The 144,179-nt window shown below is 41.0% G+C and overlaps 1 protein-coding gene across 2 annotated transcripts; it reads left to right on the forward strand.

Moving 5' to 3' along the window:
• The first annotated feature begins 34,368 nt into the window (after positions 1 to 34,368).
• RAB28 (RAB28, member RAS oncogene family) lies at positions 34,369 to 105,739 on the forward strand. Of its 2 annotated transcripts, XM_070411182.1 has the most exons (8): positions 34,369 to 34,624; positions 39,102 to 39,198; positions 44,527 to 44,615; positions 58,513 to 58,642; positions 95,667 to 95,770; positions 97,818 to 97,895; positions 103,486 to 103,580; positions 104,844 to 104,929. In XM_070411182.1, the coding sequence occupies exons 1-7, from the start codon at positions 34,550 to 34,552 to the stop codon at positions 103,573 to 103,575; spliced, it is 663 nt and encodes a 220-aa protein (XP_070267283.1). In that variant the 5' UTR covers positions 34,369 to 34,549; the 3' UTR covers positions 103,576 to 103,580; positions 104,844 to 104,929. The 2 variants fall into 2 exon arrangements, with proteins under 2 accessions (XP_070267283.1, XP_070267274.1); XM_070411173.1 differs by lacking the exon at positions 103,486 to 103,580 and having other exon boundaries at positions 104,844 to 105,739.
• The last annotated feature ends 38,440 nt before the right edge of the window (positions 105,740 to 144,179 follow it).

The following is a 144,179-nucleotide window of genomic DNA, read 5'->3' on the forward strand; positions in this document are numbered from 1 at the left end:
CCCTCCGGACACCAGTGACAAAAACCGAGCCTTGGAATGGGCCTGGGACAGATGCATTTTCAGGGACTCATTTTACAGATGAGACCACAGAGGGGAGGCCAGCTTGTCTGAGGTCTCCTGGGTGGTCATTGGAGGGTACTTTTTTCTCAGAACCATTCCTGGAGTTCCCAGCAGTGCGATGGCTGTGTCCCTCAGCCCTGGAAAGGGAGACCTGGCTTGTTCTTTGATTGGCAAACCTCAATCATGAGGATGGTGAAGCTTTTAGAACACTGACAACTGTGTGGGCTAAGGGCAGAGGAAGAAGTTGAGGCACAGAGAGGTTGAGTCATTTGCCCAAGATCACAGCACTGGTAGAGAATGAAGTCAGGCCCAGCACCCATGAATTTAACAGGTTTCTAAGTTCACACAATTCACAATTCAGGGTGACGTCTCACAATCAGCACCACCCCGTGGGTTATTATGTTATTATCCTCACTTCAGGTGGGAGGAAATTGAGGTCAGTAGGGGACATGCAAAGGCAAGACTCTCATGTCCAGGTCCTAGGCTTGTCCACTGCAGGTGGTGACCCACGGAACCACATAGTTAGCCAACAGACTCCAGTTTGCTTCAGGAGTCACTTCCTCTGTGCACTTTCCTGCCATCCGCCTGCCCTCAGCTCCGTCCCTTCAGGTTCGGTCTGGGCAAGGCCCTGAGGATAGAGAAGCAAGGAGCTATACTGCCTCCACCAGGGTTCACAGTGACAGTCATGCATTTCAGAGGTGTGATGGTCCCAATATTGACTGGCGCACTTTGTTCTGGGGAACATGAAGGCACACCGGCCGAGTGTCTGCTCAGAATTTACTAATCCTGCTTTAGTCACCTGTCACAGAGCCTCAGATTCATCTCCTGGATGAAAAAGTCCACCTTCAATAATGGTTGAGAGATGGATAGTGAGGCCTCCTGTCCAGGCACCAGGAAGGCGCCAACCTTAACTAGGGCTGTAGTGCACTGCAGGTTCTAAGGAACACCCACAATCAAGCAAGGAAGCCACATCTTTGACCTTCCCAAAAAGGTGCAGGTGAGTCACTGGAGCTTATTAGTTGCCCCGAGCCAAGGTCTTGGATGAGCCTGGGCGCTCCCTGCAAAATCCATTCTGCAAGGGGCCCCATGAAATTGCAGCGGTTTGGTTCTAGCTGCTCTAAGTGTGCTCCTCTTGTGCACAACAGCTGTGACCTGGAGGGTCAGGGAGACCAGGCACCCACCAGAAGCTGAAAATCACACACTAAAGTCTGAAAGCCAAGCACTACCCCACACCTCGCCATCCCTACCACTCTGTCCTCTGCGCCATGCCTCTTATGGTCTCTGCCTCTCCCTGCACTTTCCCCAAGGTCTGCTGGGGACCAACTCAGTCACTGCCTCAGCTTCCATTGCTGTTTCCAACTCAGTGTCTTTGGGGACACCCAGGGAGGGGTGGGCAGAGGATGAGGCCGAGATGCACCAACTAGTGTAAATGCTAAAGCTGCTGGCTTCTCTGTTACACTGGCCCACCCTATCCCCAAAGTCAGCCTTTGTAGATTAAAAAGAAATGTTCAGACACAAATACATTGGAGGGCGACTGAAGACAATGAACCATCAGGACAAACTAAGAGCCTGTTTGGCTCATATCCTTGGCTGGCTTGAAGCCAACGTGGGTCAGCCTGCAACAATTCTATGTTTTGGTTACTTACTAAGTCAAAGAAAAATGGATTCCCTCTACCACCTTCGTTCACAGAAGGCACAGATGGAGGGATGCGTGTGAAAGCGCTTTGTAACCACCAGAGTTAGCAAAGAGCATGGAGGTAGTGGGCCCTTCCTCTTTCCATAAGGGCATGCCCAGGTGGAGGAGTCCTTCTGGGCTTTCTGGCATTCAGGATCTAGACACAATCCACAAGTCTCGAACAACAAGAGATGTGTTGACTGCTCTTTTTTTTTTTACCAACTTGGACACTGAGGCCAAGCAGGGGGGTTCTCTCTCTCTCTCTCTCTCTCTCTCTCTCTCTCTTTTTTTTAACGCTGCTTGAAGCTGTAGGTCAGCAGAGAAACTCCATCCAATAGGAAGGACACTCCTCCTATAAGTAAGTTGGGAGAAAAAACAGTTGGTAGATATTGGCACAGAGGCTTCTGAGCAAGGGGATCTTCTATTTCGAATCTAGTAGAGAATCATCGACAGCCAGACTGCCTGGGAGTCAAACCTAAGTCTGCTTTTTCCTGCTTGCATGACATCAGGCCTCAGGAGCTGGCTCATCTGTAAACGGGGGTTAGCAATACAACCTACCTCATAGGGTTTGGCTGAGCATGAAATGATTTAGAACTGGCCTAGAAGAGTGCCTGGCACTTAATAAATGGCCAATGACTGGTGCCTGGCATATAAGCACTCAATACATGATAGCTATTTTCAAAGACACCCTGGCTCCAAAGGAAGGAATTTCAGTCTTTGCCTGAATTTAGAGAAACAAATCTATAAAGGCTACCGCACACTGATGGAGCCATGCGAAGAGATGCTTTGCATTAGGTGTTGTCTAGAAGGGCAGTTTGGAGCCTTGCCTCTCCAGTCAGGGAGCTGTGTGTCAATTTCAGCTCTGCCACTTACCAGCCAGGTGACCTTGAACTAATAGATACTTAATCTGTTTGTGCCTTGGTTTCTTCTTGTGTAGATGATTTTAGAAAGATAGCTGTAAATCATTTATTTCAGTGCCTGACATTCGGTAAGAGTTCAATAGTGTTAGCTTTTATTCCTTCTTAGTACATAAACTGCCATTCAGAAGCTGCCAGTACAGGGGGAGATGACATAATTGGCCAATGCTCTGGTAACTGCGTTTCATTGCTCCAGGACAAGGACTTTAGGGAGGGGATGAGTTCAAGTCTGAGTTGGGTGGCCTTGCACCAGTCACAGCCCGTTTGAGTCAGCTGCCAGCTCTCCAAGGAGGATAACAGTATCCACTTAGCGGCAGAGACTCCAGAATTTCCCAATAGGAAGAGCCCTGGGGTTTGGGGGCAGCTGGAAGTGTGTCTTAAAGCTATTCTGGCAGAACAGCAGGCTCTAGACTTGGTGTGTTCTTATGATCCACCGGAAGCAAGACTGTAGGCCATGGTGCTTTATCTGCCCTTCGCTGCCCGGCCCACTCATAAAGGGCAAAATGCCGTGCATTACAGTCTGACTGAAGGGGCCACTTGCTACTTAGTCCTCATAAAATGCCTGCACGGGCAGCATTCAAATGTGTTTACCAACTCCTGTCTGTAAGACAGTGGCGATCAGAGAGCCATATTACATTACTTACATCTTATGTGTCACTTACGGTGTGCCCGCGAGGCATGAAAAGATTCGCTGGCTTCTGTAAAAGGCTTGGCCATGTGCCTCGCACACAGTGCTGGAGAAATGGACGTCCCTATTATTAAGTCAGATCATAAAAGCCTGCAATAAAAGGGCCTAAGCAGGACCTTCTGGGACATAGACACAAGAAGGCTCGAGGTTTATTTTTCAGCTTTCCCAGAAGAGCTTTTGAAAAGCCTGCGGTGCAACTTTGGTCATGACACCGAAAAGCATCCTGAAGCGGAGACACCTTTTCCAGCGGAGATTTCCCTCAGATCTGAGGCTGTCTTAGGGGTTCACTTCGGAAACGGTGAGGCTGGGGTCTCTGGGCGCCGCTGCCCTGCTCCTCAGTGCCCAGAGCCCGCGCCGGAAGGGAGTGGAGACCTGGGCAGCGGCCGCACCCACAGCTTCTTTCGGCGTCTGCGCCCGCGGTTGAGTTCGTTCTGCCCGTGGTCCCGGGTCCGCGTCCGGCGCTGGTGGCCCTGCCCAATCACTTCCACGCCGGGACCCGAGGACTGGGAGAGCCAGAGGGGTCAGGTTGGCAAGGGCCGGCCTCCGCCCCGGCGCCCAGCTGCGGGCTCCTCCCTGCGACCTTTCCCTCTGATCCGTGTGGAAAGGCTGTTGGCAGGAGGGCGGACCTCGCGCTGCGCTCTGAAGCAGGGTAAGGCCCAGCTTCCTGTAGGGGACAGCCACCAGGACAAGCTCATCAGATCAGCTGTCGCATCCGTTCTCGGTGGGAGACCTCCTTATTACCCCCCATTTTACAGATAAGGGAACTGGGGCACAGGCACTAATTTTTTGTGGTCCTCCAGTTAACCAAAGGGTGGAACACGGATTCGAACCTGGACAGCTCGAGTCTCTAACCGCGCCTCCGAGCGGCTCTGGGCTGCTCCCTGGGGCCCACAGGTTGCCTACCCTCTGGTGGGCGTCACTGGTGTTTGTGGGAAGAGAGAGGTGCTATGATCCTCATGTCCTCAATGCTGAGCGGTTGGAACTGCTGGCCAGCCCCGCAGGGAGGGAACCGGGCCGCGTTGGGGTGACTTCTCCCCCGCGACCCAGGTGGCCTGGGTGGTGGCTAGCGCGGTGGCAGGCCGCTAGCACCCGGGTTTGGGTCCCGAGCAGAGCACGAGAGTCTGTGAATGAGGGGTCTCGCCTCCCGGGCAGAGGACGCTGATTTAGTTTTATTTCCTGAGCGCTCCCGTCGGAAGGTCACCCCATCACCCCCGACTCGCCGTCCTCCCCCAACCAACCCCCCAAACAACGAGCCCATCCGGGGTGCCGGAGGCTAAAGCGCGCGAGCTGGGAGTGCGCGGACGAGGGGGGTTCGGGGGGAGCCCGGCGTCAGCCCTGGTCCGGCCCGCGGCCCCCAGCGCCCGGGCGGAGGACTCGGTTGGAATCCAGTCGGGCGGTGGCTGGAGTACCCGGCGCGGGTGGGTGGGTGGGTGGGAGAGTGGCCGCAGGCCCGGTGTGGGCTGGATGGGACGGGGTGCCGGGTGCAGCCCAGGCCCTCGAGGGGGTCACCTTGCCGAGGCGCCCCAGCCACGCAGTGCCCCTGCCCTGCCCCTTCTATTTCCCCTTCTATTTCCAGGAGTCGCCGAAGATGAGGCTGGCGGTCACCCGCCTCTGCCCTCCACGCTGGGCGCGCTCTCCCTGCTGCGGGAACCCCAGCAACCCCAGTGTGCGCGCGGGGAGCAGGTGGAGGGGAGTCGGTTCAAGGACGTGGGAGCCGGATCACTGAATCTTCCCAAACCTTGGCAGCGCCGCGCCCTGCTGGATGCCACCCGGGGCAGGGAGAGCCCCGGCCCGGCCTTGGCGCCCCACCCCTCCGTAGGCTGCAGGTCCTACTGTCGGACAGGCTGATCATGCCCCCTCCTGCGAAGCTACAGAGGGGCGAAGGCTGATCATGCCCCCTCCTGCGAAGCTACAGAGGGGCGAAGGCTGATCATGCCCCCTCCTGCGAAGCTACAGAGGGGCGCAGGCGCCTCCCTAAAGGACAAGGCGGCGGCCGGTGCCAGGGCCCAGCAAACCTCCCTCTTCAGCGCGCGGAAACCTTGGGTGGGGAGTGTGCTCGTTTCAGCGGGGCCAGGGTGGGGCCCGGGAGCCCCGTTTCCACCCTCGGGTGGTCCTGGTGCGCGTGGTGCAGGGACCTCACAGGGAGACGCCGGGAGCTGCGGGCGGGTGGGCAGGGGAGTGGAGTCTGGCCTCGGCTGGATCCGCCTGAGTGTGAGGGGCACCGGGACGCAGGGGCGGCCAGGAACTGCCCCAGGGAGGTGAAGGTTAGCGGCGGAGAACCAGGCCTGAGACCCGCACTTCCTCCAGCGAGGCTGCCGGCGATGAAGCCCGCAGCGTCGATGCACCGCCTCGGGCTCCAGTTCCCCGCATCGCTTTGGCCTCTGAGTAGCTTTCGCCCCGTCGAGTCTCACGGTGCACTCCGTGCTGGGTCCCAGGCAGCCCCTGGAGCCCCAGATCCCCGCAGGGAAGGGAGCGGCCACGTGCGGGGGCTTTGCTGGGGCTCCGAGCGATTGGCGAGCGTCCTTGCAGACACTCACTCCAGCGACGAGGCCTCTGCCAGCTTCGGGGTGGGTGGGTGGGTAGTGGGTGGGTGGGACGCGGTTCCGCAGCTGGACAGTGTGGGGGGTCGAACTGATCCTAACTCGGGTCTTGCAGCGGTTTGCCCCGAAGCACAGGAGCAAACGGGGCCCCCGAAATGTCACCGGGAACGGGGGCGTCGCTTCCTGCCAGCTTCGGCGGGGGTCAAGTCAGGCTGCCCGAGCAGGCGGTCTGCGCCGGCCTCGCTGCCAAGGAGAGCCACCTGCGGAGGCCGCTGGCGAGGCCCAAGCTGCACCCCCACCTGGAACTTGCCCCTCCCCAGTTCTCCTCCCCAAACGCTTCCCTGCGCGTTTGAAATGGAGCGAGAGGCTCAGCCCCTCCCTGGGGTAGTAGGCAATGAAGTTGTCAGGGATCCACAAATAGACAGTGTTTGCTCGCCTTTGCCTATCCAGGTGAATTATTTGCGGTGACTTCTAATTTCCTTCCCCCAAAGAAAACCCTGTCCTTCCATCTCTCCACCTCCGGCTTCCCCCTCCCCCCCCTTTAGCTAAAATGCCCAAGAAAAATTGATGGAAAAAACATCTTCAACGGCCTTTGGGTTCTCCTAGAAAAACAACACAAACCCAGACCTCACTAGTAATAGCAAAAACTTTAAAACCCAGCTCTTTATGCCAGGCTCCCCCAGTTTTCAAACTGACAATTCAAACATGTTTGGACTTCAAACTTGATATCTGGCTGTTGTACAAAGATGGCTTGGCTGAGAAATAACTGAAAATGTAAAACAGTAATTCCCGCTGATTCAGAATGCTCCATTTTCTTTTGCTAAGCCAGCTATCCACTTGCTGAGTGACCATGCTGTGATTGAAAGTTTTGTGTCAATATATTAGCAGTTTATTGGGGGAGGGGGGAGGGTGTAGAGGGCAGAATATTGAGCTAATGAAATGGAACAAGAATACCATTAGAATTTTCCCTTATTCGTCATTCCCCCTTGGTTTCTTTTACGTGGAATTTTATGTAAAATATAAACTATTTATATAAAAGTTTGCAGAGTGTTACATTAACCAAAAATACAGGGAATGAAACAATTAAGCAGCACATATAGGCATATTAATTACCCCACCTTGCACATGAGGCTACATGTTGAACATAGCATTTTTCATTACTACATGAGCTGTTAAATGTATAAAGTAGGTACATTTGTGGGCACATTAACACACTATGAGAACTTGAACTTGTTCATTTCCTGGCTTTTATGGGCCTAGTTGGGCTGCATGGGCTTGCTATACACAGGCTCACATGCCCTGAACTCCCAATGACTTCTAGAGTCCTTACCTCCGGGGATGGAGGGAAGCAAGGAGAAATGGTGCAGTGAAGTGTGCACTGGCCACATCTGCATTGTCCTAGATGCCTGACATTAACTGCATTCTACAGTGACCCTGGCCCAGGACAGAGGGAAGCTCCTGACTCCTCGTGCCTTTCTTCAACCAGTCTTTCCAGAGACCACACGGCAAGTCCGTCATTACATGGGAGGTATATTTTTGCCATGGGTTAGCCTACTAGACTGTCCTCCTAACTTAGTCTTCCAAATATGAAACCTAAATTAAAGCTGTCCTGCTCCCTTAAACAGAGCACCCAATTCTCTCCTTAGTGCAAAGAAGTTTGAAATCATTCTCACCTACACAATCAGCCACCTGTGGCTTTTCTCTTGGATTTCTATATGCCTTTATTCTTAATCATAAAGTTGAAAATAATTTTAATAGGATCATTAGATCCCTAGAAATGGGTATCTCGGTAAAGAAGGGGTAGATTGGCATAGCAATAAATAATCCTGAGTCCCGATGGGTGCTGCAATGTAAAAGAATTAATTTATATCACCTATATTGAAAAATTGCTTATGTATTCAAGAGAAGTGGGAAAAAACTGTATGTCCGCTTTCCATATATATTTTCCTTAGCTTCTTTTTTATTTTAAAGATTAATTATCCAGCAAAAAAGTAACTTGTTTGAGTCTGTAATTAGAATAAAGAGCAAGGCTTGAGAGTTCTACTTGCCAGTGGACTATTTTGAAAAAAAAAAAAAATTAAAGTCAGCTTCAGGATAAATCTTGAAATAAATGTTTAAAATATGTTTTCCTTCTTATGCCATGTGCATAAGAAGGAAAATATCACAAAGCAAAAGACTTTGAAGAAAAATAAAAAATGCCACTTGTCACTTGATGTCCTGTTTACAGGAACAGATGTCCAGATATTTTGGAGGAAAAAAACCCCCTGACTTCTTTGGGGTGGGGGGGTGCAGTTAGGGAGAATGTTATATGAATGGTTCAGATGCTCACATTTTACCTAGTGAGTATAGGCAGTCAATGGTAGATCAACTGACATTTAAACTGAACATTGATAAAGCTTTGAAAGATGTAACCAGCCATTTTGATCTAAAACTATTTCATTTAATTTTTTTTTAAATGGTCAAATCAAACATGGAGATAATAGCTACCATTACTGAGGGCTTCTCGAAATCTAGGCACCATGCTACACGGCTTGCAAACATTATTTCATTTGCTGCTATGAAAATCTTTGATGTTATCTTCACTAAAATTGAGGCTTCCAGAGTCTAAGCAACTTCCTTACAGCCATATAGATAGTAAAGAGTGGAACTGGGATCCATGGGCTTGAATATCCAAATGTTAACCATCACTCTAAGCTGTATCCCTCTATTGACATGAATAGCCATGTTTCACCGAACAGACATGAATTAACAGAACCTTGAATAAAAAAAAAAATGTTTACTAAATTAAATGGTTCAAGTTGAAATGGAAGAATTGGCTATGGACTTAGACTTTGAGAAAAATTACCTGGCACTCAAGAAGGTGGTCTTACTTGCTAGTCCTAAAATGTTTTACTTTACTGTTCTGTTTTGAAATGTTATGTTTTGGCACAAAACCAGTGGTGAGGTTCAGAAATGGAAATGCCAATATAAAGGGTGAAATGCTGGCACTCATTCAAACTATAAACCCGAGGGAGCCCAGTGGGGGGAGTTCATGTTATCTCAAGTCTATATCAGACAATTTGGTACGTCTAAGACATTTCATGTGGCCTTTTTCTGTTGAAAACATTTCTCTTTAACATTTGTTTGCTAAAAAGTGTAAGTCCAAGGGGCAAATTCCCTGGCTTGTGTACTGAAGAGCTTCAGCATTTTGAGTGTTAAGAAGAGCTGCAAATTAATCCCCAGGAAAAATTCCTTCCATTTCCAAGTCTGCCAATGCAGGATTTGCAGAAAGGATAGTTGACCAAGGAAATTAAACTCCCTTTTACTATGCAGATGTCAAGAAAGAGCATGCTCTTCAAAGCAAAGCTATGAAACAGGAATTTTTTCTTCACTTGGAAACACATTTTCTTCTTGGTGTTGGTATCTAAATAAGCTTGAGTTTCCTATGAACGTTTTAGTCCCTTTATTCTTTGTTACTGTGTGGTACTAATGTTTAATAACCCAGGAGACAGCATTATGTAAAGGAAATTTTAAAGTTCAATTACAATCTCCAATTCCCTAAAATTGGAAAAAAGTAAACTGGAATTAACATAGATGTCATTTTTGAAGGGTGGAATTTTAAATGTGGTCGTAAGAGTCCCGATACTTAGAAATAGCAGGATTATTCCGTGGTTGAAGATTCTTTATTGAATAGTATTTATAGAATGCAGTGCATACTGCTTGAGCAGGTTAATGGGCTGCCTTTTTAATAGGCAGCTATTGCTACTGGCTTACCTTCCATAAGGCTTGCACTTGGAGTTGTTTTTCAGTGCTGTGAGTGCTAATGAAGGCCAATTTAAAGCAATTTTCTTGCAGATTGCTGTTCAGGCCTGGCTGACTTGTAATTCTGATACTCATGTCAGGCAGGAGGGTGTAGCGGAAGGTTGGTAAATACAATTATATTAATATTGGTGTTATTTTAGTTACTTAGAGTTTGATTATCTTGAAGGCAAGCAGTGAATGACTGTAGGCCTGATATATCCAATGCATGTATTAGACCAATAAACCTAGTGTGCAAACAGACATTGAAACTAAGTGTGGGAGAAAGGGTGAGCGTGGAAGCATTCACGTTTAGCCTGAGCTTGCTCTGGACTGATGAATGAGGGTGAGAGATCCTCTCTTTTAATGCTAAAGTATAGTAGGTGAGTCACTGGCATGTGTTATCTCAGCTATATCACTGCTGTGTTTACCATAACATTATTATAGTGTCATTTTTTTGGAGAAGGGAAATTATTTTCCTCTGTTATAGATAGTATGTTTGTCTATGTTTTTGGAGCAGGGTGTACTCTTTTAGAATACAGACTTACACAGACTCCAGGAGCTCGAGGTAGATGTCGTGAATATACAGAATTCAGATAGAAGCTGGTTCAGTGATCTCTACAGTGAAAACTCAGTAGGGTTCCTCTCATTCAGTGACTTCGTTATTAGGAAAATAAAAAAGGAGAAAAGATCGCTTTTACATTTTTCGGTCATTTTGTAGCCTTTCAGCCATTTTCAGGTTTCACTTTTCATTTTAAAAACAAAATTTCATAGGCTCCCTTCCAAACTATTTAATTCACTTCTGGCAACTAAAAAGAAAAATGAGGCATAAATTGCTTTTGAAAACTTAGAAAGGAACCTGTGTTACTGAATATAACATTGCATGGGACTTAATTTGGTATAATACAATATTTTATACCTTTAATTCCCTTGAGACCAAAATGAAAAAAATTTTCTCTTCGGGGCAAAAGATGAAAATTATTTCAAATACAGTAACTAAAAGGTAATTATACAAACTAGGGCAGGGTATTTTTTTGCTCTCTATTATTTTTTAATTATGTCACCTTGTCTAAGAGAGGATAAGAATTTTCAAAGTGTTAGGATATTAAATTTGTAGGTTGATATTTGTAAATTATTTTGCAACTTTTGACTGGCAAAATGGAGATTATTTGATTTATGAAAGACATTTTGTGGGACTTCAAATGAAAAGAAGATGGATGATGAACACATTAATTTTGACATTTGAAAAAAAAATTGCTTAACTTCTTTCTTCTCCAACTCTCAACTTATACCAACATTTTTCAGTGTGCCTTTTTTATGAATGCCACAATTATAGAGACAATTTAAGTGAAATCTGAAATGGGGTCATTTGAATTTTCAAGTTTAAGTCAGTAATTTGCATTTTGTTAACAATTTAATTTTTCATATTTGAATAATGGCAAGGTAAATCAGGATGAACTGTTCACGCTGGGCCTTTCCCCACAGTTTGCATTTTGACTTGCATACAAAACAAATGCATTCTAAAAATTAAGACTTTGGGATTGGCCTTCAAAGCTTCTTCTTCTTCTTCTTTTTTAAAAATTCTTTATTCTTTAAGGTATTACATATAGTATTACATATGTCTCCTTTTTTCCCATTGGCCAACCCCACCCAAAGCTTCTTTAAATACTAAGAAATATTAGATATTTTGCAAATGTCATGAGCATTTTTCTGGTGTTTGCTTGAAAAGAATGTCAGGTTCATATTGATAACAAACAATTTGAGGAGATTTTATTGACGTGTGGCCCTTCTAACGTTGTGAGAACACATCCACCATCTCAGAGTTTCTCTTTGTCTTTCCGTTTACATGGAGAATGAGGAAGTGTGTATAATTTATTACTATTAAGGAACTTTATGAACGGTCCTTCTCATATTTCCCCCTTGGAAGCCATTAGATAATCTGTTTTTGTAATACTGAGTCAAACACTTGGTTTAATATTCTTTTTCAGAACAGACCACATAATCATGGGATTATTAGACATCTCGTAATTTTTAGAGGTGTCTTAAACCCATGCACGTTTAGCCCTGTACTGCGTTTCCTAAAGTTACAATCTTTAATTCTTGCTCTCAAAAGCAAACAAACAAGAAAATGTTACCCAAGATGCATATAAAACATGCATTAAAGGCGTTTCCTACTCTATGTTTTTTTATTATCCCTCTCCCTTACCACCCACCAGTGTGTGGATTTAAGAGAGTCGACATAATTGAGTAAGTAAATTATCCAAAACCGAGGCAGCTGCTGCAGACACCTAGCAATTGGCGTTCCTTGGTTCTAATGTTCTCGTATTAGCACATTAAAACAGGCAGAAAGGGGGCTCTTAATTACGCCTTGCTTTATGGGAGCACAATAAATTCCTTTTGTTGACCTTGCTGCAAACTCAATGGTGTTTTTGTGCAGGGTTGAATTAAGAGATATCAAAAGTCGTAGATTGAAGGATTATTCTGAGTCTTTAAGGAATGTGTAAGTAGGTAGTAATGAACCCCCAATACAACCAAGTCTGCTCCTCTGAATGCGAAAGGTCCAGTTATTCCACATTTCAAACTGACAGCTTGTAAATGTAAATTTTATTAAATGCACAGCAGTAAAAATTTGTAGGTTTCTGTCACTTTGAATTTTAGTGGCTCAAAATGAGGCCTCTAGCCTTTTAAATCGCAGCAGGTAAAAGCAGAGCTCTCAAGCATTCAACATTTTTAAAACGAACCCTTTTTAGGTTTCACTCTGTGCATTTACTCGCATAATATCCTTTGCAGGATTCAAGAATGGATGTGTTATGTCACTTAACAGGCCTGCATTTTCCATCACCTCCATATCACAGTTCACAAAGTGTTTCTCTTACAATCCTAGAGGAGAGAGAGGGAGAAAGAGGAGGGAACGAGAGAAACAGAGATTAAAAAGGAACTAAATAAATGAAAGAGATAAAAATAAAAACACTGGAAACAACCTAAGTGTCCAACGTAAGTGGATGAATGAATAAAGAAGTTGTGGTATATATAATGGAATATTATTCAGTCATAAAAGAAGCAAGGAAATCCAACCATTTATGACAACATGGATAGCCCTCAAAGGCATTATGCTACGTGAAATAAATCATAGAAAGACAAATACTGGATGATCTCACTTATATGTGGAATCTTAAAAACAACAACAACAACACAACAACAAACAAACTTATAGAAAACACACACACACACACACACACACACACAAACAGGTGAGACTTGTGGTTACCAGAAGTGGAGTTGGGGAGCGATGGGAAATTAGAAGAAGGTGTTAAAAAAGTACAAACTTCCAGTTATAAGATAAATAAGAATTAGGGATGTCATGTACAACGTGACAAGTATAGCTGCATGATATAAAAAATTGGTTAAGAGAGATAATCCTATGAGTTCTCAAGGAGAAAATTTTCCCTTTTTTTTCTTTCCTTTTTACTGTATCTATATGTGAAGACACATATTCGCTGAACTTATTGCAGTAATCCTTCACATTATAGGTAAATCAAACTATCATGCTGTATCCCAAACTGATATTAATATATATTTAACATGTATGTTAAATGTTTCTCAATAAAACTAGACGTTTTTTAAAAAAGTAAAAAAATAAAAATTTAGTTAAAAATAAATGAAGAAATAGGAAAGTATATAATACTTCGTAATATGAATTGATATTGAAAATGCATTTTTAAACTAGTCAGGCTTATTCTCATGGAGATTATGTAGCGTATCAAATTGAAGTCATATAAAATAAGCATATGGTGAGAAAATATTGTGGGGAATAAAATCTTGGTAAGGATTTCCTAAAATTTCTAAAATATGGAAGGAAAATTAAGAACATGCATATACCCAGGCTCAGTTTATTGGACAAAATGATCATTGGTTTTTCATTTAAGGAAAACCCAATGCTAGATTTAAATGGCAATTGTTGCCTGTGCCCTAAGCTTGCTGAACCACAGAAGCATTTCCTTTCTCTATTTATTGTCCTAGAGAGAAGCAGTTTCAACAGATACCTGACAAATGTCAGGGTTGAAACATCGTAATTGAATATGCAGTTTGTCAGCTAATATTACTTTACCTCAGTGAATATTGTTGCTATAAATGACTTTTCTGATGAGACTTAGGAGAAAGCAGTTGGCCACCTGCAGCTATTAAATGTCCCCCTGGCACTTTTTCTAAGAGTTGAAGTATTGCCTTGTGTTTTGGCCACATTCCAGGGTGGGCTAATGGCATTCATTCTCTCGAAGTTTCCTTTGCAGATTTAATTGGGTCTGACCCTTTTCTTCACTTTCAGGAGCCTTATCCCCTAAACATTCCCATTCTGGCAGAAGGAGACAGTCATTCCTTCTTTGGCTGGATTTCTGGAGAGTGTTACAACGTTCTGTACATGAGCAAAGTGGTTAAGGGTGAATTTCAACACTGTGCCTGCATAAGTGTTAGAGGCCTTTAGCATTTATAAGTTATAAATATTATTTGGTGCATGCAGAGAATCTTTCTTCAAAATATTCCACTGTTAGGGTACATTAGGGGTGACATGCAACACTTACTTTAACTGCAGTGTTTTAACAGCTTATTTTTTAAATGGTGGCAATCAAGAATGCCTTATGACAAGAATTTACACATATTTAAAGATTATTATTATTACCAAGTTAGTCGTCGCATTTTGGGGCGAACTTTCCTTTTTGTATTAAAAGTCAAAGTTCTTTTCTCCAAGACCTGTGTGGATCAGCTAACATGTATTTGAAGCTGTTCCAGTCTTCATACCTCTTGCTACTGCTACCTCCATCGAATCCAAACCAGAGTTAAGTTTAGAGGACATATCAGTCAGGTGGTTTTTAAGGTTTCTTTAGCTAATACGTTTAAGTTTGAGAGGCAGTCACTGTTAAGATTATTTCTATTTCTGGTTTCTCACCTCCCCTCTATCACTTCTGGCTAGATCTGCTGCCAAGGTCAACTCCTGTCCTGTTAGGATTGTTAGGATTACTGGTATTTTGGTGGGTGGCTGTCCAAGGGAGGGAGGGAGAAGAAAAATAGCATAGTGGCCTTAAATCCTAAAATTTCAGACCTGGAATCTCAGAGCTCACATTTAGTCACCTTATATTAATCTACTTCATACTTTTTTCTTTTAATTTCAAACTCCAAAACTAATATGTGACTATTAAAAATACATGTTATATAACATAAAAGAATTCACTGTCCTTCCTCCCGTAGTCTACTCTGCCTCAATTCTAGAACCTTCCCAGTGGTAATCACTGATGTTACTTTGGTGTTGACCCTTCCGCACATTTTTGTACATAATTTTGTTCTGTGTGATTTATTTCAAACATACCTCTCAAGCAACCTGCTTTCCCCTTCTCCCGCTTTCTGGTGTTACTTACAGAGCTTTCCAAACTAGTATGTATAGATATACTTAACTATTTTAAGTTGGGGCTTGTAAATCAATATTATTAAGCACCTCTCAAGTATTGACTGTTTCATTATTATTATTTTCTTAATCTTCACCCGAGGATATTTTTTCCATTATTTTTAGGGAGAGTTGAAGGGAGAGGGAGAGATGGAGAGAAACACGGATGTGAGAGAGACATGTTGATTGGTTGCTTCCCACATGCACCCTACCAGGGCCTGGAGCCTGCAACTGAGGTACGTGCCCTTGATAGGAATTGAACCTGGGACCTTTCAGTCAGCAGGCCGAGGCTCTATCCACTGAGCAAAACCAGCTAGGGCGAATGTTTCATTATTATAACCACCTTCCTTGTCCCTCTTTATGTGTATGTGGAATTATTGCTCCAGAGCAAATGCCTGTGAACTATGCTGCAATCCTCTTATGTTATAATTGAGGCTACCATGGTCCATAGAGATAAAGCAATCTGTCGAAGGACGCACAGTTTTGGCAAAGCCAGGACCAAAGCCCTGGTTTTTAGGTTACTGACCTTCCTGCGATACCATATACAGTGACTGTTCTGATGCTCTGCCAGATCCTGTCTTCATGGTAAATGTTCTCATCCTCAGAGGCTGGGCATCAGCTTCCGACAGCTCACAGCTACATCCTCCACTGAGACCTGCCCTTGGCTGCAGGAACCTGCTTTGGCTAAGACTATGCCCCCTCTCCCAGAGTGTCTTATGGTTAATGATTGGCTGATGCAGGGACACAAAGACCCAGGTCCCTTGTTTCAATCTGGGACAACTCTGAAGAGCCACCCCAGCAAACCTGCTGCACGCAATTCTCCCGCTCAGAGTCTCTTACCAGGGAATCCAACTCAAGACACCATATGTTTTCCCATTATCTTCCCCAAATGTGAAGTTAGAGGCTGAAAGGCAGGGCAAGAAATGAAGTTCAGAAATGAGTATCAAATGGATCCATAATTCCTGTAGGCATCAGGACTAAGTCTGAGCATTTAAGGCTAGCCTTGCACATAATCCTCCTGGAGGCAAAAGTGCAGAAAGGGAAGAAGGAGTGAAGATGAAGGTGTAGAGGTGAGGGAAGCTGCCTCCAACTGTCTTTGAGAAGAGAGAGGATAAACATCAAGAGTAAATAAATAAACAGATGTCTTAGGATGGGGAAATTTTAGTCACCCGAATTCCTTTTAGGTATAGGACCATCTTTTAGGGGTGAAGAAATGATAAGTGTGATGCTCTCCCCTTTCCCAGCCTCCTCACCCTCTCTGCCACACTCGACCCCAACATGCTGACATAGGCTGGCACCAAGAGCACAGAGCACAGAGCACAGAGGGAGGGGAATCTAAAGTTCTAGGGAAATCAGGGAGAAGCAAACAGAAGCCAGGGTAGTTGGATGTTACCTAGAAGAAAGAGACAAAGGGGAGAGAACCAGGGGAAAAAGAGGCAGGATGAATTTTGAAACATTAATTAATTTAAGTTCAGTGAGTATGTATTGTAGATACATTTCTTTAATCTTGGACAGAGGCGTTTTGCCTAAGTGAAAAATTTATACTTATAACATTCAAAGTTATCTGGCCCTAGCTGGTTTGGCTCAGTGGATAGAGCGTTGACCTATGGACTCAAGGGTTCCAGGTTTGATTCCAGTCAAGGGCACATGCCAGGTTTGTGGGCTTCATCCCCAGTAGGAGGCGTGCAGGAGGCAGCCAATCAATGATTCTCTTTCATCATTGATGTTTTTATTTCTCTCTCCCTCTCCTTTCCTCTCTGAAATCAATAAAAATATATTTAAAAAACAAAATAGAAACAAAGTTATCTGCACTCTAGTCCTAAATCTGTTCTTAATTCACGCTGACCTCACTCCTTTGTAGCACTAAACAAGTACAGTACACAATGCCCAAATCCCATATGCACATAGAAAGTGTTCTGTTTGTTGATTGTTATTTATTTATTTATTTAAATTAAAAATTTTGGCGTGACAATGCTTAATAAAATTATATAGGTTTCAAGTGTACAGTTCTATGATACATAATCTGTATGTTGCATTGTATACCCACCATCCAAAGTTAAATCTTCTTCCATCACCATATATTTTACCCTCTTTACCCTTTATTAACCCCACAACACCTTTCCCTCTGGTAACCACCATATTGCTGTCTGTGTCTGATTTTTGTTTGCTTATTTTTCATGTTGATTTGTTGCTCTTAGTTTTATATCCTATATGTGAATGAAATCATATAGCTTTTAACTTCTTCTGACTGACTTATTTCACTTAGCATGATATTCTCAAGATCCATCTATGTTGTCATAAATGGCAATATTTCATCTTCTCTTATGGTTGAGTAGTATTCTATTGTATATATGTATCACATCTTCTTTATCTAATTGTCTATTGAAGGACACTTTAAAAAATATTTTTATTTATTTTAGTGAGGAAGGGAGAGGGAGAGAGAAATATTAATGACTAGAGGCCTGGGGCATGAAATTTGTGCACTGGGGGGAGGGGGGATTTGCCCCTCAGCCCAGCCTGCACCCTCTCCAATCTGGGACCCTTCTCACAATCTGGGACTGCTGGCTCCCAACCACTCACCTGCCTGCTTGCCTGCCTGATTGCCCCTAACCGCTTCTGTCTGCCAGCCTGATCACTCCCTAACCACTCCCCTGCCAGCCTGATTGACACCTAACTGCTCCCCTGCCAACCCTATTGCCCCCAACGGCCCTCCCCTGCTGGCCCGGTTGCCCCCAACTACCCTCCCCTGCTGGCCTGGTTGCCCCTAACTGACCTCCCCTGCTGGACTGATTGCCCACAACTGCCCTCCCCTGCCAGCCATCTTGTGGCTGTGGGCACCACCATCTTTGAGGGTGTGGCAGTCAATTAGCATATTCCCTTTTTATTGGCTGTGGGCGCCACCATCTTTGCAGCCTGCTGCTTAGTTGTTTGGTCATCGCACACTAACCCCCCTGCAGGCCTGGTTGCCCCACACAGTCCGCTGCTCAGTCATTTGGTCATCCCTCACTAACTGCCCCTGCCGGCCTGGTCATCTCACACAGCCTGTTCGGTCGTCTGTTTGGTTGTGATGGTCACTTAGGCTTTTATAAATATAGATGAGAGAATCATTGATCGGTTGCCTCCTGCACACCCCATACTTGGGATCGAGCCTGAAACCCAGGGGTGCGCCCTGACAAGGAATTGAACTGTGACCTCCTGGTTCATAGGTTGACACTCAACTACTGAGCCATGCCGGCCAAGCTGAAGGACACTGATTGTTTCCATCTCTTGGCCTCATGAATAATGCTGCAATGTAATTTGCAAGTAAATGTTTTCAAATTTTATGGCAAGATACTGAGAGGAGTGGTTGCTGGGTCATATGATAACTCTATTCTTAATTTTTTGAGGAACTTCAATACTGTCTTCCATAGTGGATTGAATAATGAAAATTTCTCCAAAGTGGGATAGGAAAGTAGCTTGATTTTGTTACTTGCAGCCATACAGACTTGACTAGTCATGATTAGAATAGAAAGAAGAAGCTTGTTAAGGAAAGACCATTTAACAAAAACCCAAGGAGACCCATAGAGGTAAGAACTGGACATGTAAAGAAATTATTCCTGTATTCATCAGGTTAAAGTGAATTGATAACAATATTTTTGTCTTCAGATGAAGAAAATGTTATGAAGAAGTAAAGCAAATTTTACATTTAAATATGATGAAATATGAGCACATATAAATGAAAAAAGCAAATTGTAGAATGGTGTAAAAAAATAGAGGGATTGTGTATTAGTTTCTCAGGGTTGCCATAGCAAAGTACCACAAACTGAGTGGCTTAAAACTCCAAACATTTATTTTCTCATGGTTCTGGAGGAGAAAATTAAAAAATCAAGGTGTCTTCAGAGCCACATTCCCTCTGAAGGGTCGAGGGAAGAATCCTTCCTTGCCTTCTCTGGCTCCTGGTGGCTCTAGGCATTATTTGACTTGTGGCAGCATCACTCCAATCTCTGCCACCATCTCCATATGGGACTTCTCTGTGTGTCTCTGTGTCTTTATATGGCATTTTCCTCTCTTTCTCAGTCTCCTCTTCTTTAAGAGTACCGGTTACATTGGAAAGTTTCACCACAATGACCTCATCTTCACCTGATTAACATGAGAAGACCATATTTTCAAATAAAGTCACATTCATGGGTGCCAGGGGTTAGGACTTTAACATAGCCTTTTGGGGGTATAATTCAACCCCAAACAGATTGCATGTAAATACATGTTTCATAAGTCAATAGAGAAATGCTTTTCAAACTGTGGATGTAGTAGATCTTATTTTCAAAGAGGGATGCAACAATGTCTCTCACCCAAGGTACTCTTCTGCAATATGTCCTTGTCCCTTTCCATGGATAGATGGAGTGTTACTTCCCCTCCTGTGGAATCCAGGCCAGCTTTAGTGACTTGCTATAACCAAAAGAATACAGCAGAAGTGACACTCACATGACTTACAGGCTCCAGCAGAAGAAGCTCTGCAGCTTCTGCCTACGTCTTGGATGCTGCATTCTTTCTGGTCACCCCTTCTCCGGATGCTCTCTGTGGGAACACAGCCATGATGCTGTGAGAAGCCCAAGACACACTGAGAGGCTACAGGTCGGTGTTTCTGTTCATAATCCCAGCTGAGCCAAGTCTTCAAGTCATCCTAGTGCAGGATACAGACATTGAGTGAGGGAGCCTCCAGATTATTCCAGACTGAATGCATTTGCATCATTCCATCACTTGAGTCTCTCCATCTGTGGTCCAGACATTGCACAACAGAGACATGCCACCCTGCTGAGCTCTGCCTAAATTCCTGACCTACAGAATTCCTGAACATAATAAAGTGGTTGCTGTTTATGCCACTGGTTTGTGGTGATTTGTTATGCAGTAACAGTTGTTGCAACAGTGGGTCCCAACTCAGTGGGTTGTAAAATGAATGTAGTGGGGCACTAAACATTTAACTGAACATTAAAGTGTCTTGTATTCTATATCTTACAATTTTGTGGAAAAGTATAAATAAGATACATTTGTTATTAGAAATGATCACCCTGTCAATGAGGTTTGGAAGGTTTTGCTCAAAAGACTGGGCCTAGTTTGAATCTCTACTCTCCTGATTTTATCTGGGGAACCCTAGAAAAATTATATCATTAATCTAAAATTTAATATTTTTATGTGTAAACTAGGGATAATAGTACCTACTTCAGAGTAGGTTAAGTTGTTAAGACATTAAATAAGCCTAGGTACATCACCTCTTAAAAAGGTCTAGTACATAATATGTGCTAAAATATCTAATCTAATAAGAGAGAAACATGCAAATTGACCGCACCTCTGCTATGCCCCAAGCCACGCCCACCAGCCAATCAGAGTGACTATATTCAAATTAACCCAACTAAGATGGCAGCTGGCAGCCATGGAGCTGGAGCAAGCAGGAGGCTTGGTTGCCCCGGTGATGGAGGAAGCCAAGCTTCCTGCCTGCCCTGGCTGGCTGAGGCCTCCGCTCAAGGCAACAAAGTTTCAATTATAGAAGATAAATAAATCCCAGATACCTACTTCCAGCCAGCCTCCACTGGGAGCTTGGGTGGCTGGGGGCCATGGCCAGCCTGCAAACAGCCATCAGCTCCTCACCCAGGCTGGCCACACCCTCATGGGGTGAGGATCCCCGCTGGGGGGCTTAGCCAGCCTGCAAACAGCCCCTCACCCAGGCTGGCCAGGCACCCCAGTGGGGACCCCCCACCCTGAAGGGCTGTGGCCAATTTGAAAATGGCCCACAGCCCCTCACCCAGGCTGGCCAGGCACCCCAGTGGGACCCCCACCCTGATCTGGGACACCCTTCAGGGCAAACCAGCCAGCCCCCACCCATGCACCAGGCCTCTATCCTATATAATAAAAGGGTAATATGCAAATTGACCCTAACAGCAGAACGAGTGGGAATGACCGGTCACTATGACACACACTGACCACCAGGGGGCAGATGCTCAATGCAGGAGCTGCCCCCTCTGGGCAGTGTGCTCCCACAGGGAGCTCTGCTCAGCCACAAGCCAGGCTGATGGCTGCCAGTACAGCAGTGGTGGTGGGAGCCTCTCCCGCCTCCTCATCAGCGCTAAGGGTGTCTAACTGCAGCTTAGGCCTGCTCCCTGCTGGCAAGTGGACATCCCCTGAGGGCTCCTGGGCTGCCAGAGGGATGTCTGACTGCCAGCTTAGGCCCAATCCCCCAGGGAGCAGGCCTAAGCTAGCAGGTGGTCATCCCCTGAGGGGTGTCAGACTGCGAGAGGGCACAGGCTGGGCTGAGGGACCCCCCCCCCCCCCCCCCGCTCGAGTGCACAAATTTTTGTGCACTGGGCCTCTAGTAGATAAATAAAATGTGGAACACTCAACATTCTAGCTTAATTCTAAATAATTGGGGCCAATTAGTTAGTGTGGTAGGCAGATTTATAAAATGGTCCCTATGATTTCTACCCCTTGGTATACTCACCCTTTATGTAACTGTGATGGGCGAGTCACTCCAATGATGAGGCTAGGTTATATGTAGTGCTGTTGACTTTAAGAATAGATTTTCCTGGGTGGAACTGGCCTAATTAGATGAACCCTTAAACCTGACTGGGCTCTTCCTAATGAAAGAGATTTGAAACACAAGAAAGATTTGGTCAAGAGACATACTTGGTTGTTGGTTTTAAAGATGGAAGGAGCCACATGACAAAGAGTGCACATGGCCTCTGGGAGTTAATTTATCAATGGTTCTTTTAGATTTTCAATGTACACAATTATATCAACTCCAGATAATGACAGTTTTGTTTCCTCATTTTTGATTATTATAATTACTTAATTTTCTTAAGTTATGGTGTTAATACATCAATGAATAGTTATCAGTGATAGTGGGAATCCTCTTCCCAACCTCAGACGGGAAACTGCCAACATTTTAACACTGTGGATAATATTTGCTCTAGGTTCTTTGTAAATTTCTTTTTCTTTTTTTAAAATACTCACTGGGTATATATTCTTGAATCATTTTTTTATTTGTAAATTTCTTTATCAGGTCAGGAAATTTCTTTCAATTTATAGTTCGCTGAAAGGATTTCTTTAAAACATGAAAAAATGTGGAATTTTATTGAATTATTATTTTTTCTTCTATCTACTCAGATGGTCATAATTTTTACTCTTTAAGTGTAGTATAATGCATTATTTAATTTTATAGTGTCAAACCAACCTTACATTCCTGGGATAAGCCCTGCTTCATCATGACTTTAAGCCATTCTACTCCATTTATACTTTCCTTTCCCCGAAATCTATTTTATTATTGTTATGTTTTTTAATTTTACTCTTTTAAACACCACAGAATATTATTATCTTACATATTCTTATGTTTTTGTTTACCCACATACTTATCACTTTCTTTGCTTGTCTTATGTGTCAGTACATATGGGATCATTTTTCCTGCCTAAATTGTATTCTTTAACATTGTCTTTGAGTAGGTCTAATGGTGCCAAATCATTTTGTTACCCTGAAAATAATCTGTAGTTTCTCTCCTATCTTAGACAGTATTTTCTGTGTATATGGAAATCTTTTTCCTGAAATTAAGGTAAAGTTGGAGTCATAATAGTCTCATGGAAAGGTATGTTTCTTATTAGAGGCATTCATAGCAGGGAAGCTAACATGGTCTCTTGGCAAAAACACAAATCAACTTCAGAGCTGACATGACATTACCGACAGCACCAAGTGCTGAAGGACTGCACTTCCACATCGAACACGAGGACATGTTTGTTATTGTCCTAGAAGAATTGGCGGGGGGCGGGGGGGGGGGGTATTAAACCTAAAATAATTACAGAAGAGTCTGAAAACTTTATGTCCAGCATGTGCTCTGGTACAAATTTTGTGCATTTTGTGTGTGTGTGTGTGTGTGTGTTAAAGTACCATTGTTTATAGTATTTAAGGTGCAACCTTTTCTAATTTTTCATATATTATTTTTCTTAGTCTGAGATATAACTTTGTATTTATAAATATTTCCCTTTAGAATGGCTTTACCTGCAAAGTCTGAAACAGATATGGTGCCACTAACTGTCAATAGATGCCTACTCAGTAGCTCAGAAATTAAGTGAATTATCTAGGTAGAAAATGACTTTCAAGATTTCTAGGATGGGTATTAAATTGCCATTACTCTCTGAAAGCAGGCATCCTCTTTCTCCCCATGGGGAGTCACCTTCACATGCATTCTCACCAGGAAGAATATTTTCTCATTGACTAACAACAAAGTTGATATTGGGGGTGAGGGTTGTGGAGGGCAGGTGCAGGCATCTCTCAGGTGAGCACATCATATGGTGGAGCTCAGAGACAGGTATTTTCCCGTTCGGTGCTCAGCTGTGACCTGAACTACAGGAGTTCAGCTTCAACCTAATTGCAGCACAGCAAGGAGTCCCTTCTGGAAACCAGCTGCTTGATCAAGGATTCATTTATCAGGAGGATTGTGACTACACACGTTTTCCTAGACTGTGGTGGCCATTTAAAGGGGGGAAAAAGAGAGGAGTCTGGGGAACTAATTAGGAAGGAGTGGCTCCCTCCGAGTCTTGACCTTAACCCCACTGAGAAAGTATGGGATTTACTTTACCTAAGTAAGGAAAGAACATAAATAGTTGGCAGCATGCTTCGTGGTATGAGTTCTAGCACGTAATGAATTGGCCTGATAGAAAGAGAAAGAGAGAAAAACAAAACACACAAAAAAACACTCCAAATGCTTTAAAAATAACAATGAAATGTATCTTATAGCAGGTTATTATTTTGCACTTTCCTGATTATAAGAAAATACATTAATTTCAGTCTGTGATTATCATATACAATATGTGATATAGAGAACATAGTTTTGTTGGTCATTGGCAGGTTATGAAGTGTTCCCACAATGAATCTAGGTGTCACTTTCTATTAATTTACTTAGAAAACTGTACTTTCTCTGTCTTTTCATTCCTTTCATTAGTTTAAAAAATCATTCAGATTTACCTCGTAGAATACCGCTTCTTTTGCAACTTATCTTGCCTCTGTTCCTCCAACTCTAGTTGTATGCTACACTTTCTCATATTATTCTCCATGTTTCTTAATTCCTCTCATTAAAAAAATCTCCTGATATATAGGGGGTCCCTCAAAAATGTATGCACACACTTTGAATAACTACAAAAGCAGTGTTTATTAAAATACATATCACTTTAAAAATTCATCTATCAGCTGTTAGTGTACATATTTTTTTTTGGACAACCCGTATTTGTGTTGTGTTCTGGGTAATTTCATTTTACCTATCTTGCATTACTAAACTTTTTCAAATGTACTATCTAATCCATTCACAGAGATTTTAATTTCAATGATTATAATTTTTATTTATTTTTTTAAGATATATTTTTATTTATTTCAGACAGGAGAGGAGAGGAAGAGAAAGAAACATCAATTATGAGAGAGAGTCATTGATCGGCTGCCTCCTGCATGCCCCACAGTGGGAGTTAATCCAGCAACCTAGGCATATGCCCCGACCAGGAATCGAACTATAACCTCCTGAGCCATGCCGACTGGGCTGTAATTTTCATTTCTAAAAGTTCCATTCAAAAAATCAGAGTATTAGTTTTTGAAAGTCTTTAGTTTTATGTTGGGAGAACTTTATATAGTTTACAAAACTGCTAGTATCAGAAATTTAGTCTTTTTTTCAAGTCTATCTGCTATAATGAGTAAACTGTAGGACAAAAGAAAAGGTAATATCTAGGAAGATCAAATTAGCAAAAACAACAAGTACTTGCACATTCTTGTATAGTTTACAGAATTCTTTAAAATAATGGTATTTAATTTGATCTTCACAGTACTCTTGTGAGTTTCTTACTCTTATTTCAGATTTCTAGGTAATGAAACTGAGGCTGAGACTTACTTAAGGCCTCCAAGTAATAATTAGAGCTGAAATTAAACCCATATTTTATGACTCTCATTGTACGCCACACTTTTCTCAGTATCCATCCTTAAGTAATTTTCATGTATATGCTACAGGATAGTGGAGGGCTGAGTCATCAGGGAAAGGTGTGCTTCATTTCACTATTACAAAATTAAGCTTTCTTTGGAAAAAAAAAAAAAACCTACCTAGGCTTAGCCCAAGATAACTCAAAATGTTTTCTGAGTAAATGTTAATGGATTTGCAGAGTGTTTTTCTTTTTTTTCTGCTTATTTTTTTCATTTTCACATTTTCTTTACTTTCTGCTTTTTAAAATATTTATCTTTATTGTTGAAAGTACTACAAATCTCCCCCCACCCTGCTTTGTTTTTTAAATACTTCTACCTCCCTTCTTAAAGGGTGTTCTGTTCTGTAAAGCAATGCATAAATTGTAATTTATAATAATTTAAGATCTACTACTTTTTAAATTGTTGGCTCATTATGAGGATGAAATTAGATAATGTGTATCCAAGTTACTCACAAAGTGTCTGGTTCATAATGGGTAGTCAAAAAAAAAGAGGAATTGGTAAATTCTTTTTACTTGCAAAGATAGCATAAATACTGGTCCAAGAGAGTCATAATTCATCTTTTTATCTCTCAGAGTATATATAAGGGTTCTCCAGAGAAACAGAAACACTAGCTGTGTGTGTGCATGTGTGTATGTGTGTGTGTGTGTCTCTATGTGTGTAGAGAGAGAGGGAAAGAAACAGGGAGACAGAGTGAAACTGGTTTTATTGAACTGGCTCCCATGGTTATGGGAGACCAGTGCCTTTGAAATTTGAAGGGTAGACCAGCTGGCTGGAAACTCAGACAGGTTTCTATGTTGCCATCTTGAGGTAGAATTTCTTCTTCTCCAGGAAACTTCAGTTTTTTGAAAATTAACCATCACACAGCCTGTAGTATTAATCCATGGGTTTGGATATGCAGGGTTTATATCAAATGTTTTATTGAATTCAGTATTTTTTTTAAGGAAAATATTTCTCACACATCACACCAAATTTTAATTTATCCGTTTAGTCAGAAAGCTTACTCTCTTTCCCTTCACTTACCTTCCAGAAAAGATATTTCAAAAATACTAGCATAACTGGCTTAACTGTATAGCTTGCCATGGTGACTGCTTTATAGGCAAAATTCATTGGAATATTCATATTCTAATGTGCTCACTTGATATCAAAATGAGGCACTTTAATAATAGGCTCTAACATAGATTTGGTGTTGTACCAGGCACTGTGTATGTATTATTGATAAGAACCATAACCCTGTGGAGATTATATTACTATAATCTCTATTTTGTAGATGAAGAAACTAAAACTCAGAATTTAAATTACTCATCTAAGGCCATAAACATGACTATAAATGAATATTACATTAACTTGAACTAGGCCACTGCTTCAAGTAAAACTGCTTGAGCAGCTCTTCATGTTCTTATGATACTAACGTATTTTAGTAATGACGACAAAGGCTCTGAGAAAGCTTCAAATACATTCTGAATCAAAACACTTGTGGATTATAAACTTGAACTCTCCATTTATGGAGGGAGAAATTGAGACCTTTTGCATATGAACCTTTCTGTAATGAGGAGTGAAGTATTGGAAATCTGTTCCTTAACTACTTTGAAGATTTCTTTTGTTCCTGGAATGCTTTAGTTTTGAAGTAGGGTTTCTGAAACAATGTTTCATGCAACATTAGTTCTATAGGAGGTCAGTAAATATTACTTTGGTTAAAGCAGTTTGGGAAATTTTGGTTTAAAAACGTCCAAAGAGATTGTTTACTGCCCCAGAGTGTGATATGCTCAAGTGCATTGTCACTTTCCAAAAGCGGGGGAGCTATATCTGTTTCCAAGCTTTATTTGAACAGCAATTCATGGGACTAATGTCCCAAAGAACTGTGTCTGGGGAATGCTATCCCAAAGTTAACACTTTATTATAACACCCCACTTGTCTGAATGTCTTAAACTTAATTTTAACAACATAGATGAACTAGAAACCCAAGTGACACAGCTAAGGTCCACCACAGGCAAAGCAGTTATGCTATAGAGGAGAGTTGTGTAAAATAAGGTTTCAGAGGGATCAGAGTAAAGGATAATATGTCTTGGAGAACATTTATGCCACTGCCAGGCCATAGAATCTGGAAATCCATAGTTTTCTTAAAATCACTGAGTTCTCTATGCTGGTTCTTAATGGTCAGGGAAATTCACATCCCCAAAGTGCCATTATCAAGTTTCAAATAATATTTTGCATTTGTACCATTACTTCCATTTTTTTCTCCCAAAACATTTCTTATTACCTTATTTAACCGTGCCAGACTCACTGGTAAGTTGTGATAGGTCTGGTTTTCACAGCTGTTGAGGTGATTTGAGAACTCTCCTGCTTTACAAATTTTTGGTTTTGTCTGGAGCTATGCTTTAGGAATCAATGAAACACATCCCCAAGCAATGAGGCAGAACTGTGGGCAGCTGGGAAATTGCAGCTCACACACCAGCCTGGGGTTCTGTTACAAGTAAGTTGCTTTTTTCCCCCCTTTTCAAAGAAAGGTTTCTACACGATTGTGAAACTAACAGGTTGTCTATATTTGTGGAGTCTACTTATCCCATGACAAAGTTCTCATCTTCCCACTATAAAAAGAACTTTAGGTAGCCATTTAGTCTTTTGTTGTTATTGATGTACTTTTCATGTCTTACTTCCTGATTAAAACACACACTCATTCTCACTGTAAAAACTTTATACAATATAGAAATATATAACATGGAAAGTGATAGTTCTCTATAATCTCATTGCTATTAATGGCTATTAATAATGTGGCTTATATTCTTCTAGATTTAATTTTATTATGCACTTTTCTATCAACCATGTATGTAAATATTTATAGTTTTACTTTAGGAATAACATGCAGAAAATTGCACTAATCTCAAAGCTACACTTTAGGAAAGTAGACATACTATGTGACCACCACCCAAGTAATAACATAGCATCATACCTATACTCTGAAAGCTTCTCTTGTGGCTTGCTCTTCATCACTATCCTCTTCGTCCTCTTCAGAGGTAACATCATTTTGAGTTCTAATACTAGAGGGTTTGGGGGAGGAACTTTATATAAATGGAATCGTAGAAGATATACTCATTTGTGTCTGGCTTCTTTCATTCCACATTTTATAGATGAGATCCTTCCATACTGTAACATGTAGTAATTCATCCATTTTCATTGCTGCATAATATCCCATTGAGTGAATATACCACAATTCAACTGCTGATGGACCTTTGGATTGATCTCAGTCTTAAATAGTTATGAATAATGCTGCTAGGAACATTCTTGTGCATGTCTTTGATTGTATCTTGGTTGGACAGATACTAAGAAATAAAATCATTGGACTACAGAGCATTTATCCAGCTCCAGTAGATGATGCCAAACAGGTTGCTGAGGTGGTTACAGAAACGTATACTCCCACCAGCAGTGCATGGGAAGTTTACTGGCTCCACATCTCCAACACTTGGCAATGCCAGTCTTTGTAGTTTTAGCCACTCTGGTGGGAATGTAGTGGTATCTCATTATAGTTTTCCTTGGCATTAACCTAATTACTAATGGAATTAAGGACTTTTTAATGTTATTGGCTATTTTGTGAAATGTCCATTCAAGCCTCATGTCCAATATTCTATTAGGTTGTGTTTGTTTTTTATTTAAATAGGTACATTTTCCAATTTTAAATACAAGTCCCTTGTGAGTTATATGTATTGAAAGTAACTTCTTCCACTGTGAGGATTTTATTTTCTTAAAGATATCTTTTGATATGAAGAACTTTAAAATTTTATTGCAACTCATTTAATCAACTTTAACCTTAAAAGTTGGTTTCTTCTGTGTCTTCTTTAAGAAATCTTCACCTGGCCCTGGCTGGGTAGTTCAGTTGGTTGGAGTGTGGTCCCAATGTGCCAAGGTTGTGGGTTTAATCCCCAGTCAGGGCACATCAAGAATCAATCAATGAATGCATAAACTAGTAGAACAACAAATTGATGTCTCTCCTCTCTCTCTCTCAAGTCAATGAAAAATTCTTTTGAAGGAATCCTTATATCTATTCCAGTGCCTGTTCCAAAGTTTTAATTACAGTCACTTAATAATATTTTTAAAAATATGGAAATTCTAATCTCTTTTTCAGTACTTAAAAAATTAGGCAAGTACACTTATTTTTATTTTATTTTATTTTTATTTTTATTTTTATTTTTTTAAAATATATTTTATTGATTTTTTACCGAGAGGAAGGGAGAGGGATAGAGAGTTAGAAACATCGAGGGGAGAGAAACATGGATCAGCTGCCTCCTGCACGCCCCCCACTGGGGATGTGCCCACAACCAAGGTACATGCCCTTGACTGGAATCGAACCCGGGACCCTTCGGTCCGCAGGCCGACGCTCTATCCACTGAGCCACACCGGCCAGGGCTTATTTTTATTTTAGATATTGCTATGGATTGAATTGTGCTCAAAATCTGTTTTAGTTAGTTTGGGCTGTCATAACGAAATACTGGGTAGTTTAAATAATAGATGTTATAATAATCCCCAACCTTCTCTGTGTGTGTGGTATCTTTTGGTGGAGTAGTTTTTAACTTTAATGCAATTTTTAAATATATATTTTTATTGATTTCAGAGAGGAAGGGAGAGGGAGAGAGAGATTGAAACATTAATGATGAGAGAGGATCATTGATTGGCTGCCTCTTGCATGTCCCTATTGGGGATCGAGCCCACAACCCAGGCATGTGTCCTTGACCAGAATTGAACCCAGGACCCTTCAGTCTGCAGGCCGATGCTCTAGCCATTGAGCCAAACCGGATAATATAATTTTTTATATTATCCTTTATGATTAATTCTTTGTATTTTTTTTCAAGAAATCTTTGTGTTTCCCAAGATAAGAAAAATAGTCATCATAAGTCATTTAAATTTTGTTTTTTACAGTTAGATTTGTCATTAAAATAAAAGATCCGTAATTCCACTGGAAATTTTTCTTGCATGTGTGTATGTATGTATGCGTGCATGTATGTGTGGTCAAATGTAGAATTCCAATTTCATTTCTTTTTTTTTTTTTCTATGTGGTTTCCAGCTATGCTTCTTTTCCCCTTTTATTTACTATCATGTATGCTCTGTTGTACACCAAAGTTCCATGTATATGGGAGTCCATTTCATGGCTCTCTATTTTGTTATAATGGTTCATTTGCGTCTATTCTTGAAACAATAAATACACTATATCTTAATTATTATAACTTTATGCAAAGTCTTGATATCTGGTAAAGCAAGTTCTTTGCCCTTCTTTTCCTGGAATATCTTCAATATTCTTGGATCTTTGCCGTCTGTGTGCATTATTTCAAATTTCATGAAAAATTTTATTAGAATTGCATTGACTTCATAGATTTTTTGGTAGAATTGCTACATTTTACAATACTATGTTTCTATGTATGGAGATGAGAATCTCTCCATTTATTTAGTGTTTGAACAAAAATGTTCAGGTATCTTTAGTGCTTATCCCATCTATCATCTGTTGTTGTTTTTTTCAATCTGAAATCTGTATGTTTGATTTATAAAATTTCTGTTTCTTCTTGTATTAGTTTCCTGTGGCCATTGTAACAAATTACCATAAACTTGGTGGATTAAGAGAACATACATTTATTCTTTCACAGTTTTGGAGGGCAGAAGCCCTAAATCAGTGTTCATGAGACTGAAGTCTAGATGTTGACAGGGCTGTGCTCTTCCTAGAGGCTCCAGGGGACAAATTCCTTCCTTGACTCTTCCAGTTTCTAGTGTCTGCCAGCATTCTTTGGCTTGTGGTTGCATCACTCCAGTCTCTGCCTTTGTGGTCACATTGGTTCAAATCTCCTCCTCTCTCTCTAAGGCAGTGGTTCTCAACCTTGGCTGCACATTAGAATCACCTGGGAATCTTTTTAAAATCCTGATTTCTGGGCCTCATCCTCCGGAAATTCTGTTTCTTTGTTACTAATGTTGTGGCCCCACCCCATAACAAAGAAACAGAATTTCCGGAGGATGAGGCCCAGAAATCAGGATTTTAAAAAGATTCCCAGGTGATTCTAATGTGCAGCCAAGGTTGAGAACCACTGCTCTAAGGATACATATGATTGCATTTAGGGCCTACCCTGATAATTCAGGATAATCTCTCCATCTCAAGAACCTGAATTTAATCACACCTGAAGGGTGCTTTTCCCAACTAAGGTAACATTTACAGGTTCCAGGAATTAGGACCTGATATCTTTGGGCAATCATTATTCAGTCTACTACACACCTCTCCACCAGATTGCAAGTTCCATGGGAGCAGAGCCTTGTATGCTTTGCTCACTTGTATGTGTGTCCTCATTACTCAGAAGAATTGTACAAGAATTCTTGGCACACGGTAGGCATTCACTTAATATTTGTCAAATCAATCATTAATATAATGAATCATTTTGGAGACCTTCTTTTAGAATGGGGGTGGTGGTGGTTCTGTTTTACTCCAGAAGACACAGCCAATACTATTTGTTGAAATTTACAGTGGGAGACTTCAGCTAATCTCCGAAAGAATATTCTAATAACCAGGCCATCTTCGAAGTTGCTTCATGAGGGAATAAACTCCTTGAATCTGGAGGTATTCCAACAAAAATTGGATTTTCATATGTTACGGATGCCAGAAAAGGTATTTTAAGATTAGGTGGGAAGTTGGTTTTACAGATAGCAGTCAGGTTTATCTTGTGTAATTACTTTCACTCCTTCATATCTAAAGAACCCTGATCTCTTGTTTCTAGAATTCTTCTCTAAACATTTTGTTAAGTTACTAGTTTTAAAAATATGGGAAAAGATTCCCCTAGTTTATGGCCCTGCCCGGGCATTTTACAGAGGATCTACAGACACGCCTTTGTTTTCTGTGGATCAGCTCTGTTTCTCTTTAGCATGGTAAAGCAGCATACCGGAAGCTTCCAATGCCAGCCAGCAAGGTACTCCATACAGAGGAATATTTATTTCTTTTTAATTTACAAATATGGCTCCAAGTTTTCAAATCTAATTTTCACCCTGGAATCTTGCCATAGATATGTAAAATGTGGTCACTAACTTGATGCAATTGGCTTTTTATTTCATGTCACAGGGATGAAGGCAGTTGTTTAGAAAATTAATGACTGGAAAATGCAAAGTTTTCCTCTAGATCTCCCTTCACATTAAACTACACATGAAAATCAGTCCTATGACTTTAGCTAAATCTAGTTTTTGGCCAAAATAGTTTTGCCAGTTGTGAATTTTTTTGTCTTCAAGTAATGGAATACATCACCAAGCGCCTTATTATTATTCCCCATAAGAAGCCTAAGACTGAGCAGTTCCAAACATTATGTCCTCATTCAAATATTGACAGCAAAGGAAGGGAGGGGGAGATCTTTCCTTCTGCCTATCTCCTTTTTCTCCTCCTTTTCTTCGTCCTTTTCCTATCAGAGAGGAAAATCTTTCCCAGATTTCTCCCAAAGGACACCCTCTTCCAGCTCATTGGTCAGTACTGGGCCACACAACCATCTTAATTAAGGAAGAGTAGAAAAGCAAGTTTCTGCCACATTAACTCCCCTTGTGGACAAAAAGGGGTTAAATCTATCCTTACATATTAGATACAGATTCCCAAAGCTAACATTTACCAAGCATTTTGCAAACCCTTTCACATGCATTTTTTCTTCTAATTTTCATGAACACACCTAGTGATGCAGAAAGGTAGTGGTGGGGAGTAGAGGAAGACTGGAAATATTAACTAGGTAGCTGTTATTATGGACCAGCCCTATCTACAGAGGAAGAGGTAACCTAGACAGCAGAGGTGTTTTACCTCAGGACAGATGATGAGGGTGGTAATCACATTGGTTAATAATGAGTGTTTACTATATGCCAGGCGTTGTGCTGTGTTACTTTACATTGATTATTTCATTGAATTCTCAACCCTGTGAAGGAGGTAGGACCATACCTCTATTTTATAAATAAGGAAACTGTGGCTCAAGTAAGTGCAGGTCTGTAATCAGTATTCCAGGGCTGCCTCCAGACTGGGCACTTATTGCACTGTACCACTTTCGCTTTCCCATCCGAATTTCATTCTATGAAGGACATGGCCTCTGAGCTCAGCCTATTGTGACTTAAGCTTCTTCATCTGTAAAATGGGATAATTCTACCTATTCTTTTTGGGGTTCCCATGAGGAGTGAACATGTCAAAAATTGAACAATGAGACAAACACAGTAGGCCAGAATTATTATTGTGGATTTTATCTCATTTAAAAAATATATTTTATTGATTTTTTACAGAGAGGAAGGGAGAGGGATAGAGAGTTAGAAACATTGATGAGAGAGAACATTGATCAGCTGCCTCCTGCACACTCCCTGCTGGGTATGTGCCCGCAACCAAGGCACATGCCCTTGACGGGAATCGAACCTGGGACTCTTGAGTCCCCAGGCTGACGCTCTATCCACTGAGCCAAACCGGTTAGGGCGATTTTATCTCATTTTATAAAAAAAAATTGTGATGTCTTTTACCTACCCTACTGGAGAGCAGTTCCCCAAATTTTAGGCCCAGGGCCCCTGACACTCTTAAGGATTACTGTGAACCCCAAAGAACGTTTGTTTATTTAAGTTTAGCTATGACTACGGCCTTGATATTAACACTAAGAAATGTTTGAAACAGAATAATAAGCACAGTCTCCCTGAGCTGCCAGAGTGATGTCATACACCTCATCCATCCTCTGGAAACTGTATACCTGCGAGAGAATGAACATGAAAAAGGCAAAAAAAAAAGAAAAAGGTGTATTACTATGAAAATAGTTTTGATTTTATCTGCCCCCCTCTCCTCCCAGGGTTCCCCGGACCATGCTTTGACAACTGCTACTTTAGGGTTTGGGACTGATCAATGAACCATCCGATTCTGGTGCTCCAGCTCCAGGGCCTCGCCCCTGCGCGCTCCCCGAGACAAGCCGTGTCCCGGGCGCCCAGACACAGGCTCCGTCCCGCCGCCTGGCTCCCATGGCAACCGCGGCGCGCAGCCCAGGCGTCACCCCTCCCTCGGGCCAAACCATTCGTCTCGGGGGTCTTCTCCGGGGGTGATGGCTACAAGAGAATTTGATAGAACATCTGCGAGGTACTCGGTTCCCATTTTCCTGCCTCGTTTGGGTGATTCACTCCCCCTCCATCGCCTGTGGTCCCTGCGAGGGTAACGCCGCGGTCTGGCTGCTCGCCTCGAACGTCGCGCCCATCCCAGGCCCGCGAATGGGCCGGCTCGGCCGGCGCTGACGCTGGGGGGGCGCGTCGACGTCACGCGAAGGGGGCGTGGCCCCGCGGAGGGGGGCGGCAGAGCGGGCAAGATGGCGCCCGGCGAGTGATTTGCGCGGATTTCTCCGGTGGTGGCTCAGGCACCCGGGCGGGGGGTTCTGCTCCCACTGCCGCCCTTCCTCCTCTCCCCGCCCCCGGAGCCCCCTCCTGCCCTTCCTCCCTCGGCCTCGGGGGGTGGGGGGAGGCAGACCTGGTTCCCGGGACAGCATGTCGGACTCTGAGGAGGAGAGCCAGGACCGGCAACTGAAAATCGTCGTGCTGGGGGACGGCACCTCCGGGAAGGTCAGTCCGGGGCGGGCTCGCCGTCCTCGCCTGCAGGCCCCTGGCGCGGCCCTGGATCCCGCAGCCTCCTCCCCGCCGCCCTGGGGCCTCGGGCCCGGGCCCGCCAGGTCGTGGCCTGGGGCCGGGCACGAAGCAGGCGCTTGGTAATGGCTGGCGAGAGCGTCCCACCCTCCCCTGAAATGATACCTATTTAAAAAGGTCACTTCTCAGCCCCCCGATGCAGCGCGCACTCCTGCTTGTCCTTCCAGACTCCGCCGGCCTCGCCTCCCCAGGAAGCTATCCAGCCTCCGTCTAGTGATGGGCAGGGATCTGGCCCGAGCGGCGCATCTCTTCCCTTAGTTCAGGTCACACTTCGCTCCCCCTCCCCCTTCCCGTGCCCGACGCCTCCACTTACTCCCCCGGGGGCTCCCACGAGCGTGGCTCTGGAATACGATCCCTCAGAATCACTGACTGGTCAGGTCCTCGGAGGGCAAATTGCTCACCTGGTCGTGCTTCCTCTGTAAGGGGGGCGCGCGCGGCGGGGCGGGGGTGGGGGGTGGGTGGACGCACGGGGGTCACCTCCCAGCCCGAAGCGTGCAAGTGCACACTCCACGTGAAAAGCCACAACCAGCTCCCAGCACGCAGTGTGCACTCCATCAGCGTTAGTTGCTGTTTCCCAGCATCATGCCCGCTCCTCTCTCTTTCCAGGACAGCACCTGTCAGCTCAAGCATTCATCCCCCAAATCCCTGCTGAGCTCCTTCCTCTTAGGGGCTGGTTGCTGCGGGGAGAGCTGTTAGCGTGACCCAGGGGGTCCTTGCCCGGAAGTCGAGCCTTCCGCGAGGCTCGGTTGAATGAATGGGAGCCAGGGCGTGGGAATATTCGGCGGCGGCCGGTCCCTAGACGGACGCCCGCCCGAGGCCAGGCCGGGAGTTTGTAACCCAACGCTGTGGAGCTACTGAAATGGAATAAACATCGCCCGGTGTTTGCTCTTTGGAGAGCTCCAAGGGGTCTGTGACCGCCCCCGCTTCTTCCCTAAAGGAAGGGGAGGGTCTCTGCCGGGTGCCATCGCACCTGTCGCTTCTGCCCGAGGCGCCGACACTGTTGCTGGGAATACCGCTCGAGTTTGTCTCCTTTCTTCTCCCCTCCCGGCCCCCAGCCAGAGCCTTCAGGTTATCAGCACCAGCTTCCCACGTTCGTCCTCACAGTTCCGTGCTCCCGGCATGGTTTGGACCCTGGTGTCCGTGTCTTTGGTTCTGTGCTTTGGGTTCCCAGGGCCCGTGGGAAACGTGTCACTCATGTGCAGAATTTGGAGAATTCTGTTAATTTATTTCTTGCCTTTTGTATTTGTTACTGATTTTTACTGCCGAGGAAAAACCACTAAATATGCTGTTGCCTTAAGCATTTTGGGGATGAGAAGAACTTGGGATCACTTTTCGTTATAAAGTATTAATTATAGGAGTTTTTGTACACTTCAAACAACTTTTTGAATGTATGAATTGAAACCAGTTAGCATTGTTTCTAACACCGTTATTCAATAAAAATCTAGGTTACATTTTAGTTTTCTCATTCTTCATATTTTCTTTTGAAAGCTTTGTAATTTTTCATTTTACATTTTTTACAGTCAAATAATTTATTTCCTGTTTAAAATTGTAATGACAATCTATAACACTAATACACTTGTAAAGACAAAAAATTGCCCATTATCCTACATTCTATCATAATTCTTTAAACTTTTATTTATTTCTCCCAGTATTTATCTATTATCATAGGTGTATTATTCAGTTGAAATTTGTTCATAATTCTGTATTTAGGTTTTTCATTTAGCCTGTTATACATGTGTTCCTCTTGTTAATTTAGTATGAATAATTATGGTTTTTCATCTCTGTCTAAAATTTTGTGTAGGACAAAGCATATTTTCTCCCTTCTGTATTGTGGAAGGACTATCATTCTGCTTCAAAGGATAACAGTGATATTCATTATGGTGTTTTGACTTAGTTTTCAACATCTTGAATCATCTATTTTTAAACTGTAAGAGTTTTTTGGTCCAAAGTTTTCAGATACAAGCATCAGAAACCTAACCTTTTATCATTATTCATGTATCAAGTTTTTTTCTCCATACCCTACTCAGTTCTCAAATTATTGGCAGCTACTAACATTGCCATTTTACGTCCTTTTCTTTTATGAACTCAGCCTCTCGTTCATTCTAATTTGTATCTTGCTTTAACTCCTGGCCATTTTTTTCTAGCATGAGTGTATCTGCTAGTTCTAACTCAGAGCATTTTGATACATACTGAGAGAATAGATTGAGATCACCACCCACAGTCTATCCAAGAGAAATTTAGCTCCTCCCCCTAGTAACACACGTTTCTACCTCTTTCCTGTTTTGATTCTCACTTTTGATTTCATTGCATATTTTTAAAGATTTTTTTAAGGCAAAACATTCTTTATGATGTCTTTTCAGTATTAGTAAGTGTAGTGTGGTTAAAAATTGTTGGCAAAATGTTCACCAAACCATAACACAAACAAAAACCCCACAGAATGAGATGAAATATTTCAGATATGGTAGATGGTTGCTCACTTTATACTTGTTTAAGACCCATATTTATACAATGATGTGTGAGAAATTATTGGATCTGAAAAATAGTATAAAGACTACATAATTGAGGAGGAAGTGCCTCCCATTGGTTTGGTTGATCCTGTTTAATTTTATAGTAATTATAATAAAGTGTCCGGAGATGAAACAAGAATCCGTTCTAATATTTTGTGTGCCCAATGACCGGTACTCTTGATAGATTATACTTCATTTCACTTGAAACCCTAATTTTGCCTCAAAAGTGTGGGTAGAAGTTTCTAAGAAAAGAACCTTAGAATTGTTCTGAATATTCATTAGTATAAAAACATTGAACTTTGAGAATCTTAAAGTGAAAAATTACCTTAAAAGACATTATGCTGATGTTACATATGCTCTGAGTTTCTTTTTGACTTAAAATATTTCAGCCATCCATGTATTAAACATTTTAAAATATCTGTAGCAGTAGTGATGATAGTTATTTTTCTCTAGAACTCTGAGCTTCTTCACAGATGAGTTGTGTTCTGAATTAAGTTCAATGGCATAAATAAGTCTAAAGTGAAAAAAGGGTTTAAAAGGAGTACTTTACCTTTTTAATTCTGATTTCTCAGTTTTTATGGTATTGTTATATGCTTCAGGGAAGCCAAATGAATTTTCATTTTGGTGTAGTGAGTTTATTTCTCATTGTCTAGCAGAACATCTTTCTCGTAGTGCTCAGTAAATATTTGACCAAGTGTCTTCGAAATTTATTATGAATGTTGAGTATTTAACTATTATAAAGGAATTGGAGCTAGGCATGCAAGTTGCCATTTCTGTGAGAAATATGTTTCTTGTGTCAAAAGGAGTTTTAGGTTGTTTTGTTTAAAGGAATTGAAATTGATTAGAATTTCTTTTGCACTGCTATACTTATGTCATAATTATAATGCGCTATCTAGGAAATTTTATCTTAATTTTAAATATTTAGGAGTTGACATCTAGTTTTAACTTTTCAAACCAAAGTGCCATTTTTCCTTAACTTTGGGAGTCTTGAAGTGCATAAAATCTTCATGAAGCTGTCTTTCTCTTCTATTTGGGAAAGTTTACAAATAAATAGTGCATTTAAGATGTTTAAAAAGCTTGTAAGCTGACTTATTTTACTTGTTACCAGAATGATTAATTATTCTTTTGCTTTGATAAGAAATGGTAAAACCTTAGAATTTTGAATACAACTTTTGAGCTTTTAAAATAATGTAGATACTGTATATATTTGTTCTGGTTATAATATTCTTATGACTTTTAAGGTTCATGGGTAGAAAACATTTATTTTTGCCTGCTTAATATTAATTTAAAACTATCAACTTTTTCATTTAAGGCCTATATATTATCAGTTATTCTATAGAATTATTTTTATTTAACAGCTTTAATATAGAGACAGATTAGATATTTAATGATACTTTTCTTGTGGGGAGGGGGAGAAGAAAAGAAATTATATAAACAGTCTTTTCCCTCCTTAATCATTTTTTGTTATTGGCTGAGGGCACAAACTACTCAAATTATTTAACCTCAAAAATGAAACTTAAGAGTTTTCTGAAATTTGAATTGAACTGATATATATGGATATATAAGATTCAGATCTTTTATCACGATGCTTTAGTTTTCTCTGTTGATACATTTCAAATTCTAATTTCCAGCTAGGAAAAGGAGCTTGACATTGCAGATTTAAAGAGATCTAGCAGTTTGTTGTCTCCACTGATAGCTGTTGGCAAGTGAAGTTTACCTGGTGGCCTGTTAAGTTCCTCTTCCTCTTGAAACTGATTAGAACGGCTTAAAGTTGTTAGATTAATGGGAGTATGAATATTAATATTACTTAATAAGATTTAGTAGTGATGTGATGTTAAATTTCTAAAACAAAGACATTAATTTTGATATTATGTGCATTAATTTTTTAGACCTCCTTAGCTACGTGTTTTGCTCAAGAAACTTTTGGGAAACAGTACAAACAAACTATAGGACTGGATTTCTTTTTGAGAAGGATAACATTGCCAGGTAAGAGACTAAAAGTTTAATATAGAAAATTGTGCATATTTTATAATAAGAGACATAGGCAGAAATGTGTAAAATAAATTTTGGGGCTGCTTCTACATGAAAATATGTGTAATCAGTCTGTTTATTTAGGGAGATTAATTTTCATCAGCATCTACCATGAAGACATTGTCCATGGTGTGAGAATAAAGTTTATATATGAATACTTCTCTACTCTCCTACTATTTTTGACTACTACAGATTTTTCGAGGATAAACAATACTTGCTTATAAAATTCTAAAACATTTTTAAAAAATCAAACGCTATACTATTATCAACAGATACCGTATAAAGTAAATGGAAAAGACTGGAAAGGATTATTTTTTTAAAATATTATTTTGATTAGCCTCTGCTTCAGTTTTTTGTTTGAGAGAAAGTTGGACCAGAAGTATAATGTAGCTATGGAACTTCTGTGCTCTAATATGTGAATGCTGTTTTATGCAAGGCAGCATGAAATTGCTGGCATTTAATAGACCACTAAAATTTAGGGTCCCTAGGCACTCATAAAAATACAGTTTGAGCATTCAAGATGTTTCAGTTCACCATGCAAAGAAACTATTTAGATGCCAGTTGCAGCACATTTTGTGGGAAATACAGGGAAATAATAACAAAAAAAGAGTGGTTTCTGTTTTAAGTTAGTTACTGAACAATTGGGGCTTTAAAATTTTCTGTCCATTCACTGTGATGGTTAAATTATATGTTTAAAGTATTTTATTAAAAGCAGTTTATCTTGATTAGCCTTATAAACTAGTGTATCCCTCTCCTCTCTGAGGAAACCCATTTGAATAAAAACAGTTGCAAGTGTAGTGTCAGAATCCTATGCTGGGATATGAGTGATAGTGGAAAGGGTTTAGTAAAATCTAATATTATGAAAATATTTTAACCTCTCAAGCACCCCATCTCTCAGCTCTCCATGAGAGTTCTGGAACAGCTAATGAAAACTCTTGGTAATTTAAGGTATTCTGCAAATCTTACTAGTAATAGGCTCTTATATTTTGTGGTGGTCTGTATTTAGAAAAAGAAATTAGAAGACATAGTATGAGAAAAGAATTCTAATATTCTATTATGGAGTTATTTTTCAACAAGAGGTTTAAATGAGAAATGTATGCATATTTAGTTTCACTTGTATTTTCTTTTAATGTATTCAAAACCAAAAATCTCATTTTATTTTCATCATTCTCACTCTTATGGGTAGGTTACTGCTACATTCATAATATTTACAGCAGTCACTAGCAGAATACATGCATTATCACATAATATACATGCTGAAAACGTACTTTTAGAGCAGTTTTTTTCAGAAGTGCCAGTCGTACACAGGGAATCCCAGAATGTACTTAGTTATTGACTATGTTCTTTTGATGCTCATTAGCAAAAACACCATCTTTCTGTATCATTAATATTGTTTAATTTTTCTGATTTTTTAGTTCAGAGGTTTAAATAAAGGAGCAAGTACCTACTCAAACATTAAAAACATTTTAAGACTAATTTTGGACATTTTATATATTTGATAGATGTGATGATTTCTGATCTGTTGCACAATACTAACCAATTTTTAAATTTTGATTACTTTGCAAAAAATATTTGATATTTTTGAAATTCAAATGTATAGTTTAATATTTCAGAGTTAGAAAGTACTTAGGTTAAAAAATGATGTTAGGAAATGTATATTCAATGAATGTATATTTTAATTTTCCTGATTCAGTTTTATTTTGATGGGCAGAGTTCCAGAATTTTCCTTTTTTTTGAAAAGGCAATTGGATTTATGTCTATTAAGTAGACATTATGGTAGAAATTTCAGTAGGAAAAAATAGTTTTAATGTATCTTGATTTTATATAAGTAATAGGTAAATTAAGAAATAATTTACCTATTAAGGTAAGTAAATTACAAAGTCATAGTATATCCTTAATATACATTACCTTAATTTTAATTCATTGTAACTGTTAAATATAGTATGATCAATATTTGTATCCTTTGCTAAAACATTGCAGGTAGCATTATGGGATTTATAGTAAAGAAGCATAGTAATCAAATCTAGTATTTATTAGTATTCCAGTAACTCTTATGTCCATTCAGATTGTTAGCGGCGTAATACCGCCTGTCCAGCTATTCACATTCTCTTCATGCACGTTTTCAAGGTCATTACTTTGCAAATACTCATCCATTTTAGTGTATTTCATGATCTGGTATGCTGTATAGTCTGGATGCAACCACTGTGCAGATTTTACTGCTTAAAATAGTCTATCTGTTAGTCAGAGATTCTGCTGATAGAGCTTCTTAAGAGCCTTAGTCAAAATACTTTCAGGAAGCTTGTGGGTACAGTCCAGTAAACAGCGTTCTACTGTGAAAAGGATTTCTAAGTCTTTAGTACAAGAAGTGGGCAGACTTGTGTTTTTAGTTCCATCTTGACTATGCAGCACTTTAAGTAAGGTTAACCAAGGCACCAAGTGTACTTTTATAAGGTCACTGTTGAATCCTCTTTGTGGCTCTGATTCATACCAAAAGAAACTTACCTGTATTTTGTCACCTCATTTATTTATTTTTTTCTCTAGTTACATGTCTTTTCTTACAAAGGAGCAGGAATTTTGTACAATTTTGCATTTGGGATTAGATTGCTGGCAATTTTCTTAATGTTTTTTTTATTAGAAAATTATATTAGATAGATTCTTGATTTTTAAAAATTTTGCAATATTATTTAAATATTAGTTATTTATATAGCTTCATAGGTATGCTATTTTGAAAATATACTGGGAGACTTCATGTCTATGTGTGCAGAAACTAAAGTGATGTTGATTTGAATTCCATGTTTATGTGATTTCATTTTTATTTTTATGTGTTAATCTCAAATTCAAATGTGGCAATTAAAATTATATTTCTAGATATATGAAATAACTAAAAGTTAATATTTGTTGAGGTTATGGCAGTAGAAATTTTCTTTTTTGCTTTGTTCTTTTGCTAGCATTGTATATTAATGGGTTATCAGTAATGCATAGCAGTTTTTATTTCTGAAGCACTAGAATATGTATATTAAAAAAAACAAGCCAACCACAAAAGAGTGCTTATTCGGAAAGGTATGGATTTAAAAAATACCCTCAACACATAAATACAGTATAAACCTCTTAGATGGAGATAGTTGAATAAATGATTTAGAGTCTTCAGGTGATTGTCCTCAGAATTTGAAAACATGTCATGAAGATCATGTTCCTAAAGTTATAGTTGAAGTATTCACAACACTTAATTCAGATAGGACCTGAATATCAGAACTTAAAGGAAAAAGGCTTAGTATATCTTCATATGAAGTTAAGTGACAGGTTTTACTGTCCTTGAAAAAAATGGGAGTAGATGTATTTTATTAAGTGTTGCCAAAAATCCTACTGTAAAAATATTAATATTTTTAGATACTGATTGTAAAGAGTTTTTCCAAATAAAATGAGTGGAATACTGCCTGTTTACCTAAGGGCTTCTGAAATTATTTGATATAATTCTAATGATGGCTAGCCCTGCCTGCTTAATTTGAGACAGTAGTATAGGGGAATGAGTTCAGCTTCGAATTTTGAAAAATTTAGATTTTTAAGAAATTATGTTTTTACAAGTTGTTGGACAAGTCTTAGTCTGTGACATTTTGGTTTTCGTATTCATAGAGCTTAAAAACATTTCTGTCATTACTCTGTGAACGTCGAAAGTGAGTGTATGTGGGAATGATGACAGGTGATAAACTTCAGTAGCTCTCATTAATGCTAATGGAAGTTCCTCATGTAAATCCTCTGCATGTTGGCAGATGAACAGACCTACATCCAAATAATGGAAAGATTGTAATGCATACCCAACACCCAACAAAACTCAGAGTTAAGGGCAAAACTTGGCTGGTTAGTCCAGTGTTGTGCTTTCCTTTCAGTTGTAAAGTTGAATGGTTTAACATTTTCCAATTTTAATGTTTTACATTAGTATAAAAATTCATATATTTTATAGTCCTTTTCTCTTCTTTTTTTTTGTGTGTGTGTTTGAGGTGAGACCATTTTTTTAGTTTCTAAGTTTTTATTTTGAGTTTTTCTGATTTGCAAATTTTTCAGGAAGATACATTTTTGGTGAGGGAACTCATTTTGAAGATACTGAAATTTTGCCTACCTTTGGAGAAAACTGCATAGTTTTATTAGAAGAAATAGTTTGAAATGTTAAACTACAAAGCATATTGAACATGGTCTTTTTCTAGTCATTAATTGTATTGATTAAAGAGAGTAGCTTATCAATAATTTGCAAAATGAACTACAAAATTTTAAAGATTGATTTGTATTTTTATAATGTTTGTGCATGGAAGAAGCATTATAAAGCCGATTTTATGAAGGCTTTGAAGTACATATAATTTGTTTCAATGGAAATGCTTTGAACAGGTATAAATGCATCATATTTAGTGATACATGCAGTATGTACCCTACCTCACTTCTGAAGAGGGTAATCGATTGTGTTTGTATTTTATAAGTTAAATTTGAAAACATGTATTTTTTTTATTATGTTTACTATTGCATATAATAGCTGACATTCAAATTTAAAAAATTTATTCGAGTTGAAACTATGGATTCATTTTGTTGTCTATTATCATTCTGTGGGCTTTAGAATCTTTAGAGTATGGAACTTAACAGTAAAATTCATTATGTGCAATAGGGTAGGTTAGTATATAAAATTCAATTTTGATTTTTAAAGTATCTTTCTTGTTCCAGGTTCAAATACTATATTGTTCTACTTTCTGTTAAGAAAATTTTTTTAAGATTTAAGAAATTTGCCCTAGCCAGTTTGGTTCAGTGAGTAGAGCGTTGGCCTGCGGACTGAAGGGTCCCAGGTTCGATTCCGGCCAAGGACATGCCTGGTTTTGGGCTCTATCCCCAGTGTGGGGCATGAATGAGGCAGCCAATCAATGATTCTCTCTCACCATTGATGTTTCTATCTCTCTCTTCCTGTCCCTTCCTCTCTGAAATCAAGAAAAATATATTTAAAAAAAAGATTTAAGAAATTTATGAATTAATGCTTTCTTTGTTTTCTTTTGTTTTAAAGGTAATTATAAATGTGGTTCCATGGAAATGGGGTAAAAGTATAAGCCTAAATTTCCACTATGATTTCTTTTGATAACATTACTTTATACTTTCGAATATCTGACTACATGAGTCTGTGTAATAAAAGGCAAATTAGGTTCAGAGTTTATGATTGTGATTTAATGTTCTGTGAAACTGGATTCAGTTGTTACATTGTTACTTAACTTTTTTGTATTCTTTTATTTTCCTTTTTTGTTTTCCTTATTTTAGGAAACTTGAATGTTACACTTCAAGTTTGGGATATAGGAGGGCAGACAATAGGAGGCAAGATGTTGGATAAATATATCTATGGAGCCCAGGTATGACATGAATCCTGTGATTATTCTGATACTGAAAATACTCTTCTCACAAACACACTTAACTGGGTACACACACACACATACACACACTTTTTTTGGACATGATTTCTATTTGATATGTAGAGAAACTAAATTTATATTTGTGCTAATCCTTTGGTTTCATCCTTCCCAAATTGTTTGGAATGATTTGGATCAAGGAACTGCTGTGACTCTAATTGCTTTCATATGCTACTTATATTACATGATATTATTATCAGCAGTTGAATAAATGTAGTGATAATTGTTACCGTGATATTTATTAGCTGACTTCAGAATAGTGAAAACTTTCAAAATATATAAGCTGAATGAATGAAAAATATAGAAAGGGAAAATTTCATTTCATTTAAATTATGAGGACAAAAAGCATATTTGTATGTCTATATTTTTGTTATATGAACTAGTCTGCTAAATATTTATAGTTCTCCAGATTTAATAGATATATCGCTATATTATATCAGAAAACTAAGTATGACTAATTATATATATGAAGCACATATAATATTTTAACATGATAATGATGTCTTTTCAGAAGAAAATGTATATATTATATAACAAAAATTATTTGGCAACATGAGTTTATATAGACATGTTTTTAAATTAAAATATTGTACAAATAGGGAATGTGCATGGTAGTAGTATACTTTAAAAAGTTAATTATGGACATGCTATTAATTTTTGCTTTTTCTTCCACTTTTAATTAGTGTGTCTCCTTTACATCATCTTGGGCACTGGGAGGAGTTTGATGTTTTTAGTGGGATAATAAGAACTTGGTTATGTAGAACTATGTTGCCTATAAGAAATGAATCTAGAATATGAAGACAGATAATGTTAAGCACTCTTCTTCATGAAGTTTGATGATTGTTAAATACCATTACTTTAATTTTTGATGAAAAAGAGATTCTCTGAATTATTTTTTAACATAAATGAGGCTCATATGGTTCTGATCATGTATAAAGGCCCTACTTTTGCTTTTTATATGATTGATACATTGATTGGGTTCTTAGAACTCTTTCTTCTTTGCCTTTTCTTCTATACTAGAGGCCCGGTGCATGGATTTGTGCACCGGTGGGGTCCCTCCTGTGGGGATTAGGCTGAAACCAGCAGTCCAACATCCCCTGAGGGATGTAGTAGTGTGTGAAGTGGCAGGCGACTGGGGAGGAGCCCAAACCCAGGCTGGGCACTGCGCTGCTATTGCTCATCCTGGCTCTGCTGTGTCTGCTGCTGCTGCTGCTGCTGCTGCTGCTGCTGAGTAGGCTTGCTGCTGCTCCGCTGCGGTCTCCGTGCGCCCGTCCTAGGGAGATACCGGTGTGCCCATGACCGAGAAGCGGCCGTGGCCTTGCACCCAGTCAGTCCTGATGCTGGTCCCAATCCCAGTCCTGGTCCAAATGGGGGAAGGGCATGCAGGGGGAGTGTCCATGGGAGAGGCTCGCACTACTGCAGCAGCGCACGCCAACTGTGAGCCCCGCATCTGGTGCCCATCTGTGGGAGTGCACTGACCACCAGGGGGCAGCTCCTGCATTGAGCGTCTGCCCCCTGGTGGTCAGTGCACATCATTATGACTGGTTGAATGGTTGAACAGTCGCTTAGGATTTTATATATATAGATAGATTGTTCTTTGTCTTCTGAAAAGCCTTCCTGCTCACTTAACATTTTCTCTTGTGACCATATGACTTGGTACTTTATGCATGTTTATTTTTCCCTTAAAAGGTACATCTCAGGTTTTGGTTTCTGTCTTTATTGTTGTTTAATTTTTTGTTTTAAACTGATTATGTTTAAAGTGGATATTAAGCTAAAAAAAATTGCTGAACAGAGATTTGTGGAAATCAACAGTCCTTGTTTCACATAGTTGGTAAAATGGGATTTGAAAATAAAAATCTCTATCCACTTTGCTCCATTAAGATCTATCTTCAAGGACACATATTGGATTAAAAAGAAAAAAAGAAAATTAGATTAGTCAAGCTTCTTATGATATTTGATTCTGAGTGTCAAATAAAATCTTTATGTTTTATAGATGTAGCTAGAGTTAGTGGAGAACAGGAAGATTTTATGCATCTCAGCGAAAATAATATAAAATTTAATTAATTAATTAATTAATTAAAAACAGGGAAATATTACACTCATGTATTGGAAATCTTTTAATTTTACCATATGCAAAGTCATTAAAACTTATTATTTGATATACTTAAATTATTTAAAGTTTGTTAATGTTATACAATTATGGTATTATATAAAAATTAATATTAATGTGAAATTCACGTAATATAGCATGAACCATTTTAAAGTATATAATTAGTGGCATTTGGTACATTCATAATGTATGACATCCCCTCACATCATCTTTTGTACAGTGTATGTTTTATACTATTACATACCTGCTTATAATTAGTAGGCATCGTGGGCAAATTTGTAGAAATTTCAGAAATTTCCACCTTTTTTGAGAGTACTTGAGGTTAGTAAAATTTCTCTATTCTCTTCTAATTCACCTCATATCTTGGGAGGAAGAGAATGCTATATATTTTTTAGAACTTGTTATTTAAGATTTCTATTTTGAAGGTGGTCTTTTTTCTCTTTGATGGTGTCTTATTTATATTTTACAATTTCTGTGAATGTTTTGAGCATATACCATGTTTTATTAAACAACAATATAATATAGTATTTCTGAGAGGTCCATTAACATTTGCATGAGAGTGTCTCAGGAAACTAGTAATTCTGAGATGATAAAATGAATTGTCATAAATTAATGATAATATAATAAATTTTCTCTTCTTTCCAGAGATTTTAAATTAAATGCTATGTAAAATATATAAAGTGCATTTACTAGTAGTTTCTTGTTAAAATATGTGTAAATTTTTTATCCAGGTCAGAGAAGCTCTAACTACAATTCACTACCATAAATTAGGGGAAATGTTACTTTTCAAGAACAATACTTTCAAATAATTCTAGTAGCATTTAAATATACTTAACTTTATATTATATCATATAATTATTCTTCAAAGTGGATCAATATTGTTTCTAGAGTTGTTGATGCTATCTGTTACCTATCTCATGAATACTTTATATTTTAGCACACACGTTACAGGATAGAACTCTTCATAAGTAATGTTTTGATGAACTGTTTTGAGGACATCAATTTAATGTATTATTAGGATTTTATTTTAGATTCTCTAGTTTATATATTGGGTATAAAAATAATTATCTTAAAACCATCAGAGCTATTAAGTTAGTGAATCTTTTTTTTTAAAAGCTTTTTAAAACATCCATGAAGAAGCTTATTTGTTGTTTGGAAATTGATTTAGTTTCAAATAAAACTGATTATTTTATCTTCTTCACTCCTCCCCGCCCCTGCCAGTAGCATTAAACTTTAGTAATAAATAGTCTGTTGAATAGTATTGTGTGAAACAAAATTGAATTGACACCCAAGAAAGAATTAGTGGGATATTTTGACAAGAACTGTTCTAAGAATTGAAGTATATCCCAGTTAAATTCCCAGGTTTAGAATTGCCTTAAATTTTTCTAGGAGTCTTCAGAAAGATGTTATAGACTATTTTTCATAGTGGTTACAAGCAAACACACAGTGCGTAGTGTTTAGTGCCTTGTAACCTGTGGCTAACAGAGGCTAATAACAAACCTCAGAGAAGAACTGCATGTTTCATTTTTGTAGCTCTTTCCATCCTGGAATCTAAGTGGTTAGCAAACACTGCCCTACTGAGCATAAGCTCAATGAAGTATAGTCATTTGTGAGTTAGAACATAACTACTATTGTGTGCCAGTGCCCCACACAGATGAGCCAGCCTGTTAACCACCAACAAAGGATTTGGTATTGGTATGACAACTGAGGAGAGATCACATCTGAAAGTGGGATTCCCTGAGCCCCTCTACTATCTTTTGTTATGAAATTTTTAGTTGGATTTTTGCCAACTTATATCTAATTATATTTGCAGACCTCTCTTGCTTTGCTATTTCTTCTTACAGACTGTACTTATTTCAAAGTATATGTTGTTATGACTATTGTATATCTACATGATTTATTTCTATATATAATTAAAAACTAAAGTACATTATTTGTCATACAAACCAGGGAGAAAAATCACCTGCATTTTGAGAATAGGGAACTTTTCATTTTAGGGAAGGTTAAATTGTGTGTGTACGGTGCCTTATAAAATTTAGAAATAAATCTATGAAATACCTTCTAAGACTGTTGTGTTTCCACCAGTGTTTGTTTCTTCAGGACTCCTACCAGTTATTCCTTTGCAAATGGTATCCATTTGATTTACTGACTCATCATGCTTATTAGATATGGTGATAAGTGAAATAGATGAAAACAAAATACTATATGAAGTAATTTTATATAATATTTACTAAACGTCTTGAGGTTTACAAAGAAAAGGGAATTGCAGGGGAGAAAGAGATGTTAAGATATAGAAAATGGAGGAAATTAGTGTTGAAAAATTTGAAAATATAGCAGGATTTATTAAACTTGAAATCTGATTTCCAAAAGTCATGGCAGAAATATTTGGGAAGAAGAGGAGCCCATAAGCCCAACTTATGGGCTTAAGTTGCTCTTCTTCCTTAGTTTCTAAAGTGGAAGCTCAGAAAATTGGGAAGAGGAAGCACAGGGTAGTAAGGGGATAAAGACATAGGAAAAGGATGAATAGTGGGTGGATGGGTGGTAAAAGAGGGTACCAGGGACATGACACATGGTGATGGGTTTAGATATCTACAAGATTACCAAGAAAATTATTTCCAGTATCCCCAGTTGATTCTTTCCAGATTTTAGTTGTTACCAAGATGTGTTGGATTTGTGAGGGAGTTGTATTTTCTTTTGGCTGAGAAGATTCTGATAGAATTCTGGAAGGAGTCAGAGGAGGTCTGGATTGATCCATGTGGTGAGAGACTTAGGGCTTTGAGGTGCGTGTATAGACTCCCAAAAAGATGAGTACTTAGAGGTCTGGCTTTGGTGTGCTGAAGCTGGTGGGCAGAGGCCCTGGGAGTCAGTGTCTGCTTATATGATTTTGGTAGTTTGTGTCTTTTAAAGAAATGGTCCATTTCATTTAAGTTGTCAAATTTTAGCCATAGAGTTGCTTATAGTCCTTTATTATCCTTTTAAGGTCTATGGGATCAGTAGTGATACCCTTTATTAATTTGTCTCTTTTCTATACCTCCCTTTTTGGTTAACTTGGCTAGAGAGTTACCAGCTTTTGGTTTTATTCATTTTATTTATTGTTTTCCTCTTTTCAGTTTTATTGATCTCTAGGTAATTTTTATTATTTAGTTTTTCTGCTTGCATTAGGCTTAAGTTGCTCTTCTTCCTTAGTTTCTAAAGTGGAAGCTCAGGCTATTGATATTTCTTCTTTTCTAATATATACATTCAGTGCTATACACTTTCCGGTAAGCACTATTATTGCTCTATTTCAAAAGTTTTTTTTTTCTTTTTCTTTTTATTGCTTAAAGTATTACAGAGAAGTATTACATATGTCTCCTTTTTTTTCCCCCCCGCCCTTGACAATCCCCCGGCCTCCCCTACCCCCCAGTGTCTTATGTCCATTGGTTATGCTTATATGCATGCATACAAGTCCTTCGGTTGATCTCTTACCCGCCCCTCCTGCCCCCCAACCCTCCCCGGCCTTCCCGCTGTAGTTCGACAGTCTGTTCGAGGCAGCTCTGCCTCTGTATCTATTTTTGTTCAAAAGTTTATTATGGTCTTTATTATCCATAAATGGGTGAGATCATGTGGTATTTTTCCTTCATTGACTGGCTTATTTCACTTAGCATAACGCTCTCCAGTTCCATCCATGCTGTGGCAAATGGTAAGAGTTCCTTCTTTCTTACAGCAGCATAGTATTCCATTGTGTAGATGTACCACAGTTTTCTAATCCACTCATCTACTGATGGGCACTTAGGCTGTTTCCAGATCTTAGCTATGGTGAATTGTGCTGCTATGAACATAGGGGTGCATAGATCCTTTCTGATTGGTGTTTCTGTTTTCTAGGGATATATTCCTAGAAGTGGGATCACTGGGTCAAATGGGAGTTCCATTTTTAGTTTTTTGAGGAAACTCCATACTGTCTTCCATAGTGGCTGCACCAGTGTGCATTCCCACCAGCAGTGCATGAGGGTTCCTTTTTCTCCACATCCTCTCCAGCACTTTGTTGATTTGTTGATGATAGCCATTCTGACAGGTGTGAGATGGTACCTCATTGTTGTTTTGATTTGCATCTCTCAGATGATTAGTGACTTTGAGCATGTTTTCATATGTCTCTTGGCTTTCTGAATGTCCTCTTTTGAAAGGTGTCTATTTAGGTCCTTTGCCCATTTTTTGATTGGATTGTTTATCTTCCTTTTGTTGAGTTGTATGAGTTCCCTATAAATGTTGGAGATTAAACCCTTATCAGTAATAACATTGGCAAATATGTTCTCCCATGTAGTGGGCTTTCTTGTTGTTTTGTTGATGGTTTCTTTTGCTGTGCAAAAGCTTTTTATTTTGATGTAGTCCCATTTGTTTATTTTCTCTTTAGTTTCTAATGCCCTAGGATCTGTATCGGTGAAGAAGTTGCTTCGGCATATGTCTGAGATTTTGTTGCCGTTGGATTCTTCTAGTATTTTTATGGTTTCTCGTCGTATATTTAAGTCCTTTATCCATTTTGAGTTTATTTTTGTGTATGGTGTAAGTTGGTGGTCTAGTTTCATTTTCTTGCATGTATCTGTCCAATTTTCCCAACACCATTTATTGAAGAGACTATCTTGACTCCAATGTATGTTCTTGCCTCCTTTGTCAAATAGTAATTGAGCATATTGATTCGGGCCAATTTCTGGGCTCTCTATTCTATTCCATTGATCTATATATCTGTTCTTGTGCCAGTACCAGGTAGTTTTGACAACAATGGCTTTGTAATACAGCTTGATAGCAAAAGTTTTGATAGGTTGTGATTTTATTAGCTTAAGGTATTTTTTAACTTCTCTTGATACTTTTTTTTGACCCATGTGTTATTTTGAAGTATGTCGTTTAATCTCCAAATATTTTGAGTTTTCCAGCTATCTTTCTATTGCTGATTTCTAATTTAATTCCATTGTAGTCTATCTGCTAACATGCTTTGTATGATTTTTATTCTTATAAATTTGCTAAGGTATATTTTATGGCCCACAGTATAGTCCAAGCATGTCAAACAAGGCCCAGAATAAATATTTTTGTGGCCCAGGTAATATAATGGTATGTAAGAAACGTTTTAATAAAAATTTCATAACTTAATTTTTACAATATCCTGTTATACATAATTATTAATAATGAATTACAACGTTTGCTAGTGACTGATTACAATAATTGTATTGCATTCATTTCCCTTATGCGCCTTACTTGCAGGTGCACCATTTCTCTCCACTAATGCTAGCAGCAAATATTTTAGCAGCCGATTGCCATGTCATTAGTCTTGTACTGACTTGTTTGGTGTGCGCTACAGGATATATTTTACTTTTGGAGAACAAGAAAAACTGGTTTATTTGCGTTACACTTATTAATTTGTGCAGTTATTCAGTGTCTGATAAGTTAATGTTCAAGAAAAATATTAATTTTTATTAAAATGTTCTGTTATTTTATGTAACGACTAGAGGCCTGTTGCACAAAAAGATTCATGCAATAGGCCTTCCCTTCCCCTGGCTGCCGGCACCGGTTTTCCTCCGGCACCTGGGACCCAGGCCTTCGCTCTGGCCAGAGCCACCTTCAAGTCTTCGCTGCCCCGCCCGGCCGCCCCGGGTCGGCTCGCACACGGGACGCCCACCGCCCCGGGTCGCAGATAGCAGGCTTGGCTGGCGGCAGGGCAGGCGGGATGGCGCTGTCCTGCCCCACCGCCCCGGGTGGCAAATAGTAGGCCTGGATGGTGGCAGGGCAGGCGGGATGGTGATGTCCCGCCCTGCCTGCAACATGCAAATTAGCCGTCATCTTTGTTGGTGGTTAATTTGCATATTGCGCTGATTAGCCAATGGGAGGTGTAGCAAAGGTACGGTCAATTACCATGCTTGTCTATTATTGGATAGGAAGGATTACTTATTTATTTCAGCATGTCTTGGTGAGTGTCTCATGTGAACTTGAGAAGAGTGTAAATTCTAATGTTGGACAAACTGTTCTGTAAATGTCAATTAGATGACGGTGATTGTTAGTGCTGTTTCGTTCAACTTACTGGTTTTCTGCTTGGTGTATCAATTAATGAAAAAGGAGTGTTGAAATTTCCAATTATATTACTGGATCTGAGGATTTGGAATTTCTTATAGTTCTATCAGTTTGGTCTCATGTATTTTGATACTCTGTTATTAGGTATATGTACATGAAAGATTGTTATGTTTTCTTGGAAAATTGACCGCTTTATTATGATACCAATTTTTATACTTTAAACTAGAGGCCTGGTGCACGGAATTCATGCACGGGAGTGGCGGGGGTATGTGTTCCTCAGCCCGGCCTGCACCCTCTCCAATCTGGGACCCCTTGGGGGGTGTTCGACTGCCGGTGTAGGCCTGATCCCACTCGGCCAGGGCTCTTTTTTTTTTTTTATTCTTTAGAGTTTACATCTCTTTGCTTATGTTACTCACCTATGTTGTCTTACCTTTTTATTAGCATTTTTAACATATTAATCATAGTTGTTTTAACCTTGGTCTGATGTCCTAGTTGGTTTGGCTCAGTGGGTAGAGTGTCAGCCTGTATGTGGACTGAAGGGTCTCAGGTTCCATTCCGGTCAAGGGCACATGCTTGGGTTGCAGGCTCGATTCCCAGTAGGGAGTGTGCAGGTGGCATCTGATCAATGATTCTCTGTCATTATTGATGTTTCTCTCTCTCTCTCTCTCTCTCTCTCTCCCCCTCTCCCCTCCTCTCTGAAATTAATACAAATATATTTTAAAAACAAACAAAAATTCTTGGTCTGATAATTCCAACTCTATTATATCTGAGTTTGATTCTAATGATTGCTTTTTCTTTTCAAACAGCCTTTTAGTGTTCTAATTTTTTGTTGAAAGCTAGACATGATGTATTGAGTAATAAGAACTCAGTCAAATAGGCCTTTATTGTGAGGTTTTATGTTAACATGGCCAGGAGTTAGTCTGAATTTAATGTTAACTGAAGCTGTAGGTTCCAGAGACATCAAATTCCTCTATGTCTTTGAGTTTTTCTCTCCTTTTTTTCTGGGTGTCTTAAAGAATTCTTTCTTAGTTGAAGTTTGTGTCTTGTAGCTTTTTCAGCTATAATCCACTACTATTATACTGCAGCTGTGTTGGTGTTTGGTAAAGTATGAGGGAGGGGAAACATTCTGTACTCTTATGATTAAGTCATGGCCTTTTGGTGGCCTGTGACCCTGGGCTGTGAACTTCACAGGTGTTTCTTAGCTCTTCCCACTTAGGTGATACAGGGTGATAGGGCTGTAATTAGGAACTGCCCTTCCTCCATGTCATCAGGTAAGACTCTGATTAAGCCTTTTCTCTTGGTGAGAATGTCTCTTTTTATGGATAATGCTCTGTGCATATTTTACAATGGTTACTTTCTCCCTTCCCATGCCAGAGCCAGGAAGGAATCTTTCTTGATTCTTTACGAGGATCTGGTGGGCTTCTTGGAGATAAAATTCACTCCCCCAGGAATTTTCAAGCTAGACCATACTCAACCTTCAGCATTTTATCAAATTTATCATTTAAATGTTTCTACCATTTACTGGCTCTGATGGTTTCTGCTCTAGGTAAGCAGATTTGGGTTATGACTCTCTGAATTTACTTCTCTTCCCAGATTCCAGGGTGGAAATTACCTGCCAAACTCAGCTCTGTTATATCCAAGAAAAGTAATTTATTTTCCGTTTGTTTAGCTTTCTTTTCTGATTGTAGGACAAATGTGACAACTTCCAAGCTCTTTACATGTTGGAGGTGAAACCGAAAGCCCTGGAATTTCTTTTTTTCCCCTTTATTTTTTAAAAAATTACTTTTCAATTACAGTTGATATACAGTATTACAGTAGTTTCAGGTGTACAACATAGTGGTTAGACATTTATATACTTAATGAAGTGATCACCTGATTAATATAGTACCCTTCTGGCCTGGAATTTCTTTTGTATTTTAGTGTTTTTGGTTTTCTTGTTTTCCCTTCTCAATTTTTCACCATAGAGGTGAAGGTAAAAACTGGTACAAAATTGTCATCTTAGGAGCAGAGATAAAATCGTAGTTTTTACATGAATGCTGTTGAGAATTGGCATATGAACAGATAGATTTTTGAGTTGATAGATAGTTTAATGAAAAAGGCTTATCCTTCTATCTTTCTTGAGTCCTGGAAGATATATAGGTATCGCTGACTGGGAAATACAGGACATACTGGTCTATATCAGGAATTGGTAAACTTTCCCTTAAAGAGCCAGATAGAAACTATTTTAGATTCTGTAGGCCTTACTGTCTCTGCTGCAGCTACTCAACTTTGCGATTGTAGTGCAAAAGCAGTTATTGGTAACAATGAATATGAGTATATTTCATTAGAAGTTTATTTAAAAATATGGGGCCCTAGCTGGTTTGGCTCAGTGGATAGAATGATGGCCTGCGGACTGAAGGGTCCCAGGTTCAATTCCAGTCAAGGGCACTTGCCTGGGTTGCAGGCTCAGTCACCAGTGGAGAGTGTGCAGGAGGCAGCTGATTAGTGAATCTCATCATTGATGTTTCTATCTCTCTCTGAAATCAATAAAACTATATTTAAAAAACAAATAAATAAATGAAAATATGGGGTGTGGACTGTATTTGACCTGTGGGCCATAGAACCCTGGTCTAGATCAATGGTATTTAATTGTTATTCCATAGCTCTGTCTAGTACTGATTATTAAGAGATTGTAGCCATGTTTTATTTGCATGTGTTCTATCATGTTCAAATATTGACCCATGTTGAGATGAAGTTTTGCATATATTAATTAGAATGGTTCCTCAAATCTTAAGGTTTAAGAGTCATCCTAGGTCAAGGCTCAATTTATGAGTGTAAAAACTACCTTTAAGTTGCTTTGAAACTGTGATTCTTTTTCACTCAGAATAATAAAAATAATTTCCAGCAATTGTGTGTGTTTTAAAATAAGTCTATTTTTTATTACTTCACTTAATCACTTAGGCATGGCAAGTATTATGAAGGTGATGATAGAAGCATTGCCCAAAAGCAGTAGATAGTAGGGCCAGGACTGCAACCCAACAATAATTTGACTTCCAGGGCAGAGCTCTTTTACCACATGTATTATCACTCATGACAACTGGAGGCGGAGTTAGTAGATTGAAGATTAGCTTTCTTCAGAGGTCAGTTCTGGGGTTTATTCTTAATAAGAAAAGTGGGATAATGCTCATTATTTCAAACTAGAGGCCCAGTGCACAACATTCATGCATGGGGGGCGGGGAGGGTGGTCCCTCAGCTCAGCCTGCTCCCTCTTGCAGTCGGGAGCCCTCAGGGGATGTTCTGCTGAGGCTGTCTCCCGCCAATGCCACTTTGCTCACCCACGGCCAGCTTCTGGCTGAGCGGTGCTCCCCTTGTGAGAGTGCTCTGACCACCAGGGGACAGCTCCTGTGTTGAGCGTCTTCCCCCTGGTGGTCAGTGCGCGCCATAGTGACCGGTCATTCTGCCATTTGGTCGATTTGCATATTAGCCTTTTTTGTATAGGATAATTCTGTGTTGGGCATTATTTCAGTGCATTTGGGAAGACAGAAATAGATGTCTAAGTTACTAAAATGAATCAGGCAAGTGATATTGCATAATAATTATAGAATATTTAAACTGGAAGGGATTTAACTCAGTTATCTAATTTCAGAGGCAAATAACCCAATATTCAGAGAGAATAAGTGACTTGGAGGCCAGTGTAGTTTAATAAAAGAGCATGATACTGGAAGACCATAACAGCAGCATGCTAGAACCAGGTTGGAAGAGTTATTGTTAAGTTCAGGAATTTTTGTGAGCCAGTTGAATACATTTATGGTTAAACATTATATATAAACTTACAAATTATGTAAAAAGCAAATATATGCTCACTTACTAATTATTTTGCTATATATATATACACACACATATATATATTTAAATATATTTTTATTGATTTGAGAGGAAGGGAGAGGGAGAGAGAAACATCAATGATGAGAGAGAATCATTGATTGGCTGCCTCCTGCACGCCCCCTACTGGGGACCGAGCCCGCAACCCAGGCATGTGCCCTTGACCGGAATCGAACCCAGGACCTTTCAGTCTGCGGGCCAATGCTCTATCCACTGAGCCAAACCAGCTAGAGTTATTTTGCTATATATTTTTATTATCTATGCTTTGGAGATTATTTATGTTTAATGTACCTGTGTGGTAGAGGTGCTATATAGTGATGTCCTACCACACTCTGTGATCAGTGAAGTGACTTTGATAACTTGAAAATGGCCACACAGTATTTACACCACAGAAATGGGCAAATGCTACAAACAACACTCTTCCGATCCCCACCTGTACCATTCCATGAGCCAACTGGTAAATATTTACCAAGATATCACTGTCCGTGACTCCTGTGTTGGTATACTTGTCTGTTTTTGTGCTTGGCTTTGATGTAAGACTGTGAGTTCCTGGAGGTTTGGAATTTATATCCCTAGCACCCAGCACAGTGCTAGGCATATAGTTGGCAGACAAATGTTTGTGGAATGAATGAGTGAACTTTATATTTATTCAGTCTTTGATTCAAATTCTGGCTCAATTACTTAACTAGCTGTGTGACCTTGGTTATTTTAACCTCTGTTTATTAGTAAAATGAGAATAATAACACCAGCTTTGCATGCTTGTTCTGATGATTAATGAAAAGATCTAGAGATGTCTAGTATATTATAGGTGCAAAGAAAGTAGTCAACATTTATGATTATAACCTAAGAAGAAGGAGACATAAGTGCTATTAGGGTCCAGACTTATATTGTATTCAGAGCTTTGTATTAAGTGTTTGACCACAAACTGGATAAGAATCAAGAATCTGGCACTGTTATTTTTGTGTGTACATACTTCTCCTTCCCCCACAAAATAATGGGATATATTAAAAGGAATATGATATATAAGAGGCAGGAAGCAATCCCTCTGTTATATTTGGCTTTGTTCATGCTCTTATTACAGTATCATATCTAGTTTTACATTGCTCATTTTAAAGAGGATGTCAAAAAATTGTATGGAGAGTGTCCTGGGAAGAACCAACAACTATGATTAAAGGGATAGAAAATAGGTCCTTTGAGGCAAGTTTAGGGAATTGAGTTTGTTTATTCTGGAAAGGAGACAGTAAAGGAGTTTCTTAACTATCTTCAAGTACACGAAGGGTTATTACAAGGAGGATACTCACATGTTGTTCTCCAAATGCACAGAGGACCAAAAGAGGAAATCGATTTATTTCATTTAAAGAAAATTGTGTTAAAACACTGAAATGGCCTATCAAGGGATGTCATGGAATCTCCATTTAAAAAATATTTAAAAAGAGCAGCAGCAGATGGTTTTTTTATTGAAAGGTTTAAATATTTGACCTCATGAAAGTAACAGACAGGATTGTAGGCCTTGCAGCTTTTTTCTACCTCTGTCATATTTTCTTACATTGATTATAACTTACCAAGCATATCCCAGATATCTTACTAGAAAACCACTTATAACTTGATAAAATTATTATTTAGCTTGCTTTACTTGGTTTGGGTTTATCTTGAATGAAAAGATTCAGTATTATCTGTCTGCTAATAGCTTAAATCAAAGTAAGTTTATATATAGAATAGCCCTCATTTGTATTTTTACATGATTCTAGGCATATCTGAAGCATTACTTAGAGTATTTAGTATTAATATTATTTTCAAGTAGTGTATTACAAATATTCTGTAACTCTTTTGTGACAGGGAATCCTCTTGGTATATGACATTACAAATTATCAAAGCTTCGAGAATTTAGAAGACTGGTATACTGTGGTGAAGAAAGTGAGCGAGGAGTCGGAAACTCAGCCACTGATTGCCTTGGTGGGCAATAAAAGTAAGTTATTAATGCTTATCAATATATAGTAAAGTTTATTTGCCTATCCTATTGTTTTTATTTCCAAAAATGTCAATGTTTGGAAACATAAATAGATACAGCTTTCCTGGAGTAAGCAAATTGCTTGAAGAGAAAATTCCTAAAGATGTGTACAGTCTTTTCAATAACAGTTTTTTTTTTTTTTTTTTTTTTTTTTTTTTTTTTTTTTTTAAAATATATTTTATTGATTTTCCACAGAGAGGAAGGGAGAGAGATAGAGAGCCAGAAACATCGATGAGAGAGAAACATCGATCAGCTGCCTCCTGCACACCCCCCACTGGGGACGCGCCCGCAACCCAGGCACATGCCCCCGACCGGAATCGAACCCGGGACCCCTCAGTCCCCAGGCCGACGCTCCATCCACTGAGCCAAACCGGTTTCGGCTCAATAACAGTTTTGATGCTGATCTATCTTAACTGCTGTGCTGCTTTGGCCAATTCCTGTTAAGGTAAGTTCTGCTCTGACTGTGTGTTTTGGCTTCCTGAGGTCTAAGGAAACAGCGCGGCCTATTAAGAACAGCAACACAGCTGCAGATTTTATGATATTGCTCTACAGTTTCTCTCTGCCCCAGAGATTTTGGGAGATACATTTCATTAAATGATCCCCTATTCTAGGGAAGAAAGCAGTGTCTTTGTGGAATTTTGTGTGCATTGTTTCTTGCTCCCATAAAGTTCCTTTCTGAATTTTTTAGGCTCTGAAATAGAAGTATAAAAATATATATTTTTTGAGAAAGCGTGTTATAATGGGGAAAGAGTAGTGCTCGGTAAAAATAATGGGTAAGTAGTTTTTGAGATTTGTCTTTTGGGCTACGACATACAGCATATAAAAATTATAAGACACTGCAGCACAAGACTATTACTTGGTTCATCATCCTCCAGTGCAGTTACTTGGAAAAGGAGTCCTTACTAAGGATTTTCAAGTATATAAAATATTATGATATGACCTAATCTTTTACAACTTATTTGAGGACAGAAAAAGAGAAAATGAATAAAAATTATACCATGAAAGACTTAGGTCAGAAACTATTTCCTGACTACAAGCATTGTTAAATCAATATCCAGGTATACTTAGGAAGAGAATTATCTTTGCCAAAAGTCTTTAATAGTAGAGTGCATTTATTTTGTCTGTGATTGTTTAGGTAATAGCACTTCCTGAAAGACTAAACCAAGATTTCTTAATATTTTGTGGTTCTGCACACTTAGATGAACATGTAATAAATCCAAGCCTTATTTTAAAACCATTACAAAACAAGTGTGAATATCATTTCTCTGAAGAGTTAAAAATACAAATTTCATATTGTTTGTAGGAAACAGTATTACATATCACAAAATGTATGGGTTGGATAAAAGATAGAGTTTTTTAAAGCTTTAGTAAAATTTGCTCATCTGTTTTGTATATAATTATAATTGAGTGAATTAGATGCTTTTCAATCCATTGAAATCCCCCTTTACAAATCATGAGTTTTGATGAGCTAAGATTCTATTTCTACGTTGGACTTTTCATTTTAGGAGATCATTTCTTGGTCATTATGTTACCAAAGCATTGGCTTATTTTATGGTAAAATGTGTGCTTTGAGGTTTCCCATCACCTTTTGGGAAATTGTAGAGTAGGGAAGGGATAAGGGTTCTGATTTGTTTTCATTTCTTTCAGGATATCATCTGACCACCATCTGGAGTAATGGCGTAGTGGTACATAATTATATACATTATGTGTTTATGCTGTCCTGTGAGGCATCCAGAGTTGGTCGCTGTCAGAGGCAGGATATCAGACTAGATAGGCTATTGAACTGTGCTTGGTTGCGCCATTCCTAGTTATATAAATTTATGCAAAAAATCATCACAGTATTTGAGATTTCATAGCATAAAAGTCAAAGAATTTTTTCACTTTTGGCTTAGCTCTAACCCTTTTCTTATATTTATAATACTCTCTTTCAGAATGAGATCATATAATAGAGTGTGCAGTCACACAGAATGTTATATATGTAAAATGAAGAGATTATAGATGAACATTTTCCTGAATATTATTTCATATGATCATGTAATGAAAGAGCTTATAATTTGTGTTTCTAAATTGATGTTACATTTCTATGGTAATATGCATTCATTTTCTTTTTTGGACATAAAATTATATTAAAAAGCAAAGACTTCACCTACTGGTTAAAGGCAAAGAGAAAGAAACATGATGGGAAGACATTTGAAACTGTACTATTCCAATTATCTACACAAGTCATCTTCTGCCTAAATGTGCAATTTAAAATTCATCATTGTGTCCTATTCTTGCAACTTTAATAGAAAGCATATGTCGAAGATAAATAGGTGTAGGTCCTGAATATATTGGCAGCAGTAGCCAGCTTTTAGCCAAAGTTCAGTAGAAGGATAGAAAATTTCCACAAAAGGTGTGTGTGTTTGGCGTGTGTGAGCATGCACAGGCATGTGTGAATTTGTTCCATAGTAAGACCTTATGATTAGAAAGATATAAAATCATTTGTTTTTTATTAAAATACTAGAGGCCCGGTGCACAAAAATTTGTGTACTCGGGGGGGGGGGGGTCCCCCTAAGCCTGGCCTGTGCCCACTCGCAGTCTGGGACCCCTCGGGGGATGACCACCTGCTGGCTTAGGCCTGCTCCCCGGGGGATTGGGCCTAAGATGGCAATCAGACATCCCTCTCTAACAGCCCGGCAGCCCTCGGGGAATGTCCACTTGCCAGTGGGGAGCAGACCTAAGCTGCAGTTGGACATCCTTAGTGCTGCTGAGGAGGCAGGAGAGGCTCCCACCACCACCGCTGTACTGGCAGCCATCAGCCTGGCTTGTGGCTGAGCAGAGCTCCCCCTGTGGGAGCGCACTCACCACCAGAGGGCAGCTCCTGCATTGAGCGTCTGCCCCCTGGTGGTCAGTGTGTGTCATAGTGACCAGTCATTCCGTCTTTCTGCTGTTAGGGTCAGTTTGCATATTACCCTTTTACTGTATAGGATAGAGGCCTGGTGCACGGGTGGGGGCTGGCTGGTTTGCCCTGAAAGGTGTCCCGGATCAGGGTGGGGGTCCCCACTGGGGTGCCTGGCCAGCCTAGGTGAGGGGCTGATGGCTGTTTGCATCTGGTCACACCCCCTTCAGGGTGAGGGTCTCCACTGGGGTGCCTGGCCAGCCTGGGTGAGGGGCTGATGGTTGTGTGCAGCTAGTCACACCCCCTTCAGGGTGGGGGTCCACACTGGGGTGCCTGGCCAGCCTGGGTGAGGGGCTGATGGCTATTTGCAGCTAGTCACACCCCCTTCAGGGTGGAGGTCCCCACTGGGGTGCCTGGCCAGTCTGGGTGAGGGGCTGAGGGTTGTTTTCAGGCTGGCCGGTGACTGAAGCTCCCAGCCTCTCCTTTTTTTCTTTTTTTTTTTAATTCTGGGATTTATTTACCTTCTATAATTGAAACTTTGTTGCCGTCCTGCTCACTCCAGCTCTGAGGCCATGGCCTGCTGAAAGCAGGTATCTGGGGTTTGTTTAGCTTCTATAATTGAAACTTTGTTGCTTTCGGAGCTGTTGCTTTCGGAGCTCAGAGCCGGGCCGCGGCAGGTGGGGAACCTTGGCTTCCTCCATCACGGAGCAAGCAAGCCTCCTGCTCGCTTCTGCTGCGTGGCTGCCGGCCGCCATCTTTGTTGGCGGTTAATTTGCATATCGCCCTGATTAGCCAATGGGAAGCGTAGCAAAGGTACGGTCAATTACCCTTTTTTTCTTTTATTAGATAAGATAGTAAACTCAGGAATTTGGGCTGAGGATTGAAGATAGTCTTAGGTAAGGGTGAATTATGGGTTTATTTTTGTAAAAAAATTGAGTTTTATTATGTTTAAATATAAAGAGTAACTAGAGTAGGTTAATAATAAAGTAGCCAGCAGAGGAAAGGACTTGCTTTAATGACATAGACAGAATTGGTAATTAGTAAGTTATTTCAGTATATGATACTTAAAAGTATATAATGTTTAAAGAAAATTTATTGAATTTATTTCATTCTATATTCTGAAAAGCTTTAAGAGATTAGTGTTCTTTATACTAATTAAGATTTTAAGTGAAGTATTGAGTGTGGTTAAGATCACAGGAATTTGATTTTGACAGATTTTTTTTCAAGCCCAGTTTCTTCCCTTTACAGCACTGTGACAATCAGAGAAGCTACTTTATATTTCTAAGCCTCCATTTCCTCTTCTGGAAATAAGAGTAATAGTTTCTGTCTGATAAAGTTGGTTTAAAGATTAAACGAGATATTCTATGAAAAACACTTAGCATGTGGTCTTATCCAATGTAAGTGCTCAATATTATTATTATTCTTAAGTATAGTAGCTTTTAAAAGCATTAACTATGTTGACATATTGAAAGGCATCCAAATTGGAAAAGAAAAAGTAAAATTGTCATTATTCGCAGATGACATGATATTGTACATAGAAAACCCTAAAGACTCCATCAAAAAACTACTATACTTAATAAATGAATTTGGCAATGTAGCAGGATACAAAATTAACACCCAAAAGTCTATGGCTTTTTTATACACCAATAATAAATTCACAGAAAGAAAAATGAAAAAAATAATCCCATTTACCATTGCAACAAAAAGATTAAGATACCTAGGAATAAATTTAACCAAGGAGGTAAAGGACCTATACTCAGACAATTACAGGATGTTAAAAAAAAGATAGAGGAACACATAAACAAATGGAAGAATATGCCATGTTCTTGGACTGGTAGAGTCAAGATCATTAAAATGTCCATACTATCCAAAGCAATCTATAAATTCAATTCAATCCCCATTAAAATACCAAAGGCATACTTCAAAGACCTAGAACAAACTGCAAAAATTCATCTGGAATAAAAAAAGATCCCGAATAGCAGCAGCAACCTTGAGAAAGAAGAACAAAGTTGGAGGGATCACAATACCAGATATCAAGCTATACTACAAAGCCACTGTTCTCAAAACTGCCTGGTACTGGCACAAGAACAGACATATAGACCAATGGAACAGAACATAGAACCCAGAAATTGACAGAAGCCATTATGCTCACTTAATATTTGACCAAGGAGGCGAGAGCTTAAAACGGAGTCAAGACAGTCAGTCTCTTCAATAAATGTTGTTGGGAAAATTGGACAGATACATGCAAAAAAATGACCAAATTACACCATACACAAAAATAAACTCAAAATGAATAAAGGAATTAAATAGAAGATGGGAAACTATAAAAATCTTAGAAGAAGCCATAGGCAGCAAAATAGCAGACATTTGTCATAGCAATATCTTTACTGATACAGCTCCTAGGGCAATGTAAACTAAGGAGAAAATAAACAAATGGGACTACATCAAAATAAAAAGCTTCTGCACAGCAAAAGAAACCATCAACAACACAACAAGAAAGCCCACTGTATGGGAGAACATATTTGCCAATGTTATCTCCGATAAGGGTTTAATCTCCAACATTTACAGGGAGCTCATACAACTTAACAAAAGGAAGACAAACAACCCAATAAAAAAATGGGCAAAGGAGCTAAATAGACACTTTTTGAAAGAGGACATACAGAAGGCCAAGAGACATATGAAAACATGCTCAAAGTCACTAATCATCTGAAAGATGCAAATCAAAACAACATTGAGATACCATCTTATACTTGTCAGAATGGCTATCATCAACAAATCAACAAATGACAAGTGCTGGAGAGAACGCAGAGAAAAAGGAACCCTCTTGCACTGCTGGTGGGAATGCAGACTGGTGCAGCCACTGTGGAAAACAGTATGGCGTTTCCTCAAAAAATTAAAAATGGAACTGCCATTTGATCCAGTAATACTACTTCTAGGAATATATCACAAGAAAACAGAATCACCAATCAGAAAGGATATATGCACCCCTTTGTTCATAGCAGCATAATTTACAATAGCTGAGATTTGGAAACAACCTAAATGCCCATCAGCACATGAGTGGATTAGAAAACTGGTACATCTACACAATGGAATACTATGCTGCTGTAAAAAAGAAGGAATTCTTACCATTTGCAACAGCATGTGTGACACCGGAGAGCATTATGCTAAGCGAAACAAGCCAGTAAGAGAAAGATAAATATCACATCTCACTCATTTGTGGAATATAAAGAACATCATAAACTGATGAACTAAAATAGATGCAGAGACAAAGAAGCATTGAACAGACTGTCAAACTACAGTGGGATGGCAGGGGAGAGTTGGCGGGTGGCGGCGGGGGGGGGGGGGGTAAGAGATCAACCGTATGACTGGTATGCATGCATATACTGGTAAGCATAACCAATGGACACAGACACTGGGGACGGGGGTGAGAGCATGTGCTGGGGGGTAGGGGAGGCCGGGGAGAGGTCAATGGGGGAAAAAGACATATGTACTACTACTTGTAATATTTTAAACAATAAAAATAAAAGTTGGCCCGTAAAAAACAACAAAATAAAACAAAAAATAAAATTAAATAAAAGCATTAACTATAGCTTCAATTTGAACAATCATAATCATAAGTTATAAATTAGTAGAGCTGAAATAGAAGTTTTATAAAAGTGGCCTGGAGGAAATGGTTCCTAGAGAATTCCTTTGTTACCATCTTATTCCTTGTTTTTGTTTTAGGTTGATAGTTCTCAGATTGTGTGTTGGGTAGGGAACTCATTCAGCAAACATTCTCCAGTGCCAGCTATGTGTATTCAGCTAGTCATTGCGAATTTGCACAAAGGTTGAGCCGGAGAGAGTGCTTAAGGAGTGATTTGACTTGCTAACCTAGGTCTTAATTTTAATCTTTTTTTTTACTGCCATATTCAAGTTTTCTAAAAATGTTGACTGCCTTTTTGCTCTGTTTGGTAGTTGATATTAATAAATCAGTTTTGTCCAAATCTTCACTGAAGCTCCCACTTTCCCCTAGTGAGATAAAAATAAATATTTGGTAGGTAAGTTTCAAAATGAGAAAGAGTGTATCATTTACTTATTCTGTATATTTTATGGGAAGGTCATTGAAGTTGGATGATGACTACAGCCCCACGTGGAATGAGATGTCTGACAGGCTACAGATGCATTCACACAAGCACCCAGAAACAATTATATTACCAACTGGGGTAACTTCTGCAATCCAGAGATCCAAGGCCACCAGACCTAATACTTGGTTTCCTGGCCTTGAAGATCTTGCTCTCCTAGCATCGGGCCACTCTCGTTTGATCAGAGCCTATACTGAAGAGCCTAGGATTTTCAGTTTATGCCCACTTAGGAGCTTATTACAGGTGGACCCTGGCCATGGCCTAACATACCACCACCACCTCTCATGTGAACTGCTGCAGTAGTCAGCCCATTATTGGTCTTCCTGCTCCTAACTTTGCTCTTCTACAATCCAGTTCCCAAGTGGGAAATCTACACTAATAAAAGAGAAACATGGTAATTAGCGTACAACCGCTACCCTTCCCATTGGCTAATCAGCATATCCTTATGCAAATTAACTGTCAGCCAAGATGGCGGCCGGCAGCCAGGCAGCTGGAAGCGAACATGAGGCTTGCTTGCTCCCATGACTGCAGACTCCAACGTTCCCCGCCTGCCTTGCAGGCCTCTGAGCTGGCAGTTTGAAACATTCTAACAAATATAGCCGGCTGGGATCTCAGAGCTGAAGTTATACATTGTTTCGATTATAGAACGGCAAACAAACCAGCAGCGGAAGCCTCAGAGCTAGAGCCAGAGCTAAAGCTGGCCCAGAAGAAAAAAAAAAAAAAGAAAAAAAGGAGTGGTTGGGAGCTTCAGTCAAAACCGCCAGCCTGAAAGCAGCCCTCAGCCCCTCACCCAGACTGGCCAGGCACCCCAGTGGGGACCCCCACCCTGAAGGGTGTGTGACCAGCTGCAAACAGCCATCATCCCCTCATCCAGGCTGGCCAGGCATCCCAGTGGGGACCCCCACCCTGATCCAGGACACCCTTCAGGGCAAACCAGCCGGCCCCCAGGCCTCTATCCTATATAGTAAAAGGGTAATATGCCTCCCAGCACCGGGATCAGCGGAGCCGAGAGGTCTCCTGGCACCAGATCAGCATGACAGGGTGCAGCACCCAAACCCTCTGATCGCCCTGCGGCTCTGTGTGTGGCAGGGGGCGGGGCCACAACCCCCCACCCCCCTCCACGGGCCCTGCTCTGTCTGTGACAGGGTAGAGCCATAACCTCCCCATTGGCCCTGCCCTGAGTGTGACAGGGTGTGGCATCCCAACCCCCTGATTGGCCCTGCTCTGTGCATCACAGGGGGTGGTGCCGCAACCTCCTCATTGACCCTGCCTTGAGTGTGATAGGGGGCGGTGCCCCAACCCCCCAATCAGCCCTACCCTGAGCGTGACTGAGGGTGGCATCACAACCTCCCAATCCGCCCTGCTCTGTGCATGACAGGGGGCGGCACCCCAACTCCCCAATCAGCCCTGCTCTGAGCCCGACCAGGGGCTGCACCTAGGGATTGGGCCTGCCCTCTGCCATCCAGGAGCAGGCCTAAGCCAGCAGGTCGTTATCTCCCGAGGGGTCCCAGACTGCGAGAGGGCACAGGCCGGGCTGAGGGACCCCCCCTTCCCCCCCGAGTGCACAAATTTTTGTGCACCGGGCCTCTAGTCATAATATATGACTCTGCAGCTTAAAATCCTCTAGTGCTTTCTCATCATGCTTAGAATGAAATCCAAGCTCCTTTTCCAGTTTTGTCAATCACTAGGTGATCTCAAACCTCACCTTCTATGACATGTTCCCTTGCCCATTGTATGCATAAGGCACATTGTGTGTATGTCCATTTCTAACACACTCCAAGTTAATTTGCACCTTAGGGTTTGCTCTGCTTGAAAGGCTTTTTCTTCTGGTCTTTGCCTGGCTGGCTCCATTTGATCATTTGGATCTCATTTTAAATGTCTTCTCTTCAGATTTGCCTTCCTCACCCACTCAATCTAAAGGAGCCATCTAGTCCCTTTCTGTCAGGACATTCTGATTGTGTTATCTGTGTAGTCTCATTGCCATCTGATACTGTTTCTTGTTTGTTTCTTGTCTCTTTCCCCACTAATGTCTAAGCTCTGTGAGAGCTAAGGACCTCATCACTTAGAACAGTGCCTGAATGAATGAATAAAAGCCTTTTCATGAAGACTGTTGAAATTCAAAGTGTTTATGGCCTGGGATGTGTTAATCAGGGAAAATGGTTTTCTTAATGAGGAAAAATACGTATATAGATACAGGGAATCTGTTAGATGGTCTTCAGAACCAATTGGGCTACTGAATTCCATCCTGGTGCATAATGTCAGAGAGAGTTTCTTTGGAAATGCATCGAAGTTATACAATACTGGACCATGTTTGAGATAATGTCATAGGTTTTATGTCATGATTTTAGGGTAAATAAACATAAAAGAATTAAGAATTTTGCTTCTTTTTCCTAACATGTGACTTTTACATAATGGTAGAACCCTACACTTTTGCCTTTTTATTTATAAATTTTTTATTTTTGCATTTATTTAAAAAATCATAATCTGTACTAACATACAGTTTTAATCCCATCCCTCCTCCCAGTGTTTCAGGAAAGTTTCAAATTGAAATGAAATGAACATTTAGGAATTTTTTTTTTAAAGAATAATTTTAATTTTAACCCATGTTTTATAATCCCATGACTCTTTAATTTGTCATTTCGTTATTTTCTATCTTTAAGCTGTTATGTTTTTCTACTATCTGATCCATCAGCTAGTTTCTCCCCTGACTAGCTAACATTCTCAGTTGGATAGATTGTAAACAGAAATTAACAGGGGTTGCATAGGAGCTGCCCTCTTCCTGATTTATAGGTTCTTAGTTAGTGGAGGGGTGGTGGTTATCCGTAGCTTGTATTGGGGATAGGAATTATCATGCTCAAGGACAGAGTGGATGGATGAATGATTTCTACTCTTAAAGATATTAACCAGATCCTTTCCCAAATAAAGACTAATAACTCAGATTTTTAAACAATCTTCATGACAGATGAGGGCATAGAGAAGAGTGCATCAACACTAATTAACAATGTTGAGTGTATATTCTTCTTAACAGTGATTGATTGTTCTTGGAGTACTATCTCTGCTCAGGAAGTGATGTTTTACACTGCCAGGTTCAAAGGTTACATTTTAATGTACCCTGTAAGTTGTGTTCTCTGAACTCAGTGGAAATGTATTAGTAAAACAAGTAAATTTCAAGTTGAAAATTTTACTGATGCACTCAATAAAATTATCACAAAGCTTTTAAAAAGACTGTTCTTTTTGTCCATAATAGAGGAGTATAAGAGGTGGGCATACATCCATTTTGAAAAACTTAATGGGAATTTACATGAAAGTCCTTGCCTATACTGTGACTCTTTTGAGTCTTCAAAATTCTTATTTTATATGGAGAGTAGAAATGTGAAACTTGGATTTTTATTTTGAAGGATTCATATTAACTTCTACAATATTATAACAAAGTGAATGAGTGAGTCATTATCAGTTTACTTAAGAGAATTTAAAATTTATAAGGCATAAACAAAAACTTTTGAGGATTTGAAAAGTTCATTTTGTTTATACATTCTAAATTAAAACATTCTGCTCCTTGTCCATTTGTTTTAATACTTTGGTTCTTTTTCCTGGGAATAGCATCCCAAAGTATCATATCCAAGTGTCTTTTTCAGATGGACCTAACATTTTGGTTTTGATGGCTTTCTTATTTTTGCTTTTTGATTTCTTTACATGTAAATTTGACAAATACAGCTATGTTAATTTACTTACTGGAAGATGCTGATATTCTTATACTAAAAGCATCAGTATTCTGTACACTGAGTGAGAGAGTATTTTAATGTATGCACTCAAAGCTGTTCTCTTGTATCATACCTCAACTCCTGTGCTTTTAGAGCATTTTGATATAATTCCAAGTTTAATTGGTTTAGTAGTTTTCTCAAATTAAAATTAGATATAAAGAGGGACAGACTTAGGAAGAAGATGGGTCATCAGGAAGAGCTTTGTAGGCCATTGTAAGGGCTTTGACGTTTACTCTGTGTGATGGAAAGCCACTGAGGGCCTTGATCAGAGTGAAGTGGTTTAGCTTGAAAGGATCACTACAATTTTGTTTTTTGAGAATATACCATAGTGGGTAATTCAGGTGAGAAATAATGGGGGCATGGAGCAGGGTGATAGCAGTGGAAATAATGAGAAGAGGTTGGCTTCTGGATATATTTTGAAGGTAGGGGTGATGCATTTTTTCATAGAATAGTTGCAGAGTAGAGGAGTGAAGATAAAGCCAAGATTTTTTGCATAAGCATCTTGAATGTTGAATTCCAATTTACTGAGATGAAGAAGAATGTGGAATTAAAAGTTTGATTTTGAGAGAGAGAGAAAGCGAGAGAGGAAGTAGATAGAGATAGATATTCAATTTGTTGTTCCAATTATTGATGCATTCATTGATTCTTGTATGTGCCCTGACCAGGGATTGAACCTAAAACCTGGGCATATCCGGACAACCCTCTAATCAACTGAGCTACCTGGCCAGGGCTGTTGTTGCATTTTAATATCTTTTATATAGAGTAACAGTATGAGCACAGACTTCTGAGTAAGACTACTTAGGTTCAGATATGGGCTCACTTATAAGATACTTGTCCTCTTTATAACTCAGTTTTCTCATCTATAAAGTAGGAATAATAATAGCACCTACCTTACAGGGAGGTTGTTGTAAGAATTAAATAAATATAAAGCTCCTAGAACCATGTCAAGTATATATAATAGGTGCTATATGTGTTAGTTGTTATTGTGTTCCTCATTCTGTCTTCAAATCCTGTGTTCTAGTTACGGGTAATCAGAGGAGGTACTGCTAAGTCAGTCAATCTATTTTTAATTAAAAGATTTAAAAATAAAAAAACATTGACAATGTTTTGAAATGTCTTTGAAATACATAAATATTGATTAAAATGGTTATAATTAATGTTTGGAAGCCAACCTTCACTTCACTTGTAATTTAGAAGTATATTTTTCTGAAAAGTTATTTAAATTTAATTGATGGAGTTGATATAGTTTTGATATTCAATCTGAATGGTGAAATCTGGTACACAGTTGCCATGAATTTTTATCTCAAGTTTATTTTGCTCTGTAGACATGTGCCTAATAAAAAAAAAGATGCTGCATAAACCATCGTTTGAGTTTGAATGTGCTTCTGTTTTTGGTTGAGGTATAAATGTTATTTCTGGCTGTGTCCTTCATACTTAGCTCTTCTTACAACAAATGGAAAGGCCTTAATTGTACCTAAGGGAATAGTTAATTCACAGTGGACATACATATGGTGGACAAAAGCCGAGTCTAGTAAATGAAATAAAATTATAAATGATAAACATATGAATGCTTACAAAGTCCGTCTGGCAGCTATGAAAGATAGAGTATTGTTTGAGATTAGCAAATTTTGTGTGTAGCATAATAATAATAATTCTTTTCTTGGCATGTTTGTTATGTATATATAAATTTGATTACAAGACAAACTCTCAACTTATGTAAAGCATATTTGTCTTTTATTGTTCACTAAGCTTTGTGATGTGGCTTTGATGTCAACAATAGAGGCTGATGATCTCACATTTTTGGAAAGTTACTGCTCTTTTGATTGGGAGCAGTTAATTAGCATTAACCCAGAACAGCTCTTGGGCTTTATGGATATGTGGTTACACTGCTCCAGCAAAAGGTTAAGTATTAATGGAAAATGGTCACAGCCCTTTTACTTAAAGAAAACATGTTACTTGTAAGTTTTCTTTTGATTTTACTTTTACAGTTACATTGAATGTCTTCATTCATTTAGCCATCCATAAAGCAAATATTGTTGCACATGCAGTGGATAATACGTCTTTTTAGGACTACTTGTGTGGTATGTCACAGATCATTAACTGCAAGTAACCACCTGACTTGAGGGAAGCCTGGAAGCATCATTATAGTGAACTAAGCTTTTATTTAGGTATCACTGCAGCACATTGATTTATTGAAATGTCACCAATTGCTACTATGAAAATATATTCTCATTATCATTCAAGGAATGGGAGAGATTAACTGTTATATACAGTAAAAGAGATAAATATTGTTAATAATGGGAAAACATAAATGTTGTGGTCTGTATTTTATCTAACAATTACTTTTAAAGAATTGACTTGGTGATTAATTAACCTTAATTAGGTGATTCTTTAGGATGTTTTCAAACTTACCTGTGATTCTGTATGTGTTAAAGGTATGTTTAGAATTCTCCCTAATTTGAAATACCTTAAAATTAAGCAGCATAGGAAGGCAGTAGTAGACTTAATATAATTATTTAATCCATAAAGTAATACATTCTTTCTGTTAGCACATGGCTACATGCTAGGTACATATATTATGAACCCAGCCTTGAGGAAATGTGTTGTTTTGTTGTGGAAGTAAGATTAACATAGTGGACAAAAAGTACAGAAGAAAGTCAATATGTAATTTAGTTCTATTATATCAATGGGAGGGGAAAATTGTCAGCTGAGGATTAAGAAGAATGTGGAACTCAAATTTAGTATTTGAAAGTAAGGTTTGGATATATAATGGAAGGACTGAATTTCTGGTAAAATGTAACATATTAAGATAAAATGTATTTTGAGACATTGACAAAAATCTTGAATCTTTTAGTATTTGATTCATTAAATAGAGTCTATGCCAACTGTTTACTATATTTTCAAAGCCAAAGGAAGGGTGAAAGTGAGTTGATTTACAGAAATACAGTATTACATATGACTTTTGGGAGCATACCTAACAAAATGAATTCTCTTTTTTTTACTGAGTATGGTAGGTTTAATTCCAAAAGCTTATTTTACCTCTTTTTGAACTAATTGACTTTTTTTCTATTGAATTTTCTTAAATTTAGTAAATATGTACATATGAAACTATAAACTTTAAATTATTTTTGGAAAATGATGAGGTACAAATGAACTACCTGATAATCTATTGGACACATATAAACAGTAACTTTTTTTTGGGGGGGGGGGGCGTTATTCTACAGTATTATTTTATTTTATTTTATTTTATTTTATTTTTAATAAGGGGCTTTACTTAGTATTGTTATAACCCATCAGTCTCTGTATCATCAAGGATTTTATATTGATATCTTTTTTTCAAGAGGAATGTCAAAAAATTTTCAGGTGCAATATAGTAGTCATGTTGCACTTGATGTGATTAGTTGGTCTCTGTAGTACAAATAATTTAATAATAATAAAGTAAATGTATGATAAATATGTACTTTAATGTGAGTTATATATCTACATATCTATATCTATATGTATCTAGCCATATATACAAGGGTGGGCAAAAGTAGGTTTAAGGTTGTATGTGTAACAGTTTGTTCTTCTATTATTTATTAATCATTGTATTATTTATTTGTATTAAAACTGTAAACCTACTTTTGGTCACCCATATATATATATACATTACTTTGTATTTTGATATGCTTTTTAAAGAGGGAGAGAAATTGATAGAGATACAGTTATATAGTTAGTGCTTGGGGAATTGTACATATATAATTGTGTTTGAGGCCATTATTTATTGTGTGTTGTATTGCAGAAAAATTTATTCTAGTGTTGGGAGAGGATATAAAAATTTTGTATGCATGATGTCCATGAATTAATTTAGATTGGTAAAATAGTAATCAGAATATTTCCTATCATCACAAGAGACTTACCACTTTTAAAATTTTATGGTATTACTAGTAGCCCGGTGCACAAAATTCGTGCATATTAAAAGGGAATTAATTGCCCTAACTGGTTTGTCTCAGTGGATAGAGCATTGGCCTGCGGACTCAAGGGTCCCAGGTTCGATTCTGGTCAAGGGCATGTACCTTGGTTGCCGGCACATCCCCAGTGGGGAGTGTGCAGGAGGCAGCTGATCGATGTTTCTAACTCTCTATCCCTCTCCCTTCCTCTCTGTAAAAAAACCAATAAAATATATTTTTTTAAAAATTGGAATTAATTAGCAAACTGGCCACCTGTCGATTCCATGAGGAAAGAGTCTCCCTCCTCCCTCCTGTGAGGGTCGGGGTGCAGGAGAATGGGGTTCCTGGCTGGTAGGCCACTGACAGCAAGCTATCCAACAGCAGATTCTGTGAGGAATGGGGCTCCCTCCTTTCTACTATCAGGGTCTGGTTTGAAGGTCGGCCATGCCCCCTATTGGGCCAGACCCAGAGTTGTACCACGCCGTGGCCTCCACCTCCGCAACCCAGGACTGACTACTGCTGGGTGCTCCTGGTGCTCTGAGGGTGGGTTCTTCCCTCAAGCCAAACGGGAAACAGCTGGGGAGGACGCAGCCCTTGGCAAAACAACCCAGGATTCAGTGGGTCCATGCTCCAAGGGCGGGTTCCTGCCTCAAACCCCGCCCTCACCGGAAACAGCTCCAAGAAACAGCTCGGGGAAGGGCGCAGCCATTGCCAAGACAACCCCTGCAGGACTGATTTCCTTCCGCTTGGTCATGCTTCTAGCTTGATGTTACACCCAAACAGCTCCGGGAAACAGCTTGGGGAGGGTGCAGCCCTTGGCAAAGCGACCCAGGATTCAGTGGGTCCACGCTCCAAGGGCGGGTTCCTGCCTCAAACCCCACCCTTACCAGAAACAGCTCCAGGAAACAGCTCGGGGAAGGTGCAGCCCTTGGCAAAGCGACCCAGGATTCAATGGGTCCATGCTCTGAGGGCAGGTTCCTGCCTCAAACCCTGCCCTCACCAGAAACAGCTCTGGGAAACAGCTCGGTGGAGGGCGCAGCCGTTGCCAAGACAACCCCTGCAGGACTGACTTCCTTCCACTTGGTCGCGGCGGTTCAGGTTGTGATGAACACCACCCTTGGTTTTTATATAAGTAGATAGTTATGGGATCTTTTTATCAAGATATATTTTACATAGCATAAAATTCACCATTTTAAAGTATACCCACTAGGTTGTGTAACTGTCTAATTCTAGAACATTTTCATTACCCCCCAAAGAAACCCTATACCCATTAGCAGTCATTACCCCTTTCCCTTCTTTCTCCTCCTCCGTAGCCCCTGGTAAGTACTAAACTACTTTCTGTCTCTACGGGTCTGCTTATTGACATTTCATATATATGGAATAAAGAAATATATGGTCATTTGTTTCTGGCTTCTTTCACTTATGTTTTCAAGGTTCATTCTTGCTATAACAGGTATCAGTACTTCATTTATTTTTATGGCTAAATAATATTTTATTGTATGGATATGTCATCACATTCTGTTTATTCATCAGTTGATGGATATTTGGATTGTTTCTAATTTTTGGGTATTATGAATAGTGCTGTTATAAACATTTGTGTACAGGTTTTTACTTGGACATAGGTTTATTTCTGTTGGGAAGATAACTAGGAATGGAATTGCTGGGTCATAATCCTGAGTTGTCCAGACTATTGTCCAGAGCAGCTACACCACCCAATATTTCTACCAGCAATGTGTGAGGGCTGCAATTTCTCTACATTCCCCCCAGCCATTGTTTTACTTTTTAAAAATTATATCCATCCTAGTGTGTGTGAAGTGATATCTTATTGTGGTTTTGATTTGCATTTCCCTAACAGTTAATGATGTTGAGTATCTTCTTATGTACTTAATGCCTATTGTATATTTTCTTTGTAGAAGTGTACATTCAAATCATTTGTCCATTTTTAAATTGGATTGTCTTTTTATTGTTGAGTTGTAAGTGTTCTTTTTTAAGAAAACATATATTTTTATTTCAGAGAGGAAGGGAGAGGGAGAGAGATATTGAAATAGCAATGATGAGAGAGAATCATTGATCGGCTGCCTCCTGCATGCCTCCCACTGGGGATCAAACCCGCAGCCTGGGCATGTGCCCTGAGTGGAATTGAAACCGGGACCCTCAGTCCGCAGGCCGATGCTCTATCCACTGAGCCAAACTGGCTAGGGCTGTAAGTGTTCTTTTTTTTTTTTATCAGATAGATTATTTGTAAACGTTTTCTTTGATTCTGCAGGTTACCTTTTCACTTTCTTGGTAGTAATGTCATTTGATACATAAAAGTTTTTAACTTTGATGAAATCCAATTTATCTATTTTTTTTCTTTGTTTTGCTTATCCAAGGTCATGAAGATTTATAACTATGTTTCAAGAGTTTTATGGTTTTAACTCTTAGGTTTAGGTCTTCAGTTCATATTGAGTAAATTTTTTATATGGTGTCATTAAGAGTCAAAATTCATTCTTTTCATGTGGATATCCTGTTGTCCCAGCACAATTTGTTGAGAGACTATTCTTTTCCCATTGAACGGTCTTGTCATTCTTGTCAGAAATCAGTTAGCTATAGATGTATAGGTTTATTTTTGGACTCTCACTTATATTTCATTGATCTGCATAACTATCCAGTACCACACTGTCTTATTAATGTAGCTTTGTAGTAAGTTTTGAAATAAGGAATTGTGATTCCTCCTGTCTTGTTCTTTTCCCAGATTGTTTTGACTATTCTGTATTTCTTTCATTTCCACATGAAATTTAGGATCAGCTTGTCCTTCTGAAAACAAGTTAGCTGGGAATTTGATGGGTACTGTGTTGAATCTGTAGATCAATCTGTGGAACATCGCCATCTTATAATATTGAGTCTTTCAATCCATGAACATGGGGAGTCTTTCCATTTAATTCATTTTACTTTATTTCAACAAAGTAGGTTATAGTGGTATGTTGTTTTAATTTCCATTTCCCTGCTAACATGTTTGGAACATCTTTTCACATATGTATATCTTGCCATCTGTATATCTTCTTTGGTGAGGTGTCTGCTAAGGACTTTGACCCATTTTTCAACTGGGTTGTTTATTTTCTCAATGTTCAGTTTTAAGAGTTTTTATATATATATATATATTTTTTGGATGACACTACTTTATCAGATGTGTCTTTTGCAACTATTTTTGGCCAGTCTGGGTCTTGTCTTCTCATTTTCTTGACATTGTTTTTAGCAGAGCAGTGTTTAATTTTAATGTCCAGCCAGAGCGGGAAGAGATTGGAGACATGGCGATGGGGTGCTTACCTTTGTTTTCTTTGTCCTTCATTTCATTATTGACTATTTTCTTGAGGGTCAACAGGTCTGTAGCCTTACATTCATGTTTTTGATTCTTTAAGATTTAAAGACTCTTGCTTATTTCTATTTAAATATTAAGATAGGATTGAATAGTATTGGTAGCTGACCTGGTTTTTAAAATTTAGGATGAAGGTCATTATTCGATTTTCTTAGCAGTTTTTGCCTTGAATGTGTGCTCAAACTTCAGGAATTGCAATATATTTCACCCCAGCCATAGAGTATCGATGGCGTGTTGATAGGCTTCTAATATGGGTACATATATAGACAGTAACTGAGATCTCCTATCCATTGTAGAAGTTTGGAAGGGTTACTTTGGAGTGATGTTGAGAATTTGATCACTCTGTACAGCTATCCTTCCTTTCTTTATACCTTTGGCACAGTTTGAGGTTATGTGGAGGCACTGACCTGTTTCTATGGAGGCATTGTGCTATGTCAACTTGGCTAAACTGGAAATATGTTTCATAAAAATTCGTTCCCTGTATTGTTCTCGTTAGCAGTGGTCACAGGAGACATTTTGACTATGTTTTAAGGAGGAAATGAAGTGGCAGGCATGCGTTTTGACTCTTGAGGGTCAGTGCTGAGTCAGGCACCGTGACAGCTCTTACACTGTGCCATTGGTTTGCTCCTCACCTTCTAGGTGTGCTTCTAGGATAGCTCCTGCCACATTTCCCCCTTCACCTTCTCTGAATTTTTCCATGTATGTACAGCTCCCTAGTGAGGGGTGCAAGTTTCTCTCATAGGTCACCCTTGGCTTGTGTTTGGAGTTGGTGAGAGACAGATGTTCCAGTTTGTCACTGCCATTTCCTATTGTCCTCACGGATTAAAGTTTGTTCTTGTGTATTTCCATTGTTTTTATCAGTTCCCACTCATCTTCACAAGTTACAGTTTGTCCTTGCTCTTTTCCTTATCCAGTTCTCTTTTTAACACTTGGAGTGGGGGAAACGAGTTAAGTCGGCTCGCGTGAATTGCGCGTACTCCGCGGGAGCCGTCTTAACTCGGTTCATGTAGATTTGCGGTGGAGTGCGGGAAACGTGTAAAGTCGGGCCGATTGTAACTGCGTATTACCAAATATTTGTTTGTTTGCCGTTCACAAAGATACCTACCTGCGTATGCGAACCGTTTCATACCCATTGGGGTAATAGGTATCATAAAAATCCCTGATTTTGCGCGGGAAACCTAAATAATTGCCCGCGCCATCTTATATTTTGGCGGGAAATTCACCCGACACCGTAGTGTTAACTGCTAGTCTGGCTGACCTACAGTGATTGCAGGCTTAAAACTAGATGTGGAAACAAGGGCCTACATCTGCCATTCTAACTGCACTCACAGCTATGTCAAGTCTAACCCCTACAATAAATCATTCCGCCTTATCACCCATCCTGGTTCTTCTCCTTGATTGAACCATAATTGACCTATACTACCTATTCCAGGGTTCATAGTCAAAACTTTTAATATTAAATCTGTATTTAGAGAGTTGTTCCTACCAGCTCATTAAAAAAAAAAAAAAAAAAAGAAATATATATATATATATTTCCACACAAGGTTTTTAGCCCACATATTTTTTTTGTTTTGCAGAATATATATATGTGTGTGTGTGTGTGTGTGTGTATATATATATATATATATATATATATATATATATATATTATTGATTTCAAAGAGAAAGGGAGAGGGAGAGAGAGAGAAACATCAATGATGAGTGAGAATCATTGATCGGCTGCCTCCTACATGCCCCACACTGGGGATCTAGCCCACAACCCAGGCATGTGCCTTGACCAGAATCGAACCCTGACATCCTGGTTCACAGGTCGATAGTCTGCCATCTCATTTAAGTTTGCTGTTTGTCTTCTGCTCTTGGCCCCTTTTCCTTATTATTATTTTTTTCTTTAGTGTTGGTTTGTATTCTTATTTTTAATATTTCATCTGGCATACTGGTGGTATTTTGAACCTTAAATAATAGTTTTGATTAAGACATCTTTTATTGTACTTAGATGTTAGTTTTAAAAACATTTAAACAGACATAACAATCTTTTAAAACCAGTTGAAGTCTTTTTACCACAAAACCTGTGTAACAAAACAGTGAGGTGGAGAGTGTACCAAAAACCCAAGGAAGTTTTTACATTTAGATGGTATAGAGTGAAACAGAAGGTGAAGGGATTAAGAAAACACACACACAAAAACCACAGACAACAGTATGGTGATTACCAAAGGGAAGGGGGTTTGGGGGAGGTAGAAGACGGTAAAGGAGATAAATGATGACGGAAAGAGACTTGACTTTGGGTGGTGAACACACAGTACAGTATACAGATGATGTGTTACGGAATTATACATTTGAAACCTATATAATTTTATTAACCAGTGTTACCCCAATAAATTTAATAAAAATAAAAAAATAAGAGTTCAACTGTTATAAATCAGATGACAGTGAGGAGAAAAATATGCTCAGAAGGAATATAAATAAATATGCATCAATAATTTTATATATACTTTACAAATAAAATATCTCTGAAGAGTAACAAAAACTCCAGAGGCATCATTTTAAATCAGTACAATGGCAAAGGGGTGGTGAGAAGTGTTTGACAAACAACAGGCAGGCATACTTTCACATTATGCTGTCGATATATCATGCAATGGGGTGTGATCAATTATAAAATAAGGTCTCAAACTTTTCTTTTTGGCAACTTTAAAGTTTGTACAGCTGTTTCAGTGACATGCGATTCTTTATTAGTATTGGTTTCTGTGTCTTTTTTTTCAGCATGCTTATTTAATATCAGAGAGAGTATATTTTGATACTTGGGATTGACTTTTCTGTTGGCAATAAACAGAATTGGCCCAAAATGAGGTTTTACTGCAGTGCTTTATTTTCTTCTGAGACACTTATCTGTAAAAGACAATGTAATACAAATTGTTAACGAATTAATTCCTAATGGGGAAGATAAAAAAATATTACTAAATTTTAACAAAACATATTGTTAAATATTAGTGGAGTAACTTTATAACTTCTTAGAGTATAAGATACTATTGCTATACTTGTTTTAAAAACATTTCTTTTATTTCCATATATTTATCTCATATTGGAGTATTAGCTTAGTGAATTTTTAAAAATATATCACTTGTGCCCGGCTGTTGTGTCTCAGTGGTTGAGTGTCGACCTATGGACCAGGAAGGCACGGTTTGATTCTTGGTCAAGGCACATGCTCCAGTCCCAGTGTGGGGTGTGCAGGAGTCCATCAATCAATGATTCTCATTATTTCTATGTCCCTCTTCTTTCCTCTCTGAAATCAATAAAAAAATATTTTAAAAAATCACTTGTGTAATGCATTCTAAGACATTATAGTGGGAGTTATTCTATAATTAGATAGTGGACATTTTTAAGGGTTTAAAATAAAGAATGATCATTACATACTCAATTTAGAAAATATGAAAAATGCAGAAATCTTATGAAGAAAAAAACACTAATAGTTCTACCTCACAGAACCAACCATATTGTTAATATGTATATGTATTCTTTCAATCTTTTTCCACACATAAGTTTTTTCACATAAGGTTTTTAGCCCACATATTTTGTTTTGCAGATATTTTAGAAGCTTTGTTTTGAAGAACTACCTAAAACATACTAATTGGATGCTCAATAGTCTACTCATTTTCTTTTTCTTTTTGACTAGAGGCCCAGTGCACAAAATTCTGCATGGGTAAGGTCTGTAGGCCTGGCTGGCAATCAGAGCCAATCAGGTTCCCCACCTCCCCGCCTCCCCGCCTCCTCCTTCCCTCACTCCCTCAGCGCCCAGCCACCTCTGCTGGTCACCCGCCATGTTCCACACCACCCCCTGGTGGTCAGCGCATGTCATAGTGAGTGGCCGAACTCCCCGTTCTCCCAGTCGAACTCCTGAGGGGAACACTGCATATTAGCCTTTTATATATATATAGGTGATTTCTTTGTGATTATTTCTGACTTTAAAAATACACGACTTTTACAGTGTATTATAAAGAGGGAAAAATGAACCAGGAGTCAAACTTAAATGAATAATAGATCCCAGTAAGTTGAGAAAGTGATAAGAGTTGCCAGATAAAAGCAAGAGTGGAAAATTCTTATTAGTGTCTAACCTGAAAAGCTATAATGCTTATTCATTCTAAATTTTCATGGTGTAGTCTTCATCTGTTCTTCAAATAGTGAGTATTCTAGAAGAAGGCCAATCAGAGTTTAGGAATTTCCCTTTTCATTGTTTTCCTATAATTACAATATTTATTAAGAAATCTCAGAATTTTATTCATAAAGCTAATTGTATTTTTGACATGGGAAGGAACGGTGTCAGTTTTTCTGATTAAAATTTTTTTCTTGGAATATTCAATAAAACAAGTATTTTTGGCAATCTCAGAATCAGTTGATTCATTAACATAACAGTTATCTGTCTATGAATTGTAGTCTTCAAGTGGATTTTCTGTAGTCTCTTGAAATATATGAAATATATTGTCATATAGATTGACAGCTTTCTTCTGCCTCTTTTGAGTATAAACTCATGTGTTTATTGTTTTAGCTTTACAGAACATATTGCACCCATCAGATATACTTCCGAGGTTTAATTTTGAATTAGGAGCACAATGTGCAGTATTTGAGTGCATTTTAAAGTTAAAGTGTATCATCTAGTAACACCGCCCCCCCCCCCCCCGACTCCCCCCATAAAAGACCACTAGTTGTAAGTCAAATATTCTTAGATTTGGGATTTTGGCTATGTGCATTTGTTTTCTTCTAAGCTAGAAAATTTTCAGTTTATCTTCCAACACCAGCTATTTACTTTTCAGATGTATGGTTTTACATTTTCATTAAGAAACCGATTTCTTATACAAGAAAGATGAATCTTTTGAAAATGAATGCCTCATTTTGGAGGTTTAAAAATCTTGTCAAGAGTGGTTATTAAATCCCATTTTAGAATTTTCTGTAGTTTGGGATTAGCCAAAAAGTACAGAGTGGTCAGTTCTGTTTAACAAAAACAAAACAAAATGGCAGGTATCTGAAAACAAACAAAAAACTAGTTAGTGTTAAAACTTATCAACTGAATTTTGTTTATTTTAGTTTCTGTAAAGAAGCATTTTTTGGTTTAAAACTGGACACCAAAGATGGTTGTATAATTTTGTTTCTTTCTTTATCCCAGCTCTTTTCCCAACACTGCCATTTATATCCATAGAGTTATAATTTGATATGCTAATATATTGAGACCGAACTAAATTCTTTGTGAGTGGACATAAATGTTTTCTAGGCCTCTTCAGGATCTCATCTTTTTTAGGTATGAAAGACTACTGATCACTATTCTGTATTTTAATACAAATTGATAAAATTGATTAAATTTTACATTTAAGTCTTAGGTTTAGGAATGAAGTTTTCCTCTCAAAAGTTGTCTGTTAGGAATCATCTGTACGTATGCCTTTAAATTGATCCATTATTATTCTTTTTTAGAGGAAGCATTTTTTTGACAGTTGTCTTACTATTTATTTCTTGGCTTATTGACATATCGGACTAACACCATCTTCGCAGAGTTTGTTACATCAAAGTTTACTATCAAAGTCTAAGGGACATTTTATAATTAAGAAAATGCTTTCTGTTTTATGAGAAATGTTTTACTTTTCTAAAATCAGTTTGGTTAAAATGCATATTGATGGCCATATAAACATAACTACATGTGAGAATTTACTGTTCTTAATATTCTTGTGAACATTTGCCCACATTCAGGTTTCTCTTATGTTTTAACGTATTCATTCATTCGTTCATTTGTTCATTCATGCCTTTGTTGTACCAAGCACAATGATAGGAGGGACAGGACAGTATGATAGTGTTATTCTAGCAGAAGTAAATGCTTAAACAGAATCTTAAGGGGTATGCGGGAATGTGCCATACAGAGAAGGGCAAGAAAGAGTAGACCAGGAAGAAGTAGTAGAATGAATAAATCCACATAAGTTAGGAGATAGTCTGAAATAAAGGGAAATTTAAAACATTTTGTCACAGTTGGAGTATAGAGGCATACTCCGTCATAGTGATTTGAGCAGTAGTGTAGAGCAAGGGTCAGCAAACTAGGCCCATGGCCTCTTTTTGTATGTCTTGCTATCTAAGAATGGTTTTAACATTTTTAAATTGTTGGAAGGAAATCAGTTGTCCCCCACTTCACCACCCCTCCAGCCCTCTCCCCTTTTGTTATTATAAATCATGTTCTGTCATTCCCCATGTATCTAATTTATGGTTATGTATCTAATTTATGGTTATTGTGGGCAATTGGAAAATAGAGGAAAGTATAAAGAAGAATTAAATAGCCAGAATAAAATTGCCACTTGAAGTAGTTCTTACTATGGCTTCTGTTCGTTGCCAAATCCCAGGATATGCTGGTGTCTAGGCAAGACATATACTTTTTTTCATGCAAGTCTATGTTTGAAAGGCATAAGTCAACTTGAACCTTATTATATTTGACACGCAGAACGTTGCAAATAAACCTATATAGAACTCTACCAATATAAAATTCTTAATAAGAAAGCCCAAAACATGATATAAAGTAAGGAAAGGCAGTTTATTAATTTTCCAGTTTCTTTATGCTTTTGGCATGTGGGAAAATGCTAATCTTTATGATTTATGCACAAATGTTATAGAAAGCAATAAAGTTTGCAGATAGTCACAAATGTAGAAAGATTTACTTACTCTCTAGTCCTCATTTAAACCAATTATTTCATTTTAGCCTGAAGTTAGAGGACAAGTAATTATCTATTATCCATGACCAGAGGAAATTTACATAATCTAATTAATTATAACTAAATAAATCAAAGAAATAATATGATTCTTACATACTGCCCTCCCTGTCCTCTTGATACTGACTATTGTTTGTGTCTAGTGACTCTACAGAGTTAACAATATCATTATTGCTTCAGAATCCTTACAGGTCATTTTGTGGATATATATGACTGAATAGAAATACAATGCAAAGTGATTAGGCAAATCTTGTAGCGTTGAGAATCTATGAAATTGTTGGAAAATTACCAAAAACAAAGTAGCAAATGAGGATCTGGCAGTCAGGTGATAAATAATTGAAGTGAAAATCCACAATGTTCATTACATATACAAGTAGGTCAAAAGAGTATGATTTGATAAGATCTCACTCATTTGTGGAATATAATGAACAATATAAACTGATGAACAAAAACAGATCCAGAGACAGAGAAGCATTGATCAGACCCTCAAACCTCAGAGGGAAGGCAGAAGAGGGTGGGGGAAGGGAGAGAGATCAACCAAAGGACTTGTATGCATGCATATAAGCATAACCAATGGACACAGACACTAGGGGTGTGAGGGCATGAGCGGGGGGGGGGGGGGGGGGGCAGGCAAGGGGACAATGGGGGGTTAAGGACACATGTAATACCTTAATAAATAAAAAAATATATGTATAGAGCAGTAAGAAATAAAAAGTATACCTGGTATAAAAAGAAAAAAAAAAAAGAATAGAGATCCTTGGGAAAAATTACAAAAACCATGAATATTTTTCCAACTGTGACCCTTCTTTATGATGATATGAAAAAAATTAGGTTTGAAGAGAAGACTGTCAAGTTATTATAATAATTTTAATAGGAATTTTTAATACAGTGAGATTATACAGAAGACTATGTAAAATATATGTGTAATTTAAAGGATATTCCTTGGTCAGGAAATAGAGCATTGTCAAGCACCCAGAGGCCTTCTACTTGGTGCCTTTATCAATCCTTTCTATGCCTTTAGAGGTAACTTATCCTGTGTCCTGATCTTTTCCTCACAGTTTTTTTAGTTTCATCATCTCTGTATGCTTCACTAAGTAATTTATAATTAGTCATTTTTAATTTGCAAGCATTCCTTTGTGTCTTGCTGCTATTATTTAACACGTTTCTGATATTCTTATTGTGGTGTGAGACTCTAGTTCAGTGATGGTGAACCTATGACATGCGTGTCAGAGGTGACACGAGAACTCATTTTTTGGGTTGATTTTTCTTTGTTAAATGGCATTTAAATATATAAAATAAATATCAAAAATATAAGTCTTTGTTTTACTATGGTTGCAAATATCAAAAAATTTCTATATGTGACACGGCACCAGAGTTAAGTTAGGGTTTTTCAAAATGCTGACACGCCAAGCTCAAAAGGTTCGCCATCACTGCTCTAGTTCATTAATTTCAGTCCTGTATTGTATTCCTGAGAAATGAAGGAGTATATATTATTTTTGACACAGTTGATATTTTGTATTTTTTCCAAAAGCCTAAAAATATTTTTCTTTATCCAGCAAACTAGAGGCCTGGTGCACAAAATTCATGCACAGGCAGGGGGTGGGGGTCCCCTCAGCCCAGCCTGCACCCTCTCCAATCTGGGACCCCTTGGGGGATGTTCGACTGTCCCTGGGATCGGGCCTAAACCAGCAGCTGGACATCCCTCTCATAATCCTAGACTGCTGGCTCCTAATTGCTCACCTGCTTGCCAGCCTGATCGCCCCTCAGTGTCTCTGTATGCCGGCCTGATCGCCCCTAACTGCCCCCTGCTGCCGGCTAGGTTGGTCCCAACTGCCACCTCCCTGCTGGCCTGGTCTCTCCTAACTGCCCCGCCCTGCAAACCTGGTCACCCCTTACTGCCCCCCCCCCCCCACCAGCCTGGTTGCCCCTAACTGCCCCCCCCCCCCCTGCCGGCCTGGTCGCCTCTTACTGCCCCCCATGCCGGCCTGGTTGCCCCCATCTTCCCCCCTTTGCCGGCCTGGTTGCCCCACGCAGCCTGCTATTTGGTCATTTGGTCATCCTTCACTAACCCCCCCTGCCAGCCTGGTCGCCCCACGCAGCCTGCTGTTTGGTCATTTGGTCATCCTTCACTAACCCCCCCTGCCAGCCTGGTTGCCCCACGCAGCCTGCAATTTGGTCATTTGGTCATCCTTCACTAACCCTCCCCTGCCAGCCTGGTCGCCCCACGCAGCCTGCTGTTTGGTCATTTGGTCATCCTTCACTAACCCCCCCTGCCGGCCTGGTTGTCCCATGCAGCCTGCTGTTTGGTCATTTGGTCATCCTTCACTAACCCTCCCCCGCCAGCCTGGTTGCCCCACGCAGCCTGCTGTTTGGTCATTTGGTCATCCTTCACTAACCCCCCCTGCCGGCCTGGTTGTCCCACACAGCCTGCTGTTTGGTCATTTGGTCATCCTTCACTAACCCTCCCCTGCCAGCCTGGTCGCCCCACGCAGCCTGCTGTTTGGTCATTTGGTCATCCTTCACTAACCCCCCCTGCCGGCCTGGTCGCCCCACACAGCCTGCTTGTTCAGTCGTTAGTTCGTCCGTCACTAACCCCCTTGCCGGCCTGGTCATAGGCAGCCATTTTTTGAGGGTGAGGGCGTGAGGGTTAATTTGCATATCACCTCCTTAGTATATAGGATACTTTGTAAGTGGCTATTGTTCTATGTGCTTTTTTTTCTTTTTTTTTTTTTCAGCTGCATGTGACAAAAGAACCAAATAAGCAAAGCTTAAACCAGCGGTTCTCAACCTGTGGGTCGCGACCCCTTTGGCGGTCGAATGACCCTTTCACAAGGGTCGCCTAAGACCATCCTGCATATCAGATATTTACATTACAATTCATAACAGTAGCAACATTACAGTTATAAAGTAGCAACAAAAATAATTTTATGGTTGGGTCACAACATGAGGACTGTATTTAAAGGGCCAGAAGGTTGAGAACCACTGGCTTAAACGATAATGAACTTAGTATCTTAGTGATTTCATTTCATACAATCTTAATTTCTGTCTCTTACATATAATGAAACTTAAAAGGAAAATTCTAACCAGAGGGAAAGATTCAGAACAAATATGGCAGATGTCCTTACCTCTACACATTGATAACATAAATACTTAAAACAGTATAAAATGGTAAAAGATAGGAAGAGACATTTCACAAAGAAATAGGAAAACTAGTATGCAGGAAAAATGTTAAATTGCATAGAGATTTTAACATTTGCACTAGAATTAAAGTCGTTTCTTTTATGGCACCTTTTTTTTGTTAAATCTCTTTGTGGAACCCAGTAATTTCCAAGCAGTTATTTTTTAAGAAGGTTGGTTCAAAAATCTACAAAGTCAAAGTCAAGTTCTGGTAATTTTTAATTTTCTTGCATTAGCAATTCTTCTAGTACAGTATGATTTACTATGTCATCAAACAAAGACAGCATTAGAGAGTGTACATGGCAGGGTAAAATTAAACACATGCTCACAATCAAATTAATGTATTTCATCTGTCTTCAACTAATAACAATCTGTCATGTTATCTATCTGAGTAGGGGCATAAACAGTTTATTTTGTGTTTGGAGTAACTTCCTGGAGGTAGTTAATGTGACAAGTAGTTTGTTTGAATTGAGTATAACCAGATCAACACTCTAGATGTTTCCTTGATAACCTAAAAATTACTGTGAAAATCTGTGCAAGTGCTATATTTGTATTTTGTTTTTACTTTTTTAAGTTAGACAGTGACATATTTTACAGTCATTTCACTGAGAATATTCTGTTTCTGACATCATACGTGGACTGAGGAGCACAAATAGTTTATACTTTTCATGTTTTTTCCCAGTGACAGAATAGACAGTGAAATAATTAATTAGCACCATGTAATACTTTCCATTTTTTAAAAAAAGTGTGAAGTAATGCAATCTGGTGTGAGTAAAAAATTCATATTCATTATAGAATATGTTCTTATAGCATGTTGAAAATGAATATTTAGGAAGATAGGAATGTTATAAAGTTCAGGCCAATATAACAAGTAATATCACCCCTAACCGGTTTGGCTCAGTGGATAGAGCGTTGGCCTGCAGACTGGAAGGTCCCAGGTTCAATTCTGGTCAAGGGCATGTACCTTGGTTGCGGGCACATCCCCAATAGGTGGTGTGCAGGAGGCAGCTGATCGATGTTTCTCTCCCATCGATGTTTCTAACTCTCTATCCCTCTCCCTTCCTCTCTGTAAAAAAATCAATAAAATATATATTAAAAATTAATATCAATATTATTGTGATGTTTTTAAGAATTTTCAATTTTACTGAAAATTTTACATCAGTCTGATAAGTAGCCCTGATTATTGTATGCTTGATATATCTAGTTTTTAAGCTATTTGTTACAGTTGGTACTGTATTTTTAAAGACTATTCTGTTCACTATATCTAGGGGTGGGGAATCTTTTTTCTGCCTAGGTTCATTTGGATATTTATAACATTATTTGTGGGCCATAAAGAATTATCAACTTAAAAATTAGCCTGCTATATTTGGTCAGTCATTTAATTAACTCTCCCCTGATGCTTTGGCAGGGCCAGACCAAATGATTTCAAGGGCCTTATCCAGCCCATCCGCTGTACATTCCCCACCCTTGCTATGGATAGATGCAATGAAGATGCCTGAATGCCAGTAAACAAATAGGCCTTAAAAAGAGAAGTTTTCATAGGAAACCATCAACAACAAAAAAAGACAACTTACTGAATGGGAGAAGATATTCGCCATGATACATTGATAAAAGGGGTTAATATCCAAAATTTATAAAGAACTCAGACAGCTTAACACCAAATAAACCAAACAATTAAAAAATGGGCAAATAACCTGAATAGACACTTCTCCAAAAAGGACATGCAGATGGCCAATAGACATATGAAAAGATGCTCAATGTCACTAATCATCAGAGAAATGCAAATTAAAACCACAATGAGATACCATCTCACAGCTGCCAGAATGGCTATCATCAATAAATCAACAAACGACAAATGTTGTTGATTTGGAGAAAAGGGAATCCTTGTGCGCTCTTGGTGGGAATGCAGACTAGTGCAGCCACTATGGAAACTGTGGATGTTCCTCAAAAAATTAAAAATGGAACCGACTTATGATCTAGTGATTCCGCTTCTGGTATATTTCTTTAGAAACCCAAAACACTAATTTGAAAGAATATGTGCACTTCTATGTTCACTGCAGTATCCTATATAATAAAGAGCTAATATGCTAATTAGACTGAACAGCAGAATGACCATCCGAAAGCCGGGGCTGCGAGGGGCTGTCAGGGCTGGCTGAGGCAGCCAGGGCTGCAAGGGCCGAGCCCCTTGCACGAATTTCATGCATCGGGTCTCTATTCCTATATAATAAAAGCCTAATATGCTAAGTGTCGGTTCAGCCAATCAAAGCGTAATATACTAATGATATGCTAAGGCTGCTCAACTGCTCGCTATGACGTGTACTGACCACCAGGGGGCAGACAGTCGACTGGTCAACCAGTCACTATGATGTGCACTGACCACCAGGGAGCAGACGCTCTGACTGGTATGTTAGCTTGCTGCTGGTGTCTGGCCGATCGGACTGAGCGAGATGGGCCAGACACACCCTGGAGCCCTCCTGCGGTCCCTCCCCAGCTGGCCAACCTCCTGCGTACCTCCCTGGCCCCAATCGTGCACCAGTGGGGTCCCTTGGCTTGGCCTGTGCCCTCTTGCAATCCGGGACCTCTCAAGGGATGTCAGAGAGCCGGTTTTGGCCTGATCCTGCAGGCCAGGCCTAGGGAACCCACTGGTGCATGAATTTGTTATTTATAATAGCCAAGATATGGAGGCAACCCAAGTGCCCATCAATAGACAAACGGATAAAAAATAGTGGTACATTATACAATAGAATATTACTTGGCCATAAAAAGAATGAAATCTTACTACTTGAGACCGTATGGATGGATCTAGAAGGTATTTTGCTAAGTTAAATAAGCCAGACAAAGACAAATGTATGATTTCACTTACATGTGGAATCTAAAGAACAAGATGAACAAACAAAACAGAAACAGACTCATAGACAGAAAGAACAGACTGATGGTTGCCAGAAGGGAGAAGAATGGGGGTTGGTTGAAGAAGTTACAAAATAGTCATAGGGATGTAAAATAAAGTGCAGGGAATACAGTCTTACTGTGTATACAGTACCAGGCAGGTACTTGAAATATTGGGAGGGACACTTTGTAAAGTATATGATTGCCTAATTGCTGTGCTGTACACCTGCATCAAATACAAAATAATGTTGAATGCAAACTGTAATTGAAAAGCAAAATTAAAAAGAAGTTGTCATAGACTTGCATGATTAGCATGTGTGTGTTTTAGAAGTGAAAATATATACATAATTTTAAACACGTAAATTAAATTTAATAAATTATTAAAGGTATTAAGCTCATTATTGATATTTCTATCTCTCCCTCTCCCTTCCTTTCTCTGAAATTAATAAAAAGAAAAAAAGATTCAAATAATCTGTGAGTGGGGATATGGATGAAACAAGATTGCTCATGTTTGGATAATTGTTCAGGCATCTTTCCTTGTATTTTCCAACAAAATGTATTGACAAGGGAAAATGTATTTCTGTTTTCAGACTGTTTTCTATGTATTACTTGAGCCTTTTAATGGCAGAAAAAATATTTCTACAATTGTAAATTTAAAACATTTTTTCCTAGTAAGTAAAAATACAAAATATTCTTCTCAGTTTATAATTAAGTTTAATGTAATTTTTTGACTCTTAGATTGAATATTGCATAACCCAAATTACAGAGACAACTATACTATAATGCTTAGGTTTTTATTACCTTTCTAATTATAATTTCAAGTTATCATTAGTGAATAACTCAAGACTTGGTATATTAGAGGAAGAGATTCATTTTTAACAAGTAGATGTAGATCTGTATTTTAAATTGTTTTTCTATTAGTTAAGGTAATGTTAGATGCTAGACAAACAGTCCCTAAAATTTCAATATCTTAGTTCCTAGTAGAGATGCACGTTAGTTCTTCATTGCATTGGTCAGAAGTTTGTCTCATGGTCACACCTAATTGCAAACTAATCTGGGAAGTGTAGTGTTGCTAACCAATCTGCCCATCTTATCATTATATGTCTACTAGAGGCCCGGTGTACGAATTCGTGCATAGGTGGGGTCCCTCCTGGCTGATCAGAACTGTCTTGCTCAGTCCTGATCGGGGCTTGGGGGAGGGACTGTGGGAAGTTGGCCGGCCAGCGGGAGAGACCGCAGGAGGTTGGCCAGCTGTGGGAGGTTGGCTGTGGGAGCTCACTGACCACCAGGGGACAGCTCCTGCATTGAGTGTCTGCCCCCTGGTGGCTAGTGCACATCATAGCTACCGGCTAGTTGTCCAGTTGTCTGGTAATCAGGTCATAACGGTCACTTAGGCTTTTATATATATAGATTTTTCTCTTTTTGTTAAGAACAGCGAAGGATCTTAGGTTTCACCCTGCTTGAAGATAACAAATTAGCTTACTACCTCCATGGATACTGGCAGAATGTATGAGACTCCTGGGTCTGAGATGAAAGACTTTATTACTCATAGCAAGCAGGATAAGTTCCATATTTTCATTGGTTCTCTTTGCACCCCAAGTTTCACCTGGGCAATGTGACCTCCATAGATGATGTGCATGCAGTGATCTGTATTACAACTGAGGAACCCAGAGTTAAGGGAACCTAAATCTTTTATAATAGGTCAGAAGTCAACCTCTGACCTTTGCTCTCAAGGGAGATATTATTATTATTATTTAATGATCTTAAATATAATATTACATGCAACAGGGGAGATACTATTTTTATTATACCAGTCAATAAAGAGACTTGCAGTTTGTGTCTGAGGGAGACATTAGCTGTATGTATGCTGCTTGCCATGCAAACATCTTTGAAAGGATAGTTTAAAACAAAAGCTCATTTTAAGATTTTACTTTTCTCAATTTATTGTTAAACTTTATTTTTAAAATTCTAGTATATTTTTCTGTCATTTACACACATATATGCATATATAATATGCTTACAAAGTAAGAATTTTACCATATGCATAATTGTGTACTCTACATTTTAACATCCTAAGGTATTGTGTATTTTACCTAGTAGTCTTTTTCCAGCTTTGTTATATACTAGAGGCCCAATGCACGAAATTTGTGCAAGGGCCTTGGCCTTGGCCCCCACCCGCTGTGGCTTTGTCCAGAAGGACGGATGTCTGGAACGTCCGATCTAATTAGCATATTATGCTTTTATTATTATAGATAATATAATTGACATATAACATTGCGTAAGTTTAAGGTACACAGTGTGTTGATTTGATACGCTTATGTACTGCAAAATGATTACTCCAAATGGTTAGCTAACATCTGCACCATATCACAGAATTGCCAGGGCTCAACTTTCTTCTTAATCAACTTAGATTCCTTTCTTCATAAATGTAATTACTACATTGCGTTTACTGTCTTCAAATTCCCCGTCCTTTTCATTTATTTTAAGTGGTTGAGAAAACCTTAGTTCTACTTTAATGCAAATCTATATCCACCCATGCAGCTAAATGAATGTGGCTGCAACAAAACCCACCAATACACTGTGTCTCATTTTAAATCCAGGGGTAACTATTTTCAAATGACTTTTCGGTATTTTTCAAATCTCATATAAAATCCATTAGCGTATTCTATTTACTTTTTATCCTGAACATATTTTGAGAGTCTGCCCCACTTTTTACTATCTCTGTTGCTACCACTCTTGTCCTAAGTAACATTCTCTCTCTCTTAGATTATAGCCCCTCAATGGCTTCTCTGCTTTACATTTGACCCTCTATAGTTTATTCCCAAAAAAAGAGCCCAGAGTCTTTTAAAATGTGAGTCAGATTATAACTTTTTCCCCTCACAACCCTCCAGTAACTTCCTATCTCTCTTAAAGTGGCCGACGCACACTGCACAATATGGCCCTGGCTTTTTAAACCTCATTTCACGCTATTTCCCTCTCTTGCCAACTGATTTTAGCCACTCTGGCCTCCTGGCTTTTCCTTGAGTATGCTAAGAATAATCTTCATTAGGACCTTTGCATTTCATTTTCCTCTGCTTGGAAGACTTTCTCCCAGATATTCTTGGTCCTTAGCCTTCTTAAGGTTTTTTACCTAGCTGTTTAAAATACCCCTGCCCCTTATGTACCCTTTATCTTTCTTCATAAAATCTATCAGCATTTGTCATACTATAGAATATACTTGTTGGTCCTTTCCCCTTCATTAAAATGTAAGCTCATTGTTAAATCTGCAGCATCCAGGACAGTGCCTGACACTCAGATATTTGTTGAATAAATGAATGAATCATCAGTAAAGTTATACATTGAAATTGTTAAGCAGGATGTAATATGGTTGAGGTAAAAGAAATGGCATATACACTGAGTGGCCAGATTATTATGACCACCTGATGTTTGTAGACAAATTAGCTATAATTTTGTGCTGAAGTTGCCAGAGGACCAGACCATTATAAATAGGGAAGCAGGTTGTTTACCACGACCGTAGAAGTGATTTTTTTCTGAAGATATGGGTAAACAACGTAATTTAACAGCCTTTGAATGTGGGATGGATGGAGATATATATATATTTACAACCTGCTTCCCTATTTATAATGGTCTGGCCCTCTAGCAACTTCAGCTCGAAATTATAGCTAATTTGTCTACAAACCTTAGGTGGTCATAATAATCTGGCCACTCAGTGTATACAATATTAATGCCTTTGTCCTTCATATTGTGATGTTGGAAGGATATATGCCAAAATGTTAATAGTAGTTGTCTTTAGTTAATGGCATTTTAAATTTCATTTTCATAGTTGTTTTTCTGAATATTTGGGAAATGAGCATATATTACTGTTATTAGGGTGGCTTGGTTGGTTGGAGTGTCATCCTGTACACCAAAAAATTGTGGGTTTGATTCCTGGTCTGGGCTGCAGGAGGCAACCTATCAATATTTCTTTCTTCTTCCTCTTCCTCCTCCTCTTCCTCCTCCTCCTCCTCCTCCTCCTCCTCCTCCTCCTCCTCCTCCTCTTCTCTCCCTCCAGTCCCTTCCTTTCTCTCTAAAATCAATAAAGAAACAACATATCCTCAGGTGAGGATAAAAATATATATATATATGTGTGTGTGTGTGTATATATATATATATATATATATATATATATATATATATATCACCTTGAAAAATGATGTGCTTTACTGAAGGACGTAAAGGAAATTAAATCATGTAGCAGTAAGTGTTATCACATGTATGATAGGTAGGTACTGGATAATAATTTTAAGAATATTCTTAAAAATAGAAGAAAAGAAAGATTTTACTAGTACTCTAGTAAATGAACCCTCTTAATGTTAAATTCTAAGACAACAAAAGGAAACTTTGTAGTGAAGTTGTGTTTTTTTTTAATCTCTGCTGTCTCATTTGTCAGAATTTCAGTCATTTAAAATAACTTTTATATCCTTAATTGTCTTTTATGTTCATATACTGGGGATGACTTTTTGAGAAACGATTATATCTTTTTCATCTGTGGGTTCTTACTACCTAGCACAGTACTTGGTATATAATAGGTACTCAATAAATGCCCCCCCCCCCCCCCCAATTGATCAGTGACATACTGGTCTTTTATTGCTATCTTCATTAGGAAAACTTTGGCTTGGAGAGTAAATTACCCAATGTTATAGATAACTTATGTGATAGTTGGGGAGTTGTAGGGAAGGGTGGAGGGAGAGAAAAAAAGAGAAAGAAAAACGTTGAACAGTGATAGATGGTTCCATTTGAAAAAATAAGTACACACACACAAAATGACAAACTTGCTTTTAAAAAAAAATGGTAGTTACTCATGGGGGATTTTTTCTAATGTCAGGATTTGTTCTTACTCTTGTTGGATTAGGAAAGTATTTTAGCTTTAATATTATGATAACCTAGATATATAAATGTCAGTGCTAATAGCTTAGTATTTTAGTCTTGTATAAATTGATGCCTGTGGTATCTGGACATTTTTTGACCTTTTCTTGTAAATAAGGTCTTAGTGATGTTTAAGGAATAGCAACTTGTGGTCATAAAAGAAAAACTCCATATTATTCAAGCTAAGCAATATAAATGGGACTCAGAATCCCTGACTAAATAAAAATTCTCCTAGAGAAAAATCTCTTGAGCCTACAAACTAAAGACCTTCAATACAATTTTAAATAAAACCTTTTATGTAAAATGAGAGCACTTTTTAGTTGATAATCAATTGACACTATTATGTAGGCTCACTAGATTTGCAAATTTACAAGTTTTTACAAGTCAGTTGGGTCCCTTCCTCAGGAAATCAGTTTAACTTTTTCCCTCCTATATTGACTCAAAGAACCCAGTTGTCCTTAAATCCTGTGAATATATTTGCCTTATAATTTGACGGCATTGAGTCAACACCCTTATAGGGTTTCTAGTGTTGTAAAGAGAGAAACTGTTCAATAAAGGGTCACATTTGAAAAAATAGACTGTGCCAGATGAAACCAGTACTGGATATGAATACTGTGCTTTGCTTTAAAGAACCTGCAAGTATTCAAGGAAATAAATGTTTACCCCTTACTTTCGAAATGCATACTTTAGGTTTGGAAAGTAGCTGAGCTGTCTCCTTGTAAAATTAAACCATGGCTTTAAATAAATTAAGTACACTATGAAATATTGATATCTTTTAGCAGAAAATTAATTACATATTTATTGAATATTAATATTTATAAAATTTGCAGAACTATTCTAATTATTAAAGTAATTAAACTGTTTCAGTTAAATATGAATCTTTCAATTAATCTCTGTTTAAACATAATATACGAAGGAAATCTTTTTTGAGTATCATCAATGTTCCAGAAGCTATAGAGATAATAAGAATGATAGCTTTCATTTTTTGAGCACTTATCAGGTACTGGACATTTGCACTATACATAGATTAATTCTCAAACACTCCATATAAGGTAGATATATGTGTTATTCTTAGTTTTTAGGTTTAGAAACTGAGGCATAAAAAAGTTAAGGAAATTGCCTAAGATTACGCAGTTAGTGCCTAAGCTGGGATATAATACTGGAAGATAAGTCAAACTTAAACATGTTAAAGTATATTGATTGACTCTAATATTTTTTCTCTGTTTCTGTTCACCTTTCTAGTTGATTTGGAGCATATGCGAACAGTAAAACCTGAAAAACACTTGAGGTTTTGCCAGGAAAATGGTTTTAGTAGCCACTTTGTCTCAGCAAAGACAGGAGACTCTGTAAGTAACAATGAAAATGGATCTTATGAGTGAGGTTTTACGTTTATTTATTAATATTCATAGGAAGTGATTTCCATTATTTTTTGCAACAAATTAATGCTTATTGAAGATATAAAATAGACTAGATTAGATGTAACATGTTTATTCTGTTTATATTACTTTTGTAATTCATTTAACATAAGTTTATGGTTGTTTAAGAGTTTAAAAAGAATATAAATCCCCATAATTTCAGCATTCAGAGATGACTGCTAATCTCATATGATGATTCATTCCTTCTAGTCTTCTTTTTCTGATCCTCACAAATATTAGTGCTCCTGCCAGCAGTTTGCATTTGCTGAGTGCCCACTTTGTGTATTTCTTTTTCTAAACTTATTTCCTTAGTGACCTCATCTAGTCTCGTGGCTTTGATCAGACTCAATGTTCAACTGTCCACCTAAGACCTCTGCTGAGATGTCTGATAGGCAGTCCAAGTTTAATTCAGGTCCATTGTGAGCTGTTGGTATTCCCTCTTCAAATCTCTCACAGTCTTCCCACTTCAGTAAATGGCAGTTCTATCAATTACTAAATCCAAAATTATATTGGAGTTATCCTTGAACCCTCCTTTCTTTACACCCCAAGTCCTCTTGGCTCTACTTTCAAAATATGTCCAGAACTTGGTGGTTATTTCTTATATTTGCACTGCTACCACTTTGTTTCAAGCCCTCATCATCTCTGACATTAGTATCTTCACTGGTTTCTCTTTTGTACCCTTGATCTTCTCTAGTAAGTACTTAGTACAGCAGCCGGGTTGAACCTATCAAAATAGAAGTTACAACAAGCCACTGTCCCAGGGTTTCCATTTTACTCAGAGAACAAGCCACAGCCCTTCTGATAGCCTCCCAGATCTTACATGATTTGTAATCTCTGCTTATTTTCTTGTACAATCCATCTCTTCCTCTCCATTCTACCACACTAACTTTCCTGTTTTTCCTTAAACATTGACTATCAGTGAACTATAATATATATTACTTTTTGAGGTGCAAATGACATAAGCCTTTCAGAGTATGTATCTCTTTTTGATTAGAAATCAAAATTAAATTAATAAAATTGTGATAAATATTCAGTAAGTAATCATGAGGTAAGTAGGGATAAGAAAATGATAGTACACTTATGAAGCAAAGACAAGTTATACCTTACAGGTGAACTCTGGATTGGAGTGCTAGAAATCATAACATAAGCTAACAGTGTATGAAAAGTCTGTTTATAGAGAAGTGTTTGTAGACTTTTGCTTATTGATAATGGAGTATACTGCTCCTTCACTCTGAACTGATAAAATACAGTAGGGATTTTTAAGTTGTTCTGCTCAAAAGATGTGGAGAGTTTATTGACTTGAGAGCAGCAAAGATTTTTAAGGTATCGACTAAAGCCAGGTCAAAAGACCAATTTAAAGTTGGCAGTGAAAAGCCCAGGTAGTATACTGTATTCTCATTTTCTTCAGCACCTGTAGGTGTTTGTTTTGCTAGTATTTTTTTAATGTGGTCACTGTAATTGTCTTATGTTAAATCTTTAAAATGTAAGTTTTTAGGGATTTATGTTTAGATCAATTTACTGAATTTTATGAATTTGTTCAATTTATGGGTTTAATGACTTAAAAGTTTATTACATTTAAAATTTTGTTGTCTCTGACAAATAAAGCTATTTTTTTTTTTTTTTTTTTAATATATTTTATTGATTTTTTACAGAGAGGAAGGGAGAGAGATAGAGAGTGAGAAACATCGATGAGAGAGAAACATCGATCAGCTGCCTCCTGCACATCTCCCACTGGGGATGTGCCCGCAACCCAGGTACATGCCCTTGACCGGAATCGAACCTGGGACCCTTCAGTCCGCAGGCCGACGCTCTATCCACTGAGCCAAACCGGTTTTGGCAAATAAAGCTATTTTTGGAATAACCTGGTGCATCATATTTTGTAATTCTTGCTATTTATCATTGTTTAGAAAGTTCAGTTTATTTGAAGGTAACTAAGCATGCCTGTTTTAAATAATTTAAACTTATTTTTGCTTTGTAGGTATTCCTGTGTTTTCAGAAAGTTGCTGCTGAAATCCTTGGAATCAAATTAAACAAAGCAGAAATAGAACAGTCACAGGTGATTATATTGAACTTTATATTTAAAGAGTAATTTATTTCTTTTTAGTAGTTGGAATAATTAAGTCCTAGTCTCTTCGTGGGTTTGATGATTATTCACTGTACTGCACATTATATCTCTGGCTTTACTACTTTAGTGTAAGTTTGTACCCTTAACCGTATCTACCCTGTCCTCCCGCCCCTCATTTCCCAGTAACACCATTTTATTCTCTGTTTTTACAAGTTTGGCTTTTTAAAGTTTCACATATAAGTGATATCCTGCAGTATTTATCTTTCTCTGTGTGACTTACTTCACTTAGCATAATATACTTAAGTTCATTCATGTTGTTGCAAGTGGCTGAATGTCCTCCTTTCTCATGGCTGAATAATATTCCTGTGTGTGTGTGTGTGTGTGTGTGTGTGTGTGTGTGTATACCACATTTTATTTATCCATTCATTTGTTGTGGGATGGTTAGGTTGTTTCCATATCTTGGCTGTTGTAAAAAAACACTGCGATGAACATTGTGGTACATATATCTTTTTGAATTAGTGTTTTCTTTTTTTTGGACAAATATCCAGGAATGGAACTGTTGGATCATATGATAGTTCAATTTTTAGAGGAACCTCCATAGTGTTTTTTATAGTGGCTGCACCATTTACATTCTTACCAACAGTGCACAAGGGTTCTCTTTTCTGCACATCCTTGCCAGGACATCTCTTGAGTTCCTGATGATAGCCATTGTGTGAAGTGATAGCTCATTGTGGTGTCAATTTACATTTCCCTGATGATTAGTGATGTTGAACATCTTTTTCATGTGTTTGTTGGCCATTTGGATGTAAAGGACTAGAGGGGAAAAAGACAAAGAAGTTCAGGTTTTATATTTTTTGTTTATATATACAAGGTATATATTAAAACCAAAAATATATATGGAAAAAGAGGAAGGGAGGGAGGGAGGGAGGGAGGAAGGAAGGGAGGAAGGAAAAGAAGGAGAGAGAGAGAGGGAGAGAATGGAGGGAGGGCGGGCGGGGGGCGGGGGTGGGGTGGGAGAGGGAGATGTGAATGGTTTCTCTGGGTTTTATGCCATTTAAAAGATACCTGAGGGGATTTGGTATAATGTTTGAAGGTGTTTTTATTCATTTTATAGGAGATGGTAGACTCACTGAGTCACGTGGAAATTGATGCTACAGTAATTTAGTTTGTGACAAATATTTGTAATAAGGCTGTAGTCTTAATTTCATTCACTGATTTATTTAAAGAGATTCTGTTATTTTAGTTCTAACCTAGATCATTACTGTTTGGGAGTCATAAAATGACTTATCAGCACATTGTGCAAGTTTTATAAGGAAGAGATAGGGGAAGAAAGAGAAAAGAAATGGAATGTAGTTTCTGAACACAGCAAACATTTTTTGAGGGTCTACTTTGTGCCAGGGACCACAGAGATGAATAAGTCCTTGTCCTCAAGGAACTCCCAGCACAAATGGGCAGACAAGTATTTAAACAATTAAGTATACTCTAGTTGCATTTCGCACAATTCCCAATTTAGTTGATAGTTTCATTTTCATTGTTTATTTGTTCTCTTTTCTCCCCTGCCCCAACCATTCTCCTCTAAGATAGTATAAAAGTTGGGAAGGGTTGTTAACAAATGTCCTAGTTTCTGAGATTGTTCAGAATTTTTTGTTTACAAAGTAGTCAAACCTTTACGAGAAAAAATAAATTTACTACTGCCGTTCTCTCGGAAGTTTAGTATTCAGCTCCTTAATAATGCATTAGGTAGTCTGAAATGAAAATGTACTATCTTGTATGTTATCTCTCTCTGTCTGAATTGCAAGGATGTTTTGCCATATATACTTGGTGTTCAAAGTTCTTAATACATTCTTAATACATTTTAAACCTTGACAGTTTCACTTGCCAGTTAATAAACTATGAATTTCTGTTTGGTTTAAATTAAGTATGCATTAGTTTTTTCTAAACAAAAATTTCATATCTGAGATACTCACTAAACTTGCTAAAAATATATATTCTTTATGTGACCTCTGAATACTTTTATACTCTATATAAAAGTTTCTAGTATAGGGCATATAGTAGGCATGTTTAAGATTTTAATTCTGTTTTACTTAGTGTATAACTGTAAACACAAATGCCTTTAACCCCTGATACTTCTCTTAGGAACTTAGATTCTTCTTACCTAGATGTTAATATTTTTGTATCATTTTGTCAAATAAGTTTACAAAGACTGCACAAGTGTTTCTTTATTTTTTATCCTAAATATCACCTGTCTTCCTTATAGAACATATTTACCCACTTTGTTCATACTAATCTAAACCTCAGATATTGAACATTGCTTAATGAATTTCCATATCATATCTTTCTCTAATCACCTTTTAAATTTATTTTTTCATATAGTTTCAAAACTACATGGGACTTTAGAGACCATGTAGATAAACCCTTTTTTTTTTAATAGCGTAGTCCATCATGAAGAACAAAGAGGTGAGTAACTTGCCAAAAGCGATGAATGTTAGTGGCAGCACATTTTGTGGAAGAACAGGAAGAGTAGCTGTCTTTAAGTTCCTACAGTGTACAGAGTACCATAGTTTTAAATTGCTTTATCCATGCTTTAAATGGCAATCTATGATCTTGTTATACTTTATATTATGGATATATAGCAGACATATATTCTTTAATAGTTTACACATCTGTTTCCCATGCTGGACTCTTACGCGTCTCAAAAACAGAGATCGTGTATTATATTATTTATCTGAATGTCTTCAGTACCTAGAATAGTGATTGTCTTTGAATGAATGATAGTGGCAAATGTTTTTAGCCTTCAAGGTATGTCTACTCTATATCCTGAGCATGACAAACTATGACTTTTCAATGATAAACATGTAACTACTATCTGTATTAAGACACAGTTGCAGAGTAGACCAAATTTATTTTTTGTGTCTTCCCAAGAGTCCATCTCTACTCCTTATACCTTACTTCCCCAGCTCCAAGGTTGCTTTCTTGCTTTCCGTCTAGATAGCTACCACTTCCACTTCCAGGACCCACCGCAGTTATTCTCTACATAATAAGGCCTAAGCTGGTGTTCAAATAAAAGTTGATGTTTTGTAGGTAACATTTTATCTGAAAACATCAATAATGACTTATAAACGGACTGACTCCTGTGAAATCACCTACCATGAAGTTTATGGCCTGGATATTCTGTTTTGCTACTCCTAAAAAGCAAAGCCTTGGTTCTGGTTGCTAGTTCAGAAACTTTGTACAAAGCTTTATGTCAAACAACTAAGGCCCCAAAGAAAGAAAGATGTTGCCTTTTTAGTTCTTCATTAATTGGATGAAAATTAATGCTGAATATCCAAGCCATTTATATTAGTCAGTACATTGACCAAATATTTTGACCATAGGTCAGTAATCTGGTTGTGTTTATAGGATAGGGTTTAAACCAACATTTTGGAGGATTGATGAGTTGCTTACTGATTATGAAAATCCCTTTTCTTTATTGTAACCCACAGTTTGTCGTGAAACAATTAGGTTCGGTGGAGGGCAGATAATGGTGTTCAGTGTTTTACTGACATACTCCTCTTGCAGTACCTCACATTGCTGTTAGCAATGCTTTTGCCCAGTAAATCGCAGTCTTGTCCAGCAGTTAAGCTGCTGCTGGGAATTGGGGCAGAGCCTGCTTAGGCCAATATACTGCACCACCCTACTCATTTACTCCTAGTTCATTCAGTCTTTATAAGTGCCATTGCAACCAGCAGCCTTATTAACATGGTTTTCTATATGTTAATTATTAGATGCTGTTATGAAATAAGAGTTTTCTGAAATAAGATATTTGAAATTATGAAAGAAAAAAAACAGCCAGGATAGTTTAAAGTTGAGCAATTTAGAGAGCATGTTATCTCTGTCATACTTGTCACATGTAGTCTTTTTAAGGGTTATTGCAAACAAAAACCTAACACAGTAGTTTTGATTCTTTAGTTTAGCAAAACTCTTAGGTAGTTGAGAAAATAGCTGTTGTGCTTAAATACTGTATGTCATTTTTTTAAATGACAGAAAAGTGCATTTTGAACTTGTTTTAATTTTATATGAAATACTAGAGGCCCAGTACACAAAATTTGTGCACTGGGGTGGGGAGGTGTCCCTCAGCCTAGCCTGCATCCTCTCCAATCTGAGACCCCTCGGGGGATGTCTGACTGCCGGGGATCGGGCCTAAACCGGCAGTCGGACATCCCTCTCACAATCCGGGACTGCTGGCTCCCGACCGCTCGCCTGCCTGCCTGCCAGATTGCCCCCAACTGCCCTCCCCTGCAGGCCTGGTCACCCCCAACTGCCCTCCCCTGCAGGCCTGGTCGCCCCCAACTGCCCTCCCCTGCTGGCCCAGTCACCCCAACTACCCTCCCCTTCTGTCCTGGTCGCCCCCAACTGCCCTCCGTCGCCCCCAACTGCCCTCCCCTGCTGGCCTGGCTGCCTCTGACTGTCCTCCCCTGCTGGCCTGATTGCCCACAACTGCCCTCCCCTGCTGGCCATCTTGTGGTGACCATCTTGTGACTGCATGGCAGCAGCCATCTTGTGCGAGTGTGTGACGGTCAATTTGCATATTACCTATTTATTATATAGGCTGGGATGACCATGGACATTAGGGTTGTGAGGATTGGGGCAATTGGCATCAAAAGAATATCTTTGAGCCATAACCGGTTTGACTCAGTGGATAGAGCGTCGGCCTGTGGACTGAAAGGTCCCAGGTTCGATTCCAGTCAAGGGCATGTACCTTGGTTGCGGGCACTTCCCCAGTGGGAGGTGTGCAGGAGGCAGCTGATCGATGTTTCTCTCTCATCGATGTTTCTGACTATCTCTCTCCCTTCCTCTCTGTAAAAAATCAATAAAATATATTTTAAAAGAGAATATTTTTGACAAATAGTAAATGTTATTAAATATAAAATTTGTAAATCCTACATGGCTTCCTCTGATATATATATATATATATATATATATATATATATATATATGCATTCTCTTTCATACCTTCAAAGAAAATTAATTACTCCTTCCTCTCTATTACCACAGCATATAGGTCTACTAGTACAGCACTTAACTTGTATGACAATTATCTGTGAATGTATTTCTCTTCCCATGGGTCCCCAGTAACTTGTGAATAGATGCTGAGTAACTTAGCTGTGCATTCCCATTACAGAGTGACTGGCACAGGGTAGATCCTCAGTAATGTTTGTGGAAGGAAATGGAATTAATACTTTTACTGCATGTTAGCATAGTAAAGCACCATAATTCTTGGTTGTTCTCTGAATACTGGGAATTATATATATTATGTGTAATTGTGATATCAAAACTAGAACTCACAACTTGTCTGGGAGGAGCAGACATGTCTATTTTAACAATTAAGTGGAATTATAAAGAATGATGTTTCTTGGATCTTTGCTTGCTTTCCTTCCTTTTATATGTCTATATTCTGCTGTTTTCTTTTGAGACATGTTTAAATTTATGTGTATATTCCTTTTTCTCCTTTGGTGTTCCCTTCTATTTTCAGTCATTGAACATGCTTTCCATTTTTTCTTTCTTTCTTCTTCATCTCATTTATGTTGTACGGAATTGACAGCGTATTGTCAGGGCAGACATAGTGAAGTACCCGGAAGAAGATAATCAACATTTCACCTCTGCTCAGACTAGACTCTGTTCAGTACAGTAGTGCAGGTATAACGGATAAATTACTACAATTTGGGGGAGGAGGGTGGTGAGAACTAGTGAATGCTATCTTGTTCTTTTCCCCTTATGAATAAAGAAGTTCAAATGATTATTGTACATTATTGGAATTAATATTGCATACATCCTGTTTTAGAACTTTGAAATATTGATCCTTTGCCAAGAGACTTACGAATGAAATAAGGAATTGGGAACAAATTAAAATAACATTTCAGTTACTTTCACACGTATTGGTCTTTATGGTTGTGTTTATTACATGTGCAGTGAAGTGGAGAATTGAGGCAGTTATTTCATTATTCATTCCTTACCATTTTTCCTGAAATAGCCTGGTAATTGAAAGAGTACTTTTAAAATTTGTCTCGAATTACTCTTCTTTGTCTGCTTGTGTGTGCAGACTTAGTAAAAGAGTTGAAAACAGTAACGGATTTGTTTTAATGTAAATTATTACCTAGAGATGAATATTAGGGCATATTGCTAAATTTATCATTATCCTTGAATGTGGCTCAGAAAGAAGGAAGGAAGAATTAAAACTATCTTTCAGTTTAAATTATTTTAAAAATATGAGTATGCAGTAATTTTCTAAATTCTCATTCTGTATTTTGTTAGTCATTATTTATAACCCATTAGTGAGCAATTTGGAAGTAAGTTAGGGATTTGGGAGGAACGTTTTAAAAATTGGCAACATTTTAAATATTGAGTTGCTCAAAACATTTCTCCTTTCTATGTGACTTTTAACATTCACACCTCTTCTCACTAACTCACTAATTACTATAAACATTCTTTAAAAAGCTATGGCTGGGGATAGTGGTTTATGGAAGTATTAATAAATAATGACTTTTTTACTTTGAAATAACAAACTCTTGTCTATCAGTTAAACTATGTAAATGATTAATTTTAAACCTTTGCTTTAAGTTTTAACCAGGTTTTAATATTTTATATTAATTTGTCAGGTTTTTATTAGACTTGTGATAACTTCAAGCTTATGTCATAAAACCAGGAAAGACTCAATTAAGGACTTGCAATTAGATACTTAAAACAAAACAAAACCCAACAATGACAAGAAAGCCCCCTTGCCCGCCAATCCCAGCTCTGCACTAGTTTGTTCTGGTTGGTTCTTTTAATATCAGCTCCTGCTTCATTTATGGTGTCTATCATCAGGGGTTCGCCAAAGTTCAGAAAATGAAAATATACTGTAAGGAGCCCTTTCTGAATGTTCTGATGCCCTGATAATGACTCTGTTTTCTTTTATGACAGAGGGTGGTGAAGGCAGATATTGTAAACTACCACCAGGAACCCATGTCAAGACCTGTGAACACTCCTCGAAGCTCTATGTGTGCAGTTCAGTGAGCGCGTGGTCCTGTGTTGGTGTGTTGGCTGCCCTGCCTCTGTGTGGGCTGAGGACCTGGAGGAGCTGATTTATCAGGGGCCATCTCTGTAGCTCAGTTAACCCTTCCCTCCCCGCTGGCTTTCCCTGCGTGTGCTGCTCCCGGCCACAGGCAGCTCCCGGACTGGAGAGAATTCCACTTTGGGACCACACACTTGGAATTCAGATGGAAAGCCCATTCTCTGGAGTTAGACTGCCTCATTGAAAGAGAGTATGTCGGTTCTCTTTCATGTCTTCACTTCTTTTTTCCCAGATGGCAGTTTTTTAAAACAAGTATGGAAGCTATCCAAGTCCTGATCCTCAGCCAGGATTTTGCCACAGCACAGTTTCATTCTCTTATCTGAACTCATACATGGCAAACATGCTTCAGAGTACAGACGGTTAACAAGTAACATATTTTATCTACAGATGCTAAAGAAGGCGACCTTTTGCTGTCTATCATCAGAGAAAATATATAAAGCTGTATCTAACTGAAAATGCTGGAAATAAAGCTGTAATAGAAATATTTTTTCCATTTTTTTTAACAAAGGACCTAAACTGTTTATATTGTAACTGTAGCTCACAGAGTGGTGAGTATTGCTGTTGTACTTTATCACTGTGTCATGGTCATGTGCATTGTGGAATACTCAGGTCCGATGCTGCATGGACTTGGATGGATGCATCCAAGTACCCCAGGACAAGTTAGGCCTGTTGTTGGATCATTGTGGATCAGACCTGTACCTGATGTTCAGATGTTTTTCTCCTGCAAATAAATTTATTTAAATTACTTCTTGGGGGCGAGTTTTCTTTTAGCTATCTTCCTTTTAATATAGAACCAATGTGTATTTGGCTGTAACATCAGTGATCATGTACTGATTCAAGCCCAGACTCTGCAGCCTGACATTCCAGAGGCTCCACGGCAGTGTGCGCCTCTCTCCCTTTCTCAACCTCTGTGCAGAGAGCCCTAGCCTCCCTCCTGTGAGCTGTGTGATGCTCTGCCCTCCTGTCTCTCTGCACAGGCTCCCCCCATCATCCGGAACCCCTCCATCCCTCCCTCCAAGTGTCTGCTTCTGCCATCCAGCCTGTGGTCACCATGAGGAAGGCTCTGTGCAGGGCACGCTTGTCTCATGTTTTCTGAGCTAAGACGCAGTGCCTGGCCTGGTGGGTGCTTAGTATTTGCCACATTGAAACAAGTGAATGCCACCCCTCCACAGTCTCCTCATCTCCAGTCTCCTCATCTCCACAGCCACAAGTTCCCCACGAGCACCTCTCGATGGCCATTGCCCCTGCCTGCCTGAGTCACAGTCATTCGTGTCCTTGTGGTTTACTGTCTCACAGGGCACAAGCTTGCTTAGGGCGGAAAGGGTCTCAGGAGTGCCCAGGCAGGGAGCCTTTCACAGGGAGGTTTGCTACAAGTGTGTGCAGAGATTTTGGACACCCTCACTTTACAGCTGTAAGAAATTTTAGAAAACTTGTTATTTCATGTCCTGCGTGACTAAGAAAACTGAAGTTTAGAGAGAAAAAAGAACTCGCCGGAGGCCATGGAATCACAGAGCCAGACCCCACGTAAATCTCTGGTCTTGGCCAGGGTGGCACTTGTCAGGAGTGATTTGAACTTAAGCAAGTTTAGAAATTGTGACTGCTCTACTCATTAGGCAGTGGGTCCAATCCTATTCTACTTTGGTTTTTATATTTTTCATTGTATAGCAATTAGGCATCCCTTTCATATGCCTTTCAAGGCTATAATCCCTTCAAGGTGGTTCAGTTTATCCTTCTCGTCAACATCTCCCCAATGCTGGCTGGTCAGTTTCCAGGGAGAACATATATTTTCTCTATCCTTCAGGAGAATACAAAGTTGGATGAAAGAGATCTCTACCCTCAAGGATCTTACAGTCCGGTAGGAGAGGTGTCTGTTTGTGTGGTTGCTGCAAAGGCTGTGCTCAGTTGAAGTCTACTGTTAAACTAAACTGCCCAGGGCCTTCCATTCAGGAAGAGGCAAGCCGTGCTCTTCTGCTCATTTTGTGTTGTTTTGCATCCATGTGAAGACTTGAGGATTTTCCGCTTTCTTCAGCCCAGTCATTGCAGCATTCACAGGTTCGACTTGCTGCACATCCCTGTGACTGCAGGTGAGTGCTGCGGGGATGCTGGGGAGGCGGAGAACTTGCACAAGGTCTTCGGTAGGACCAGGTGCTTCCGTGGTGTGTGTATACAGCCAGAGCACCAAATGGAACTGGCCAGGGACGGGGGCCTGTGTAGAATCGCTCTGTCCTGGGCATTTCTGGGCATTGGACACATGAACTATGTGTTTTCTCCTTCAAACCTATGACAGGGGTAGCATTGTCCTCATTTCACACACCGACACCAAATCTGAGAGTCTGTGGTACCACCAGGTGCCTCCTGGAGTCAGAGGTAGAGCCGGGATCCACACAAACCAGTTCTGAGATAGGACGGAGGAGGCTGGGTGCCGATCAGGCTGCCTTCCTTTGGTGAACATCACACAACCAGCCTCCTTCCTGGGACTCCACCAGGCCTGGGTGTTAAGTTGTTCTTTTGGGAAGTGGTGATGGCCGTGCTGAACCACCCACCATCTCCCACCACCGACCCCCTAGACCAGCAATGGGTGTCCAGGGTCTGGTGGGGGTAAGTTTGCCCTCTGCTCACTGAGGTGAGGATGGAAACGGCCGCCTTCCCCCTCGCCTTTGGCCTCATTGGTTTTATGTCTCTCCCAGCTATACTTGCCCCGGCATTGAGACCTTCTGGCTCGAGGACAGCAGGCAGAGAGAACATGCAATATAGCATATGGCCAGAGCAGACTATTCCATATTACAATTTTCCCCATACCTCGGGTTTTATTTTGAAACAAAAACGTGGGAGTCATGCTTATTTTACTTTGTTACCTCTCCTGTCTACAGTTTTTAATTTAAAAAATTACACGTCTTTCCAGCTAGTTTTAGGTACTTTGTCTCCTGAAGCATGCTATAGAGTTTCAAGCTCATTGTGGTCACTTCTGCTGCTTATTGAACTTTTGAAAAACACAAAAGTTTTCAGCCAGAACTGGTCATTGGATGTTGCCTTTCAAGTGCACCCTCTATTATGTGTGGCGAACCGCTGCGGAGTGGTTTTTGGAGTGGCCCGAAGAACTCCTGTGACTGCTTTATTATTCCAGGAGGAGGTAAGCCAGGGCCCTTTAAAGTCGATCACTGAAACAATGTAAGGGAGCATAATAATTTGTGTGTCATGTAAAAATAGAAACCTTTTCTGGCCATACCCATGCTGGTGATTGCTGTGATGTTGGACAGCCTGAAAAACAGTTGCAAGATTCAAAGGAAATGGAAATGCAGACCCGTGGAGCATTGTGGTCGACATCTGTCCGCTGCCTCCCCAGCTCCCAGGTCGCCACTGCTCCCAACAACAGTGCCCCGTCTTCCTGCTGGAGCCCTCCATGCTCAGCCACTCCTGGCCTCAGGAATGGGCTCAGAACCGAGGGAATAAGTCCATGAGAGCTAGTGTAACCAGAGGGGACATTTGCTGACGGTTCTGAAATAGGAAAGAGAAGAGAGGAAGAACAATAGCTTCTCTCCCCTGAAGTCCAGATGACTGACTATTGGGCTTGAATGAGAAAGACTGGCCCTGGGCAACATTGGCAGCCACCTTGGGGACACAAGGAGGGCGGGCCCAAGCCCAGAGCTGAGCCAGGGAGGCAGAGGGGAGAGGTGGAGGGAATCCGGCCCCTGACTCAGCCCCAGAGCCCACCATGCCGCTGGACCTGTTTAACAGCGTAACTCGGTTGTTGTTTTTTTAATCCTTTTGACCAGGGTTGGTTTATTTATTTTTTGTTACTTCTTACGTAAGACCATTATGTATCAGGGTTTGCTTGGCACCAAAGACAGGTGATCATGATCTGTGTTTTGTCCCCAAGGTCTTAATCTATGCACATGTATAACCCAGGGACAGGTAATCAGACCGTTGTTGCCTCAGTGAAACTATACTGTAGGAAAGGTGTGGCTTAGCAGTGAGTGTGAAAACATGGGGTTCAGAGAACTGGATTCGGGGGTCACCAGTTAACAGAATTGCCTCAGAAGCTCATGTAATCTTAACCAGATAATGCAAACAAGAGTCTGTTCCCTGAGTTGGTTTGTGCATGTGAATCACCAGGACAACCTTGATTCAGTAGATCCCAGGTCGGATTTGAGATTCTGCATTTATAAAAAGTTCCCAAGGGCTTTTGCTGAAATTAAAAAAAAATGATTTGACCAACTTTTTCAGACAGCAGAATCTAGTGTTCAAGAGAGGCCCTGGGGACACGCAGTGCCTAAGGACAGTGTCAGCCCACATGTTAGTGGGGTATCATGGCATCCTAGGCTGCAAGAGAGAGTCCATCCTGCAGACAATGTACGGGCGCTGAGGGCAGGTCAGTCCTGCCCAGACAGGGCTGAGGGATTGTCAGACAGATTTGACTGGGCAGTGAGGCTGGACTGACAGCCTTGAGTGAGACCAGCCTCCCTCCTGACGCCCGGCCTGGGAAGAGAGGCTTTCAGCAGAGCAGGGCCTAGGGCTGTGCTCAGAACTGCATGCATTCCACTCGGGCTGGCCCTTCTCAGCTTCAGTTTTCCACACTGGAGAGCTGGGAATGAGGAGAGGCAGACTATTTGTTTTAAAGTTCTGCTTCCAAGTCATGCCGCATGTTCTCAGGCCTCCCACACCATAGATTGAAGTCGGCTCAGGACTGGAGGTCAGGCCGAGGGAGGCAGATGCATTGCACTTCACAGATACCAGCTCGGCCAGCCGCTCTGGCCTGAGTGTGCTGGCCGGGCCTCCTAAGCCTTCATTCATCTGCATCCCCGGACTGCTCCTGGGTGGGCTCTCGGCCACGGTGTCTCAGTCTCCTCTCCACATGGCTGCCCTCTCCCGCTGCTGTGCAGATCGCTCCAACTGCCTGCCTTCTTAGATACCTCCACATTCAGCTGCACACACAGCCCTGAGAATGAACTGAACCTGAGGGTTTGAATTAAGTCACACTTGTTCCAAACTCCCAATGGCTCCTCATGTCCTTTTCCAGCAAAGAAAATGACTTCCTCAGCCTGAAGTGTAGGATCCTCCCGCTGCTTTCCCATCCCTCCTTCTGAGACATCTGAGTGTCTTCAGCTCTGGTGACTTCCTTGTTCTAGCAAGCGGTCCCTCACCTCTGTGTCTCTGTGGGACTTCCTCCAGGGAAAGAGGGGCCTGAGGAGGCGAATTTAGGAAACCTGCCTCTCCCCTGGGCTCAGAAACCCATCGGCTGGATGACTAGTCCCACTGCTTACTGTCCCTGGGCTGTGTCCTGGGGCCTGGTGGTGGGGAGTGGTCACATTTCCTTTCTCAGCCCGGTGCAGGGCAGGGATACCAAGCTCTTCCTAAACATCTCACATCCCACATCCGATGCACACGGTAGGCAGCCCGGGATCCTCGCCCGTGGTGTTCACATCCCGCGCTGTCCCCTCTTACATCGAATCAGGGCGAACCACATGACCCACAGAATCTGCAGACAAGACGGGGAGGCGTTTCCAGGTGAGGTCATTAGAGGCGTTGCAGCCTCCACTGAGTCCCTCAAATTCCTCATGGGGGAAGCAGGCCCCCCGCCACGGGGACACTTCATTCAGTAGCCACGTGGAGAGAGCCACCTGAAGAACACATCCCGCCAGCACCCGGCACCCCATGCCAGCCCTCCTCTGTGGCAGCGTGGGCGCGAATCCCCTGGCTTTTCATTGGACTGCAGCCTCACCAGAGGCCTCGAGCTAGGAGCACTCAGCCTAAGGGCCCCCGATTCCCGTTCACAGAAACCATGGGAGATAAGCCATTGCTGCTGTTTAAGCCACTCAATCTCAGGATCATTTGCTTCCTGGTGATTAATACCATCAGCGTTTGTATTCTTTCTGACAGATGGGGAAACAGAGGACCAGGGCAGTTGAATAACCTGCCCATGTTTTTTTTTTTTTTTTTTTTTTAAATAAGTGGCTCAGAAATTTTATTTTCCTCCCCCAAATGGAGAAAGCCAACTTTATTTTTTTTTAAATATTTTTATTTCAAAGAGGATGGGAGAGGGAGAGATAGAAACATCAATGATGAGAGAGAATCATTGATCAGCTGCCTCCTGCACACCATCCACTGGGGATCGAGCCCACAACCCAGGCACGTGCCCTTGACTGGAATTGAAACTGGGACCCTTTAGTCTGCAGACTGACACTCTAGTCACTGAGCCAAACCAGCTAGAGCCTGTCCATGGTTTAACAATCAGGGTGTGATGGGACAGGGACCCAAACGTAGGTCTGTCTGGCACAGCAGTGGGGTCATGGACCTGCTAGTCCCCCTCAAGGCAGTGATGGGCACGAACTCTCGTCAGATCTGACCTCTGTGGTCACAGAGACTGGAGCTCACAGGGATGTTTCTTTGATGCCTCTATTTTGGTCTTAACATATTTTAGTAACATCACATTGTTTCTTTTACACCCAGGAAATAACCTTAGAAACCTTTACTTCAACACTGTTTATTCTAACTTGAGTTGTATACAGTCACAGCAAGCAAGTGGCTCATTAAAACGAAAGTAACCCGCCTTCCATATAAGGAGCCTTGTTTTCCTTGTTTTTCTCTCCCTTCCTCAGAAGCCCCAGTTCCTCCCCACCAGCCAGCACCCCCTCCCTTTCAGGTGGAGCTTATCAAGCCCTTTTGTGCCCTCCAGCTTTCCACCTGACCACACCTCACTGGAGACCCAGGGCTGGAAGCACTCAGCCGCAGGAGCCCCACCGTGCCACCCTGCAGCCCTCAGCCCTCAGCCCTCACCCCCTCAGACCATGAACTCTCTAAGGCCCAGACCCTGTTGTTTTTATCTGTCTCGCTGGCGCCTGGCACCGAAGAGGCACCCAATAAAGGTTTATTGAAGGAATGGAGCCTATCTGTGTTGTAGGTCGTCATGGCTAACTGTAAACAGCCTGTGGGTGAGCCAGGGCACACTCGTCCTGGAGACTGTCAAGCAAGGCACTGATCTTGTCTTGATCTTGTCTTAGCCGCTAACCAGTGATGTGACCTTAGGCAGACTCCTCCACCTCCACCACGGCTCTGCTTCCTTATCTGCAGTGAGTTCACCAGGTGCTGTGTCGGTGGTTCCCACACCTGGCTGATCAACTGGACAAACTCAACTCTCTGTGTATCTCCCCCTCCCTTATGTGACCAAACACATATTGCCAGCGATGAAGCCTCAGTTTGCAAATCTGTAAATGGGGGTCATAACCATGGTGACTGCCCTGAAAACTTCCTGGGACTAAGATGAGACTCTAATCATAAGAAGAAGGACCTCAGACACTTCTAACAATTCCAAACAAGTCTGTAAACCATTGGTCTTTTTATCTGCTTTTCTGAGTGTGACTTGGAGCTCAGTTTTGGCTACCCAACCCCAGTAGAGTAATAATGGTGCCCTCCTCCCGCCCTGTTTTGGGTAGGAAAGCCCTGCCCAGGCCTGCCTTTTGCTTCTCCCACCAGCAGCCCAGAGCCCCTGGAAATCCCCTCACTAGTATCTAACTTGGGGGCCGGGCACTGTCTCTTTCCAACTTCCCCCAACACCCTTGGCTCTTGAGTCAACTTAACCATTTCTTCTCATCCCACCTCCACCCCCTGCTCTGTCCATTCTCCCAGTCCTCTGACACTTTCTCAAATTTGTCTTCTACATTGGCAGGTGGCCCACTAACAGATTGGCCAGCGGCCCTGTGTTAGGGTCAGAGTGGAGAGACGATGCTGTAAAGAGCTGACAGAAAGCTGAGTGAACCAAGATGTGGGTGCTGTCTCATCCCTCCGTCCACAGCCCTGTGCAGAGGGGACAGGCCTGGTTTGCTTTCGGTGCTCTCTTTGAGGCCCATTGCTGAAGATGGCTGGTGACGAGGACCAGGAGATGGAAGACAGAGGGAAGGGGTCAATCATTTATTGAGCAGCAACTCTGCTCCAGGTAGACACTTGGTACTTATTTCTCATGACAGTCCAGCTTCATAGCACCTCTACTGTGCAGGTTTCATAGGCCATCTACGTTATCCTCATCCCGGCCTTAGTGGGAATGGTGGCTCTCAGCTTCCACATCAGGAAGCTGGGCCCGGGGGAAGTACAATGTCTTGTCCAGTGGCCCAGTCAGCAAGACACAGGAGTAGGATTTGAACCCTGCTCTTTGTGACTCCAGAGTTTGTCCTTCCCAATGGAAATGGTGTTTATTCTCGCCCCATGGCGAGCATTTAAATTTCCAGCAAGACATCTGAACCTAGGAGGAGGTTTCTTTTAAGTTTTTGGAGCCAAAATTATTTAAATTTTATGGCTAGGAAAAATGTAAACTTACATGTTCAGCAGACCAGAGATGATAAAGTATGCATTTGTCAAATAAAATTCTTTGCTGTGATAAAGTAAATCATTCCTTGGCCTTGTAAAAAATTAGGCCTCACTTGAACTGTTTTCACTTCAGCCTTTGCTAATATTTCTGTTATCTCCATTAGGGATTACAATGATGAATGCCTTTTACTCGCATCGTTAAGCACTTCAGCGAGTATGTGAACACGTGGAGCATCATAAGTCATGGGGAAATGAAACCACGCGGTCTCTTGGAAAGAAGAAAAATCTCGGGTGTCTGACAGGTTAGCATCCTGTCTCAGTCACACTCGCTCTGCAAACTCGCTCAAATTCCTTCGCTTCTCAGCCTCACCTTCCCAGTGTATAAAACATGGATGATAATCCTTATCTCTCTGCGTCACTTTCGGGATGAAATGAGATGATGTACTTGTAGCACTTTGCACTGTTCCTGCCATGAAGTAAGTGCACAATAAATATCACAGTTATTATTGGAAGAGTTCTCATGGTAACTAGTCATTTTATGACATGCCCGGGGCTCACTTTAGTTAGGAACCCCTTGGGCAGCAAGACGGAGTGTAGGCCTTACTGTCAGGTGGGCCTCACCTGCTGATGTGCCTCTGCCCCTGTTAGAAATGGGCCTGGCAGGACACAGGTGAAGCTCATTCTCGGGTGTACCTGTTGGCTGCACAGAATATCTCACTTAAAGTGTCTTAAACAATTAAGAATACTGGTCACCTCTTACAAGTATTCTCCTGGCAAGATGATTCCAGGTTGGTTTCAATTGCTCAAGGATGCCATCAAGTTTCCAGATTCTTTCTTCTGTCACCTTTAGCCTGTTGGCTGTTAGGTTGTCTCCCTCATAGTCCCAAGATGGCTACAATACCCCCAGGCATCACATCTGTATTCCACAGAATGCAAAGGTCAGAAAGGAAAGAGGACCCACCCGTCCTCATGTCTCCTTTAAAGAAAGAAGAACTTCCCCAAAGTTCCCCTCCCATGATGACTTTTCAGCCCTTTTCTTGGCCAGAATTTTATGAAATGCTGATCCCAGGCCAGTGGTAAGGGAAGTGGTTAGGTAGGGCCAGTGATTCTCAACTCTGGCTGAGAATGAATTAGGGAGACTTTAAAATACAGATGTCTAGGTAGAGACTGATATCACTGGGATCAGTTGGGGCCTTTTGCGTGTGTGTGTGTGTGTGTGTGTGTGTATACACATGTGTGTACATACTTCAAGAAGCTCTGGTAAGCATCTAGAGCTGAGAATCATTGGTTTAGACCAGGGGTGGGCAAACTTTTTGACTCGAGGGCCACAATGGGTTCTTAAACTGGAACGGGGGGCCGGAACAAAAGCATGGATGGAGTGTTTGTGTGAACTAATATAAATTCAAAGTAAACATCATTACATAAAAGGGTACGGTCTTTTTTTTTTTAGTTTTGTTCATTTCAAATGGGCCGAATCCGGCCCGCAGGCCGTAGTTTGCCCACGGCTGGTTTAGACTCTCCAAGTCTCACCCCTTGGGATGGGGAGCATCTTAGTGTTCACTGAAGCACGTGACCATAGGATATCTGAGCCAATGAAGTTCTGGACAGTGGAGTGTGGCTATTGGGTAGACATTCCAAAAGGGACTATGTTAAAATTTGACCAAACCGAGTGAGAACTCCAGGTCTATCACCTGTAAATTGCATACATTTTTGTTAAGTCAATCTCTCTGAGCTTCAGTTTCCTTATCCAAGCAATAAAGAAAGCACTACCTACCTCTTGGAGTAGTTTTAAGGTTAAATGAGAACAAGGAAGTGGGAACAGGTGACACAAATTAGGGCTCAGTACACGTTAGTCAATGTCCCTGGAGGTCAGATGTTCCTATTCCACATCAGAAACTAATTGGACCTGCCTGGGTCCTTTTGGCCTTTCTGGGGTGGCAGTGACCAGAATCATTGATAAGAGCAGCAGCGGCAGAGTTCCTTGTGTTGCTTGGACGGGAGCCTCACACAGACTTGCCCAGAAGGAAGCCCCAGGCAGGGTTGGTGGAAGGTTTTTGACGACTGTGAAGGAAAGAGTGAGGCGTGATTCTGGCTGGATTCTAGGGTCTATCAGAGCCTGCAGAGCCCATGCTTAACTGCTTAATGGAAGCCCTGGGCATGGCCAGCCTCCTCCCTGTCAACCCTGTGGCCTCTTTATCTGCCTACTGTCCAGGAAAAGAGTTAAGTGTAAACTAACAGTTCAGGGAAATGGGTTGTCAGGTCACTGAACCAACATGTTACAGTTAATCTGTTAAAACCGGCACGGCTCCCACTTGTAAACACCTCCTTGATAAGCTCTTTATAGCATATACAACCCAGGAAAACGAATGGCATCCTACCAGCTGCCTGGACTCACTGGCCCCTGCTCTTGGCCAGATGACCTCCCAGTTCAGCTGGTTCAGCTCACCCAGTCCAACCCACGTGGGCCCACTTTGTGCTGCTCCTGGACTGGGACCCAGGACTTCCAAGACAGAGCAGGTGGGGACCTCTGTCTTTTTATAAAGTATTTTTTAAATGTATTTTTATTGATTTCAGAGGGGAAAAGAGAGGGAGAGAGATAGAAGCATCAATGATGAGAGAGAAATATCGATTGGCTGCCTCCTGCACACCCGCTACTGGGAATCGAGCTGGCAACCTGGGCCATGTGCCTTGAGCAGCAATGGAACGGTGACCTCCTGGTTCATAGGTCGATGCTCAACCACTGACCCACACTGGCTGGGCAGACCTCCATCTTTAAAAGATTCAGGGAATGGGGGACCAGGTCACTCTGGAAATCTGCCTTGTGCTGGGCTCAAATCCTGGCTCTCAAGCTTCATGCTGTGTGGCTTTGGAAAGCAAATGAGTTGCATCCTGTATGTGTTTAATTTCTGTAGATTTAACTCCACAGACTTGGTAAAAGTGTGTGAGAAGGAATGGCTATCAGTAGACCAGGTGATTTTGCCTGTCAGGCTGTTAATGAGCACCCCACTCCCATCTCCCTAGTGAGAGGGGCAGTGGGACTCTGCACTGTCAGTTTGGGCCCCGCCTGCCTCTCTGCCCTGAGCACGTGGCTGTGCTGGGCTGGATTCAAGTGTTAGGCAATCATAGGCAATCATATTTGACTGTAGACCAGTGGGTTCTCAACCTTGGCTGCACATTAGAAACACCTGGGAATCTTTTAAAAATGCTGATTTCTGGGCCTCATCCCCGGGAAATTCTGTTTCTTTGTTACTAATGTTGTGGCCTCACCCCATAAGAAAGAAACAGAATTTCCGGAGGATGAGGCCCAGAAATCAGGATTTTAAAAAAATTCCCAGGTGATTCTAATGTGCAGCCAAAGTTGAGAACCACTGCTGTAGACCGTTTTGCCTTGCTTGCTGGCTTTGGAAGCCAAGCCCTGTGTAAGGTGTGATTCCATTCTATCTACCTACCCAACGTGGCATGGCCCCACCTGGGCCGGAGTATATCCTTGTCTCCTCCAGAGTGGGAGGAATCTGGCTCTCCCGCAACTGCTCTTCTCTCCTCGAACCTGACAGAGACCTACACTTAATAAATACTAATTAACCCTCGGCGCCAACCTACTCTCTCCTCCTCCTTAAATGGAAGCAGAGGCAGGGATGCTCCACTGTGACTCACCCCTCTAGCCAAGGCAGTCAGCTCCGCAGTGAGCTCCTGCCCCAAACAGACCCTGAGTCTCGGCTCTAGGATTGCTGAATGCAGGAATGGAAAGTGGCTGAGAAATAAAAGCTGGAGACAGAGGTGTTTCGATGGCATTCAAACCCCTGGTTCTAGTATGTCCTGGAGGCCAAATGCCTGACGGTCCTCAAGCGAGACTTAGCATCCTGATTAGAAACTCACATGCTTACCTAAGTTTGTTAAAGGTAGGTTTTGGCCCCTTGCCACCAACGTGGTTCTGAGCAACACAATAATTTAGAACAGAAAATGCCCCATGTCACTCAAAGATTCAAGATAGGCTCCTTCGCCTGGCTGGTGTGGCTCAGCGGTTGAGCATCGACCTATAAACCAGGAGGTCACAGTTTGATTCCTGGTCAGGGCACATGTCCAGGTTGCAGGCTTGATACCAGTGTGGGGTGTGCAGGAGTCGGCCGATCAATGATTCTCTCTTATCATTGATGTTTCTATCTCTCTCTCCCTTCCTCTCTGAAATCAATAAAAATATATTTTAAAAAAAGACGGCAATTTGGACTCAGTTCCATCTCATCCCAACACCTGGGTTCTCCCCCTAAAGCCCCTGTCTCAATTACATTTTAAGAATCAGGCGAGACCTTAGGCAAAGTATCCGATGGAACCTATGCTGACTGCAGGGCTGGCTGGCACCTCGGCCACCTGCCCTGTGGTGAGGACAGAAGCTGCCCTGTGGGTTGGAAGCAGTTCTTTGGACATGCCAGCTAAAAGCCTGTATGCATGCCAGTGGCGGCTGGCAGATTCCTCAGGGGAAGGGCTGTGAGGGAAAAGGTGAGGAGTAAATTATGAGGCAGGAATGGTCCCACCACGTCTAACTCACAGGATGAGAAATGCTGTCCAGAGCTGTAATTCTTGGATAACTTAACATAGAAGAATGAGAATTATTGTCTAAGGAAAAATTTGGCTATCATCAAATAAGTTCCACTTTAAAGACAAAGTACTAGGCAGCACCCACAAAATCTTCATACCTTAACATAAGCATAGTTAATGTTAAGGTCCTAGTGTTATTCTGAAGTTTCTCTTAAAAAGAATGTCACTCTTTAATTGGGAATCAACCATCTTTTTCATTTAGCATCGTTTTAACTCATTTTTTTTAATGTGGCTACATAATTTTATAACATTATCTTTTACTAGAGGCCCGATGCACGAAATTCCTGCAAGGGGCTCGGGCCTCACAGCCCCAGATTCGTCTGGAAGGTCGTCCAGAAGGACGTCCGGAAGGTATTTGGCTGTCTGGTCTAATTAGCATATTATGCTTTTATTATTGTAGATGAGGGCAAAATATTTCCTTGGGTAGAAGTAATTATATAACCATTTACCTGTTTGTGGATATAGAGGGTTTGCCAGCCTTTCTCTGTAGTAAATGATGCTTTGTCCCATCTCTGCACTGACAAGGACATCTCTGTGCCCAGCCTGCATCTCCTCAAGTCTCAGAGTAAAGCCACTCACCCATTCCCCCTACTCCTTACCCTCTCAGAGTGAAGCCCATCACCCATTCTCCCCACTCCTCACCCTCAGAGTAAAGCCACTCACCCATTCCCCCCACTCCTCACCCTCAGAGTAAAGCCACTCACCCATTCCTCCCACTCCTCACCCTCAGAGTAAAGCCACTCACCCATTCCCCCCACTCCTCACCCTCAGAGTAAAGCCCCTCACCCATTCCCCCCATTCCTCACCCTCAGAGTGAAGCCCCTCACCCATTCTCCCCACTCCTCACCCTCTCAGAGTGAAGCCCATCACCCATTCTCCCCACTCCTCACCCTCACAGAGTGAAGTCCCTCACCCATTCTCCACCCTCCTTACCCTCAGAGTGAAGCCCATCACCCATTCTCCACCCTCCTTACCCTCAGAGTGAAGCCCATCACCCATTCTCCCCACTCCTCACCCTCAGAGTAAAGCCCCTCACCCATTCCCCCCACTCCTCACCCTCACAGAGTGAAGTCCCTCACCCATTCTCCCCACTCCTCACCCTCAGAGTAAAGCCCCTCACCCATTCTCCACCCTCCTTACCCTCAGAGTGAAGCCCATCACCCATTCTCCCCACTCCTCACCCTCAGAGTAAAGTCCCTCACCCATTCCCCCCATTCCTCCCCTCTCAGAGTGAAGTCCCTCACCCATTCCCCCCATTCCTCACTTTCTCAGAGGGAAGCCCCATCACTCACTCTTCCAATTCCATTGCCAGTCCCCTGCCTGAGCACCTCCTGTGCGATCCTATAGAGTAGATGATCACATCTCTCTCCTATATTTCAACTCTTTAACAGCCATGCGTAAGGTCCTCCTTTTCTAAAACATTACTCCTGTGCCTGGAGTCCCCAGTTATCCTATCTAGTGTCCCTCTCTTCACCCCATGTTATAGCTCAGGGTATTCTGGCATCTGCCTCTTCCATTCCACCAGACTTGCCCTTGCAAAGACCTCTGGTGGTTCCCGCATGCCTTTCCCAGGGTATATCTTTAGGGCCTTGCTTCTCCACCGGACTCCCTTGACTTTTGTGCTATCCCTGTCTCAGTCTTTAAAGACTCTCTGTGCTCTCCACATCTATCTCCCTGCACTGCTCTGTCTCTCCCATTCCTTTCAGGTGGGTGCTCCTGAGGATTTCATTCTTGACCCTCTTGTCATTGTAGAGACTCTCTTTCTCTGGAATCTCATTCATTCTCAATTTTAACAACTTTCAGGAAGTTGTTAAAATTCTTTAAGATGGTTGATCTACAAGCAGTTCAGTGTTACAAAGCATCAAGTATAAGGCACAGACTGGCAGAAAAATAGTTGGAGGGAAAGCAAGGGCCAGGCCACATAGGAAGTTGAGTGCCTGGAAGTTGTCCCATAGGCAATGGGGGGCCACCAGAAGTTTTAACTACAGGGTGACATCCCATGACAAGGATCTTAGGGACTTTCAGATGGTTTCTAAATACCATCCAAACCCCTATTTCCACCTCAAACTCTTCTCCTAAGTTTATTCAGGCTTCCAATTCACAGATACTTGTCAAGAGCTTTTTGTGCACCGGGATTTGCTCTAGATTAGATTTAAGGATGGATAAAGCATGGTCTCTGCAGTCCTATGTCCATTTTCTCTTGGTGATCTCCACTTGGATGACACACAACTTACGCTTAACCCATCCTGAGGCTCCTCTCCCTTCCAGCCCGGCTCCTGTGCCTGTGCCTGGTCATCACCATCCAGCTGGTCGCCCAAGCCAGACACTTGGGTGTTATCCCAGACCAGCTCCAACCTCACCCCCATGTCCTATGACTCCCTTAAGGAATATTTTGAATCTGTATGCTAACCCTCTCCCTTCCCACCACAGCTCCATCCTTGGCCCTCATATCCTACCTTTTGCAATAACCACAGTTCTAGCCTTGGCTCTCATCTCCTAACTATTCTTTTGCGATAACTTTTCCATGGATCTCAGGGACTTTCAGATGGTTCCTAAACACAAACATGGCGACGTCACCCCGTAGTTAAAATTTCTGGTGGCCTCTCATTACCTGTGGGACAACCTCTAGGTACTCGACTCCCTAAGCGGCCTGGCCCTTCCTTACCATTCTGTGCCTTATGCTCAATACTTTGTAGCACTGAACTGCTTGTAGGTCAACCATCTTAAAGGCTTAGTAGGTGCATTGTTCCCTTGCCTGTCATTCCCTACCCTAATTTCTCACTTAATCACTTCAAGTTTTGTTTTCTTTAAACCTAAGCATCATCATTTCAGGAAAGATCTCTCCTTCCCCACCTCCCTGGGCTTAGTCCTCCTAGGCTCTGTGCAACTCTAGCAGCTTATACTTGTTTTTTTCCACTGTGTAGTGAAATATCACATTGGTTTATCTGTTTACACATCCATCTTCCTTAGGAATTAAATGCTGAACAAATAAATGTTAAAAATTCCATGTATGTTCCTAGTCATTCTGTTAGTTACTGATCGCTCCAGTTTGGAATAATTTGTGGGGTTTCTCCTCATAAACCCAGGGGAGAAATGTGTCCACAGGATTGTCCGAAGTTTCCCAACTGGGCCAAGAATTAGGATTTCACCTCTGACCTCCTGACTTGCCCATCCCAGGCACTGACTTTGAGACCACAGCAAAGCTCCCAGAATTTCAAGGCACCGGACAAACTCTCTGGCCCACAGATTAATTTTAGAGTCATTGAAATTCTGCCAGTTCTGGGGGAAGTGATTGGGAGCCAGGCTGACAACCAGCAAAGGAGGAAATTACTCTGTGTCTATTTCAAGATGAGAGAGTGGTAACCACGGTCCTTCCCCCAGTGATGCTGTTCGAAAAAACATAAATTTAATACTTGCATGAAACTCAATCTCCTGACCATAAGTGTTTCAGGGCTCTCTTTGATGTTCAGGAGAGAGCGCCTGGTGCCAACGTCTTCTGCATATCTGGTGTGAAAGCCGCCTTGCACAGGAGCCCAGCATCCTGGGTCCCCAACTGTCTTGAAGGAAGAGTTCAGATTTGTTGCAATAACTCAAGAAATATTTATGTAGTTCCCACTATGTGCAAAACACATTGTGTTGCTAGAGAGTGAGCACAGACTTCTTGGTCAGATGGAAGGGTGTCCCAGGCCTGTATGGGCTGCTAACTGGTCTCAGATCACAGACAAACTGTACTTCCCCCAAGCTTTGGTTTTCTCATGTGTGAAATGGGGTGATCATATTTACCTTTCAGGGATGCAGGATGGATTGTGTGAGGCAGAATATGAAAGAGACTGCCTAGCACAGTGCCTGGTACCTAAATCTTTACTGAAAAAAATAATTCAGTTCTCAAATAATATAATTTGAGTTGATGATTGTGGCTCTTATCTTACTACAAGCCACATTAAAAACCATTATGGATGCATTAGTTAGGAATGTATTTGGCTGCAAAAACACAAAGCAAGTGGCAGGTCAGTACATGATGAACAGCTGACTCCTTGGGATCTGATTTGTAGTGTTTGCCAATTTCCATGGTATAAATGCTCCTTCCATGGCTGATCTCAAGCTCCTGTGTGGTGGGACTGGATTCGGGCTGGGAAGATGTGTAACATCTCCCATGGTATAGCCTGTATGTACAGCACAGCGCTGGGAGATGCATGGCATTGCCACCTTCAGACACAGGTGATTCGTACAGCCTGGAGAGCATGGTCAGATTCATAAAATATTTAGGAATTGATGAGTTCTGAGTATTTATTACCTTATTTCTAACACAATTTATTTTGTGTGAGATTATAGAACTTAATTTTTAAAAACATTTTTATTGATTTCAGAGAGGAAAGGAGAGGGAGAGATAGAAACATCAATAATGAGAGAGAATCACTGACTGGCTGCCTCCTGTACGCTTCTCACTGGGGATCATGCCCACAACCCAGGTATGTGCTCTTGATTGGAATCGAACCTGGGACCCTTCAGTCTGCAGGCTGATGCTCTATCCATTGAGCCAAATCAGCTAGGGCTAGAACTTAATTTTTTAATAATGCTTAACAGCTGGACCCCAGAGTTCCTAAAAATTGAACCATTTCCTCAGAGGAGCTAGTTGGGTCAGTGCCAGCACACCATGGCCCAAAGTTCTACTACAGGGGCTTCCACACACCGTGTTTCACTCATCTCCTGTGACGAGAGGCCAGTGCTGGTGCCTGGGTAGAGCCCTCAGGGGCCTAGCGCTGCCCCGCCTGGAAGTCCTTCATCCTCATGGATATTATTGTATGATTACAAGACAGCTGAGTCCCTCCAGACTCTGTATCTGAATCCCAAGAGCAAGGAGGAGGAAGGAGACAAAGGGTGACGTGTCCTTATTTGGGGAGAGAGGCTGTATTAGTTCCCAATGGCTGCTGTAACAGATTACCACAAATGTAACACAGAAACACCTGTGGCTAAAACCACACAGGTTTATTACCTTATGGTTCTGGAGGTTGGGAATCTGAATGATTCTCACCGGGCGAAGGTCGAGGTGTTGACAAGGCTGTGCTGCTTTGCACAGGCTCTGGGGGAGCATGCTTTTCCTCGCCTCTTCCTGCTTCTAGGCGCCCACATTCCGCTGTGCAGCCTTCTCCCTTCAGAGCCAGGATGGAGGTGGAGATTCGAGTCTTCTCACGTGACTCCGACACCACGTTCTCTGACGCATCCACTTATGAGGAGCCCTGTGGCCAACGTGGCTAATCCAGAACAATCTCTCCGGTTTAGGGTCCTCACCTTGATCCCATCTGCAGAGGCCCTTTTGCCAGAGAAGGAAAGATCTTCACCAATTCCAGCGATGAGGACATGCACAGCTTTGGGAACTGTGACTCTGCCTACACAGTCACCTTCCTCAGGGGCTGTGTCCTGCTTCCCACGGGCCGGGCCGGAGATGGACATCTCCTGGTGCCAGAGCTGCGAGGGACAGGGGGCTCCCCCTGAGCCCGGCCACAGAAGCCGCACAGGCTGTCACCGAGTAAGTCCTTCCTTCCCTTCCTTTCTCAGTGCCGGCTGTTTCCATTATGCTAACCTTTCTGGAGATATGTGCCTCACCCATCTTGTGGGCAAATTAGGTGAAACAGCAATACATGTGTAAAAGGAAAGACTGGGCAAAGCAAGGGGACAGCAGGGACATGAGCTCTGGGAGCCTGAGGTCTGGGCAGAGAAGCCACTGGCTGGAGGAGGCCCAGCCCCAGGGGCAGGAGCCTCTGGGTAAACACTTGCCGTCTCTATATAGTGCTGAGGCCCGAGGAGGCCCGGAGGGATTCCAGGGCAGGGATATTCTAGGCCGAGGACTTCCTTTCTGAGCCTCTCTAAACAAGGCTCACAGATGGCTGGGCGAGTGGTGTGGTTTCTGCTGCTGCCGCTCCTCTCCGTGACCGCCCTGTGCAGAAGGGAGGCTGGCTTCTTGAGGGGCTGGGAGTCGGCACGGTCCCCAAAGGCTCCCTCCCGTGGGGACACAGGGCCCTGTCACAGGACACAGGGTCCTGCCATGGGGACACTGGCGGTCTGTGTTTCTCTGTCTCTTCCTGTTGCCTGCTACACGGGGGTAGCCTGGGGGGCACAGAATCCCGTGGACCCACTTAGCTGTGACTGCAGTGTAAACTGTGTTCATTGGGGTGATGTTGGCCATGTCCTGTGACAGGGCCTCCCTCTTTTTTTAAAAAAATTTTTTTTATTGATTTCAGAGAGGGAGAGAGAGAAACGTCAATGATGAGAGAGAATCATTGATCGGCTGCCTTCTTCACACCCCCTACTGGGGATTGAGCCCACAACCCAGGCATGTGCCCTGACCGGAATCAAACCTGGAACCCTTCAGTCCACAGGCTGACACTATCCATTAAGCCAAACCAGTTAGGGCAGATCTTAACTTTGATGATCTTTAGATTCTTGCCATTTATCTTGATTATTTCTGTACATTCTTCCTCTAGAGTCAGCCTTTTACTTCCCTTATAAATCTTCATCTTTGCATTAGTTTGTTAAATTATTTTCTAAGTTATGCACTAAAAATAGGTGTGCATATCTACTTTAGAGGCAGGAGTTATGCTGGGCACTGCGGGAGGTGCAGTGATGAAATAGACTTGGATTCTTCATTCAAGGAATGAGAGTCTGGAGGGGAGACCAGGTGAGACCTGAGTCTAAATAACATCACCAGATTGGCACGGTTGCCACTGCTGCTAGCCTTGAATGAGAGCTTATTTTGTGCCAGGCTTTGGCAGAGAGCTTTGCATTGCATTGGTGTTGTACATTAATACATATATGAATAATGAGTTTAATGCATACAGTAATGAAACCAGGGGAATAGTGTTTTTATCTTTATTTTATAGAAGAAGAAACTGAGCACCGACAGGCTAAATGAATTGCTCAAAGTCACATAGCTAGTCAGCAGTAGAGAGATTTCTATCCGGGATCCAGAGCCTGGATGTGTACTACTTATCTCAGTTAGTTTGGGATGCTGTAACCGAATACCATAGACTGGGTGGTTTAAATGGTAAACATTTATTTCTCACAGTTCTGGAAACTGGAAGGTCCAAGATCGAAGTGTCTGGTGGGGTACACTTCTTGCAGGTGGCTGTCTTGTTGTGTCCTCACATAGTTGAAGGGGCAGGGAGCTTTTTGGGGGCCTCTTTATAAGGGCACTAATCCCATTCATGAAGGCCCCATTCTCATGACTAAATCACCTTATTTGGGGTTGGGATTTCAACTTATGAATTATTTTTTGGGGGGACACACAAACATTTAGGTCTGTAGCCACTACCAAGAGAAGAAGAAACGAGAGACTCTGGAATTTCACCAAGTGGCTATCTGACTTTCATAGAAAAGCCTGTGGCATTTCTGATTGTGACCTGAAAGAATGAGCAGGCTTGGAGAAATAGAAATGGGAGAAAGGAGACTTTAGGCAAGCACCACCCAGTAAAAACTCCTGCATGTTGGAAATGTTGTGTATTTGTGCCATCCAATGTGGATAACTGGCTACATATGCCCATGGAACACTTGAACTTGGGCCAGTGTGACTGAGGGAATGAATTTCTAATTTGGTTTAATTTTTTTATTGTTCTTTTTTAATCTTTATTGTTGAGATTATTACAGATATCACTTTTCCCTCTCCCCCCATTGCCCCCTTCCACCCGGTTCCTGCCCTGCCCCAGGCCTTTGTTACCCTATTGTCTGTGTCCATAGGCAATGCATACATGCATATAAGATTTTTGTTTAATCTCTACCCTCCTCCTCACCCTCCTCCCTCTGAGAATCGTCAGTCTGTTCCATTTCTATGCCTCTGATTCTATTTTATTCACCAGTTTATTCTGTTCATTAGATTTCTTATTTGTTTATTTTGATTTTTATATTAAATTGTTGCTAGGTATGTATTTGTTGCTATTTTGTTTTGTTCATATTTTCTATCTTTTTCTTCTTCTTCCTCTTCTTAAAGAATACCCTTCAACATTTCATATAATACTGGTTTGGTGGTGATGAACTCCGTTAGCTTTTTCTTATCTGTGAAGCTCTTTATCTGACCTTCAGTTCTAAATGATAGCTTTTCTGGGTATAGTAATCTTGGTTGTAGGTCCTTGCTATTCATCACTTTTAATATTTCTTGCCACTCCCTCTGGCCTGCATAGTTTCTGTTGAGAAATTAGCTGACAGTTGTATGCGCATTCCCTTGTAGGTAACTAACTGCTTTTCTCTGGTTGCTTTTAAGATTCTCTCTTTGTCTTTAGCCCTTGGCATTTTAATTATGATGTTTCTTGGTTTGGTACTCTTTGGGTTCCTGTTGTTTGGGGTTCTCTGTGCTTCCTCGACTTGTAAGTCTATTTCTTTCAGCAGGTAGGGCAAGTTTTCTGTCATTATTTCTTCAAGTAGGTTTTAAATATCTTGCTCTCTTTCTTCTTCTGGCACCCCCATAATTCAGATGTTGGTACACTTAATGTTGTACCAGAGGCTCCTTACATTATCTTCATATTTTTGGATTATTTTTTCTTTTTGCTTTTCCAGTTGGATGTTTTTTGCTTCCTCATATTTCAAATCATTGATTTGATTCTTGGGATCCTCTAGTTTACTGTTGAATCCCTGTATATTATTCTTTATTTCAGTCAGTGTATGCTTAATTTCTGACTGGGCCTTTTCCATTTTTTTGGCATTCTCACTGAGATCCTTGAAAGTCTCACTAAGTCCCTTGCAGATTTCTAGAAGATTCTTGAGTAACCTTATAACCATGGTTTTGAACTCTATATCCAGTAGTTTGCTTTCTTTCATTTGTGACATGTTTCTTTGTCTCTGCATTTTGGCTGCCACCCTGTGTTTGTTTCTATGTAGTGGGTAGAGCTGCTGTGTCTCCTGGAATTGGTAGAGTGGCCTTATCAGTCACCTGAGTTTGGAGCTCTAGGTGCAACCCTTTATGGGCTGCGAGCACAGTCTTATTGTAATTGAGAATTGATTGCTGTTGATGTCACTGGGAGGAATTGACCTCCAGGCCCCCGCACCTCCTACCAGTCTCAGTGTGATTTCTTCTTTATTTCTCTAGTTGTAGGACTTCCATTCAGCTAGCTTTCCAGCAGACTTGGATGATGATTTTCTGTATTTCAGCTGTAATGTTGATGTTGTTGTGGGTGGCAGTGAGTATAGGCGTTTACCTACTCTGCCATCTTGGTTCCCTAAATGGTTTAATTTGAATGATCTGAAATTTAAGTGGCTACCTGTGATTAGTGCAACCATATTGGTCAATGTAGCTCCAGGGAGCTCCTGAATTGTGGTCACAGTTAAGAGCATCATGGTTGTGAGGCCTTCATTTTCCAGGGGAAAGTGGACCAAGTGAAAGGGGGTAAACGACGTAAGAGAGGAGGGTGGATGGTTGTCAGATGATGAGTTTCACAGAGGAACTGAGCTTTTTTCCCCCAGCCATTGAAGAACTGGCCAAATTCTGGATCTGAGAAATAACTAGAAAAATGGGAAGACACAGAGGACAGGATGAACTGGAGAAGGGCCAGTTGGGAGCCTGCGAGGCCAGTTACACTAAGCTATTGCAATCAGAATTCCTTAAGAAGAATTTTAGGACTATTTTTAGGACTATTATACAAACCAGGAAAAAAATAACTCGTCAATAAATTAACTAGGGTCCTCTTTTTAATCATATGGGACAGTGTCGCCTCATTTGCTCAGCTGTAATTAGAACCTTTAATTCTATGTGTTGCAAGTAACCAGTTTGAGCAGAAATAAGTCATTATAAGAAAGATACTTAGGCGGCTCATGTTGTCCAAGAGCAAGAGGCCTTTGCAGGGAGGGGAGATGGAACCAAGAACTGGAAAAAGGGCAGAAACCCAGGCAGTCCGCTCTCTTTTCATCTCTGCTACTTTGTACATGTTTCTCTCTGCTGATGGCCTGCTCCCACGACGGACATTGGATAACTCCCTTTAAGGTCTTGAGTGTCTATCTCCTCAGTTGCCACCACATGCAAAGACTCATCGACCATCCCATGAATCCAGCTCATAAACAGGGAGCTTGGGTCAGGTGTCCTCTTCCATTCAAGTGGCCACAGCCGGAGCTGTAGGGTCAAATGGGTAAACATGTGGTCAGGGGAAGTGGGTGGGGAGGGAAATTCCCAGAGACGGAAGGTCTCTGTGACCTGGACAGGCCATAAAGGGTGGCAGTCACAGGGAACTCTTGCTGCTGCCATGTGAAATGTGGATGGAACCTGGGTCCCAAGTGAGAAATGCAGCAATGACAGGCATTAATGCTACAGCAAACACAGGCAGGAGTTCAAACGGTGATTAGAGATGACAGAATGTAAACAGAACCCTGCCCGGTCAACTTTTCTAATTGTTCTTTACTGTGTAGCTCAGCAGCTTCTTTTAGGCGCATCTTCTGTAGCATGTGCTCTGCACTGAGAATCAGAAGTACTCCCTCCGCCCCTCCGCGCCTGGAGGACAAAGGCTGCTCTCTTCATTATGTAAGGCTGAGGAAACATCCGGGGCCCTTAGCGGTAGAATGCACTGGGACCTGAGATGATTGATTCTTTTTTGCAGCACAATGGAAGAAGTGTAAAAATGAATTCCACATGTTGATAATCACTCCTCATATTCTTGACCACTTTTTTTTAAAAGGTGTTGAAAATCAATGATATAGTAATAGTAGTAAATGCAACAAGAGCTTTTCAAATCACAGTTTGGCAAGAGTGAAGGCCATGCCAGTGTCAACATAGAGTCATACCTCAACCCTCAACCTCATGTTCTTTTGCGGGAGAGGGGGGCTGAAACAGTCGCTCTGTCAATTAAGAGGGGCTCTGAATCCTTGTGGGTACCAGGTGGTAGAGGGGCTACATTTACCACCCATAGAGTTAGTGATTTTTTTTTTAAATCAGAGAATGTAGATTTTGAAGATTTTGAAGATGTAGGATCTGTAAGAGTGAGGTCAAAACAGGAAGGGAAAAGGATCGAGGAGTGAATGCCAAGGCCAAAGGACCAGCATGGCTCTCTCTGCCATCTATATATATAAAAGCCAAAGTGACCATCACAACCAAATGGATGACTGAACAAGCTGCGTTGGGTGATCAGGGAGGTTAGTGAGGGACGACTAAACAACCGAGCAGCAGGCTGTTTGGGGCGACCAGGCCCATGTACGGGGTGGCAGGTGGGGGCGACCAGGCCGGTGGGGATGGAGCAGTTGGGGGCGACTAGACCGGCAGGGGGTGCAGTTGGGGGTGACTAGGCCAGTGGGGGGGGAGGCAGTTAGGGGCAATCAGGCAAGCAGGCAGGGAGCAGTTAGGAGCCAGTGGTTCCAGATTGTGAGAGGGATGTCCGACTGCCGGTTTAGGCCAAATCCCCAGGGGTCCCGGATTGGATAGGGAGCAGGCTGGACTGAGGGGAATCCCCCACCCCCTGCATGAATTTCATGCACTGGGCCTCTAGTATTTACATAAAGGTTATTGTATTTTCAATCTTTATCTATTTCTGATTTACTTGGTATTCGGCAAGTATTTCTTGAGCATCTACTGTGTGTTATGTGCACATCTAAGCCATTGTGACCTATCGGTGAGTAACACATTAAGATGTTTACTTACCTCTTTTCTGTTTTCATGGCAGTGTGTGTTGGCCCAGTGGGAGGAAACAGACAATAAGCATTATAAATACGTCAGTTGTCTGGCATAGCAGGTGATGCTGTGGGAAAAGGAAAAAGTAGGGCGGGTGAAGGATCAGGTCCTTGGCTACTTTGTGTGTGCACCTCTTGGAGTTTGGGGCTAGTGGCTTCTCCAGCAGCCCGTCTGGAGTTTCTGAGGCAAAGAGAAACCCAGGCAAAGAGAAACAACCTCACTGCCCTGTTGTTTTCTGGGGCCTGAGGTTTCACCAATCCACCTTCTCCTTTACATCTCTCAGGTCTTCTTATGTTGTTTTATGTATTATGTCCAGTGTCCAGGGTTTATAGCTGCACTGAGAGGGGGGAATGGGGAAAAGTACATAAGCTACATCTTGAGAAAGAGAATGCATTTAACATATACATTTAATGTCATACATTTCCTTGTGATGATTGCTTTAGCTGAATCCTAAAAATGTTGATGTGTTGTGTTTTTCATTATCACTCGATGGAACTATTTCCCCCTCTTATTTTGATTTCTTGTTAAACCTGTACATTATCTAGAGATAATCGACAAAAATTTTGTTGGAGGTGGATTTTCTAGATTTCCTTTGTTATTTATTTTAATTTAGTTCCAATCTAGTCAGAGTACATACTCTGATTTCATGCTTTTATTTCTTTGGAATTTTTGAGACTTGTATTAAGGCCCAGCAAGTGATCTATTTTAGTTAATGCCCCCTTTGTACTTGAAAAGGAAGTATATTCTGAAGTTACTGGGTGTAGAAAACACAAATTAGGTCATATCAGTTAACTGCCTTGTTCAACATATTGACTATGTAGATTGAAATTCAAATAATAAGGGTGATGAGATGTTGGTTTTTGGCGAATTGGGTTACATTGACTCTGGGCAGTTTGGATAGTGCTTGAGGGGTTCCAGGTCTCAGTAATCACTGCCCATTTGAAGTACAGTTGCCAGTAAGCTCTCTCTATGAGGGCCCGCCACTTATCACTCTTCATTACATTACATGCCTCCCATGTGGCCAGCTTACCTGTGTCTCTCCAGCCCTCATCAGTTGCACTGTCCTGCTCTTTTAAATGACTCACAGGTCTCTGCACTTCTCCTGTGGCTCCTTCCCCCAGGTCTTTGCTCAGGCTATTTTGTCTGCCTGGGGGGACTTCTTCACTAGAGAACACCTCATCTTGCAAAAGCCTGCTTAGCAGAGACCTCTGCGATGCCCCATTGCAGGATGCATCTCTGTCTTGATGATATCCCTGTACTTTGTAAATATCCCCATTACAGAACCTCAGCAGATAAGCCAATAAAGTCTCCAATGTGTGTGGGGCAGTGTGCCAGGTGCTATGACAGGTGAATAATATTCAGTTTCCTCTCTCAAAAGTTTGCAGCCTGTACTGGAACTTTCAGTTCACATTCTGTCTCCTGCTAGACCTCCTGAGGACAGATATATGCCTTCTCCTGTTTATGTTCCACAAGGACCTAGCGTCAGACATGACACATAACAGGGGCTCAAACACTTGAAAAATCAAGCCATACTAAGAATAGGTCTTTCACTCTTGGGGCCTATTACCATCAGCAGAGCTTTTGGGATTCCATGGATACCAAAGAGTGGACTCATCACCATGGATGGATGAAATCCCAGCCGCAATGCCGTGCCCTCAAGAATTCAAAGCAGCTCCTCTGTGTCCTGGAGTTCCACTCAGAATCATACACTGTAGGGACTTATCTCAGGATCTGTTCATGAACCCAGCATCTCCCCAACGGTGCATATGTTTGACCGATGGAACACAAGATGTCTTTTAGTGGTAGATGGGTGAATTTTTCAATAGCTATGTATTTTGAATGTACATTAGAAAAATATACACAACACACCCATGCCACTATTGTTTCACTAGAGGGTAAGGATAAAGGCACATTTTGGATACTCATGTTTGAAAGGACAGGATAGGTGATATGAAGAAGTGGCAAAACCATGAAAGTGGTACATGAATGGGAACAGTTTGCTTATTTCACAGATGACTAAACCAAGGTGAGGAGGAGTTTCGCTCAAGGTCCCACAGCTTGTGCGTGGCTGGGCAGGAATGAAGACTCCGACCACCTCGGTATCCAGTTGGGGAAATTTCTAGGTCGTGTTCCTAGCTCCAGGTGTCTGTACAGAAGCACAGGAATTTGGGCCTGGGACCAGGTGGCCCTTTTGGAGCTGTAGAAGAGTGTGGGAAGAAGGAGGAAACCAAAGGGAACAGAGAGGACTGGAGGCTGATAATAAGCCTTCAGTTCAGTCTGGGCTGCCGCCGCCGGTGGGTGGCCTCACCCTGGTTACTGCTCCTCTTTGCGGGGGGCAGGGGGGCAGCCTCACTTCAAGAGAGGCTGCTGCCTTTAGCTGCGTGTTGATGCCAGTGGACCCTGGGACCAGAAAAGGGCCAAGTCAGGACATTTTTCAAATTCATCTGCAGACAGTGTCTCTTTTTTATTTGGTTATGCCATGGAGTACTCAGGGTGCTTTGGGGCTGGAGGTATGTTTTCATCCCATTGGGAGAACTTTCCTTTGGGAACTGGATTGGAAGGGATGGGAGAAGAGAATCCTACTGTCCTTGTATGTGTTTCTTCCCATCCACCCCTGGCAAGCAGCACAGCAAAGAACAAGCTGGACTCTACCCAGAATCTGAGAGAACTTTGACCTTGTGCAGGGCAACCTGAGAGCTCTCTGTGCGCTGATGCCTTATCTTTGTGAATGGAGGACTTTCCAAGGCAGGATTCAATGTAAGAAAGCCTGACCTCTGGACTCTTATTAGAGAGCCCTCGTTTTTTCCACTTGCTCTACAGATACATGTTGGGCACCTACTATGTGTCAGATGCTGTCTTGGGCCCTAGGGGTATGATGGAGGAAAACTAGGTAAGATCCCTGCCTTCCTGCATTCTGTAGAAGGCAGCGATACTGAGCACAGATGGGGGTGAAGTCTGTGCAGGTTGTGATCAGCACCATGGAGCAGACAGTGGCGGGGGCGGGAGCTGGAGAGTGACAGAAGAGGCCAGTGTAGAGGGGTGGGCAGGGTAGACCCATGGGAGGAAGTGAGTGTAAGTTGAGACCAGAAGACGAAGGAGGCAGCCACCATGTGAAAAGCTGGGGGTGGAGCCTTCTGGACAGTGAGCAAGCGGAAGGGGTTGGAGGTGGGAAAGAGGTTGGCGCCTTTCCCAAGGGCCATTGTGGTGGAGTGTGGTGGTGCCGAGTGGGTGTGAAGAAGCCTGGGGAGTGGGCAGGAGCCCGATCTGCTGGCCTCTGGGGCCATGTAAGGAGGTTGGACTTTCTCGGAAGAGCAGTGGGAAGCCACTGAAAGCCCAGCAGTGGGGCCAGCATTTGCACTCACAGTGAGGAGGTGGTCAGGCAGCCCGCTAGCCAACCCAAGGCCACACATCAGGAAGTGCACCCAGGCTCTGTCCGCCTCTCTGTGCTACTGGGTTTTGAGTAATGCTTTTATCCTGTGTAGAGGGACTCCAAGTAAGCACCTTGTAGACCTCATCATAGGTAACGAATCCTGTTCATGATAGAAAGCTCTATTTGAAATAACTCCAATGAGAAATTCCTTTATAGTCCAACGTGGGGGGCACTATCTTCCAAGGTACAGTGTGGGTTTTTTCTTTATCTCGAACAGAAGGAAGAAAAGGGCCACCTCAGGTTTCCCTTCCCCTCTGGTTGCCAGGACACTTGGGGTAAATCCATGGCCCTCAGATATATGGATGTCGCCTTCATGACCCGAATATTCTGATTTTACATCCCATGCTTGGTCTTGACTTTCCTTTGAAAAAATTCTGCCTTCCATGTCCTGACGTTTTAGTAGCAAAGCAGGCATAATTGAAAGAACACTTGCTTCCTCCAATGGTCCTCTTACCCCATGGTCCTGCTGGGCCCAGGCCAGTGCCCCTCCTGTTCTCTGGCTCCACATTCTCACCCTCGAGGCCCAGAGTAGAGCCCCATCTCCCAGGGGCCCCTCCAGCCACGACTCTGCTGGAAATCTCGCCACTCTTCTGGGGAGGACCACGCTGTTTAGTCTGAAGGTCTGACTCACATGTTTCTGGTGTGTTAGTCTCCTTCCTCTACTTAGATTATACTTTTAAATCCACATTTAAAACCAGAATTTAGTAGAAGTACCATTGGTTGAGTGTCTCTCCGGAGCTAACTCTTTACAAAAATTGGCCTCTTAATGCTCCCAAGGAACCTACGGGGATGATTGTTCTCATGTTATAGACACGAAAACGGAGGCTTAGAAGTTGAGGGTAAATGCGACCAGAGGGCAAGTGGGTAGAGCCAGGGTTCACACCCTGTCCAGCTCCAAAGCCTGTTTCCTTGGGGCCACGCAACTCATTATGTTTCTGGGCTCCCAGTGGGCTCCCCTCAGGGCAGCTTCTCACATAACCACGGGGCCATGCCCACTGCTCCGAGGCTCAACATTCTTCCAACCAGAATAGGATTCCATTTAGGGTAAGAAACCAGATTTTAGTGCAAATGTCGTTCCTCAGATCACATTCAACACATCGGTATAGAGTTGTCAGGCACAGCATGGGGCCCCTCTCAGATGCCAGTGAGGATACAGGGGGGTCTGACCCACATCTCTGACCCCTGAGCACCCATGGTCAAGGACTCAGAACAGATCATTTTGGGTGCATCTGCTTTGCTGTAGGGTCAGTGCTTGTTAAAGAGGCAGACAGGGAGGGAGAGAAGATGCTGTTCAAGGACTGGCTATTCTTTGACTTACTCATTCAGGAGAGGTTTTGTTGAGTTCCTGGCACTGGGGAATGTGTTCCCAGCAGCTGGGAATCAGGGGAGGGGCTCAGGCTGGAGGCAGGACCCGTGTTAGGATCTAAGCCAGGGGTGGGCAAACTTTTTGACTCGAGGGCCACAATGGGTTCTTAAACTGGACCGGAGGGCTGGAACAAAAGCATGGATGGAGTGTTTGTGTGAACTAATATAAATTCAAAGTAAACATCATTACATAAAAGGGTACGGTCTTTTTTTTTTTTTTTTTTTTTTAGTTTTATTCATTTCAAACGGGCCGGATCCGGCCGCGGGCCGTAGTTTGCCCATGGCTGATCTAAGCACTCACATCTGGAGATTCACGTCATCACCCTGAGCCTTACTTTCCTCCTCTGTAAGATGGGCATGATGGCGTCCTGAATGGTAGAGGAATCAGAGGACAGAAAGGATAAATGGATGGGAAAGCACTCACAAGGGGATGAGCATCGTACAGATGCCAATGTTTGTTGTATTTCCTCAACTGGTCACTTGCCAGTGAAGGTGCATGGGGCAGTTTAAGGCTGTGCCCTTCAATGCATCCCAGGGTTCTTTCTCCATTTGAATCATCTACTGTAAGAAATGCAGATTCTCGGCCCATTGTAGACCTACAGAATTAGAGTTTCTGAAGATATGACTCAGGAAACTTTTTTTTCTTTTTTTTTTACCTCTCCCCAGCCAATTCCTGTGTACCTAAAAGCTTGAGAATTAGAGGTATAGGGGGAAACACCTCCACCAAGATGGGCATATCTTAGGTCATCAAAAGTTTACATTATCTCAGAATCTGAGTGGGTACCGGTCAGGGGTCAGCCCGACTGATCAGGAGCAGGTAGACATAGGTGGAACATACCATGACCATGGTTAAGTCAATTCAATCCACATTGAATTCAAAAGTGAACATGAGGCTGGAAATTGCAGGAGCAGGTATTGGGATGGAGTAAGAAGGCAAAGCCAGGAGCAAAGTGGGTGGGTCTAGATGAGCTCAGAGACTGGGTCAGGAGGGAGAACAGCTGGTGGTGCTGTGTTGGCCTCCATGGACAAGATGCATGCAGCGGACAGGGCTGGTTAATGATTGGAACATAAGACTGAGGTCCAGGTTCTGTCTGTAGGGGGTCATCCCAGTGCGATCTGGTTATAGGTACAAGTTTGATCCATATCATACCTGTCAAGCCCATCCAGGGAGGGACACCCAGTGGCTGGGGCCTCCCTCTGCAAGATCCTTTGTTCTCACCAGCCCCTGCCCTCTTGCTTCTGAGTCCTCCTCGGCACCACGTAGGTGGCAATTGATCCATAATGGACATGTTTTTATTAGAGTAATGGTACCACTTTTTGCAGAAAAGAGCAATGCAATTTTGTTAATGAAAGTCATGTGTCGAGACAGGGGTGGATGGGAACTTCTGGGTCTGGTTTGGCCCTGGCTCAAAACCTTCCGGGAAAACACAAACTTTCAGGGCCACGCCCAGAAAGTCCCATTTACCTCTGTCAGGGCCATCTGCTTTGCATTAGAGAAATAATAACAGCCCTCTCCCCGTGCCCTTGCATAAATATAAAATGTGTAATAAAATGGTTATTAGAAGGTAATCAATGGTGCTTATGTTTTCTTTTGTGAGGACGTTGATGGTGAATTTGCACATAATCCCATGACTGATCCTTTCTGTGTGACCGGCCAAAGCCCATTTTGTTCTGTGGCCCTTGGTAGGTCAGAGGGCAGGACCTCTGAGATTCTCTCCTCTTCCAGGGCAGCATTTCTGTGAATCCTCCCACTGGAGAGGAGAGAGAAGACTGACTCTGGAATCGGCCCAGGGTAAGGCCACACCTGCTTCATAGCTTTAAGGCTGGTATTAAATGCACCAATGTTGATAAAGGGCTCCACATGGCCCGGGTTTATGCCCCCTTCCCTCATCTCCCCATAATGCCTTGTTTGAATATTTCAGGGCAACTTGTAAAATAGGAAGAAAATTAAGAGCGTTATTCAAGAAAGTCAAAGCCTTTCTCATCGAGGAAGCCCACGTGATTTTCCTTTCTCTCCTCAAGAGTTCATTGCGATCCCTCACAATTTAGAATTCTATCAAATAAGATCAGCTAGGAAACGTTAGAAGGGCCTGACCTGTCTGTTACTTTATAAACCTGTGTTGGATTTTTTTTTCAATGTATCAACTTAAAAAATAACTATCTTTATCATCAGATTGCAAAAATCTTTGGAAACAAGAACCGTGTATTTTTTTCACTTTTGTCTTTTTCAGTATCCAGCAGAGTATCAGGTGCTTATTAGAGGTTAATACATGTTTGTTGATTAGTCAGTGATTGCAGCTTTGATATTTAGTTGCTACTTTATTCTTTCGTCTTTTATTCAGCGAACCTTCACTGGCAGGTACTGTGCTGGTACAGGACAAGCTAATATAGCAAAAGTAGCTAACTTCTTTTGAGAACCCACTCTACGCTAGAACTCACTCTAAGCACTTCATGCTTATCAACCCTTTAATGCTCACAATAGTTCTGTAAACATCTCAGATATATAGGCCTGATGAGTACATGAGGCCTGGTCCCTACTCTCAAAGGGCTTCCCATCAAAGGCAGGTCAGGGCTGGGAGTGGAACAGATGAGTGGTAGTTATGTGCCTCTAGAATGAGGGCCAGATGCTGAGAGCCCAGAATGCCTAGGGAAAGGTTGGGTCAGCTGGTGTAGAAGTTCCTTAGGATGAGGGCTTCCCCCCCGCCCCCGTGCTCCCCCAGAGATCTTATCTTCGTCTGCTCAGGAGGGGCTCCATTCCTCCCTTCTGGAGTCAGCAGGCACAGGAGAGGGAGGTACATGGATGCCATGTTGGAATCAGACTATCTGAGCTGTACACCTTTGAGGTGTATTTAGGCTCCCACCCAATGCCCCAGTCCCGGGAGAATGTCATCCATCTCTGCTTACATTCTCCCAGGGCTGAAGACCTCACTACTTTACCAGGAGGCCCATTCCATCATTGGACAGCTCCAGTGTTGAACTGAAATAACCTCCCTCCAACAATCAACGCAATGATGTTCTGCATATTCCCACAGGTCAGCCCTTTATGGGTTCCCTTAGTCGTCTTCTCCAAGACAACACTGCCAGATTCTTCAGTTATTTCCCAAAGGACATGGTTTCTAGATTTCATTTATTCAAATACTGGGCTAGCTCTGGAGATGCAAAGATGATTTGAACCTTGGCCTGCCTTCAAAGAGTTCACAGTATTGAGGGAAGCAAAGATTCTCTAGGCAGTGTGATAGGAGCTACGATAGCTGTCTGAGCAAGGTCCTAGAGCAAGCATGTCAAATTCAAAGGCTAACATGGGCCAAATAAACAAGGTGTAAGTTTATGGGCCGCAAAAAAACCAAAAGCTTCAATTTTCATAGAAACGTAGGTTTATTTTGATAGAGACATGCTGAATTCAAAGGGCTGAAATAAATGAGTCATCATTAACATAAAATAATAGAACATTTTAATAAAAATTAATATTTTTTCTTGAGCATTAACTTACCAGACACTGAATATCTGCACAAATTAATAAGCGTAATGCAAATAAACTTATTTTTTTTGTTCTCCGAAAGTGAAATATTTACTGTTGTGCACACCAAAAAAGTCAGTCCAAGACGAATGACATGGTAACTGGCTGCTAAAATATTCCCTGCTAGTATTAGTGGAGAGAAATGGGGCGCCTATGTGTGAGGTGCATAAGGAAAATGAATGCAAGGCGGTTATAGTAATCAGTCATTAGCAAACGTTGTAGTTTGTTATTAATAATTATGTATCACAGGATATTGTAAAAATTAAGTTACTAAATTTTTATTAAAATGTTTCTTACATACCATTATATTGGCTGGGCCACAAAAATATTCACTGTGGGCCGCATGCAGCCTGTGGGCTGCGAGTTTGACATGCTTGTCCTAGAGGGTCACAGAGGAGACAACCCATCTCCCAGAGGTGTCAGCTTCTGGGCCTCTCTCATGAGTGTTCCCTGTCATCTGTCCCTCACCACTCCTCCGTTCTTCTCTCTGCATCTTCTCCCTGGGTGACACTATATACACCAATGGCTTCAAACACACACACACACACACACACACACACCCCTGAAATTTAACTCCAAAATCCCTCTGTCGAGCTCACATCCTTTCCCAGAACTCCACACTTGGTTGTCCATGTGCCTCTTGGACCCCACCATTGGGAATCCCAAAGTCACTTCCAAATCAACACATTATCAACCAAATTCATGGTCTTTCTCCTATGACAGTCTTAGAAAGGTTAAGGCAACTTACCAGTTATCACACAGCAAACAAGTGACAGTGACCAGATCCACAGTCTATCCCTCTGGTTTTATGTCTGTCCTCTGTGGTGCCCTCTTCTGTGTGCCACTGGTATTTCGGTGCTTCCTTCTAGAAGGCTCTCGCTCAGTAGCCAATGCTGATGGCTTCCTCTTCCTTGAGGCTTTCACATGTTAAGCTCCAGCTTTGCCATGTGACCTGTGATGGCAGAGCAGAGCTGGCGCTGACCCTCACTAGACTCAGTTGTATCATGTAATTCTAGTGCCTTATCACCAGAGACACCATCAGTTTAAAACCTTTTTTTAAAATGTATTTTTAGAGAGGGAGGAAGGGAGTGGGAGAGAGAAACATTGATGTGAAAGTGGAACATAGATTGGCTGCCTCCTGCACGCCCCCTACTGGGGATAGAGCCTGAAACCAGGGCATGTGCCCTGACCAGGAATCCCTAACCCTAACTGGAGACCTCTTGGGCATGGGACGATGCTCAACCAACTGAGCCACACCTGCCAGGACAAGACAGGATCAGTTTCATTCTCTAGTGACTCTCCAGGTCTTTGAGTAGTGCTTGGCTTAGCGCTGATGCTCAACATCTGCTTACTGACGGAATGGATGCTGCCTCTATCCCAGGCCAGTATATAGTTCTTGAAATTGTGTACATTTAAAAGTTAGCTGAATAGATCCAGAGACATAGAAGCATGGAACAGACTGTTGAATCACAGAGGGAAGGCTGGGGAGGGTGGGTGGGTGGGAAGGGATCAACTGAAAAACTTGTATGCATATATGCATAACCCGGGAACACAGACAATAGGGCGGTGAAGGCCTGGGGTGGGGGTGGGGGCAGGCTAGAAGAAGTCAATGGAGGACAATAGGGAACATATATAATATTTTCAACAATAAAGATTTAAAAAAAATACCACCTCTGAAAAAAAATAAAATAAAAATTAGCTGAGTTTGAAAGGAAGTGCAGTTGTTCAGAATGAAATTCAATTCAGCATCCATTTATTGAGCATCAATACTCTACCAGACCTTGTGCTGGGCACTGGGCTCTGAGTGAGGAATAAGACACAGCCAGGGGCCTCAGGCAGCTCAGAGGATGGATGGAAGGTCGGAGGCAGGAATGGCGAGAATGCTGGGAAGCAGTGCAATAGCTGTGTGGCAGTGTGATTGGTACAAGGCAGGGGCACTGACATGGGGCAGAGGAGGGAGCAACTAAACCTGTGGGTATGAGAGGGGATGGGAGTAGGGTGACCAAGGTCAGCCACCCTGAGGTCCTCATCAAATTTCCAAAAACTGAGGATGCCTTTCTTGATCTCTCTCGGGTGGAAGAACAACTTCTATTACCTTAAAGAAAAATAGGCCCTAGCCGGTTTGCCTCGGTGGCTAGAGCATCGGCCAGTAAACCATAGGGTCCCAAGTTTGATTTCAGTCAAGGGCACGTACCTCAGTTTCAGGCTTCTCCCTGGCCTGGGCTCTGGTCAGGGTGAGTGTAGGAAGCAATCAATCGATGCGTTTCTCTCACATTGATATTTCTCTCTGTCTTTCCCTCTGTCTTCCACTCTCTTTAAAAATCAATGGAAAAATATCCTCGGGTGAGGATTTAATAAAAAGAGAGAGAAATAAACCTAGAACTGCAATATCTCAGAGCTGAAAGAGTTATTAGCAGCATCTAGCCCAGTGGATTTCCAACTTCCTTTTAGTAGCAGAAACTTCAACCTAAATCTTACCAGGACACCCACTCTGTAACACCATCCAAACGGAGTCTCTCTGACAGCTTGGAAACCAGGATCTAGGCCAAGACTCATTTTTCAGGTGAGGAAACCTAGGATCCACATCCCAGAGCACCCTGGTGGCAGAGCCCACTACTGCTGCTCCCAGGTGTCTGCCCTGCGCTGCGGGGGGTGGGTGGTTTGGTGGTGGACTGTCGGACAGGACAGCCAGCCTGAGATTAACCATCAGGCGCAAGAAGCAATTACATTCTGCACAGGCGAGATCCGCTCGTCCCATTCTCCCTCCCCGCAGGCTATGTCAAAACATGCGGCGGGATCCTGCTTCTTCTCACATTTTAAAAACATACAGAGGACTTGTGTTTACAGTACTGCGAGGGGATGTGACGCGGAGCAGGGGAGCGCCGAGCCCCTGGAAGAGCGCGCTGTCTTCTCCTTCGCTTGCTCCATCCCAGACCACAAGCGCCTGAAACCTGTCCTCTGGGCCCCAGTTCAGAGAGCCTTGCCAGGGGATGTCTCTGCGCTTTAGGTCTTAAACAATGTTCTGCATTGTGCAAACAAACAGCACCCACAATGATCTGACCCCGGGATCCCAGCCACGGCTGTCTGGGCCACTCCGCCTGGGATTCTCGAAGTGGGTGTGTGTGGAGAGAAAATATTTTCACCAGATTTCCAGATCCAGATCCCATTTTGCTGCTTCTGTGGGACCACAGGTGGGCCTTGAAGCTCTGTTGGCCTCAGTGATCCCATCTGTAAAATGGCAAAGGCTGGGTAGCTTTGAGCTCATTCCCAGGTGTTCATGGTTCTCTGTGTGTTTGTGTGTGTGTTACAGTGAAAACATTTTTTAGTTAAAAAAAATTTTTGCGTGAAATTTCTTTTTTTTTTTTAAATATATTTTTATTGATTTCAGAGGGGAAGGGAGACAGAGAGAGATAGAAACATCAATGATGAGAGAAAATCATTGATAGGCTGCCCGCTCTGGGGATCCAGCCGGCAACCCCAGCATATGCCCTAGACCAGTGGTCGGCAAACCGCGGCTCGCGAGCCACATGCGGCTCTTTGGCCCCTTGAGTGTGGCTCTCCCACAAAATACCACGTGCGGGCGCGCATGTACAGTGCGACTGAAACTTCGTGGCCCATGCGCAGAAGTCGGTTTTCAGCCTGGGCAAGTCTATTTTGAAGAAGTGGCGTTAGAAGAAGTGGGGGTACGTTCGCTGAGGTCAGCCCCTCAGATTGAGGACGTTTTTAGCAAAGGCCAGCTTAGGAGTACCCTAATTAAGTTAGTAACAATGTACCTACCTATATAGTTTAAGTTTAAAAAATTTGGCTCTCAAAAGAAATTTCAATCGTACTGTTGATATTTGGCTCTGTTGACTAATGAGTTTGCCGACCACTGCCCCAGACCCTAATCAAACCAGGGGCCCTTCAGTCCGCAGGCCGACCCTCTGTCCACTGAGCCAAACCACCTAGGGCACGTGAAATTTCTCTTTAACATGGAATCTTAAAGGGAAATAAAAAGTATAAAACCATGACCATGAAAGCCAAGTCCTTCTGTTCAGGCAGGAAGAAAGGTCTCGGTTACCCCTGTCGCCTCTGCAGAGTGCCCTTGAGATGTCTCTGTGGATTTGGAGGGGCCTGACGATGTGGTTCCATACCAACCGGCTACCTGACTTCTCAGGTCTGTTCATGCTCCAACATGCTATGATCCCCCATATAATTGCAAATGCTAAGTCACAGTTGTGGCTGCAAAGATATGTGTGTGTGTGTGTGTGTGTGTGTGTGTGTGTGTACAAGAGTGTGTAGGTACTGTCATTTTATTTTGCCAAGACATTCTATTTTTCTAAAATTAAGACTTTATTTTTTTAGAGCAGTTTAAGATTCACAGAAAAATAGAAGGAAAGGTACAGAAATCTTCTAGAATTGCCCCCTCACATATAACCTCCCCCATGATCAACTTTCCCCACCCGAGTGGTACATTTGTTGAAATTGAGGAGCCTTCCTTGGCAAATCATATTCACCCCGAATCCATACACTACATTACAGTTGGTTCATTCTATGGCTTTGGACCACTGTGCAATGACATGTACCCACTGTTATGGAATTTCAGAGTATTGTCACTAGAAATCCTCTGTGCTCTGCCTATTTGTTCCTCCCTCCTCCTCCAAGATATATTTTCAACTTATTTTTTTTCTTGCTTCCAAAAGTGAAATATACTCAGTTTTAGAAATGAAATCACTATATAGTAAAAAATGATATGAAATTCTGCCCCTCTGAATTATACTTATATGACTAGGTCATTTAAGGACTTTCCAGGCAGAATGAGCACAGGACAAAAAGCAAGTGGATGAAGTTACTTGGCTTTACAGGTTGGGAGATGATCAAGGTCTCTCTAGTGCAGCAGTTCTCAACCTGTGGGTCGCGACCCCTTTGGGGGTCGAACGACCCTTTCACAGGGGTTGCCTAAGACCATCGGAAAACACATCTATAATGACATATTGTTTTTGTGATTAATCACTATGCTTCAATTATGTTCAATTTGTAACAATGAAATTGGGGGTCACCACAACATGAGGAATTGTATTAAGGGGTCGCGGCATTAGGAAGGTTGAGAACCACTGCTCTAGTGTGTGCGTCCCTCAACAGTGATTTCACATCGATGTGCTGTGACCCACTGGGTCCTCAAACTATTGGGAAAAGAAAGTGATAAGAGAGTGTTTCTTAGTGAAGGAGAGAATATGTCTAAAGAACTGGGAGTAGAGCCCACAAGGCTGCTTTAATCTGAGAAAATGAACTCTTGACTCAGTGCTACTTTTGATTTTTTTTCTTTATATCTCTCTTGCTGCAACATTGGGTAGAAGCTTTGTGTCCTCATTCTGGCCTCTGTTCACCACTCCACACCCCAAATCCATCTCTGTAGCAATTCCTTCTCCTGTTTTACCCAGCTGACACCTCAGACCCCAGAGTCCAGGAGGAGAGTGACTCTGGTAACCTAATTCACCATAGGGTGTATGATGAATATGGTCATTGACACTCAGCATCAATCCCACCCTCCTCTGGTGTGCTGTCCTGTATTGCAGAGGACGTAAAGCTAAGAGAACCATGTTTCCCAGACTCTCTTGCAGCTAGAGTTCTAGGTCCAGTTTAGGTTCAGCTAATAGATGCATTTGCTTGCGATTGGGAAGGTGAAAGTGAAGCAAGAGTTCCCTGTGGTTGATGGCAAATTAAATAAATAACAACAATGAACCTTTTTATAGCCCTTTAAGGTTTATGAACAAATTCCTTGAGGTCCTTTTCTTGAGTAGCCATCCTCTGTCATACACATAATCAGAGTTTCCTCAGTTTCATTTAGTTTCCAAGCTGTAAAGTGGAAGTAAGATAAATACCTACTTCCCAGGGTTTTGAAGATTAAATGGGAAGTACTCAGCACATGCTGGGCACAGTACAGGGACGGATGGACTTCATTCCTTTTCCATTTCTTACACTGCATGAGGCCTTGGTGTATATTACCTGCACTGGGTCACAGAATCTGCCTTGAAAGCCAACCACAGGACAGTGTTTCCCAAATGGTTCCACAGAACACCCACAACCATCTTCTCAGTAACTGGGGTTCTAGGCACACATTTGAGAGACACTGCCCTAGAATATTATTCCTGGAAAGAATCTAAGAGATCTGAGTTCACAATCTCTCCATTGTAGGAAGAGGGAGGCCCCAAAAGAGCAAAAATGACCTTCCTAGGGTTATATGGCAAGTGACTTGCAGGAATCCTGGTTTCCTATTTTAGTGTCAGGAAGAAAAGTCACTAAATCTCTCTGAGCTTTAATTTCCTATCTATACAATGGGTTTAGTAAAGCCTGTCTTCCTACCTCAC

This window comes from Myotis yumanensis, unplaced genomic scaffold (genome assembly GCF_028538775.1).
Source record: "Myotis yumanensis isolate MYYU_CA2020_CCGP unplaced genomic scaffold, mMyoYum1.0.hap1 SCAF_1, whole genome shotgun sequence".
NCBI lineage: Eukaryota > Metazoa > Chordata > Mammalia > Chiroptera > Vespertilionidae > Myotis > Myotis yumanensis.

Excerpts from the sequence above, each read along its gene's own strand:
- RAB28 (XM_070411173.1), top strand. The coding sequence starts at position 34,550 with ATGTCGGACTCTGAGGAGGAGAGCCAGGACCGGCAACTGAAAATCGTC. Across the intron at positions 34,625-39,101 it reads GGGACGGCACCTCCGGGAAG|ACCTCCTTAGCTACGTGTTT; the intron begins GTCAGTCCGGGG and ends TTAATTTTTTAG. Across the intron at positions 58,643-95,666 it reads TGCCTTGGTGGGCAATAAAA|TTGATTTGGAGCATATGCGA; the intron begins GTAAGTTATTAA and ends TCACCTTTCTAG.